Source organism: Andrena cerasifolii, chromosome 6 (genome assembly GCF_050908995.1).
Source record: "Andrena cerasifolii isolate SP2316 chromosome 6, iyAndCera1_principal, whole genome shotgun sequence".
NCBI classification, from domain to species: Eukaryota; Metazoa; Arthropoda; class Insecta; order Hymenoptera; family Andrenidae; genus Andrena; species Andrena cerasifolii.
In genome coordinates, this window is record NC_135123.1 from 831,867 (window position 1) to 935,788 (window position 103,922).

Consider the following 103,922-nt stretch of genomic DNA (forward strand, 5'->3'; position numbering starts at 1 on the left):
ATATTTTCTGAGATTGCAGAACAATGAAAAACAAAATTATGCCATCAGTGAATATGCTACTATGGATGAAATGCTTGTTCCTTTTCAGGGAAGATGTAGTTTTAGACAGTACATGCGAACTAAACCAGCTAGATATGGTATACAAATTTTCGCTTTGGTATGTGCAAAGATATTTTATACGGCTAATTTGGAGGTATACACCAGGACGCAACCACGGGGTCCGTTTGTGATTGACAATTCAGCACGAAGTGTGGTTGAAAGATTAATTTTGCCTATAGCAGGTAGCGGTCGCAATGTAACGATGGATAATTGGTTTTCCTCTCTGCTTCTCACTTTTGAACTTTTGAAGAAAAAAATAACCGTTGTGGGAACATTGAAAAGAAACAAAAGAGAAAATCACCCCTCGTTTATTGAAACCAACCACTGCCCTGTAAATAGTTTGATTTCCACAAAATTACCTTTTATAAAAAAAGGTACAAAAAAATGAACCAAGTATACCTATGCGCGCCCGCAGACGAACGAAAAAAAACTGTCGTAAATTTATTAATGTGCTATATTCAGCTTTACAAAACTAATGATATACAAAAATTGCGCCAATTATAAAAATGGCTATTTATACAAACAAAAAATGTATTAAATAATATTAAGCAGATATATTTTTATTTTATACAAATAAATATTTCAATACCAATAAATATTTTATTCAAAATACTTGGCGCTGCGTCCCGAATTGCTGTTGCTAAACTGAATAAATATTAATAAATTGCATTAATCTTTTAATATATATGTAATAAATATGTATAAATTGCGTTCCTAATATATATATATATATATATATATATATATATATATATATTATTGTGTGTATATATATATATATATATTATTGTGTGTGTATATATATATATATATATATATATATATATATATATATATATACACACACAATTTATAGATATTTATTACATATATATTAAAAGATTAATGCAATTTATTAATATTTATTCAGCATGTATATGTTTATGTATTTTAGATTGTAACAGAGTTATTGTAAATTATTAATACAATTAACATTTTTCGGTTTCGCAACGCCAAGTATTTTGAATAAAATATTTATTGGTATTGAAATATTTATTTGTATGAAATAAAAATATATCTGTTTAGTATTATTTAATACATTTTTTGTTTGTATAAATAGCCATTGTTATAATTGCCGCAATTTTTGTATATCATTAGTTTTGTAAAGCTAAATATAGCACATTAATAAATTTACGACAGTTTTTTTTCGTTCGTCTGCGCGCGCGCATATACTTGGCGCACTTTTTTGTACCTTTTTGTAAAAAAGGTAATTTTGTGGAGATTTAACACATTTTGTAGTGTTTATTGATGACATTGTCACGTAAACACCATGGTCTTGCAGAAATCTTTGACGATATTGAATCTTCAACTTGACATTACGTAAAGTAAATTTTCAAGAAACGAAGCGAAATTATTCGTGAAATCATTAGGTTTAGGACTAATAAAGTTCAATACTTTTTGATTCAGAATTCAACATTCTTCGATATTTTGGCATAACAAATATAGCATTCTATTTACGATAATGAAGTTGACGTTGGAATCCTTAAAACACCTCCACCTATAAAAGAAGTACATGCACTACATAATCTGCCACTTCAAATCATATCACTCTTGTATAAAAAAAAAATGTTCATACACCGCATACTTTAGAAGTTATTTAAGGTGTGCAAGTTGCGCGGACCACCCTGTGTAGCGCCAACAAGAAATAAATAAATGTATTCCTAAAGTGAAATGCATTTTGATTATCGGTCGTATTGATTAACAAAGTAGCTTGCTGGTGTCTTGCAATATAGGACTATTTTGCAGATGATACCCTTCATTCTTATTCTCAGTTTGTTACAAGTTTAACCATGAATACTGTTAAACTATTTTTACCATTAAGGAAAATGTTTCATTGAAGTTTAAGAAGAATTGAAGCTATCAGGATCTACCTTGTTTAAATAAAATTGTAATTATTACCCGTATTTTGTTTAGCCTGACAGGTATCAGCCCGCGGCAACTCAAATATTCAATCGCTTTGGGGATGAAGCTGATACGAAACTTCAAGTGAAGCAAATTACTCTTCCGGATCTTAGTATTCCTATGCAACTGGGACGTCGTGAACCTTTTTCTCTTTTTATACCGGCGCATCGGAAGGTAGCCACAAGGCTAATTAATATTTTTATGGGTATGTTTTGCACCATACATCTTACCGTAATGTGGAAACACAGAACTAAAATTATATATATATATATATATATACATACCATATACACACCGGGTGAGGCACATAAATCGTGATAGCTGAATATTTTCAAAAATATTTATGATTTAGAAAAGTGTTATTAGGGAAAGTTGAAATGTTTTTCAGGCCCCACTTGCTAACTTAATTTACTTTATTATATGTTAAGATGTCAAGGTGATTTCAATGTTATATGAAACAATATATTTTGGTATACACATATGTATGTATCCATTAATGGAAACATATTGTTTCATTTAGTAAAAGAAAAAGTTATACTTAGCGGTCTAATAAAAAATATGTTGAAAGAAAAGAAAATATCACGACGCCCGTGCTACAGAAAAGGCGTTCCTTTTGGAATTCATTATATAGAACAACGGCCTGATACGCGCCCACCACCTGACTCCTCGTTATCGTGCTATGTAATGTAATAGATACCGTATAATAACGTAACGTATGTAACGTTCCGCGACGAATCACTAATAAATTTTCCCTTCCTTTATTATTCTAATTGTTACTTTTCTTATATTATCTTGTATCATGCCTAAATCATTCTGTATTAGTAATAAGACACGCGAGCGCGTAGACAGGCTGCGACCTGGCGAGGAGTGAAGGAACTAAGTGATAACTACACACGCATGCGCAGTATCATTCATCCGAGCGAGTGAACCAAGTGCGTACCTCGTGCGGATCGAGTGCGCATACGTAAAATCTATGATCAACTGAACGGCAAAGTGAAACGCGAGTGTAGCACGTGATTGGTGCGAACCAAATACAAAAGCTAATTGGTGCGCGTAAAGTGCGCCAAGTGATTGGAGCGGGCTAAGCTCCACAGACAAGTATAAATATAGGATCGCCAGCAGTACAGGCGCATTCTGAATTCAGCATTCAGCATTCCGACTCCTACAACTGAGACCGCTTTAACTAGCCCCTCACTCCCATCCCTGGCCGTTTTCATGAGCCCCACGGCTTCCATCTAGGAACGCCTAAACAGCTACCTGGCTACCATCGTGGCCGCTTCCACAAGCCTCACGACTTCCATCCTGGGCCGCTCTAACGAGCCCCTGGTCCAAGTGGTATCTACAACTGAGGCCGCTTTTAATCGAGCCCGTCGGCTCCCATCCTAGAAAGCGTGGACCAGCTGATACGCAACAGGAAGCCATTCAAATCCACAGGAATGGAACGCTCCCTACTCTCAACTTAACATTCAATATGGACCAATGTGCCTTCTCTTTTCTGCATTACACCATACCGACTTAGTGTCGTGATCTTACGTTCAATTAGCGATTTAGTATCGTATCTTTATATTATACTTTGCTATCGACTAGCGTCGCACCTTTAATTCATGTTACATGATCCGTTCTAATATATCGCCCGGAGCGCAGAATTCTATTTTCTTTCAACTTAGCGTTATAACCCTATGTTCATTCTTTCAATCTAACGCCGCGCCGGAATTATTGTCGATTAAAGCGTTACTTACGTTAATCACAACCAAGAGTCCTTCTTTTAACAATAATTAACAAGAAAATAGTTTATTCTAAAAGGTTATGATTCTAAGTTGGAGTTGAAAAAGTACGACGCGGTGTCGTGGAATTGCAATATAAATTATAATAAAACGAAAATGGTTACGTAACGACGCGTTGGTCGGTAAAACAGAATACTGTTCGATTTTCGCTCGCGAAGTTAGGTCGGTATAATTGGTATAACGCAAAATTAACTACCTTAAATATCGTTTTGTATGTTCGATCAACGAAAATGGAATTTGGCGATTAGTCGAAAAGAAATAGAATTTTACGCTTAGTCGAATAGAAATAGAAATTGACGCTTAGTCGAAAAGAAATAAAAATTGACGCTTAGTCGAATAATATCTAACGCTTAGTCGAAAAGAAATAGTATTTGACGCTTAGTCGCATATAAGTAATATCTAACGCTTAGTCGATAAGAAATAGAAATTGACGCTTAATCGCATAGAAATAATATCTGACGCTTAGTCGAAAAGAAATAGAATCTGACGCTTGGTCGAAAAGAAATAGAATCTGACGCTTGGTCGAAAGGAAATAGAAATTGACGCTTAATCTCATAGAAATAATGTCTGACGCTTGGTCGACACAGAACGCATTGATTGATACAAAAACAAGGTCACGACACTAAATCGCAATAGTATAGCACGGAGAGAATGACACTTTGGTCGATTTGAATGATAAGTTGAGAGTAAAGAGAGTTCCTTCTCTCGGGATTGAATAGCTTCCAGTTGCCTATTAGCTGGTCCACGCTTTCTAGGATGGGAGCCAAGGTGCCTCGTCAAAAGCGGCCTCAGTTGTAGATTCCACGTTGCTTAGGTGCCTAGTTGAGCTGCCTAAAATGGTAGCCAAGGTGCCTGGTCGGACTGCCTTAGTTGTAGAATGAGAAATTGAGTGGAATATCGTATGGAACCCAGGGTGCCTCGTGAAAACCGGTCGCGGGCAGACAAAGGTGAATTTAGTAGAGGTGCCGGTTCAAGCGCCTCGGAGAGAAGGTGTCGAATACTGGATGGTCTCTGCTGACTACTGCTGGTGGGCCTATATTTATACCCATCCGTAGAACTTGGCCCGCACCAACCACTTGTCGCACTCTACGCGCACCAATTAGCTTCCGTTATTTGGTTTACGCCAATCAGGCGTTACACTCGCATTTCACTAGGTGTTCAGGCGATCGTACGTTCTACGCATGCGTACTCGATCCGTTCTCGGTCCGCACTCGGTTCACTCGTTCGGTTGAATGACACTGCGCATGCGTTCACCTCGCTTAGTTCTTTGACTGGTCGTTAGTCCCTTTCATTCATACGTGTGCTCGCGTCTTATTGTTAATACAAAATGTTTTAGGTATAGTATAACATAATATAAGGATAATGAGAATTAGTATATATAAGAAAAAGAAATTTTTTATGACGGCTCGTCGCGGAACGTTACACGTATGTAAACAGAAACAGTAAGAAAGCATGGTCGTAGAATCATATTGTTGCGCCGGGGCGTTTTCATCGCAGGCCACCCCGACCCAAAGGAGTAGAATAATAGACACGAACGCACACACGACTGAACTATATTGTTACACAGACCAATAGTTTACAAAGATGCGACCCGTTCGTCCGAACGCAATGGCGTTCGGTACAAGATCTCTTTCTCGTCGGCCTCTCCGATCGTCCTCTTGAAGGGGGCCGACCTTCTTCTATCTTCAGCTGCGAGCACCAGCAGGCTATGCACGGGCCTATACCCGGTGCTCGCAACAATATATAAACTATCGTGACACCTGGTGTTCCAAAAACACGTGCTTGGAAAAAATCTTGAGCATCATAGATTTATCAATATCATATTTTAATGTACCAAATTCTTGGTTAAATTCGGTTTAATCAAGGTGTTCACAGGTGAACCTTATTGTTGTGTTCCTTATTGCAGGTATGAGAACATACGAGGACTTCTTATCTGTTGCGGTCTACTGTCGCGACCGCTTGAATCCGACTATGTTCATCTATGCCTTATCAGTTGCAATACTGCACCGCCCCGATACAAAGGATTTGCCAATCCCACCGTTGCCCGAAATATTTCCAGACAAATACGTCGATGGAGGAATTTTTTCTAGAGCTAGAGAAGAGGCCAATCTCGTTCCTGACGGTTCGAGGGTATGTAAGAAAAGCTTAATGTACAGTTCAACTTTCGAACAAGTAATTATGTTAAATTTTGTTCATTCTTGATATCGGGAATCTCGTCGCTTGTGTACGACATACATACGCATGTTGGTGCGTAGGGACCAACAGGCGGCACCTATCGTGCTTAGAGAGCACTTGCTTTTTTTTATTACAGTTAACCTGTGTAATAATACATACATGAAAATCGAAAAGCATCGTAGGATTTAGTCAAACCACCTGCATAAAATTAAATTCGCGTGTAGGATTCTGTAGCTCGGTTACCGCGGGCAACATAAGATTCAGAGATCGAAATCCATCGTCTACCAACGAACACGAAAGCGCGTAGAAATTGATTTAACACGTAACAATGCTGCATTATATTGCTGCGTTTTGTAGCACTCTTATCCGTTATTCTTGTATACTGAATTCCACTTAATTCCGCGTAACGATGACTCTGAGGAGGCTGTTGATTGTTAAGAAACTGGGAGGGAAAGCGCTACGACCAATCGCGTGCGCAAGCAGTAGTGGGAACTGCGCAGATCGATTGCAAATCGATGGGGCCGTAGGTCTACTCTTATATGGAATGTGTTTGAGAATGAGATAATGTACGAGCGCGAACGTTGAAAGCTGATTACGTTAGGATCGCTGTGAAATAACTTCGAGTGTGGTGAAATGAACCTCCGTCACTTTATTAAAACACTAGTTGAGTCGCAACGAGCGTGATATGATACAGAGGCAGAGTTGTATTTAATTACTGCCTTTAAATGAGAAGAGTGAGTCCACGTGCTGCGGCCCACGCGGCGTCCCCACGATTATATTTGTTAGAATATAATGTTTATTTATTCAAGAAAATAAAAGTTACACAGTCGAACGTCAGTATAATAATAATAATAAGAACTGTATAAAACTTAAACTAAAAGTAATAGAAAGAATACTGTCTTTAGCGCGATACATGTTATCCGTTCAGAGGGTTTTCTCGGACTGAGAAGCGCAGGGGTGGAGAAGACCGTTTTCCCCTCTTTTGGGTCTCCTGTAGCGAAAGAAAGGAAACTCATAAATTACCGGGTCCTTAAAGACACTCTAACTCTAGGAACAGTCTATCGTTGTACACATTCCAACAATATTAATCGAGGGGCTCTTTTTTGGGTGTGAGCGTTTCTGAATATTTAATCCACAGATTGCACGTTGAGCGTGAGTGATGAAAATGAATTTTGCACAAGATTCACGAGATCACATTGATGATATGTTGAAACAATAATGACTGAGCAACACGCGTGTTATACTGAACGCTGAGACGAGAGTGAATGTTAAGGTGGCCGCGAACTTCCATCCACGCGTCGCCTCGAACGTTCCAAAAACCGATCGAGCCGGTGCGGCGCGCTGATTGGTGCATTGATCGTAGATCCGCGGCGCTTCCCAGGAGGTGCTGCGGTGAGAATAAGCATGGCGGCGGTTGAAACAACCACATTCCCAAACAGAATGATATATTTCACAACACTAGATTAACAGTTCATCTACACTTTAGATAATGTTAGATAACCTTGATTAGTTCTATTTACAATTAACTACTCTACAAGGTGTGCTAGCTAAAAATGTTTTACGTATATTTTGAGTGATTTGAAAGAGCGAATATGCTGCCAGGAAAACATTATTTAATATCAGTTTTTACTCGAATTGCCGAGGACAAGCATGTTTTTTATACAGAAGTAAAGATGTTTTCCCTAGTATGATCATGAACTCCAAAATTAAATTCTGTCTAAAATAGAACTGCTAAGAATAAGAGAAATTGTCAACTTTTGGTGTAAATAAAAATCATTCATGATGACAGTAAAAGCATAGACCTTCTTAAAGTGAAACGGAAAACATCCATGTATTTATCTTCGTGGTTATCATGGTAATGAATGTTTCAAATAAGTTGGTGACTTAAGTAGTTATGTGTTACAATGCAAAGTCATTTTAAGGTCATACTATTGTATATGTTTGAATGTACATTAATATCGTGTGCAGTAACTGTATTCGCATGTAGGGGAACATGGGTGGCCTTAAAATGTTTTGAATTTTTGAAATCATTCAAAATGCGTATAAAATATTCTGTGTATCGGCAATACTAGAGAAAATAGTTGGGAGGCCTGACTTGGGGGGATACCCTATAGGGTATAACTTCTGTAGGCGTAAAAATGCACTGCAGAGTGGTGCAAAAGCAGAAAAATGATAACGTGGGCGCGCAATGGATAGGGAAAACTGTACTAGTGTGCGGTGCAGCCTCATACCCGTAGGATAGACTTGAATGATTGGGATTCACGAGGGAACTACCTAACCTTTGATAGAGACCGTCAAGGCTTTTATTACAGCCTTATTTTATGCCACATTCCATTTAAAGAGGAATCAGAGCTGATGCAAGATGGTGAGTCAGCGGAATAATGCTTTTTGCGACGTCAGTGTGAGTTTAAACCGCTTTTATGAAACATGTGAGCAGACATTTTCACATGCTGAACAAGTAATTAAACAAGCCTTAGTTGAAGCAGCAGCTTTAAGAGTAGTTGACCGGACCAACCCGGAAGCAGAGACAGATGTGTTGCAACAGATGCACGGTGACAATATAGTCGTAAGTGAGAATCATGATTTTGATGAGGAACATATCGAAGTGACTGCAATGCCTGATGATCTATTTCAAAACAATGTGAATGGACTGAATTTAGAACAAATTGGACCAGCATTCCTCCTAGACGCCAACTTTCTACCCCTGCACAGGAAATACACGTATATCATTTCCTCTGATTAATTCGCATTTCTGAAATGGATAGGCAAGTATGGTGTGCGTACTGAAAGTCCCGAAATACCTGGCTTATAGAAGTTGTCATAAATGCTGTTACTTTATTGCGTACTGAAACATCTGTTTTTAAGTAGCTACCTACATTTAGTTTAGCTGAAGGTACTAAAAATGTTTTATGACTTTAAAAATTATTCAAATTTGACTTTCGTACATCCACAAATGTCGAGATATTTACCTGGTAATGCGATAGGAAACGAAATTACAATTAACACATTCACTGCTGTGGCGATCAACGGCGGCCAACGGTTTGACAGTAAGTAGGTACATAATGTCTGTTAGAGAAATTAGCATCTTAACACCATCTCCCAGGCCCGTCGATAATTAGGTAACAATGGCAACGGCACGCTGACTGATGTGGAGCGTCGATCACGGCCCCTTCCACCAACTTGCGATCGATGGAAGGGGAATTTTCTCTCTCTCTCTCTCTCTCTCTCTCTCTCTTCCAGGAAATCACTGCCGATTCCCTGGATCACTCTCTCTGTACGCATCCTCGGTATAGGTTTTATCCGTTTCGCTTTGCTTACGATTCCATTTTGCTTGCGCCGTTCGCGAACGTTCGATCGTACTTCGAAACTGCTTTTCTGCTCCAAACCGCTCAAAAATCCGAGAAGCTCGTAAATCCGACCCGTGCGAGGCGCGCAGTTGCACCACTGGGAACGTCTTTCTGCAACAAATCGGTCTTACGCGTCGAAAAAACGTGCGCGGCGCGCCGTTGCACTAGTGGGACCCTCTCTTTAGAGAAAGGTCGAACACGCACTTATAGAGCTATGTCAGGCCATCATTTGGAACAAGAACGTAGGAATTGGAGAAATATTAAGGGCATTCTCCGGTCAAATCGATCGAAAACATAGGTGTCTTTTATGATTTTTCTAGAAAAAGTATACAATGTATGGATCTAAAACTTATAGTACATTATTCTGCTACAATTGTAGAGTATAAAATAATTTTTTTAATTTCATTTTTGCCCACCCCTACCTCTGATATGCATTGCGTGCTGCATCGTTGTAAAAAAAACTTGCCTGCAGTTTCGCCACGATAACTTTAGACAGGATCATTCAAAATCAAAACACCAAAGATATTCCATAATTACACATGTGTGCTTATCGCGCTACCCGCAAGCAGTGTTAAGAAACAACTAGGCGATGATTGCTAAATGTTTAAACAATAGGGTCCCTGAAACATGGGTTTTATCGCACAAAAATGTTTCGTAAAAAAAATGGAGTGTATGAAAATTCGCAATAGAGAGTAGCGCGGAAGCCAGTGTAATTACGAGTAAAATCCCGTCTGAATTTTTAGATTCGGTCAAGAATTGCATTTTTTATCGTGGCGATAGTGCGTGAAAAATTGTATCGAGAGAAACGTACTTAAAGTTTGACTCCAAGCGCATTCGTCTAGTGACTTGCTCGTGAACGCCCTATTTTCCATGCGTTTATTCTTTTAAAACAAAAATAGATTCTATTTTTGGATCAATATATGTATTATTAAAAAAAAAAATCATTACATCGCCGAACTGCCTCGCGGCTTAGAGACCTGGGGGCGGTTTGCGCCACAGCCGCGGGGCGACCCTCACTACCGTAGCGGTGGCCTGCCCGTTAAGGGGGTAGACGCGGGTAATGCAGCGCGCTGTATACCGACACTATCTGGCCCGAAACATGGGTTTGGGATTTTTCATTTTTCATCCCTTATATAAGCAGGTTTTGGGCTGGGCTATGACTCATTCAAAAGAGGAAGGTTCAATGCGGAGCGCTCTGCTCATGGTTCAACGAAATTGTGACGATATCTAATAATATGAGTGTCCAAAATAGAGCAAAAGTACACCCTCAGAATCTAAGTATTTTCAAGTCACTAAAAGAGTTTTGTGACTGAAATGGTGAGCAGGGCGCTCTGCGTTGAACCTTCCTCTTTCGAGTGAGTCCTAATCCAGCCCAACATCTGCTCATATAAGGACAAAAAATGAAAAATCGTGATTGCATTCCCAAATACGAGTTCCGCCATATTGGCGATAGTACAGAGTAAGTCACGTGACAAATTTAGTTCAGGTAGTGGATACGAGATGGCGCCTACTCAGGAGAACTGCCAACGTGGAATAATAGTAAAACTGAAACGTTAACTGGATACATGTGCCACAGTATGCGCGTGATGCAGTCAATGTATGCATTTTCGTACGATTGTAGCTTAGGTTATATGCATTTTAGGCTTGAAAACTGTTATAATATCGATTTCGGTTCTCCAAACGGTTATGTAGTATCGGAATAAGTTCAGCGAGACGTTGAGAACCTCGGAGGAGACAGGCCCGTTGGGGAAAACCCAACGCGTCACCGGGCCCAGCGACGCGCGCAAGGGTTTGTCGGGGCGAGAAAGCGCGCGGCGGAGCGATGTCCATATTTGGGCATGAGGGCGACTTGAAAAGCGTGCGTGGTGGGGATGTAGCGTCCTTTTTCGGAAAGGCGAGTTTTCCGCGGAAAGGACAGAGTTGGAACAACCGGCAGAGTGTGTAGATGTACTGAGTCGTTGTGTTAAATCGAGTTGTTTGTGTCGTAGTCGGTTATCTTGTATTAGTTTTAGTTTCTTTCAATCTTATATATATATATCTTTCCTGTTTATATTAAATATATTTTATTTATCCCACAATTTTGGGGGCCCCTCCGGGATAGAAAACACAGGAAAACAGGATTGTCGGTCAAAGCTATTTACGCGGTAATCGTGAAGTTGTATCCAGTGAAACGGTTGTTGTGCTGTGACGGTGAAGTACTGTTACGAAAGAGTTAAAATAAACCGATATTCACAATGAGTGACGCGGGAAGTGCTGATAATACTATTGTTGATCTTGGGGAAAAAGATGGCGGCAATGCTAGGCTGGCACGAGTTGACGCAATGAAGCTGCCCGAGTTGAAGCAGGAGTTGCAGAGCCGTAAGCTGAAGATATCCGGAAAGAAGAAGGAGCTGCAAGATCGGCTGAGAGCTGCTCTTACGTTGGAAGCCGAGCATGGGGAAGATGCAGATGAAGATGAAGATGGTTCTGACGAAAGTGAAGATGATGATGTTAAGAAATGCACAAGGCAAACGCAAATGTTGACGTTTAAGGATGTTGAGGAGTCTATGGGTACGTTTAGCGGTGATGATAAAGTAAACGTCCGTTGCTGGCTCGAAGAATTTGAAGATATGGCGGAGCTGTGCAAATGGAGTGATATTCAAAAAATCGTATATGCGAATCGATTGTTGCGCGGATCGGCTAAGTTGTACGTCAACTATGAGAAATGTTGTCGTAAGTGGTCTGAAATGAAGCAAGCGTTGAGATCCGAGTTTGCACGAGTGGTAGACGTCCATAAGATACATAAGGAATTATCGTGCAGAACCAAGAAAACAAATGAATCATACCAGGAGTACATCTACCAAATGCTGGAGATAGCCAAACAAGCAGACATGGAAGTCACCGCGACCATTAAATATATTATTGAAGGGATTCAAGACGATGAGTGCAATAAAATGATATTGTACGGAGCCAAAAGCGTACGAGAGCTGAAGGAGAAGTTCGAGTCCTACGAAGCCATGAAGGAGAATGCAAGAGTGAAGAGCAGGCGAACTGAAGAGAAGACGAAGAAGGCGGTCCGAGGAGGTGTTGGAGCTGTGATGCAAGGAGGTGTAAGAAAATGTTTCTTATGTGGGGACCGGAACCATTTAAGTGCGACTTGTCCGACGAAAAGTAAAGGCATGAAGTGTTTTAAGTGTCAGGGGTATGGGCATATTGCGCTTGAATGTAAAGGCGAGAGTAAACCTGTAAAGGATGTGAGTAGTACATCGGAAGCGTCGAGGAAAAAGCGCCTTAAGGAGGTACAGATTGAAAATTGTGAGTTAGTAGCGTTAATAGATTCGGGTAGCGATTTGAATTTAATACGAGCAGATCATTATGTAAAAATTGGCGCGCCTAGACTAAGTAATACGATTTTACAATTTCGCGGCGTTGCGGTGGAAAGCCATCATACGTTAGGAGTATTTTCAACACACATAACGATAGATCATGTAGTGTATCCAATAGATATACATGTTGTACCTGACGTGTTGACGTCACACGGTTTAATAATTGGTACAGATTTTCTAGACTCCGTAGAGCTAATTATGAAAGGGGGAGAAATTTCTATTAGGAAGCTAGACGTGCCAGAAGTGTATAGCATTAGTGTTGAACCTGCAGTGAATGGAGTTGATTTGTCGCATGTTACAGTTCCTGAGCATAGAGAGGCAATAGAAGTTTTAGTCGAAAATTATAAGCCTAATAAAACACGCGAAGTGGGGGTTACGATGAACATTATTCTTACTGATGATGTGCCTGTTTACCAAAGACCGCGACGATTGTCTCCTAAGGAAAAAGCAATAGTCGATGAACAAATAAAGGCGTGGGTAGAGAATGGGATTATACGACCGTCTCACTCAGATTATGGGAGTCCGATAGTGTTGGTTGTGAAAAAAGATGGTACAATTAGAATTTGCATTGATTTTAGACACCTGAATAAGAAAATAGTGAAGGACAGGTACCCTTTGCCGTTAATAGAGGACGAGTTAGACTCACTACAGGGCGCGAAAGTGTTTAGCACACTTGATTTAAAGAATGGGTTTTTTCATGTGCCCATTGAAGAAGGTAGTCAAAAGTATACCGCTTTTGTTGTACCCAACGGCCATTACGAGTTTTTGAGAGTGCCTTTCGGACTCTGTAATTCGCCAGCCGTTTTCCAAAGGTTCATACATGCCGTGTTCAGAGAATTAATAGCGGTGGGAATGGTGCGCGTTTACATGGATGATATAATAGTTCTAGCGAATGATGTTGTAAGTGCAATTGCAAACCTTGAAGCTGTGTTGGGCGTAGCGAGTCAATTCGGATTAGTAGTGAATTGGGGTAAATGTAAATTTTTGCAAACGAGGGTGGAATACTTAGGGCATATTGTCGAAAATGCTTGCATTCAGCCGTCAGAACATAAAACTAGAGCCGTAATTAAATTCCCGAAACCTCAGTGTGTGAAGGACGTTCAGAGTTTTTTAGGCTTAACAGGATATTTTAGAAAATTTATCCATCGTTATTCAGTTATAGCGCGTCCAATGTCGGATTTGTTGAGAAAGGATGTCAAGTTTAGGTTTGGTGCGTTGGAACTGGAAGCGTTTAATAAATTGAAGTTAACGTTGAGTAGTGCACCGGTATTAAAATTATATCGTACAGGCGCCGAGACAGAGCTGCACACTGATGCGTCTGGTTTAGGATATGGAGCAATTTTATTGCAGCGCGATACTCAGGATGGTGCCTTCCATCCCGTGTATTACGCGAGTGGGAAAACTACGCCTGCCGAGGAAAAATACCCGAGTTATGAACTTGAAGTCTTAGCGATCATTAAATCCTTGAAAAAGTTTCGAGTTTACCTGTTAGGAATTTCGTTTAAAATTGTTACTGATTGTCAGGCGTTTACGTTGACAATGAATAAGAAAGATTTGTGCGTGCGAGTAGCTAGGTGGGTTCTTCTGCTCCAGGAATTTCAGTATACGATTGAGCATAGGCCGGGTAGAAGTATGGTTCATGTCGACGCCCTGAGTAGAAATCCGTTGCCTACAATTATGCTAGTAGAGGAAGATGACGACGGAATTATTGTCAGGTTGCGTGAAGCTCAACGAGGAGACGATGAATTGCGGAAAATTTGTGACAACATCGAGCAATACCGAAAGAATGGCTATGTTGTAAGTCGTGACGTGTTGTACAGAGTGGTAAATGACACCCCGCTGGTGGTCGTACCTAAACCAATGCAGGTACAGGTAGTCCGCCGGGTGCACGAACGCGGTCACTTTGGGGTGATTAAGACTGAGGCGTTGTTAAAGAGAGACTATTGGTTTAAGGGAATGCGTCAGAAAGTAGAAAAAGTTGTACGAAATTGTATAAATTGTATTCTAGCCGAGCGGAAACATAATAAGCAGGAGGGGTTTTTGTGTAGTATTGATAAGGGGGAAGTGCCGTTTGATACATACCACGTTGACCATCTTGGACCGTTGCAGTCTACAAAGAAGTCTTATCGACATATTTTTGCTGTTATTGATGCGTTCACGAAGTTTGTTTGGTTGTATCCGACAAAGTCGACGAGTTCTGCTGAAGTCATTGACCGTTTAAGGAAGCAGTCCGTAATATTCGGTAATCCCAAGCGAGTTATTTCCGATCGCGGTACGAGTTTTACGTCTGACGCCTTTAAGGATTATTGTAAAGAGGAAGGGATTTGTCACGTGTTGATAACAACAGGGATGCCGCGAGCGAATGGGCAGATAGAAAGGGTCAATAGGACGCTCATATCGTTGCTGACCAAATTAGCTGCGCCGAAGCCGGAGGAGTGGTACAAATACCTCGAATCAGCTCAGAAATATCTGAACGCGACACCGAGTAGGAGTACCAATACAACGCCTTTTCGTTTGTTGTTTGGTACACATGTAAGAATGCGTGAGGATCCTGAAATCAGAAAGTTGATAGAGGGTGAGTGGATCGCTATGTTTCAAGAAGAGCGTGACGAGATGCGGTTACGAGCGAAGAGGAAAATCGCGGAGGTTCAAGCGCAGAACAGAAAATCGTTTAACAAGAATCGCAAAGAAGCCACGGAGTACAGGCAGGGCCAGCTGATAGCAATTAAAAGAACGCAAGCCGGTCCAGGCTTGAAGTTCCATGCGAAGTATTTTGGGCCTTATTGCGTAAAAAGGGTATTGAGGAATAACCGTTACGTGGTGGAAAAGGTTGGAGAACACGAGGGTCCGCGGACGACGTCTACGGCTGCCGACCACATGAAGCCGTGGGTCACCGACGAGGAAGACGACCTGTCCGATGATAGCGAATCGGTGTAGGGTAGAACCAAGGACATCTGAGGGCAGATGTCATATCAGGATGGCCGAATGTAGTATCGGAATAAGTTCAGCGAGACGTTGAGAACCTCGGAGGAGACAGGCCCGTTGGGGAAAACCCAACGCGTCACCGGGCCCAGCGACGCGCGCAAGGGTTTGTCGGGGCGAGAAAGCGCGCGGCGGAGCGATGTCCATATTTGGGCATGAGGGCGACTTGAAAAGCGTGCGTGGTGGGGATGTAGCGTCCTTTTTCGGAAAGGCGAGTTTTCCGCGGAAAGGACAGAGTTGGAACAACCGGCAGAGTGTGTAGATGTACTGAGTCGTTGTGTTAAATCGAGTTGTTTGTGTCGTAGTCGGTTATCTTGTATTAGTTTTAGTTTCTTTCAATCTTATATATATATATCTTTCCTGTTTATATTAAATATATTTTATTTATCCCACAGTTATGAAGAACCTTTATTCTGAATAACTATTATGAAGAACCGAAATTTCCAACTATTATCTGTTTCAGTTACGGTTCCTATTTCCTTCCTCATATCGGTTCCGTAACCGTTATTTTTTCGGTTCTATATCGGTTCCAAAACTGTTCAAGAATCAGTTCTTGTATTGACTTTTCCCTAATTGATATCATTAATTATTGTAGCTGCAGATTACTGTATATGTACATATTCTTTACAAAATCCTTATAGAAAAAGAAGAAACATGTATACACATCATATATAATAAAGCGTTGAAATAAATAAATCAGCTACATATATTTTACATTTACACGCACTATATCATTCAGAATAGGAAGTTAAAAGTTTCTCCTGTTTCTATATGAATTTTGTAAAAAAGGTTAACATCTACAGCAATCTACAGCTACGATAATGAATGATATCAATTAGAAAAGTCGATATAAGAATTGATTCTGGAACCGTTTCGGAACCGATATAGAATCGAAAAAATAACGGTTATGGAACTGATATGAAGAGGGAAACAGATAATAGTTGGAAATTTCGCTTCTTCATAACAGTTATTTGGAATAAAAGTTCTCCATAACTGTTTTAATCAGAACCTTTACATAACAGTTTTAAACAGTTATTTTCGGAATCGTTTCAAGCCCTGCTAGGAACTGCTGGGAACTGTATTCATTTACTAAATTAACGCTTTTATTGTAACACATACTTCCACTTGTAATTGCTGTCGATTTTATGTTATAATTATATGGTCACATTATTTAAAATGAAAAAAGGGAAATTGGAACTTTTTTTTACTAATATTGGAAATATTGATTTATTGATATCATATTTTCAGAATGTGACTCCCTGTTTTTTTTTGTAATTCTTTACGATCCTATGCAGAGATGGGCATTATTTAAATAAAAGAATATACTTCCGAATGGTCCCAGTGGCCGATTGACACGAGGTTTGGGGCAGGGGGTGGGTGTGTACCATAAATCTAAAATTCTATATAGCTTCGGGTATTTATTAGTTTCCTTTGTTTATTCGAAGGGCTTTCATCTTGGGCTTCGAATAATATTTCATCTTTCATTGTATCTTTATCCTAAGGTTGCATTCAGATATATTGGCCGGTCGATTTGTTTTTGCGAGCATCGATTAAGGAGAAATTAGCCACCAGCATCTGACGATCGTGGATTTGTCAGTTGGAGTTGCGTGGCTCCCAAAGGATATGGTGGGGTAACGGGAATGCTGATCGATTCTGTCTGAACGTAGCCATGTGGTTGTTATCTATTCTTATTGTTAGCGTAATAGTTGTGTGCGCTACGAAACTATACGTAGACCAATACGTGATAAAGCTATCGAGAAACAATCAATGTTCTGACCAATAAAACTCCTGAAATTTTCGGAGCTAACGCACACCCATTCTGATGTATGTATTTCTACGTTCAGAGCTCGGTTTCGCCTACACGTCAGGAGCTTGGCGCTATCTCCACCACTTCTGGCCCACACTTGTTCTGCGAAGGCGAGAGCGAGATAGAACGAGAGCGCGTCAGAAAACATTGAGAAAAGGAGAACCGAGGCAGGCAAGCATCACTTGGTTGGAAATTCCTGATCCCAGAATTTCATGCATTTATCTATTGAAATGTAGCTTCAAGTCATCGGGCAATTGTATTGCTTCTTCTGGTCCATACATATATCTGTTCGCGAGTAGGTGTCACGAACGATGCGACTTTGGTTTCCCGAATAAATTCGCCTTTATCAGGGCCCTCGCCCGAACCGCTTAACAAGGAGACTGAATGATGTAAACCGAGTGCGATTGAAATAGTGCACCAGCGGGAGACCCTCTGTCGACGGCGACTTGAGTCATCCAGTACTGAATATGAATATTTTCATATTTCTCATTATACCTTGATAAGAGTGTTGCCACTGATGGATTTGTGAGTTTATGCCCACGAAAATGAGTCGAGACGCGAAGCAATTCGGTCTATTTTTTTCTGAGAATACATGATTAGGTCACACACTACGTTCACTAAAAATGGGCGGAATTGCTCCATGTTTGGCATCATTTTCATCGAGAAATTCTACAAATTCCATTGGTAATACTTTCATCAACACTTATAAAAAAACATGAACATTTTATCTGCCCCGTCGGTTTTATTGCGCTCGGCTGTCAACGGGTGGTCTACTGGGACCCGAAGGTCCTCGCTCGTAGCGAGAAAGCAAAAGTGGGGTGGGTAGATCTTTCCCGATAATCCGAGTCCAAACATTTGCGTGCGTAACTTCATGTTGCACGTCAAAAAGTATTCTTTTAATTGCCATTAGTAATTCAGTTTTTATTGCAATTAAATCAGGCATCATTAAAATCATACACAGTTCATTAATTTTAAGTAATTGACCAATTCATTTATTTTTTAATTCATTAATGCTGTACTCTGGTGAAGAATATCGTAATACGGAGCTAATATTCTAAGCCCTAGAATCTACGGTATTGTTGCGCGGGAGCGTTTTCACCGCAGGCCACCCCGACGCAAAGGAGTAGAATAATAGACACGGACGCACACACGACATCACTATATTTGGTTCATAGGGCAATATCAATAGATTACAATGTTACAAGCCTAACCCGTACGTCCGAACGCCACGGCCTTCGGTACAAGACCGTCTTCTGGTCGGCCTCTTGAAGGGAGCCGATCTTCTTCTATCTTCAGCTGCGAGCACTAGAGCTGATCAAGTACCCGGAAAAAGCAAGCCGAGCCTGGCTCGGCTTGAAAAACCGAGCCGAGCCGGGTACCCGAAAGAACCGAGCGGCTCGGACAGAACCAAGTACTTGAATTTTTTTCAAGCGGCCCGAAAGAAACCGGGCCGCTTGGAAAAATTCAATCCGCTCGGTTCCATCCCATCCGCCCGGTTTCTTTCGGGCCGCTTGGAAAAATTCAATCCGCTCGGTTCCATCCAATCCGCCCGGTTTCTTTCGGGCCGCTTGAAAAAATTCAATCCGCTCGGTTCCATCCAATCCGCCCGGTTTCTTTCGGGCCGCTTGAAAAAAATTCAAGTACTTGGTTCTGTCCGAGCCGCTCGGTTCTTTCGGGTACCCGGCTCGGCTTGGAAACCGAGTCCCGGATTGGTTCGGATTTCAAGCTACCCGAATATTCAAGTACTCGTACAGCTCTAGCGAGCACCAGCAGGCTATGCACGGGCCTATACCCGGTGCTCGCAACGGTATTGCCAATGTGTACATATTATTGTCGTTGAGCATGAAGGGTCCGACTGACCGCTCTGCCGAGCTAGAAAATTTCGCTTATTGCGGCAGTTGTCTAATGACTACCGCTAACGGGGGAAAGTAGTTTAGGAAATTTGAAGACCACACTTGTTGTGAGCTCGATGGGATGACCTTAAGGAATTTTTGCTATAGGATAGGTCTTGAGATCACGAATTATATACGTTCGCAACCGAGGGATCCATACCCGTCAGGTGCCAGCAGCAAGCAGCGCACCAGGAGAAAGACGGCCACCTTTCTTTCCCCATTATCCGCCCCGTGATGCTTAACTTCGGTGATCGAACGAAAACCGGTATTGCCAATTTGCAGTTGAAACGCGCGCCACTTCGCACTATCGCTTTTTAACATTTAAACGGGGTGATTCTCTAGCTAGATTCGTCAAACGCGATGCTCGCCAACAATCATGTGTCTCGCTGAGTTTCGTGGGCTTCGACGCTCGAAACCATACAATGTTACGCACTAAGTAGTGACGAATCTGAAGCTATGCAATTCCTAATCAAATCTTTCCGAAAGTGACGTCAATCGATTCCTAATGTTTTCTAGATCAAATTGGCCCCAAAAATGATATAATCCGGACCATAATTAAGGAAATTACGTGAAAAATGTGTTTGCTGAATCGAACGCCCGTTTCGTTAAAAATAGTACGATTTAAATTGTTTTCTGTCAATTTAATCGGGAAAATGCCAGGAATCCATTGGTGTCACTATCAGATTGAAATGAAGAAAAATAAACAAATTCTGTTTCTATATAATCGATTACAACATCGCAGTAGCACCGGCGAATGCATTAGCGAATATGAAAAGCTATCGAATAAATAATTGCAATCTAAAGTCGCTATTGCACCAACACAATTTTATATATAATATTTGTCCAACTGCTTTCTGCATAGGAGGTTTAAGGATCTTATAATAAATATATAACTTTCAGGTTCTGCTTTAGTGTGTTGCTAATAAAAAAATGCCTAACCTAACCTAACAAACTTCATTTTCTGGGGACATCCCCTGAACTATTTTTTCTTTTCACTTATAATTCCTTATTACCAACGTAGCATATTGTAGCATAAGCATATTTCATGTAATTAAAATGTACAATGAATTTTCTACGTTTTCACTACCAGTAGACTTTCCGTTAAAATTTTTACAAGTACAACGCAACAGTTGAGAATTTCTTTCCACATTCAGAATGGAATATGGAACTAGGCAGCCAGATTTACGCTATTGGAAAAAGATATCACAGATGAAAGAGAAAAGATTCCCTAGAAGATGCTAAGAAGAAGGAAAAGCGTTGGACAGAAATACACACAGACAGTAAGAGAATTTGGGGCACACAAATAAAAAACATACTACAACAATACTAATTCGACAGAAACAATAGAACCGGGAGGAATCAAGAAAAAATTAGAAGAAATAGCTAAGAAACTAATTCAGGAGGATGGAAACAGAATATTAAGATCCACATATAGTGAAATATACAAGGATATTACAAATGTGAAAATATTCGAAAAAGCTGAGTATCTGAATATGAACATTCCACTATCAATCGGACACGTTAAGGCACAGGTGAGATTAGCAGGAAAACTCGCATGGACGACAACACCACAGAAGTTGGAATAAGTTACAGAATAAAGAAAAGCCTGCTATGTCGAGTAACACAGGAAAAACAGATAATAGAGATCATATACTATGTAAGTACCCCATATACAGTGGACAGAGATAGTAAAAACAAACAACGAGAAACATGTGGGCTGACAAACTTCATAAAGGGTAGCTTGAAGCTAAGAGCGTTCTATCTAGAGGAGTAGAAGCAAGCATAACAACACAAAGTACAAAGAACCAAAGAAATCTTAAAAAACGTACAGGACTAATAAAGGAGAGATGGGGATTTACGATAAAAAAAAATTATAGACATTCTATAGTATGGTACATAATATGTACAACAGGATAAAGTATAACGTCAAAGTGTATATATTTTGTGATAAAACAATATATAAAATAGTAATATTTTATATAAGTATTTACCATCTCGGTTCCGTTTTTAAACTCACTAATTTCCAGCAAAAACTATTATACGGTTAAAAAATTTAATGAAAGAAGGGGGCAGTAGAAGTATCCTGGTGCTACCCATGATTTCTCAGAATTTTGCTTATGCCATCTTGTTTTAATAAACATCAGGCAACATTTGTATCAAAATTTTTGTTGTGTCTTCAGTACTTTTTAAGGAATTCAACGAAATATATTCTTCATCCCCAAATTTGAGGGCTCTTTTCAACCCGTAATCATTAATTAGAGCAGCTACAAAAAAATACGTAGTAAATATTTTCGAATATTCTACTTGTATGCTGAGTTTGATTAAAGTTCGAGCGTGCCTGGTCAGTGTGATGACTGCTATCTACATCTATCATATGTCTTATTTCTTTTGGGACCCTGTAGATTTGTAGGCACTTCCACTTATCCTTTGAGCATTGGTTATAACTATAACAACTAAAGATTACGAGAACATTCATGCTATAGGTATTATGTTAATGAACATCTTTGCTTTTATACTTCCCTTCACATCGTGAAAGTGTTTAAAAAATAAAATATTCTTTGATGAACTTTCAGTAACAGGTACGCACAGAAAAGATTTTTTAAATTTTTATTTGTTACATGTGTGTAGATACCAATCGATATCCCGCAAGATTATACTGCATCAGATCTTGATGAAGAACATCGTGTTGCATATTGGAGAGAAGATATCGGAATCAATCTTCATCACTGGCATTGGCATTTAGTTTATCCTTTTGAGGGCGACATTAATATAGTTAACAAAGACCGACGGGGAGAACTTTTCTACTATATGCATGAACAAATCATGGCTCGGTGAGTATGAAAAAATTTATTGAATATATTTATCATCATTTTCAGCTTTACTTCTATACCAGAGGTGCACACGGAGACACTTTTACGTCGTCGCGATTCCGGACGGCGGATCAGGAGCCGAGCGTGGAGTTGTTATGTTGCTAACCACGGTATGGATAGGGGGGAACTGAAAGACTGCAGGTTTGTACCATTCCCACACACTCAGGCTGTGGTTAACAACGTAACAGCTCCACAATCGGGTCTTACCCGGCGCTCCAAATCGTGAGTAGGTAAAAGCGGCTCCTTGTGCACCTCTGTTCTATACTAATACGTGTATAAAGACAGTAAGATTGTTTGTTTGTATGTTCGCGGTAATCTCGAAATTTACTGAACCGACTTTGACCAGATATTAGAGATATGTTCCTTATAATCGTACGAGGTACGTAGGCTTTGTTTTATTACTCTACCGTACCAGGAAGCTTATTGACCTAACAAAAATGTCAATTTACGTTGTTTCCATCATCGTAGCGCAGAGCAGGTCACTGAACACGGAAACACTGTAGTGGGAATGGTTCAGCACGTAATGACTAGCGGGTAACTGCTACGGACGCAGGCCCGGTTTTAAGGAGGGGGAGGGGGGGGCAGCCAGGGCGACCGCCCGGGGCGCCAAATTTATAGAGGCGCCGTTGCCTAATGTTCCCCTTCCCACTGCCTTACTGCTCACGAGTCACGCACAATATCGCGTCCTCTTCTCATCATGGCGTTAGCGCTCTCCGCTCGGCGCGGATTTTCGTCGGCAGCGCGATACTCAGCTCTCCCGCTACGTGGGCGCCTTTCAACGCACGGCGCATGCACCTACGATTGGTGGGGCGCTTCCAACACCAGCTTAACGCGCGTGGTGGCGATCGCAGGACCTCCAATCTCCAATGTTGAGTATGGCACGAGATCGCATAAATTTTTGCTTGGTCTGGTCTCAAGCGGTGCTGGGTCTTACAGTGTCCTACAGAGAGTCTAAAGACTGCTTGCTAGCGAGCGCTCGGTTCCAGAACATTTTTCGATATCCCTACTTCTGAATATCCGTGCCCTAAGTATCCTGAATACTTTTTTCCTGTGTTTTTTTTATTATTACAGGGTTTTCCTTTAATTTTTTTTTTGTTTTTACGGGATTTGTTCCTTTATTTTTTGTTTACTGTAATCGCATTTGTGGCTATTAAGCCAGTTTTTTTAAAAATGTCCGAGCAAAGGTTAAAAAAAAAGCATCTGTTGCGGAATATCGGAAACGCAAGACCGAGAAGGAAAAAGAATTCCAGCAAACAAAAAATGAATGCGTCTCGATAAATACATTGAAACGAAACCGCTGAATGTAGGTTCTTCGATTTCGGAAAAATGTGTTGCTACTGTTTGTTCCGTCGTACGGGACACAAGCGGAATCAGAGCGACGGGAAAATGCAACATCTTTTACGGTGGACAATTGCTTGTTATCGAAGCGTTCGTTGGGAACCATTTGTCTACCAGATGACCAACAGGCAATCGACATCGTGCCATTTTTAGGGGAATTTCGACTGTCTTCGTTCTGAGATAATCCGTTTGAATTGCTCTGTCAGCGGGTAGTAGACGGTAACCTCCGATCGGCACATACCATCATTCACCGCTGACTTACGGGACAATATGGGCATAAATCGTGACCCTGGCGAGACGCTCCGACCGAGCAACCTGGCTAGGCTAGCTAGCCAGATGTCTGTTTTTTCCTTCACTACGTCACCACCGAAATCGCGGAAAGAAGGTACCTGCTCTTCAAGGAAAGTTAGCGAATCAGTAATTTGGCACCATCCAAAATTCTAATGCCTTGTCTAGCTTCGACGTCGAAAAGGTGGACAGGGCAGATCTCAATTGTCTTTCGAGTGAACTCTATTGTCTCTCGAGTGAACTAATTCGTCTCGCAGGAGAACTCGATCGGGACTCTTCTGATACAGTCAACGATTAAACAACATCATTTGGTCTAATCAAGCATTCGTGATTAAAACTCGCAGTCTAAAGAGTTGCTCAAGTCGTCGTACGGACTAGAGCACTTGTCTTGTCAAGCATTCGCAACTAAGACAATAGGAACAAACACATTCAGTGTTCTTGTCTGGTCATCGTACGGACCAGCAAGATCCCTTTTCCGTCGCGTTGATTATAAACAATCACTTAAAATTAATTTGGCGAGCGATATAACTGCCGACACCGCGTACCACGGAGTTGATTGGGCTTTACAACCCCAAGAGAAGGAACATAACCTTTCGCGCGTGTGTCGGTAGCTTACACTGTTGCTCGTTCTTTTACGGCTTCTCCTTCTACATCTACAGATGTACTCTCCGACGCTAATAAATGTACATTTTCTCATTCTTCTCAAGATCTGGCTACTAATAGTAATAGTACTATATCTGAGCTTCCTCGCAATCCAAACAATTCTGATGATCTATTTTCATTTCCAGGAAGTTCAGTCGATTTATCCGATGTAGGCACTTGGCCGAGTATTCGAAATAACAAAACGATTGACCACATTGTAACTGTAGGTCCAACGCAGATTAATCGATTTAACTTTTCGAAAGACTCAGATGGCCGTCACTTTTCAAATGCTTACTACTCTAGAAAACTTCAAAATAATGAAACAATCCCGCGTCGTTGGCTTGTCTATTCTTCTTCAAAGAATAGGGTTTTCTGTTTTTGTTGTCGTCTTTTCGATAGTCAATGGACATCGAATTTGGGGTCTGGAGGATTCAGCAAATGGAAGTATTTGTCCGAAATCCTAAAAACACAAGAAAATAACGTATGCCATAAGAAAGTCTACCGTCAATGGTTTGAAATGGAAATGAGATTGAAAACGGGAAAGGCAATCGATTGCGAACAACAAAAATTGATCAGTCGAGAAACTTTGCGCTGAAATAATGTTTTAATTCGTTTAATGAACATTGTTTTTTACCTAGCCGAAAATAATATGGCGTTTAGAGGAACCTAGAACAAATTGTTCACGCCGAACTGTGGGAAGTTCTTGGGATTGATCCAATTACTAGGCAAAGCATTTAAAATTAGCAAAGACAGGCAATATTTCGTACCACTACTGTGGTAAGAATGTTCAGAACGAACTGATCGATCTGATGGGCGGAAAAGTCGCATCAGAAATTGTTTCGCGAGTCAAAAACGCTATATACTATTCAATTATAGCTGACTGCACGCCAGACATAAGTCATGTTGAACAATTGTCCCTAACGATTCGATTCGTAGACTTCTCAGGTAGCAATGTCAGTATTAAGGAGCATTTTATAGAGTTCGTCCCGATCGATGACGCTACTGGTGCAGGTCTTATGGAAGCAATTCTGAGTGTACAAAACAAACACGAGCTAGAGCTAGGCAATTGTAGAGGTCAGGGGTGTGATAATGGAGCGAACATGAAGGGAAAAAATATTGGTGTACAAAAAGGAATTTTAGATTTAAATCCCTTGGATTTCTTTGTACCGCGTAGCTGCCACAGTTACAATTTTGTACTATGTGACGCTGCTAAATCGTCGGTGAAGTCTATAAAGTTGTTTGGAGTTTTGCAGAGATTATTTAGTGTTCCGTCTTACGGGACAAAAGCAGGCTAAGGGCGAGGCGAAAACTCAACGTCGTTTACGGTGGGCAATTATTTGTTCTCGAAACGTTCGTTGGGAACCATTTGCCTGCCAGATGACTAAGAGGCAATCGACATCGTGCCGCTTTTTTCTGATAATTTCGACTACTCTCGCCCTAAAATAATCCGTTAAATTGCTCTGTCAGCGGGGGTATACGGTAACCTCGGATCGGTATATACCGTCGTTCACCGCTGACTCGCGGAACAATACGGCCATAAACCATGACCCTGTCTAACGCTCCGACCAAGCAACGTAGCCAGGCTTGCTAGCCAGATGTCTGGTTTTTCCTCTGCTACGTCACCAATAAGGAGAGGCTTCCTCCTCCATCGCCGAAATCACGGAAGGAAGGTTCCTCCTCTTCGAGGAAAAATTAGCCAATCAGTAATGTAGCACCTCCCCAAATTCTGAGGTCTTGTCTACCTTCGACATCGAAGAACGGTACGGGAGTTCAATCATCGCTTGAACGAACACATTCAGCCCTCTAAAAACACTGATAATCCGACAGTCGATTCCAGTGACTTAGTCAAGGCAGTCGTGACCAGACTTAGAGTCTAACTACTCTTTATTCTAGTCATCATACGGACTAGTTCGATTGATCTAATCAAGCAGTCGTGATTAAGACCATCGATAAACATTCGTAAACTTGCTTGGTCATCATACGGATCAGCAAGTTCTCTTGTCGTCACGGAATAAACAATCATTCAATATTAATTTGGCGAATGATAAAGCCATCAGCACCGCGTACCACGGAGTCTCTTGGGCCTTACAACCCCAAGAGGAAAAGTTAACTGTCGCGCGTGTATCGATAGCTTATATAGTTTTGTCGTGATTAAGACCATCGATAAACATTCGTAAACTTGCTTGGTCATCATACGGTTCAGCAAGTTCTCTTGTCGTCACGGAATAAACAATCATTCAATATTAATTTGGCGAATGATAAAGCCATCAGCACCGCGTACCACGGAGTCTCTTGGGCCTTACAACCCCAAGAGGAAAAGTTAACTTTCGCGCGTGTGTCGATAGCTTACATTTAGTCTGTTCTCTGCTTCTCCCAAGTAGTGGCAAATCCTAACTGATCATCTAGAACTGTATAGTTTGAAAAAACTGAGCGATAAAGGTTGGGAAGCTAAAATAAATAGCGTGAAAGCTGTCCGATATCACATTTGCGAAGTTCATGATGCTTTAATCACTTTGGCTAACGAAACTGAGAAAACTGATGTTACTATATCACACGAGGCAAGCACTCTGGCAGAACCATTGAACGATTTCGGCTTCATAGTGTCTCTAGTTGTTTGGTACGATATTCTCTTTCAAATTAATGTTGTCAACAAATCTCTGCATTCAAAAAACGCTGTCCTCGTTAAATGCACAGAAATGTTGCAAAACTGCTGTAATTTCTTGGAAGAATACCGAAAAACTGTATTTGCAAAAGCTCTTATGACAGCAAGTGACCTGGCGAAGGAATTGAAAATCAAACCTGCTTTTACACCGATGAAACGCTTACGACACATAAAACGTCAGGCTGATGAAATCGCCACGGATGAATCCATTCAATCCTCACAGAAAATTTTTAATGAATTTCTAGACACCTGTTTAACCCTCCAGTGCATAGATTTTTAATTCAGTTGAAAAAATTAGACTAGTCTAATTCGGGTATGAAAAGACCGAATCCGATGTCTGTTTTCAATTTGGAGGACGTCTGGGCTCCCCAGGACAGCCTTCTGGATCACCGCCTTAAGGCGGGATCATGTAGCAAGTACAAATAATGTAGTGTTTTTTTTATCAAATAAACACTTTATTTTTAATGAAAAACTATGAAAAAATGTTAAAAAAATTATAAATTTATGACATAATAGAGAATTATTTTATTGTGCATTGTGAAATTTAACAAAGCACAGAAGAATCACGAGAAGCCATCGCGAGTCGGCCTAAGGTCGGTATCAGATATGTTGGCCGGTGAGTTCATTTTTGCGAGCAGCGATCGAGGAGAAATCAGCCACCACCATCTGACGATCGTGGATTTATCAATTGGAGTTGCGTAGTCCCCGAAGGGTATGGTGAAGTAACGGGAACCCTGCTCGGCGCCGTCTGAATGTAGCCGTATGGCTGTTATTCATTCTGAGCGTAATAGTTGTGTGCTTTACGAAGGTATGCGTAAACCAATACGAGATGAAAATATCGAGAAAGAATCAATCTGCTGACCAATAAAACTCCTGAATTTTTTCGGAGCTTACGCACACCTATTCTGATGTATGTATTTCTACGCAAAGAACTCGGTGTGTCCTACACGTCAGGAGCTTGCCGCTATCCCCACCACTTCTGATTCACTCATGTTCTGCGAAGACGAGAGCGAGATGAAGCGAGAGCGAGTCCGATAACGTTGAGAAAAGAGGCAGGTAAGCGGTATGGTGGGAGAATACCCCTCACGAAACGCACCGGCCTAAATATATCTGATACCGACCTTAGTCATGACTTCTTTATGTACATACTATTTTTTATACAGATTAATTATATTTTACATCATAAAACATAGCCTATATCCCTTCTTGTTGTTCAAGGACACTCTAGTTAAAATTTGGTAATGATTTGTTCAGTACTTTTTGAGAGTTTTGTGAGCATACAAACAAATGTTATGGGTTTATTATAATAGTATGATAAGATATATGTTTGTATATAGGTACCAAATTTCATGAACAAAGAGCTAAAAGGTGCACAAGTAAAATATTCACGCATCAATTATTAGGGTGATAAACTAACACCGTAACTATAACTTAGGATGAACCACTAATATGATACCGCCTTAAGGCGGCTACCGGCCAAGCCTCACTTCACAGGTGTAAATTATTTTTTGCTTTCAAATCTTTATTCCATTCGATAGATCACTACACAAACTACTTACCAATAATTTTTTTTTAGCTGTACGGTGTCGGGAAGTATTTTATTTGATTTTTTTACTTACACAAATAATTTTTGCAGCATGCTTAGCTCAAAAAATGCACTTCAAACTAGATTTCTGTCAAATCGAAACGTCAGATTGACAAGTTTTTTAGACTAACATGTGTAGTGTGGCAATATTTTTAAGGCTGGCAACTGAGAGTTCTGAAAAAAAATTATAGGCGCCCAACTCCTGGATTAAACAGGTGCCCGCCTTAAGGCAGGCGTATGCACTAGAGGGTTAATGTCAGCAAAATAAAGGTTTCAACAGTTGCATGACTATTCGGAAACATGTTCTTTTTTGTATAATATTAAAAAAATCCTCGAAAGCAATGAACTATGGTGTTTTGTGCTAAACTGCAACAAAAGTTGCAGCTCATAAGTCTCAAAGATTTTCTTCCGGATAACGATGTTACGCCCATTTACGTTTTAAACTTTATAAAGCGCAATATTCAGGAACTATATCTAAATGTATGGATTGCATTTCGCATCTTGGTAACTATTCCTGTAATAGTAGCTAGTGGAAAACGCAGTTTTTCAAAACTTAAATTAATTAAAACGTATTTGCGATCAATAATTTCACAATCAAAATTTACTAACTTAGCTGCGCTCTCGATTGAAAATGAAATTGCCGAAAAATTAGATTTCGCTGACTTGATCCGTGCATTTGCCGACAAAAATACCGAAAAAGCTCAATTTTATTAAATTTCTGCTATTTTTAGATCTCATAGTTCAACTTGAGTTCTCGGTCGAAAATAAAAGAAATACTGTGACGTCCCACTATTTTTCGCGCAGTCGTAATTAGAGTCTTCCCCACAAATTACTCCAAATCTTCGCCAAAATCCCTCGAATTCAAATCTTACCCCTTTTCCCCAACCACCGACCACCTTGACGATGTACCTTAGCGGTCCCCATCTCAAGATGATCTACTACGAAATCCCCTTCCCTCTACGCCCTAAGAGGCACGATCTCCTCCCTCACCTTCAAAGTCTAAACAAGTCCCTCGTCCCAAAAACCCCCTTACATCGAGACTACGTCTCACGACCTCCCTACGACCCACCGAGTCAAAGCCACTCTTACCTCGTTCCAACCAAAACACCCAAACCACATTTAACTAGTTTCAGTCCCCCTTCTCGAGCACCCCTCATAAAACCCCCGGAAATAATATTGCGAAGTCCTTTTCGAATGCCCTTTATAAAAACCCCGGAAGTCTTATTGCGACGCATATTTCGTGCATGAGTCACGGTGCATACCGCGCACACCCCTCATACCTAAACACCGTATAAATACAAGGGCCCCAGAGGCCGTAGCCCTCTTCTACGGAAATCTCTTCCATAGAAACAGCCTTAACAACGTAACTAAACGTGCATTAAAATCAGTGCAACCCCGTTCGACGAGAGATTCACTATCGACAACTAAACACCGTATAAATACAAGGGCCCCAGAGGCCGTAGCCCTCTTCTACGGAAATCTCTTTCATAGAAACAGTCTTAACAACGTAACTAAACGTGCATTAAAATCAGTGCAACCCCGTTCGACGAGAGATTCACTATCGACAACCACTGTAAGCGATTACAATTACTTATTTTACTATCGCATATCACCACCATTTATATTGTAACCAGCACTCCCCTTTCATATTTTTTCCTTATTGCTTTTCATATTCTTGTCCATTGCTAATACTCGCATATTTCATGTTCATCTATATATTGCTATTGATTACCATTTATATAAATGTTTTGTGCTAATGCTTAACGTCCTACGCATTATTATAATATTACCACATATGCTTTAAACTGAATAAACGTTCTTATTCTAAATAACGCTTCGAATTATTGTAGTGATCCTTCGGTTACGGAATTACCGAATCATAACAAGCTACTACAACAGCTGATCTCGGTTCGCGAACTCCGGGATTTCTTACAGTGTTTACAAGGCTTACTTTCGTATAGGCCTTGTACGACCATACCGTTACCTCTATCACAAAGAAATATAACGCGAGGTTTCTTATAGTAATGCAACGGTAAATCCAATTATCAGGACTTTAAATACCCATGCTTGTGTCTAACGGGTGTCACTCTGGTACTTGATTACTGCTTTACCTTCCCTGGTTGCTTGTGCCGTGAAGCTGGTTTTCGTGCCAAAACTCCCATCGTTCCTAGTGCCGCGAAACTGGTTTTCGTGCCTAACTCCCATCGTTCCTAGTGCCGCGAAACTGGTTTTCGTGCCTAACGCCCATCGTTCCTAGTGCCGCGAAACTTGTTTTCGTGCCTAACTCCTGCCTCACTTTGTGCCGCGAAACTGGTTTTCGTGCCAAAGTCCTACCCTCCTTAGTGCCGCGAAGCTGGTTTTCGTGCCTAAACTCCCTCAACTAGCCTTGTGTCGCGTAACTGGTTTTCGTGCCGAGACTTCCTCCCGATCTACCCCAACTATGTCATTCCCCTAAAAAGACCTTCACCCGGGACGTGACAATACCCAACCTAAAAATGCTTTAAAAAAAATTCAAAATGAAAATAAAAAAAAATCAATGAAAAAATAAGAAAAATAGAAAAACGAAAAAAATAGTTCTAAAAATTCTTATATGCGTTCATTCATTTATATCCATTTGGATTTATTAAGCAGAAAGCTGCTAATGAATTTTAATATAGTTAAAGCCGGCCCTGTTAACGGACGCTTTCTATGTACAAACCAAAAGACATTTAATAAATAAAATGACAAAAGCTAAATCACAGCTTTCGCAAAAAAACAAAAAATACTCGGAAAATAACAATACACTCCAACGGAGAATGACCTGAGACCCGTCTATCTGGATTGTCCCTTTTCAGTTCTCATAACGTCGTAAAGGAGCTAGTCTTGAGAGCAAGATGCGATTAATAGATCAACGTCAACGTCGTCATTGATCAACGTGACGTCGTCTGTGTAACCAGCGAGCACTTGGCAAACAGAATAGAGCTACTAAGTCTGAATCATTTCAGAAAAAAAAGAAAAATGATCAGCATTTTCTTATGACCCTCAAATTGATTACGTAAATCGCAATGGTGTTTGCATTGAAAAATGAAAATAGCGTTTGCGAGTACTGTAACGCAAAAAAAATGGTCCGATATTTCTGATTTAAAATTAATAATACACGCTGATCGTGTTCCATCAAACCAACACAGAGGACGATTTAAGGCACCCTCCACAAATGAAGTGACTGTACTTTTAGTGGATGAAGATAATGGTCCAAGAGATATTGTATGTAATAAATGGTTGTGATGGTCGGCTACGAAAAATTTCAGAATTACACCTGTAACCGATACCGAGGTAAGGTAGAGTACGACAATTTATTCCGTGTTATACAAGTATCCCGGCCAGGTCCGTGCTGGCACACAGTGTGAAATCGGCTTAATCTAGACTTATATTATCGCGAGTCACGGTGTGTACCGCAGCGCATATCGTGGTCGGTATTGCGGTGCGTGTCGCGGCGCGTATCGCGACCGCCGGTAGCGGTTCGGCGAAGTGGGAGACGGAAGACGGTTTGACCGTTCGGTGTCCTCGCGGGCCAACCCTGCCACTGGACTCTGGTCGGACAGCCTGGGCTCACGCTGTCCTTCTGGGAGCCATGGAGGAGGAGAATTCAAAAAGGCGCAGGGACTCAGCCTGTCGTCACACTGGAACGGGTGCTTACACGAAAGCTTGGTCTTTCACAAGGGCTGGTGTCGGTACACGAACGTGGAATCGCAGAGGAGGTCTCTGGGAGAGGCGTACTGCTCATACTAACGCTCCAGGCAGTATCTGTCGAATAGGCCATCGCCCCGGCCTATATGCCCTCGTCCGCTTATTTTTGGCAGCGAGAGAGACACTTGGTGCGTGACCCTCTCGCGCCCGCTCTCGGTAATTGCGGACGAGTGGGGTGGAGGGGGGGGGGGGCAAGACCGTTGGCTTAGCGCGGTACTCGCTATCTCGGTCGGACGCGTGGTGGGGAGCAAGATCATCGTCCCACCGACGTAACTCGTTACACACCGTTCATGTGATGCCTTGCAATATCCACTCATTTCCCTGTGTGGAAAAGATGGATACGGTATCTATTGATATATTTTTTTCCTGATATTTCCTACAGACCAGCGCTGTCTGGGTCCCTTACGCGCCTACTGCCCCTTCCAATCTTTAGCTGTGACGGCGTGTTTCACCGTGTGTCGCTAACATACACGTCGTATGGGACGTCCGAGCTCTCTTGACGACGCACAGTGTGAGATTGTTTACAAAAATCTCTCGACAGCGCAAATCTCGACCGATTTTAATACATTTTTTTTAAATACTCATAACGGATTCAGCAATAACGGAGCACTGCAGTAAAAACTGTATCTGTTGGTCTAATCTATAAAAACCATTATTTAGCATAACATAACATAAAAGTGTAAACATTGGAGATTAAGGATATTAAAAATTAATTTTTTTGGTATTTAATCATAACTATAAAATAAAATATTTACTTCAAATTTACAAAACTGTAAGTATAGCTGATTTAAATCTTATATTTTAAATTATATTTGAAATACGTAATAAATTACGTAAAGAATAAATACGAATATTACACAAATCTATTGAAAAAAAGTTCAAACATATTGTTTTGATTTGAATGACATGTCATTTGAAGTAAGTTTCGATTTGAAGTGCACACTGATAGGCGGTAAAGTGTGTACACTAACTGAGCAAAAAGCTACGACTTGCTGCAATATTTGTGGAGTTGGACCTAAATTTATCAATAATCTGGGTTATGTGAAAAGTCTTCAAAGAAATTAAGATTACTACAAATTCGGCCTTTCTACACTCATCTTTGTTAGAAATGACTTTAAAACGGGTTGGAAGACGCTCGCTCGAGGACAGTTCCGGTGTAAGTGCTGTGAGGTTCATCACCGTCCTCTCACCAACAGGCACTGTTTAGTCTCATGCACCAGCGCTACCAGAATCGTGGGTTTTCGCCCACCGGCGCTACCCCCACTCCACGACCAAACGTACCCCCTTCTTACGACTGTACTGCACCGCGCAAGCATACCCGTCCCTCTATCCGTGTGCCGTACGCGCTGCCTGGCCTGCGCTCTCCGGCGAGAATTCGTTTTAACGACATCCTAAATCTTGGGTCGCAAACAGAAAATCCCAGGTCCAAATCCCGGTGCGAAGAGTCTATATATTCTCAGTAGAATACAAACTTGAAAACTGTTATTTTACAAAGCATATTCGCAGCTGGCTAATGTTCGATGTTGGTGTTCTACACTTTGTATACATAAACAGAAGTAATTCCTTGAAATGCCACTTACAAAATAAGCTCCTTTCTAGGATGTACTCTTTAAAATTCACGTCACAATGAACAGTTACAGAATCGGTGATTTCTGTTTCAGGTAAGCGAGCCGCTTCGCTATTACGGTCCGCTTACCACTCGCACCCCGGGTTACTGTAATGAGGTTTGAAAACAATATCAACAGGTTTCGTAACAGTCTCAATGATATCATTTATATCTACAGAAGAGTTTTGCTCACCCATTCGTGGTCAATGACACTCTTTTCGTGTTAATCAGGTTCATACATACCGTCTTCTTCGGATTATTGAAATGCTTTTGGCCCCGGATTATCCGGAAAGTCCTACCCACCCCACAGTTTTGCTTCCTCGCTGCAAGTGAGGATCTGCGGTCCCGGGTAGGCCGCCCGTTGACTGCCGAGAGAAATAAAACGTGAAATAAAACTTTTGATAAATATTCGTGAAAGTATTACCAATAAATTTCTTTATGATTTCCTGATGAAAATGAGTTCAAACATGGACAAATTCGGTCCATTTTTAGTGAACGTAGTGTGCGTCGCAGGCCAATCACCAGAAGCGTGTTTTCCGCTTTATCTGGGGAACACTGAAATTCTAAACATGTTTTCATAAAAAATATAGACCGAATTGCTTCGTGTTTCAACTTATTGTCGTCGACATAAACTCACCAATCTATCGGCGATACTCTAATCAAACTGTAATGAGAAATATGACAATTTTCATATTCTGTATTGAATGACTGAAGTCGCTGTCGATCGAGGATCACTCGCGAGTGCGCTATGTCACTCACTCTCGGTTTACGTCGCTCAGTCTTGTCAGATGGTTCGGGCGAGGACCTTGCCAAATATGAATCAATTTAGTGCTAACTACTGCCTCAGATCATGGAGAATTTCCCGGTCCCGAATCTTTCTCCATAATACGAGGAACACTGTATCTGCTTATTTGCCCGTTGATTATTTACGAAATTTGTGCCATTGCTCGATGGAAACCACGAGAAGGTGGTGGGTCGACCGCACTAGCGGAGAGGCGGCTGGCTGAACTGAAACGGAAATCACCGATTCTGTAACCGTTCATTGTGACGTGAATTTTTAAGAGTCCATTCTAGAAAGGAGCTTATTTTGTAAGTAGCATTTTAAGGAATTACTTCTGTTGATGTATACAACAGGCAGAAGGCCAACATCGTACATTAGCCAGATGCGAAAATGCTTTGTAAATTAATAGTATTTAAGTTTTTATTCTACTGAGAAATTTGAAAAATAAATTACAGAATAATTAATGAAAAAAGTAGAATCTTCGCAACGTGATTTGAACCTCGGCGAAGTAAATTCTCGGTACAGAGTGCCGGCCAGGCAGCGCTTACGGCACACGAACAGAAGGTAGGGTACGCTTATAGTGGTGCGGTACAAGCCAGAAGGAGGTCGCATCTTTAGCAGCAAATCAAACTTCGAAAATGCTTTGTAAATTATAAATTTTGTTAATTAAACATCGAGGATCGAACGCCATAAACATGCGGTGAGACATCACGGTGAAACATCTCCTTGAGTCGAGTCGCTGGAGAACCCTGTATTGGTTAGGGCTAGATTAGTGCGGGGCCGCGCGCCCGCTCGCGGGCGCGTAAAGCATAGTAGCGAACCGATGTGAATTTGGAGATTTGAACCAGAAACTAGCGGCTGCCCGTCAACACCCAGAGTATGTTCGGCGGTGGCCTCTAGGAAGGTGGTGCGCGCCCCCACACTAATCTAGCCCCAACCAATACTAATACCCGGGACAAGTTTAAAAGTGGAATGCGTTACATCGGAACAAGTAAAAAAAAGTTTATCGCAAATATCTCGGAAACGAAGGTCAGCTTCGTCATTTATTTTGTTCCATGCTGACGCATATGCTGCCATGAACGCGTACCGTAGGTAGGTATACGGCAGAATACATTGCAGTAGTAGCAACAGATTTGCGCGAATATCTTGGAAACTTTGGCCGAGCGGCGGTAACATGTATACGAAAAAGTTGTTCAGAATATTGAGTTTTACAACATATTTAAGTTTTATCAAAATTGGTGCGGTGTACGCTTTTATGCATAACTACCGTAATAACTCTTAATAAGTAAACGTAAACTAAGTTTTTCGACCTAAATTCGCGGGTCACCCGACTGTTAGCCCTATTTCACTAATTCACGGCTCTGTTTATACGGCATCGTTTAAACCAGCGATGCCCCGATGGGCGGTCCGAAGACGCGAGCATCCATAGCGTTTTCTAGGAGCCGCGTGGAATGCGGTGCTCGAAGCCAATGAAGCAGCGGGCATACAACGGATAGGGAAAACTCTAGTAGTGTGCCCTTAGGGCCTAAATGTGAAGTTCCACGACGCGTGATTTGGCGAATCGGCTCGGCTTGCCCAGGTTCGGCGAGTCAGCGAGCCACCCACCGTGGAACTTCACCTTAAAGGCAGGGCCCCACTAGTGAATCAGCGCGCCGCGTACGACGTTTACGTCCACTTGAAAGGGTCTAATTTATGAGGCCGCGCGTACGAAATGGGCCGACGCTCTGCCAGGCGCGCATGTGGATGCTTGACGCGCACGTCGAAGGAGACAGTGGAAATACTAGCTTCCTTTTCTACATTTTACTTTCTTTATCTAAATAAATCAAACACCGGCGATTGTGTCAGTAGCCGAAACAACGCCTTCACACTTGATACTACTTGAAATGTTTGAAGGTTTACTACGCCGCGGTCATCGATTGCTGGAAACTGTGTTTCAATTAAAATGAAGAGGTTCTCTGCCGTGGCTTCCCTCCCACAGTTCCGCCATTACTTTCAACATTGTTCAGTCATTCGCTATCTCGACGTCCTGTTTGTTTTTTTCCTCACACAATATGGGATTGAGGGTAGTTACCATTGTGATCAATAGTGAAAATATGAACGCCCTTTGTTTAGATAGTGTGGAAAAAGGTGGGCCAGAGGATGGAAATTAAGTCATGGCCAACTGAACCGGCATTCCTCTCAGAGGCCAACTTTCTACCCCACCCAGGTAGGGTTCCCTACACAGGAAATACACGTGTATCATTTATTGAATTTCATTTATATTGAATTTAATACAAAATATACAATTTCATTTAAAAATCTAACTTGACCATCGTATCTTTTAAAATAATAATCCAAGAAAAAATCATCTGGGCTAATAAATTTGCTCCCTCGAACCATGCAATTCCATATAAACTTTTTTTTTCTATCTCAAATACGTTAGGAAATATCCAGCTGCTTACTGTCCCCGCGGACACCCTGTACAGTATATTACACTTATGCAATATCCAGAAACAAGTATACTTATCGCAGCAGTATAATTGTTATTATTTACAGCAGTATAATTGTTACTATTTACAGCAGTAATTAACATGTTACTGCTTGCTTTAATATATAAACCAATAATAATTGATCATAAATACACGCATACAAGTGATATGTAAAAGTAAAGAGTATTTGTGCGTTGGAAAATACACATTTTTTTTAGTCTTTCGACGATGCACGGCGTGCATTCGCGTGCGCGCGTGGCAGAGAAATCCCGGCATAACGCACGCGTGTTCGCTTTCAACGCGCGCGTCGTCGTAAAAATTGACCCTTTCAAGTGCTGCAAACTGCTCGAAAATCCGAGAAACTTGTAAATCTGACCCGTGCGCAACGCGCAGTTGCATCAGTGAGAATGTCTTTCTGCAACAAATCGGCCTTGCGCGTCGAAAAAAACTTGCGTGGCGCGCCATTGCACTAGTGGGACCCTGCGTTATGCCGGAAAGTGCCATGCGTCTTTCGTCATTAACTTCTGTGCTTAGCTTAGCCCACTCCCCAGTTGTAAAGATGACATCGAAGGAACAACTCCTTATTGCGAGCGCAGCGTTTCTTTAACGTACAAATTATTAAAAGATAAGCGAACTAAAAAAAAAGTAGAGAGACGATGGCCGATAACGGAACTTTATAAGCACAGAAAAGTAGAGGGACCCAATATTCTGAATGAATTAAAAGTGGAACTTAGCACGGGACAGTTTCAAAATTTTGTAAGAATGTCCAGTGAGGATTTTGAAGTGCTCATTCAGATGATCGGACCTAAAGTGATCAAGAAAGATACACGGTTCAGGGACGATATTCCCGTTCCACTGAGGTTGGTAATAACATTACGGTTTCTAGCAACAGGCGATTCGTATACAAGCTTGCAATATGTTTTTAAAGTGTCGAAGCAAACAATATCGACTATCGTAATGGAAGTTACAGATGCAGGGCAAATTGGTTAGGTTAGGACCAATCGGACTTCAAGCCCACCTTCTCTCGCACGGAATACATCAAGACGAGCTTTTGTTTTGAAATTCTAACGCGTGTATATACTCGAGCAGGGTTGCGTGGCGGTTCAGTACGCCGTACTGGCATATATGACGTTACTTGGCTTGGATTGGCTTAGCGTTGATATGACGTCATGGCGTCACCAACCAAATATAAGTGTTCCCCTTCTCCTACACCGTACGACCAAAGAGAAGATATGTACAACGTCATGTCGGCCAGCACACCGCCATTTATTCAGTACGCCTGGCAATCCTCTACTCCAGAGATAAGGGATCCGTCTCCAATTTGAAGCGAAGACGATGCAGGCCAGATTACGCGCAGTGAGCGGACTACCCTTTATCTTCCTAAGTCCCTCCACGAAGCGTATTGCCGGTCCCCGCGAGTAATCTCGTGTGATTTTTTAATACAACAGCGAGTCGGTCAGGTTATATGAATTGAGAACAATACAGGGTGTAGTGAAGAAAAGAAAGACAAATTATTCATTAAAATAGAGCTTTAAAGTCTATCATATGGTAAATGCATTATATTGTTAAAAATGTCATTTTTTATTTTCATTAACTGTTTATGACAATATTAGCAATGGATTAAATTCATTCACATAGATCCATTCATCATGCTTAAAAAAAGACGCAAGTTTATGCCTTCAATAATTTAAGTCATTAAAATTCATTTCTGAAGGCAGGTTTCGTAAAAATCACCGAAAGCAGGGAACTTCGAAGTTTTGTAATTTTTAAACAATTTCGAAACTAGAAAAATGAGTACTTAGCCCTACCTAATTTCATATGGACTACAATATATTTCAATATCATGGAAATCCGAGCCATCAAGGATTTGAGAAAAGTATCTGATCTGCTTCTATCATCCACGCTGAGCGCAATGCACTCGAAACGTCCTTTGATGTGTGGGAGAAAACTGACAACGGTCGGCTCAGGCCATGTGCCTTCGCCGGCATTCGCGAGTCGGGCCGCATGCGTCGAGTCACCTCAAATGACACGTCTACACTAGCATATGCGTTCACGGTCACCCTTTCTAACGTAGAAGCATGCGGCCCTGGCTACCATTTCACCTGTCCACATCAAAATATTCGTGCGCGTTTAGCCTTGCTCAACGTATACTCATTCAGGTCTGGATCCGGCTTTAAGGGTACGAGCCTACACGCATACTACTAGAGTTTTCTCTATCCGCAGCATGCCCGCCGCTTCGTTGGTTTTGAGCACCTTCTTCTGCGCGGTTCGTAGAAAACGCTGGTTTAAACGGTAAAAGGAAAGAAGATCATATGAGATCTTTCACACTTGCCGTCGTCATGTTAATTTAAAAATATTTTCAAAACCTATACATACGTAACTATTTTATTAACGATTGTGCTTGTTCGCTAAGAGGAAGTGACTTGGTCTTTAGTTCTGGTTATAAGTGATTAATATATGGATCCGAAAATGTCAGAAGCCTGTTGAACATATCCTGACTCGTTGCCAAATGAGAGAATTTCCTGGTGTGATGTAATCTATAATATGTTTGTACGAATTCGTGGAGTGCCTTGAATTCTAGAACGGTGCGAAGACTGTACAAACTATTAATTATACTCTACACGAAACACACTCTGCACATAACACACACACAGCCACTGCAATACAAATTCACAATTATTGTTACAAAGCATTAAACAACGACACACTGTGATACACGAATGTCCTTTCCGTATTGATTTCGCACAGGATTTTATTCTACACCCAAGTTCTCTTAACTGAGTTACGCGGTACGCGTTTGCTAATATTCAACGGCAGACTAACCGAAATCTGACTCCCGTAATTCCTCAAGGTAATTAGTTACGTAGGTACCTCATCCACAAAAACGCACCGTCATAGTTGAAGTAACCGTGCATCAGCCGGTCACAAATGGGGGCGTTAAATGAAGGAAGACGTGATTGGATGAGGTGTCTATTTGTAGATGGCTATGCCAGTCCCAATCGCAACTCGGCCAGGCCTCGCCGTGGTGTTGTGTCTCCGCCAGCACATTCCAAACACTGTTTCATCTGCATTATGAATGTAGCAGCAAACTTTTAACGTGAATACGTCTTTAAATTTGTTTCCATACAGGGGGGCATTCCAGAAAACCTGATAATAACAAAATCGGGGGATATAGTTTGGCATTGCAGCTCCGAATCTATGGTATATATCCGATATCCAATTACACCACTCGATAGCCAAAGAATCAAAGAATTTGTTGCGCTGAGTGAGGATCGTAACGCATCGCGCGCGGCGGAAGGGAGCGCGTCATCATTTGTGTTCATTTTGCCGCGTCTGGAAACTTCCGCGCAATATAACTTTTGTCTCGGTGAAGCTACGACGCTCGTTTTAATTTCAACAGACAGCTATCGTTAAGATATAGAATCAATTCCTTATTTTGAAACATTAGCGACGAGTAGTTATGGTAAAGTTGTATAGGGTTAAAGTTAAAAATTAACAAAAGTTAACACGATGTGGGACTATACTCGACAAAAAGCCAAGTCGAAATATAGAAATCCTATACGGTTGGAATGAACATCTCGCCAGAAATCCAATGATATCCATGAAACCCCATATAAGCGAGTTAAGCTTTGTCGGGAACGCAAGAATGTCGCAAGACCGCGCGTTATGCGACTTTATGCATAGCGAGTTTAACCTCTCTTATACCAAAACTCCTCTAACGACTCTAGGCAGTACCTGTATTAATTTAACATTCACCAGAAATCTCGATGTATCGTCTATGCCATTTATATCATATTTCTCATACCATAGGCCTCTGATCAATAAAATTATAATGGAGTAATTATTTGTTTGTGTGATTTGCTTCCTGATCACGGCGACAGGAAAACATTTTCTGGGGGGACATTGTACACGTATTCACGTTACCCGTCCATACTCCGGGCACAAACGCACCCGATTTTTTGATGCTGTCGAAATTCAGTTCAATTACCGCATTCTCAGATATAACTGCGAACGCCTGTGCAATCGGCTCGGACGAGCAAAGCGCTTAATAAATTGGCGTGAACCGATGGCTGAGGGATATTTTCCAAAATTGGATTCGATAGTTGCTGGCCGTACATGGCCAGCTAGGCAGAGCGGTGCCATTCTTCAAGATATCAATCGACCAGGGGATCAATTGGATTTCGATATTCAAGATCTGGAAAGATGGCGCGATCGCATATATGAGGCGATTAACACAGGATCTGTGATAAATACACAAGGTGAAAGAATACCGCTGACTGAAAAGAATGGAATTGATGTACTAGGAAATATTTTGGAATCTAGCATTTTGTCTCCCAATTCAAATGTTTACGGGGACCTTCATAACTTCGGTCATGTTGCTATTTCATATTGCCATGATCCGGATCATCGCTACTTGGTAAGTACAGATGATTATATTTCAGGTTATATTACAGACTATTGTAAGAAAAAGTGTTTTGAAAATATAAACATTATTATATGAAGGGTCGGATGCAATAAGGGGACTAGCGCTCGAAAATGGGAAGAATTATTGTCCAAACGCTAAGAAAGATTGGAAAATTAAATGTTGTTAAACTGAATTTTAAAATATATAGTGTTGTAAAGCTCGTCACGACACACATTTTTTCTATTTACAGTTTGTTTATCTAATCATTTTCGGGTATTTATTAGTTCCAAAATATGGTAATTATTTAGAAGTTTTCCATCCTCACCGATTTCAATTATTATTGGATATGTTATCAAGATTAAGATTTTGAACAACTTTTTCCTATACATGTTACCACCGCACGACCTTTGTTTTTGAGATATTTGCGAAAAACTTCTGTTGATTTATTCTGACGCAACGCATTCCACTTTCCAACTTGTTCCGGGTATTAGTATTGGTTGGGCTAGATTAGTGCGGGGGCGCGTAAAGCATGATAGCCAACTGATGTGAGTTTAGAGATTTGAATCAAAAACTTGCGGATGCCCGTCAACACCCTGACTCACATTGGTCCGCCACCATGCTTTACGCGTCCGCTCGCGGGCGCGCGCTCCCCCGCACTAAGCTAGCCCCAACCAATACTAATACCCGGGACAAGTTGGAAATTAGAATGCGTTGCCGCGGAATAAGTCAAAAGAAGTTTTTCGCAAATATTTCGGAAACGAAGGTCAGCTTCGTCATTTGTTTTGTCCCATGCTGGCGCGTACGCTGCCACGGACGCGTACTGTAGGTACATAGGTATACGGCAGAATACATTGTGTAGTAGCGGCAGTTTTTCGCGAATATCTCGGAAACGAAGGTCGAGCGGCGGTAACATGTATAGGAAAAAGTTGTTCAGAATCGTGTCCACGACATCATATCCAAAAATCATTGAAATCGGTGAGGATGGAAAACTTCTAAATAATTACCCAAAATATTAATAAAAAATGATAGTTCTTTTTTTGAAGTTTTGTTTAGGACGTAGGTGCGGGCCCCCCTACCCGGGGATCCTCCCGTCCCCCAAACTATTTTACGGCCAACCGAACGCGTTCCCTTTTTCTCCGCGTGTCCATCAGGCGCCTGAAAGGCACGCATATTTAGCTGAAATTCAAAGTCTGTTTTCTCCAAAACGCAGCGCGATATAAAAAATTGTATTCTATATTTTCGTCTTATTTTGGCCTGTAGAATTACCTCCTGAAATATTGACTATCAGTAGTATAACATCCTGTATAATCTATTGCGTCGCATTCGCAAGTTGCTGGTTCAAATTTCCAAAGTCAAATCGGTTCGCTACCGTGCTTTATGCACCCGCAAGCGGACGCGCGTGCTGACCTAGCCTCGACCAACACTAATACCCGGGACAAGTTGAAAAGTGAATTCCAAAAAGATTTACTTCGTTATACGCTGTAGTAGTAAATAGGTTTATTTTTTGCCTCTCGGCGTCAAAATGGGGTTACATCTGTTATGTGTGTAAGTGTTTCTGGGACTGTTAACTGAAGATTGTGCTTTCGTTTTGATTTCTTCCTTCATGTTGTTTTTCTTTTCTTCTCCTTACAGTCTTGCAACATGTGACCCAGCGTCTCTCTGGCCCCATTACATAGTCTGCATACTGTCTCTTTTTCTACCTTCCAGTACTTGCTTCCCCGCTCTTCGTTCCAATATCTGAACCTTGCGATCATGCTTTGATCTGCCTCTGGAATTTCGGTCTAGGTAATTTCTAATTTCTGTATAATGTGTGTTATATCTGCCTCCTAGTGTTCTGTCGTATAGTCATTGAACCTGCTCTGCCCTGTCTCTTTGCGCTAGTTCCTCATCAAACTCTCTTCCCCTCCTCCTTTCTATTTCCATTTCTTGAATATCCATCATTTTTTGCCTACAGTATGCGTCTCTCATTTCCTCCCATATACCGACTTTTCTCTTCTTGCTTTGCTTCTATTTCCCTCCAGCATTCTAGTACTATTTTATTCTTATTTACCTGTTTCGTTTTCTCCTCAAATTTGATTGCTCTTTTTCCAGCTTCTATCCTTACTTTGTCCGTTTTTGTTTCCTCCAAAATTAAATATACTGGTGTATTGAAGTCCAAACCTAAAGTCCACCTTATGTATTTCTCCTGTATTTTCTCTACTTTTTCTGCTTCCCTTCATCCCCAAATTTCTGACGCGTACAGCAAGATACTTTTCACTATACTTCTGAATATTCTCATTCTTCTCTCAAAATTGTTGTTGAACATTGTTTGTCCTATTCCTCATATCTGCGCCATTGCTATTCTTGCTTTCTTGACGACTTCCCTCATATGCATCTCTCTGCCCCCATTTTTCTGGAAATTATACCCTAAGTATTTGAACTCCTTTACTTCTTCCAGACTGTTCCCCTGCCAGTCCCATTCTTCTCTTTTTTTCTTTCCTCTTCCTTAATGGAAAATCAGCACCTTTGATTTCCCTGCATTCAGTTGCAGCCCTTTCCTTTAAAGGTATTTTCCGAATCTTCTTATCATGTCCTTAAGATCCTTTGGTTCATTTGCTACTAACGCTATATCGTCCGCATATGCTAGGGTCCAGATTTTTTCTTTTCCTACTCTAACTCCTCCTGCTTGGTTTTTCCTCGTGGTTTCCTCCAGATCTGCTACATATATTATAAATAACGTTGGACTCACAATCGGTGGGCATCTCTGTTTTACCCGTTTTGTTGTACAGAATTTGGACGATATTTCTCCGTTTGCTTTTATAGTATTTCTTGTTTCTCTGTAAATTTCTCCAATTCTCATCTTCAAGTGTTTACTTATTTCCTTTTTTCCCATGATGTTTTGAAGTTTTACTGTATCCACTTTGTCAAATGCAGCGCTTTGGTCCGCAAAAAAAGGTATACAGCTTTCCCCCTTTTTTTCTGTAATACTCTGTTAGCTACATGGTTTAGAATCCTGCTCCTGAATCCTGCTTGTGTTTCTGGTATTATGTGGTTCTTTTCCAATTCCTCTTTTAATCTTTTTTCCATTACCATAGCGTATATTTTGTACGCTGTGTTTAAAATCGTTATCTCCCGGTAATTGATCACCTTTTCTCTATCTCCTTTTTTGAATATTGGTGAAATCACACCTTCTTTCCACCTCTCCGGGAATCCTTCTCCCTTCCACACTTTATTGAAAATTTTTGTGATTCATTTTACTATTTTCTCGTTACTGTAAATCTAGGCTTTATTTTCTATTTTGTCTTCTCCTGCTGCTTTCTTCTTTTTTAATTTCCTGATTTGTTCTTTTACTCCTGCTTCTGTTATATCCTCTTCCTCTTCTCCCTCCGTGTTGTCTATTTCTTCCAACTCTCCTACTTGTTTTTCACAGTCGACGCCTTCTAGCAATATTTTGGAATGATCCTTCCAACCTTTTAACTCTATTATGTTGGCAATTCCTATTCTTTTCTTTCTTCCTTTATTTATATTTTCGCATATATGATTATCTCTCTTTAATTGCATTATCTCATGTTCTGTATTTTCATGTAAATCCCTTCTCCTATCTTCGCACACTTTTTTGTATTCCCTTCTTTTCTTCTGGTAGTCTTCTTTGTCTCCTTTACCCCTTCTCCAGTTCCTCAGTGCCTTCCTGGCTTCCCTTTTCTTTTTTGTATAATTCGAATTCCATCACTTAAAGCTGCCCAATTTCCATTTTTTGATTTTTACTACCTCTTTCCGTACTGCATTATTTATTTTCCTTATCATTTCTTCTACCATTTCATTCTCTCTCTCTCCATCTCTCCTCCTGATTTCCATCCCGTTCTCTCCTTTCAGTTCCTCTATATTCTTCTGTAATCAGACATATGGTCTGACTCAACTCTTTCTTCCACTGTGAATTTTTTTATATCTTCTTTCGCCACGACATTTGTTATTATATAATTTTTCATCTCTCTCCATATTTCTGTTCAGAATATTCCAACCTCTTTCCTCCACCATCTTCAATAATACCATTCCCTCTGCGTTTTTAACTTTGTCTTTTGATCTCCTTACGTCCTGTTTTTCTTCTATTCTGAAATCACCCCCTTCCTGACCAATTCTTGCATTAAAATCTGCTCTGATTATCAGTTTCTCCACATCCTTCTTCTCTATTATCTGATCTAGTTCTTCTTTCGTTTCCTTGTTACCTCTACTGTACACTGTTATTATTCTCCATTTTTCATTTTGTATCCTTATTCTTCTCTCTTCAATATGTTCCGTTCCCGCGTTCGATTCCTCCTCTTCTATGCTCTTTCTTATACCTTTGATAATTCCGCCTATCGCTGTCCTTTTTTTTTCTCTCTCTGGTGGCACATTTACATTTCCATGAGAAATCTTGTGGCAACTTATCTTTCAATCCTTCACATTGTTTCTCTTCAATCCACGTTTCTACTAATCCTATTACATCGAGTTCATTTAAGAAATGCCAAAAATGTTTGTCTTTGCTGAGTAATCCTGCTACAATCCAGAATCCTATTTTAAATGTATCGATTTCTCTTTGACTTCTTATTCCTTTCCCAATTCTGTGTACCCCCTCTACCTGCATATCTGCATCCGCAGGCGCGTGGGGAGCGGGTGTTGGTACTGCCTTTTGTCGTGCTTTCGTTGTCCTTGTAAGCTCTGCGATCCTCCAATAATTTAGAGGTTAACAGAACTTTGCCGACTACAAAAATTTACTTCTTTCAGCCCACCATTCTCATTCCAAATAAATGTCTTACCGTTGATTTTTACTTTCATGTACCCCCCTTTCATCTTTGTCCCGTGCTCCCTTTACGTCTTGGCAATATCTGTGATATTTCTTTGAATCTCCCTGTCCTTTTTTGTCAGGTCAATGTCAATAAACAGCTTCTTATCTTTCAATGTACTCTTCTTTAACATTACTGCTCTTTTCTGTTGCCAGCTTCTTAATTTCGCTATCAGTAGCCCTCTTTCTCTCCCATTCCGACCCAGTATGCTTCCTCGATTTCCGCTTCTACCTGCAATTTGTGCCTTAACAAATACTTCACCGTATCTTTCCTCAGTTTTCTTCATCGGAGGCGACCTCCCTACTTTCCTCGCTTTTAAGAATTCTTCTTCTATTTCCTTTTCGGCCCTTAACCTCTCCTGCTCTTCCTCACCCTGCCGTTTCCTCTTGAATGATTCCAGTATCGAGTCTTCGCTGTCCTCTCTTCTTCTTCCCAGCTGTTCTGCCAACGATGGTCTTCCCCTTCTTCTCGTTTCCTTTTGCACTTCCCCGCCTCCGCCTGTTTTGCTCATTAGAGTTTCCGCACTTCTTTACCTAGTACTGTCTCCGCTTTATCTTCTTCTCCCCCCCCCCCCTGGATGTCACTTATTCTTGCCACGTATCTTACTTCGTGCACTGGTTTCACACGTTCTCTTCTTCGCCTTTTTTCTCACTCTTCGACCCTTTATTAACTGTAGATTTTACTGCCCACCGGAACCTTGTCAAATCCCCCCGTTTTCCACCCGACCTTGTAATTTTTTGCGCACTTTTGCCCCACATTTCGGCTATTTCTTTCGCCTGTCTGCTCCACACGCGTAATACTCTCGCACACGTCACGTGGTTCCCCTAAAAGAGTTTTAACATCCATCCAAAATTCTAATTTCGAATGTTATATTGTTTATTTTTTAACAATCTAAACCCTAGCTGTATACATTCATTGTAAGGAATAAGTTTATGATCAATCTAGAGCTATTTATTGTTAATGACAAAAGTTTAAATTTTATAAAAAAATCTATTAATTCTGATTACAAATCACTTATGGGATTTAAAACAAAAAAATCTTATGTTTGGAATAATTGCAGTAATGAGTTCTATAATATGTATTATTCTTCTATACACTATTTTCTTAATTGACTAGATTTACTTTCTTCCATTATTCTGCAATAGAAATTAAAACATCAAGATTCAAATTATACTTCTGCATTAGCATCACCTCTCATAAGAGGAATTTTATTATTATACTGTATGGTACGCAGGGAACAAATATTTCTTCTCTGGAGAAACTGTTCATTAATACGTGTTAATTTTAAAGGTTACCGGTTTTAATGAAGTATATAAACAGATGCAATCCCTGATTTATCTTCTTGAATTCAAATAGGGTATTAGTCCAACTAATGAATCGCATATTAAGTCACCCTTATACAATATCATTTAGGCACCTAAACTATTAATTCAAAATACTGTTAGAAAACTTTTGTATCGATGTATTAATTAAAACAACATAATGCTGCTCAATTAATTGAAAACTTGTTTTGGTTTTTCTGTTTATTCCATAATAATTAAAAAATACTGAGTTTTGAAATCTGTTTTCTGAATGCAATAGCAAGTAATTGAAATTTTATTGATTTCCCCACAGGAAAGATTTGGAATTATGGGTGACACAGCGACTGATATGAGGGACCCCATGTTTTACAGATGGCATGCGTTTGTTGACGATGTTTTCCAAAAATATAAAAACACTCTACCTCAGTACAACCTACAACAAGTTAGTACATTTCTATACGTATATTTCTCATAAAAATATCGGGATTCCCGACAAGTACCTTCCCGAAACACATGTCGGAACGCACTTTGTTTCATGTGGCCGGGATTTTCAATCGATATTAGATCTAAGCGAGTAATTGTATCTGTTAGATTTTTCGCCGTTATGTCATTTTCATTTAAATATGAGAAACCTTTTATTGGCCCAAAACATGGTCTTAACATTTGTATTTAATGCGATAAACCACTAGTATTTCCATAGTGTGTTCTAAATTCTCGCTTAATAATTATACAGGGTATTTCATTACTGTTTGAGAGTGCACTAATATTTCCTAGGAGCAGATCCATTAATCTCCTGAGGATTACTTTTTAAATTCAACGTTTGCAAATGCAATGCAATGAAATAAATACGATCATTGCTGACACTTTTCCTGCCGCAAAATATTATATGATATCACCTCCAACAAACTTGCGGTATGAAGGTGTTAAATTTGTAAAATCTATTGAGCTCTAAACATACCTGGGGAGTCAACAGCAGTGGGAAGAAGTAGAGGCGACAGCGGTCGAAGGGAAATAGAAGATAAGCGATGGACCTATCCTTCTTCCTATTATCCCTCACACTCTCTACTATCTGTGTTATGTATGTATGTTGTGCGCGGGTAACTTCACTCACATGTACTATACATCCATAGCCTGTTGTAAGACAGAGATAGGTTCACCCGTTATCTTCCCTCTTTCTCGGACCGGCCGCCATTGCTCTGTTCACTCTTCAGGTATGTTTAGACCTCAATGGTAAAATCACACATATCGTTTATAGAAAGCTTCATTGTTATTACTTTTATAACAAAGAAGTACTCTTTAAGCTTAAAATGCACGTTCACGCCGTATTGCAGACTACAACCGACCTACTCTCTCCGGCCGTCTTTGTTTGGTGACGTCGCGACCGCCAATCCCAATGAGCGCATTTCAACTATGCGTTGAACGCGCGTCGCTATCCCCACCACTTCTTAGAATCCATCGATCGAGAGTGAGAGAACCCGTGGTGGAGCGAGAGGGGACGAAAAAGTCGACATGACTGTTATAATTGTCTTGTAAAGGCGCAAGGGTGTTCCGTTAGAGAGTGATTTAAATATAATACGATAACTGATTGTACGCGAGTGAAGGAGAATGCAATGATACGAGCGTTTCAGATAACGCGCAAGTCTCTATTCCGAGCGATCAGTGTAAAAATACTATTTGTTTATGTTTCTAATAAAACCCCGAAAAAGTTGCGAAACGTCAGTTCACATGCCTCACCTACGTCGTTGCACAACTCCAAGTCCGTCGTTGCAAATTGTTATAAGTGTCTTGTAAAGGCGCAAGGGTGGTCCGTTAGAGAGTGATCCTTCCAAGAAATCGATCGCTATTTCTTGGAAGGAAGAGCCTCCCCCTTCCATAGATCGCGAGTCGATGGAAGGGGACATTTTCGGCTCTCCACAGGAGCGAGCAGGCCGTTGCCACTTGCCTAATTATCGAGGCGAACTCAGAGATGGCGCCAAGATGGCAACTTTCGCGTACATGACGTTACCGTTGACTACGAAAGGGAGAAATCACGATACTTTGTCTCGTTTCGTCTTTCACGTGACGTACGCTTTATCTCGTTTCATCTTTCGCATGTCATACGTTCTGTCTCGCTTTATCTTTCACGTGGCTACGCACCGTCTCTCTCTCTTTCTCTCTCTCTCTCTCACTCTCTCTCTCTCTCTCTCTCTCTCTCTCTCTCTCTCTGTCGTCCTATGGGCTGCCCGGAATCGTCGTTAAGCGTTTGTCGCCAGCTCCTAGCGCGCACCTATAGCGAGAGTTTACTAACGATAACGATATCGCGGTTGAAGCTTCGTTTGTTAGTTACAAACGTTTACAGGTATGCACAAGAGCACGTAACCCGCGTGCAGTGGTGCACACGGGACAAGTCAGGCGAGCGGTGGAGCAGTAGTATTCAAAGCCACTGTCACACATCTCACTCAACTCAGAGAAGCTGCGACGAAATTTCCGACAATCGGCAGGGCCACACGATTCTGCGATACTTAATCGAAAAGTAAAAGTCATGTTTGAATTATACCAGACCCGCCAACTCGTTGAAATCTATTCTTTCTATTATATCCACTGTATTCCATTGTGCTATCGCGACACACGCGCAGAAATCACGCAACACTGAAAACACCGAATCACACCACCCAAGAAAGATATCACATTTCACATTTGCTCAAACGAGTGAAAAAATTTAAATAAGAACACAATTTTACTTGGACTGAACACTAGGGTGGTCCTCAGTTACTCTTGTCGAATAATTATTTTCAGATTTTTGACTGGAACACCCCTAGAATTGTGTCATTAGAAGAAAAAGTAATGTGTGCAAAATTTGAAATCGACCGGAGAAACAAAAACAGTGCCGCATCGAATTTGAATTTTTTTATTCTTGTAATTCGTTTCTCTCCATTGTAGTATAGATATTGTTAATATACATGTTTATATATGGTGGAATTTGTTTGTTATGCTCTGTAAGAATATAGAAACAAAATATAAGACCATTCCAAAACAAATCATGACCTTGAAATCTCAAAAATTGACCATCAGAAAAAACTGTTTTCGTTGCTATTATATTTACTTCGTCAAACAGTACAACTTTCGTCTAAAACATTTTTTCATATAATTATAAATAACAGATCAAAGGGAAAATGGCAGCCCAAATGCGCAAATTTTTGCAGATATCTTTCAATTTATTTTAAACACGAAGGGTCTAGAAGAAAATCTGACTACTCCCCGCCATGCAGCAGACATTTTTCCCCCAGAAAACCAACAAGAGTGATAAGTCATGTTTTTGTTTTCAATGCAGAAGCCATCGGCGGGGGGCGTATCCACTGCCGCTAATTGTCTGCGACAGAATCGCTTAATTACGGGGCTAGGCCACCTTGGACGAAGCAACGTTATAGTCATTTTCGTCAGTTGTTTTGAGTACTAGACCCTGAATTTTGTATGTATATATAGAAAGATATCTGCAAAAATTGGTGCATTTCGGGGGCCCTTCTTCCTTTGATCGTTGTTTAAATATATTTAAATGTTAATAATGCAATAATAACTTATATCGTTTTATTCCGGAGGATTCATACAATAATTTCACGGAACATGCAACTAAACACCTATTACTATTTTAACGGAAAAGATGTTGAAAGTTGAAAATTTACATTTTTTTTTTCAAAATCGAATTTCTCGAAAACTGAGGGTGATGGCGAAAAACGGCAAAATTATTTACTTTATTTAATCCCATATTATAATCGGGACCATTTTCCCATTCTAGACGATACTTACAGTATTGTCTCGTTAGCGACTCGCTGGTCGGGACCGGCGTTGAGTTGGTATCGTCAACAGAACCCTAATTCCGAGTGTTCGTTTCTCGCTTCTTTCTGGCCGGAGGGGGGAGCGAGATGGAACACTGCGTGCGCGGCGAGCGTGCGCAATGGTCGCAAGCGCAAAGGACAGAATGTCAGGCGTCCGAAAGACGGAGCGAGACAAAACATCAACGCGTCGTCGGTCTCGTACCGTCCTCGCTCGCTTTCAGTGCCTCTCGCTCGCTCTCGTTCCATCTCGCTCCAGCTTTCGCCGGGCAAGAGTGAGACAAAAGTGGTGGGGATAGCGAAGAGTCGGTATCGTGTACACAAAATCGAGTCGCTAACGAGGAAATACTGTATTTATAAAATCTGCTGTAACCGTGTAATCTTGATGAAAGTGTCAGTTATTTCATTACAATTTTGAAATCTGTTATTTATAAATATATAAAAAAAAATCTTAGCTGGAAGTTATATTGTCTGATGAGGTAAATATAATGCCAATGAAAAAAGATTTTTCTGAAGGTTAATTTTTGAGATTTCAAGGTCATGATTTTTTGTTTTGAAGTGATATTATATTTTGATTCTATATTGTTACAGAGCGTAAAAGGACAAACTCAACCATATATAAAAATGTATATTAACGATATACTACAATGGATAAAAACGCGTTACAAAGATAAAAAAAAATCAAATTCGATGCGACTCGAATTCAAATTTTGCACAGAGTATTTTTCGTCCAGTGGCACAATTCTAGGGGGTGTCACGAAATAATTTAAAAGTTGAAGAATAAAGACCACCCTACTGAACACGTAAAAATCAGATTTATACGCAGTCAAACAATTGAAACTGATAACTCTTAATAATTATCTACTTTGCGATGTATTGATGCTGGTTGGAATAAATTAATTAGCGAAGCTGGATTGAATATGAGGGCCACCAAAGCGAAAACAGATGAATGATGTTTATTTGTATGCTGGCTTGTTTGATGTACTGCGTTCGAAGTATTTGCTGAGACTGACGTCTTTGTCTATCAACCCAAGAGAGTTCTCCCAAACGGATGCAGAGAAAGTTCAAGTATTTTCAAACTGAAATAAAGGGGAAACAAAGCAACTCCGAATCTACTGCCACATTTGGGGTTAGAAAGTAATTTGGACCTAGCTGCTTGCGACTCGGCTCGTTCGGGTTAGCCGCGCCCACGTCATAACCCGGTATTTCATTTTGGTGATTCTCATAGTCAACAGAGCTCCGACAATTTCAAGTTATCTGAATGATCATCGCCACATCGCGAAGTAGACAAACATTCAGTCGACACGCGAATTTATGCCAAGAAAGTTACTTTAAATTTAATTAGTAAGAATTGCTGAGTGCGTGTGAACCTGTTTTTTTTCGTGGGGAGCCATAGTGCGGGTAAATTTGATGTATCTTTCTTAATTCTTTTACGTGTTCAGTGCGTATGAAATTGTGTTTTTTTAAATTTTGTTACACATTGGAGTGTAAATTAGGGTGTCCGTTAGAATTGAAGGTGCGATAAAATGTTGGGACGCGCGCTAATTTCATTCTGGTGTGCTAAGTAAGTATGCAAAATTTCGGCACAACCAGATTATTCTGAACCCTGCCTCAAGAAGCTTAAAGTTACGATATACTATAAACTTTTTTATTTTTTTACCACCTTTAGAAAATGATCATTCACTTGGAACAGGGGTTGTTGGAATCCATAAATATGGTTCCGCTATATTCCAGAAACTGGCGATATGGAAAAGTTTTACCACCCTCGTTCTTCAATCACTTAACGATATTATTGATATATCGTGAAGTATTAATAAGTTATCAATAAGATATTGATAATCGATAGTCCCAGTTCCAGTTCTATCACACATTTGCTTACATACGGGGTTGCATGTTTTAAAAAACAGCTGTTTGCAAGAGCGCAGTTTCGTTTGACACATTGAGCCTCTTGAGGCAGGGTTTAGAGTTGTTTGATCGAAATTTTGCACACATATTTACTACACTAAAGATAAATAAATCGGAGGGCGTTTCGGACCGAATTCTTAAATTTAAAAAAAAAACATTATAAAGAAGACCTTAGTCTCAGTGTTGGGTATTCTGCAGCACTGCCAGGGGGTGCTGCGGTGCATGGTGGAGGCCCGCGGTAACCCGGGCCCCGGCAGTCGCAATAAGGCCGCCGACTCCCACGAGCTTTCGCGAGCACTTTGTATTCAACCTTATTATTATTAAAATTACTTGTTCAGTTCGTCAGTCTCCACGACGTGACTTAACCGCATCTTTCTCGTCTTCTCGAAGAACCCAGCAACTGGCACTGCCTACTTACACGATCCTGAACCTGTGTTTTCGTGAGAATCACGAAGCATACTCATCATGCCGGACACCAGTGAAGAAATCAAAGTTCTCACCGCGGCCGTTTATAGTCTGCTTTAACTGCAACTCAACCAGAAAGGCGTAGGGCACGCCAGTGGCTAATCTCAACTAGAGCAAGCACCATACCCTGATACGTATAATCAGCTCGCATGGAGAAATCCGCCTACGGCACCGGTGACGAAATAAAGCCGTTCAAAAAATGGCTGCTGCATTACAAATTAATAGTTCGCACAGAGGCAGCATACTTACCCCTGGAAATGCAGACGCGCCTCGTGCTCGACAAATTCGGGCAGTCAAAGTTCGATCGACTATTAGATCATGTCGCTTCCACGGATCCACTCAACATGGCCCAGAATGATCTTCTAGTCAAATTGGGAGAACTCTTCGGCGACAAATTACCAATTACTCATCGCCGTATCGGGATCCTAAATTACCGGTACGACAAGGTAACCCCGATCACGGAGGATACGAATGAACCGCGATCCCACCGAGTTTGAACGATCTAAATTGACCGACGACAGATTGCGAATACTTCTGCTCCCACAATCGTTTTGTTACGCAAGCGGCAATGATTAGCTAAAAAAGATAGCTCTCCAACTCGTCGAAAAAAATCCGGAGGCCTCGCTCAAGGACGTTGTCGCAGAGCTCGAGGCACACACTAACGTCTCTTCAAGCATGAAAATCTTCGAGAACCAAGTGAAGAACACACCACCATCGATTCTTAAAGTGGCGCAATCGAAGCGCTATAACGGATTCAAAACTTCGAAGTGCTCTACAAGCCACCCCCAACCTCAAACAAACGCTAAGTGCAATGGTTGTGGCTGCTTATCACAGATCGAAGTGCGGATTTCCGGACGCGGTGTGTAACAAGTGCTCTAAAAAACGGGCATATCGCGGCAGTATGTCAATCCCAATCCGACACAAAACAGTGAAAATCCGTTGCAAGGAGGTAAAGTGTCGTGACTCAGACTCTCTCCGCGATCAATTAACATCAATACTCGGTAAAGTGCTGAATTTACAATATGACACTGGGTCAGATATCACGATTATCGGCAGAGACGCGGGGCCCGCCTCGGGCTCCCTAAACTTGCCGACAGCAAAATAGTCGAGCGCGCTGGCGGGAGTCAGGTCGGTATACTCGGTCGTTTTGGTAGCCCGATTCAAGCGTTCGGTCGCGAGGGTGAGATCGACATCGACGTCGTTACCCGAACCGGGATATACCTATTCAACTTAAACGCCATCGGTGGCCTCGATCATTGGTCTGTATCGCTGTTTGAGCTGCATTCAACCAGGTGTGCTCTAAATGTGCAGTGCGCTTCTTCTCTGAGGCCGGCCATCGCGTTATCAGATATTAAGACATTGACTGATCACTCGTCACCTAGAACCGTCGCAGCTGGGGGTGATCGCGGTGTCGCGCCGTCCCACGATGCCTATCGGAATGACACTGTCAAGCGCTTCCACAGTTTGTTCGCGAGCGAACTCTGCAGGTATCGTAATTTTATAGTAATGTTCAATTTTACAGACAACGCACGAGCGGTCCAAATCCCATGTCGTCAAATTCCGTTCGCTATGGAAAAACTCCTCGAGAACGACCTCCAACGACTCGAAGCAAACGATATTATCGAACGCGTCAAATCATCTGGATGGACCTCATCCATCGTATTGGTCAAGAAGCACGACAGTTGAATATGATTGTGTGCCGATTTCTATACGGGAGTGAGCGGCGCTTTGACGGACAATAGACATCATTTGCCTAGTGTGGAGTATATTATCACAAAACTGAACGGTGGCCGCTTTTTCAGCTTAATCGATCTTAGGGACACATTCCTCTAGATAGAGATCGACGAGGCCCATCGGGAGATTACCACCATTACAACGCCAAAAGGGTTATGTCCTAGTTGGATGACGTCGTAGTCATGGGCTCTACTCGTCAAGAACACGATCAGCCTCTTCGAAAAACCCTGTGACGTAGCGTCCCAGTGCGAGGAATCGAGCGCACGGCGGTGCGACCGGGAGTGAGCGAGACTGGACGTTACCCAGTCTCGATTCCGCTCCGCTACCGAGACTCGCGGAGGCTGCACGATCGCGATCTCGCTCCGATAACGAGACGCTCCGGCACCAGGCCGCTCCGATAAAGAGACGCCCGGAGTCTCGTCGGTTATTCTGACTTACACGCCGCGGAGGGTGCGCGGCGCATAGAAATATTACACCATTGTAAATACTGTACAAAATTCAAGACGAGGAAATAAACGACACAGTAGTTACCAAATCGGCTTAAACGAACCTTGGCATACCGGCTGGGGCTAACTGCAAAGATCCTCGATTCCCGGAGTGATGTACTTCACAACCCTTCAACATCTGGAAGACAGAGGATGGAAACTCAGTGGCACGAAATGCGGTTTCCCCATCCGGGAAATTAAATACCTCGGCCTGATCATAAACAGCAATGGCATATCAGCTGATCTCGAGGCAACACGTGCCATCGCAAACATGCCAAATTCGAAAAATGCTTCGGAAGTACAGTCTTCTAGGAATGGTAAACCATTGTGGGAAGTTCATCCCCCCCCCCCCCCACCTGCACGAAATCAAGCAACCCCTAGAAGACCTCACACGCCAAACCGGTCCATGAACATGAAACCGGCAGTCTGACACTGCCGTGCTGCAAATAAAAAAGGTCATGCTTAGTCTACTTTTGCTGCATCACTACGACCCTTCGAAAACTCTTGTGGTGGAACCGGACGCATTCTCCAGTGGAATCGGAGCAATCCTACTTGAACATGACTCAAACGGCCAGGAACGAGCCATGTATCACATGAGCCGAAGTCTTACGGATTTGCAGCGGAATTACTCTCAGTTGGAGAAGGAGGCCCTCTAGTTCGTCACAGCAGTGGAGCGATTCCACAAATTTGTGTAGGGCAGAAGGGTTATCCTCCAGACCGACCACAAAGCCCTTGTGGCTCTGCTCCAAACTGAGAATACCAGGGGTCTTAAGCCTACTACAGCAGCGCGACTTACGCAGTGGGCCCTGCGACTTCTTGAATACGATTTCAAGATTTAATACACAGGACTTCGGACAAACAGACGCCCTATCGCGCGTGATCGAGAGATTCCGCCAGGACAATGCAGAAGAGCTCCAGGTAGCCAGCATCCAGGGGGTGGAAACACAACTTCTCCAAATGAGGAATCTGTGCATCGATTCCTTTGGGAAAGATGTCCGTAACAAGTTGAAGAAAAAGTCAGGGAAGTTTGGAACACAGCCGAGGACTCAGAAGCCATGCGGCATTTTAAGAAGCGGTCAGAGCAGCTCACCATCGTCGACGACACTCTGGTATTCGACGATAGAGTGGTCATTCCCGAGAGGTTGAAACCCACAATTGTGGCTGCTGTCCACAAGGGACACCCGGGAATTCGACGTATGCAGCAGCTCGCATGTGAGTACACATACTGGCCGAATATGACAGAGGACATGGAGCGCCTGGTTCGCCAGTGCGATTCTTGTGTCATCACGCATAAGCTACCTCGGAAAGTGTCGCTCGATCCATGGCCCATCCTGTCTCGTCCTTTGGAGCGGGTCCACATCGAATTTGCTGGCCCTATTAACGAACAATACGTGCTTGTGTTTGTGGATGCCTACTCCAAATTTTTGGACGTGGCACTCACATCTACGATTTCGGCGAGTCACGCTGTTAAGCTGTGTCGCGAAATCTTCGCAATATATAACATTAACGATCTTCTGCAAGGATCTACAATGTACACATCTCATGTTGTGCTATAACCATCCTCAATCTAACGGTCAGGCTAAAAGGATGGTCGACACTGCAAAGAGTGCCATCGCTAAGGATCCTTCCAACTGGAAGAGACAGCTGTTTGTAGGCGAATGAACTCCCCGTTCACCAAGCTGTAGCCGAGGTTAACAGCTGACAAAGCTGCCACGTCTGACTCCTCTCTTGGGAAACGACGAGCCACGGAGAAGCACCATGGCGTACGATTGCGACGTCTCTCGGTGGGAGACCGTGTGGTGGTTTCACCGAGCAAAAACAATCGCGAACGTGGCAAGGTTTGCATGGTCTTAGTCGAGACGCGTTATTCGGTGCGCTTCAACGATTGAAGAATCGTGGAACCGCCACATCAACCACATCTGGAAAGGTGGTACTGACGCTGCAAACCTACCAAGAGAAGATGTGGACGACTGGACAGTTCTACAACCTCCCCCAGTTCAGGCTCCTCATCCGCCGGCTGTCCCGGATGCCGGGGAACCTCCAGCGGAGCTTTCCGAAGATCGCAGCCTTCGAAGTCGGACCCCTGAGGGGGTCGATTCCAGCGAAGCTGGCTCGGACATGGACCCCAGTAAACAGGCTGATCCTGATCCCAGCTTCCAACTCTTATACCGCATGGTAACTTTAGGAGGAAAATGTTGGGTATTGTGGAGTCCCGCATGAACCTGGGTGCCGGCAGTCGCAACATGGCCGCAGGCTACCACGAGCTTTCGCGAGTACTTTGTATCCAACCTTAATATTATTAAAGTTACATGTTCAGTTCGACAGTCTCCACTGCGTGGCTTAACCGCACCTTCCTCGACTCCGTCAAGAACCTAACAGTAAGAGATGTGATATTATTCTTTGAATGGTGCGATTCTGTGTTTTGTGTGATTTCTGGGCGAATGTGTCTCGATAGCACAATGGACTACAGTGGATATAATGGAAACAAAGGGTTTTAGCGAGTAGGCAGGTCTGGTGTAATTCAACTTTAACCTTTAATTTTGGATTACGTGTCGAGGAATCGTGTGGGCATGCCAATTGTCGCAAAATTTTGTCGCAGCTTCTCTGAGGTAAGTGTTTGAATGGGGCATTGACTACCACTGCTCGACTCTTCGCCTGATGCATCCTGCGTGCACCGCTGTATGCGCGTTGCCTGCTTTCAGGTACATCTTTAAAGGCTTATAACTAATAAACGAATCCTCAACCACAATATCATCATTCTTGATTTTTGTTTTATTCTGGTGTCTAAAATCACTCCTTAAATTTATTCCCTCGTGTAGCTGAGCACCCTGCATATAAGTTTCATTTTCATTTATAGTTGGACTTCCCCGGCATTGAAATGGAGGATATTAGAGTGACAACGAATAATCAGCGCGGCGTGTTGAATACCTTCTGGACTAAAAGCGTCGTAGATTTGTCTCGGGGACTTGATTTTACTCCGCGTGGTCCAGTACTCGCTAGATTCACGCATTTAAATCATGCTGAGTATACATACACTATTGTTGTTAATAATCGCAACAATGCACCACAAAGAGGTACCGTTCGCATCTTCATTGCTCCTAAGCAAGACGAACGTGGACTACCTGTTACATTCAGACAACAAAAGAATTTAATGATTGAAATGGACAAATTCTCCGTGTTACGTATGTTATCACAAACATTAATAACATTACAACTATTTTCGTATTTATCGCAAATTATAGTTACGTTACATCTATATTTGTATTTATGAAAACATGAATTTACACGTTCCTTTTTGTGACAATAGTACAATATTTTAAGATCGTGAAGATATTAAAAACAAATTGTTGCAGATGTTTCAAAATTAATTATTGTAGCTTGTTTATTTGCTGAATAATAATTGAGAATACAACTCTCCAGTATTAAACACTAATACATTTAAGGCTAGGAGCATGTAGTATATTTAATTTGGATGTACATTTGATTGCAGTTCAGGCAGGAAAAAATACGATTGAACGTAAATCAACGGAATCCTCGGTAACTATACCTTTCGAACGAACCTTCCGTAATTTAGATGAGAACAGACCCATTGGAGGAGATGCTCTAGACCAATTCAATTTCTGTGGATGCGGATGGCCACAACATATGTTAGTGCCCAAAGGAAATAAGGAAGGCTTCCCCATGGATCTTTTTATTATGATATCTGATTACAATGGTGATGTTGTAAGTATATTTTAAAATGATTTGCGTGATTATATATCCAAAAGTGAAACAATACGTAACAATTACTGTGCACGTAACATTTCTGTTACTGTAAAAGCCCGAATATCGGTAAAACCTACGATTTACCAACCGACGCAACGTTGGTAAAAGCCCGAAATAATGTTTTCCACTGTGGAGTGTAGTACACCGCTGGGAAACTTATGAGTAGAGCAGGTTATGGGCATGAGAAGATAAAAAGATGTTTCAGAAATGGATGGTCATGCGGTTTTGAACCAGCAACTCGTGGATGGTGCGCATTCGCAAGTTGCTGGTATGCTGCCTACCTATTTACCGCTGTCGAAGGAGTATGCTTTTGAAACACATCTTTTGACGTAGAACTATTTCTGTCTCTACACCAGATACGCAAGGGCTATGGGGGGTAAATGTGAAAATTGAATTCCACGAAAAAGTGCAACTCTGTTTCGCCCCTACGGCTCGCAAACGGACAGATGTATAGAGATGATTTACCTCTGTAGCGTTAGGTAGAGGAAGGAATACAGCACTACAATTATATGAACCATTATTATCAGTTGAATCTGAGCGAGATGCAACGTCGCGAAAATTAACGAGATTTGATAGGTTGTCGAGTCGCCACGCGTTGTATTAATTGTACGTTTTATTACGTGATTCCGCCAAGAGCGGGTTAAAATGCCGGCGCACCGTGGGACGGATCGACACTTAAGTAGGCATTCACTTCATTTTTTACATATTTCATCATTTAGTGATTACTAGTTTTAGATTACAGAACTTAGATACTGATTTTATAAAAAAAATATTTTTTTTGTGAAAATAGACACTTTCATCTGGATTAGCTAGGCATAATGAGTTGGGGTACATTTCGTGACTCCAGAGTTTACCGCTGGAAAGTTTTTAGGCAATACACAAATGTATAAACTTTCTGCTTTATTATCTTATACTTAAGATAATCTAAGATTACAGGTAATGTATTGTACAATAAATACAAAAATCATTTACATCTCTGATAAGAAACTTAAATAAAATACAGAACTTGATTATGTATCTAGCAAAGATAATGTTTCTGGCCACATTTGTTTCCTCCGCTTTGTTCTTATCAATGGGATTCTTGATGTTGAAATATATGGATCGGAGCTTATTAATAAATTATTTAGAACATCTTGATTTGTCATTTTTCGGCTGCTTTTTCTTGCGTGTAATTTCCCAAAACTCGATTCCAATCACTCTCTGATTATATGCATGATTCATTCTTATTTATCTAGAGTTTCATTCATACTTTTGCATGTTTCACAACTCTACGTGCTTCACTTCCAACATATTTTATTTATTATTATTATATTTTAACATTACTCAATTAGAGTATTTTGAAGTTAAAAACATTCATTTTGCACCATTATTATTGAAAATAAAAAATTGACGCAAAAAAGTATATTTTTGCTGACTTGCACCTGTTTTTGTGCAAAAATATATCAATTTTTCAAGGGGTCGGATGGGGACGGATATAAATAATTGAATTTTGTGAAATTGAATCTGTCCAGAATTATGAGGTATGCTTGAATTTACGAACAAATACGAACGATTCTTTTAATTTAGAAAAATACGAAAATGGTAACAAAAAATCTTAATTGGGCAATAGAATATAAGTATTTATATTTTTCATTACAAGAAAAAGACTAACTAAAACTATTCCAATGTAAAAGGCTGACCATTTTCTAGAAGGGGAAATCTAAACAATTTTTAAGATTTTTTTTTAGCATATTTAACAGAGGAAGGCCAGAAAGCCTGAAATAAAGATTTCAAAAACTACTGCGAGTTATACGCAAAAAGAGCACCCGAAAAATGACAAATCAAGATGTTCTAAATAATTTATTAATAAGCCCCGATCCATATAAATATATTGAAATCAGCATCAAGAGCGCTATTATTAAAAAGAGCGACGAGAAAAAAATGATTATTGTATTTATTATACAATATATTACCTGTAATCTTAGATTATAATCAATAAATGATGAAATATGTAAAAAATGAAGTAAATGCCTACTTAAGTGTCGATCCGTCCCATTGTGCGGCGCTGGGATAGCTTGAAACTGCAACAGCAACGATCCTTTTGGGACTGGGACAATTTATTCTCAGTGGTCCAACTGGACAACTGGACGTCACAAACACTAGTAAAACACACGAGGACACGAGAACTATATTACAATGGCGCGTGGGCGCGTAGAGTCAGCGGTCGCGTGAAAAATACGGTCTGGGTTAGGTCTGGGTTCAGAATGGGGCGCAATGGGCGCAGGGAGAAATCAGTTTGTACGTGCATGTCACAGCGGAGGTGTTTTCGAACTAACGGTCACCGGGCGAGCGCTCCGAAAAGATCGTTGGCGTCAACAACACAATGTCAACGGGCCTCAGCTGACCTATCAGCTGTTGCGATTTTTTATGACCTATAAAACTGCGCAATCAAATTATTTAAAATTTGCAATATTCAAAATACAGTTTGCTGCTGGCGAACCTGATTGTGGCTATTGCAATCGTCTAGAATAAAAAACGAAAATTGTTGCTGCGTCTATATGAATGTGGTTATCGTATAAAACACAAAAATATTGAAAACCACAAAAATGGTAGCATTTCAAATGAAAGTTTTCATTTTTCGCAAAAGAATTTATTAGTTTTCTGTGTTGCAGAACTCGAATTTTCAAATAATGGATTCATTCTACTTCATATGATAACCACACTCTTATAAAACAAGAAAAATTTTACGTTTTTTGAGTCATGTTCACCAGCAACAAACTTTTTTTTCAACCCCATCTTACTACTACCGCTGTAACTTTGAACAAAATTATTATTTATTGCCTAAAAAAATTGAGCATATTCTTCGAATGTCAAGTTATTAACGTACAAAGTTTGGAATTATAACAACACAACTCACAATACTTGAAATTATAATATAAAGTAACTTAACATATTTAATAGAAATAATATGTATGAAATGCGCACGAACAAAGACATGGTGATTACGCCATAATAACTAACTCAATATATAGGGTCACCATTTTATCTTGCAACCCGCGGTCGCGCGAACAGGGAACATGGCAATATCGCCTTACGCACGCATTCCTCTACAACCATGTAGCTGTACTTCCGCCATCTATGAGCTGATGCTGATAGTGTACGGTCTTTTAGATGCCAGTAGAGAACGCAGGGTGATTTTCGTTTTCGCCAGAGGCTATTAAATTTGACGTAGCAGACGAGGAAGAAAACGGTAGCCATTTTAAGAGTGCGGTCGCACCAATCTCGTTCCACATGTAAATATCTACCTATGCCGCGGTTCAGCTGCGGTATTAGACCACGCTGACACGTTAGTGGCCCGGGTTGATGAATTTGGGGCTTTTTCGTATAACTGTTGAACTATAAAAGATATGGGAATGCAATTTGCGCCGAAAATGGAGAAAAATTATCCCCTCGTAATGATGGATAATTTAACATATTTTACGTTTACTCAATTTTTCTTTTAACAATATTTTTACCATAATTGCTACTCTACGTCATGCTTATAGCGGCTTCCATTTATGTCATTTTTGGAACGACGCTCCATTATAGTGACTTTTACACGTAGGTGGAGAAAAATCACTCCGTGCAGAGGTATAGCGTCGCGGTCAACCCTGTCGTAGCTACAATTTTTTAAATTGAAACGGGTACGAGACTAGTCGACATTGCTTTCAAACCTCGTTAAAGAAATCTGGAGTGCGAGTGAAAAACCGGTCATAAAATCGGAGCCCGCGACTCGCTTACCTGAGCCAGCAAATTCCAAATAGCTCTTTGCGACGTTAATTTAAAAGAGATCATCCTAAAATTCTTGTAGCTCGGGCATGACTGCTATCCAGCGGTCGCTGGCAGCTCCGAACGCCGGACCTGTACGAGAAGTGGCTTCTCGCATGTTCCGACATTCGATTTCTCTCACAAGCGTATAATTATACATTCCTTAAATTGATTTTGAAAATTGTAGAAAAAAATTCACACACCGCTACAAACAAAGGCTCATTCTGTTATGCGTTACATCGCGAGTAGGTATAGGAGAGTCTCCATCAGCACCACAATCAACCGAAGGCCATATACAGTAAATCCGGGTTGACTATAAATAGCTCAGGCAGACGTTGGGTCTGTCGCCTGTATCCAGTTTACACTTGGGATCATTGGAGGGTGGCGAGTGATCTGGAGCCACAATGACCCTCTGTGCAGTCGACTCCGGCAGTCTCAGGGTTCCGAGATGTTGGCCAGGCGTCCCGTGTCACCTTTTGGACGCGTTGGGCGATGTTTCGGTGACCGCCTGTTTAGCCACAAGTCATTTTAATCGAGCGCACGATTTCCAGAGTTTTCCCTCTCTATGGGGCTGGATGGGCCGTTCCTTTGGCGATGCAGCAACCAATAGGAATTTCTATATTTGTATGGTCCACCAAGGAATCAGCCTAGGAGGGAGGAGTTCTGCTTTCTTGCAAGCAAAGACTCCTTCGGGGAGTTAGACATGTTCATAATCTAGACACGGGTACATCTGAAACGCGGAGAGAATTCAGAGCTGAACGGCTTCAGTAAGTTCAATTCCGTATAGACTCACACCCACCACTTTTAGGCAAAAGTGAGGTATTACGTGAAAACTAAGAACGCTAGAAAGTTAAAATTCGTCCCAACAGATAGAGGAGAGTTGATTGAATATATCAGTGTATATAGTTATTAAATTGGACTGTTTTGAATGGTTATAAATGGCCATCAAAGTTTGAAAAAGTGTCGATGTGCATGGTTTCCACTCAATATTTTTGCATTTTTACGAAAAATTGTTTACTTAGCCCGAAAACGCTACCCAGCATCGGATTCTGTAGACATTTCTGAAGAAGAAACCATCACGGAAAAATGTCGGAACGATTTCCAACTCGAACTACTAAAGAAAATATCCATTGCCACCGTGTTCACGGTGTTTTGCCGTCTGGCGGCCATTGCGCGCCTGTCGCGAGTCGTCAGGGCCGTCATTACGCGTAATCGCCGCCGATAGTACCGTTCAGTGGGCACCGATATTCTACAGGGTGTCCGCGGGAAGACTGGACAGCTGGATATCTCCTAAAGTACTGGAGATAAAAAATTTAAAAAAATATGTAATTGAATGGTTCGAGGGGGCTAATTTATTAACCGAGACGATTTTTTTCGATTATTATTTTAAAAGATACGATGGTCAAGTTCGGTTTTTCAAACGGAACTATTTTCTTTTTTTGAACACCTGAGTTGATAGTGCGTTCCAAGACAAATTCAATAAGCTTTAATGTATACAGTTTATTTCCACTGGTTTTTAAGATATTGCGCTTGCAAAATTACTGATTTTCACTGGAAGAAAACCCTCTGGAATAGCAAGGACCGGGGTCGGTCGGTCTTACTGGCGTCACGGGTGGCATTGCCTGTTGAAACTGCTACCTACCTGCCAAAGGTCTACGACAGGGTTCGCAGGCCCAAAAGCTGGACAATTCTTTTCCGTCAGAAATGCTACTTAGGTATGTATATCTGGCGGTATCGAGAAGCGCACCGTTACTTTTATTTCGCACTTGCTTCTACGCTCGGATGGCCGGTTCTTTTGGGAGGATGCAAGTCCGATTGGTTAGGTTAGGAGGTATGGAAGTTGCTAGACTAAATTTCAACCATAGGGAGCAGATTGTATTAGAAGCAATCGGATTTGCATACCTGACAAAAGAACCGGCCATCCGAGCGTAGAAACAAGTGCGAAATAAAAGTAACGGTGCGCTTCTTGATATCGCCAGATGTACCTACCTAAATAGTATTTCTGACGGAAAAGAATTGTCCAGCATTTGGGCCTGCCATCCCTAACCCAGACCTTTGGCAGGTAGGTAGCAGTTTCAACAGGCAATGCCACCCGTGGCGCCAGTAAGACCGACCCCGGTCCTTGCTATTCCAGAGGGTTTTCTTCCAGTGAAAATCAGTAATTTTGCAAGCGCAATATCTTAAAAACCAGTGGAAATAAACTGTATACATTAAAGCTTATTGAATTTGTCTTGGAACGCACTATCAACTCAGGTGTTCAAAAAAAAAAAAAATAGTTCCGTTTGAAAAACCGAACTTGACCATCGTATCTTTTAAAATACTAATCGAAAAAAACTCGTCTCGGCTAATAAATTAGCCCCCTCGAACCATTAAATTACATATTTTTTAAAAAATTTTATCTCTAGTATTTTAGGAGATATCCAGCTGTCCAGTCTTCCCGCGGACACCCTGTATATGGATCATCCTTATTTTTTTCATGCATTCGCAGATACTATTCAGGGATTAAAACCCACTTTTCCCGATCAGTCTCTGTTTTAAACAATTTTGATCTTCAATGCATGAATACCTACGCATGACTTGTTAATATGGAACCGTATAAAAACAAAAAAATTGTTTATGAATTTACAAGATTTTTATTATTATGGTTTGATCAGGATTAGAACACTTTTCCAAATATGGTAATAGTTGAAACTCATTAAACAGTATTTGAAGGGAACGCGAAGCCTATGTAAGTATCATTTAGGCATCTTTTTTTAATAAATTCATTATTCAATATTTCTGAAACACAGTATGAGACACGAAAGTAATATAAATTTCTGAGGTTTAGTGAAGACGGAGAAGTAAGAGCTCTTTCGATATACATATAAACATCGCTTGGCATCTCTCCTCAACGCGCGATACAATCAGAGAAATAATAAGTATCTTGAAATGCTCTGGTTTCCTATACATCGGTGTTTTGCCGCCAGGCGAGCAATGGCCACCAGGCGGCAAAACACCGTGAACGCGTTGCCGATGGATATTTTCTCTACCGGTTCGAGTTAAAAACCGTTCCATCATTTTTCCTTGGTGGTTTCTTCTTCAGAAATGTCTACAGAACCAGATGCTGGTTAGCGTTTACGGGCTAGGTAAACAATTTTTCGTAAAAATGCAAAAATATTGGGTGGCAACCATGCGCATCGACACTTTTTCAAACTTTGATGGCCATTTATAACCATTCAAAACAGTCCAATTTAATAACTATATACACTGATATATTCAGCCAACTCTCCTCTATCTTTTGGCACTAATTTTAACTTTCTAGCGTTCTTAGTTTTCCCGTAATACCTCACTTTTGCCCAATATCGTGTGTTTTAAAGAAACTCATGTTTTTCAAAAGCTGAGGGTGATAGAGCAATTCTGCTTACGGATTCGTGTTCAAGGCGATAAACTCTACAAGAATCACTCAGTGGATATTGGGGAACAGAAAAAAAGTTTCATTTTGTTGGACTGTGTAATTGAATAAAAATTTAATTTCTCAATTTATAAAAGTAATAATAAGGAGACAACTAGCCTACTGTTTATCAGCACCATGAATTTTAGAAACAGCATTAAATGAAGTACCGAATAAACTGTTTGCAAAAGCTTTCACAGCAATTATGGTTAAAATATTGATAAAAGATGAATTGAGTCCGATATCTGCATTCCGACATCTTTAATAGTTCAACAGTTGTACGAAAAAGGCCCCAAATTCTTCAACCCGGGCCACTAAGACTTCAGCGTGATCTAATACCGCAGCTGGACCGTGGCATAGGTAGATATTTCCACGCGGAACGGAATCGGTGTGATCACACTAAAGGAATAGAAGGATAGGTTCCGTTCCCGAATTGAAACACACAATAACGTTCAACGTGAATCTTTTATTCAGTGACTTATATCTGCTCAAACGTTAAGACTTGTTGAGGTCAGGATGAAGACTGACTTCTGCCGGACGCACAATTTTCCGGCAAGACGCGCGCGGGTAGAAAACTCCTCCTCATTGGTTGACCCGATGCCGATGTCACCCAATCGGTATCGTTCGGACCCCTAAATCGCGTCACCTATTTCGCGCGTCTACCATAGCGGGGGTGAAATTTGGCGGGAGAAATACTTCTGGTAACGCAGCAGGATTTCCCCAGACCCCGAGGTGCGTGACATGGCCGGTCGCAGGCCGCCGGCCCCGCACCGTGGGCCCTACAGAAACTCAAGGTTTACGATACCCGCAATAACTATTGAGGCCGTAAACGAAAGTCTCTAAGAAAACATGCTTTGTTCAAATCACGAAAAGAACGGAAAGCGGCTTACTCAAAAATAGTTTTGCTGGTGCGCGTGTCATAAACCATGCCGACCATCTGTACGCCAAATGTTCATATTTTGCCGTACCGATGACCGCTACATCACATTTAAAATGGCTACCGCTTTCTTCCCCGTCTGCTGAGTCAAATTTAATAGCCTCTGGGGAAAGCCAAAAGCTCCCAACGCTCTCTACTGGCATCTAAAAGACCGTACACTTTCATCATCAACTCATAGATGGCGGAAGTATCGGCCCTGGTTGTAGTGGAATGCGTGCGTGAGGCGCTGTTATCATGTTACCTGTTTGTGCGAGCGCGGGTTGCAAGATAAAATGCTGACCCTGTATATGCATATACCTACTTACTTGTAATGATGTAGTGAGATAAGAAAGGGAGAAGACAAATGAGCTCAGATGGTGGGAAGCGCAGACTGCTCTACTTTTCTTTTCAAAAACTTCCTCACATTTGCCTTATTTTCAGAGCGTCAAATTATACAGGGAGATCCCATAATAGTGTTCAAATAGATATGCGATAATTCGGTTATTAACATAAGGATGTTTTCGTGTTACAGAAAACAAATAATTTTTTGATACATAATTACGAAACATTTTTTACTTATTTTCATGAATACTATATCTCCCTAAAGATTGGCATATCTTTTTCTACACTCTGTATACACATTAATTAATATAACTAATACTACTACTAATAATAATAGTTTATAAAATAAAAAAAAATATTGCACAGCAGATGCCACTATTTTTTTTTCCTGTGTGCAATGTTCCGCTGATTCCGAAAATAAGGTCTAAAACATATTCTATGGATACGTTGTCGAGATATCGACAGGTGAACTGTTTACCTGTCTGTCAAAACAGTGGTCCCACATAATTGCGAATATCTCGTGTTGCGAATAACCGATATGGTGGAAAATGATCTCAAATTAAAGATAATTGAATCACCAACAAATCTACCTCGCCAAATTTTCAAATCGATTGAGTAGTTCGGGTGAAATCGATGGAAATATGTGAAAAAAGTCATTTTTTTCGACCGAAATTGACATCGACTTCATTTAATCATCTGGGAAAAATCGAAATTGCAAAACTGGGCCCAGTTCCTCATTTCTTACGTTGAGTCTGCACTTTTACGAATACAACAAAGTGGTACTGAAGAAAATCTATGAATAAACACCGAAGCTAGAGGCAATTGTGTGAAAACACTGAAATTTCATTTTTTCTCGATTTTTGTGTTTTTTTTTCATTTTATTGTGCTATTTTAATTTTAATTCATTCTGTTGTGACGTTCCACTATTTTTCGCGGGGTCATAATTAGTCTTCCCCATAACTCACTCCACAACTCCACCTCTATCCCTAAAACTCAACTCTTACCCCTTTCCCCCAACCACTGGGCCATCCAGAAGATGTACCTTAGCGGTCCAAATCTCGCGATGGTCAAGTACGAAAACCCCTTCCTCTCTTCGCCCTACGAGGCACGATCTCCTCCCTCGCATCTGAATCAAAACAAGCCCCTCGTTCCAAAAACCCTCCTAAATCAAGAGCACGACTCACTCCCCAAAACCCATCTTAAATCGAGACCACGTCTCACCCCCTGTCTAAGACCCACCAAATCAAAGCCACTCTCACCCCTTTCCATCCAAAACACCAAAATCCATCCAACGGGTTGAGTACCCCCTTTTCGGTGCCCCAAATAAGAACCCCTGATATTCTATTGCGACGCATATTTAGCGCATGAGTCATCAATACTTTTCAATTATATAACGCACATTTTGCACGTGAGTCATGGTGCATACCGCGCATACCCCTCATACCTGATATTCCGGAGTACTACATAAATACAAGGGAACCAGCGCCCGGAGCTCACTTAACTTTTGGTACAAACCAACCCCAGAACTTCATTGTTCACGTCAGCGATTATACAGTATATCAGAGTCAGTGCTACCTTGTGCAGAAGGGACCATTAATCTACGGCATCTACTGTAAGTGATTATAATTACTTATTGCACCGGTGTATGTCATCTCCATTTATATTATTTCCTATTGCTTACGCTTTTCATATTTTACATTATTGCTTATTGCATTTCTATTCTATCTATTGCTAATGCTTATTGATTTATATATTGCTGTTGCTTATCATTTATATACATGTTTATATGCCAATGCTTAACGTCCTACACATTATTATATTAACTTTATCGCTATCGCATTAATAGTGGAAGGCATATTCTTGTGCGTTCTACTAAAGGCTGCCATTCCAATAGGCAGCTGGCGACTACGGCTGGCGACTGCGCCACTAGTGTAAGGGAGAAAACAGATACATACTTCTCCCTTACACTAGTGGCGCAGTCGCCAGCCGCCCATTGGAACGGCAGCCTTAAATAAACGCTCTTGTCTTAAATAACGTTTCAAATTATTGTATTGATCCTTCGGTTACGGAGATCCGAAATAATAATAAGCCATTGCAACAGCTGATCTCGCTTCGCGAACACGAGGAGTTCTTATAGTGTTTACAAGGTTTACTTTCGCTTAGGTCTTGCAGGACCGTATGGCTAAACATATTTCAAAGAAATATTACGTGTTGCTTCTTATTTCAATGCAGCGGTAAATCTAATTACCAAGCATTTAAATACTAACCATCTGTGATCTAACGACTGTCACCCTGGTGCGCGATTATTGCTTAAGCTTCCCCGGTTACCTTGTGCTACGAAGCTCGTCTTTGTGCCTAAATTCCCATCTCCTCTAGTGCTACGAAGCTTGCCTTCGTGCCTAACTTCCAAATCACTTAGTGCTACGAAACACGCTTTCGTGCCTAACGTTCTCGTACAATCCCACATTGTCATTGTCCCAAACACCGCGTTCCGGAACATGACACTGTAGATTTTTTCAAGTATTTTGTTAATAGATGTGTGTTTTAGAAATAGTTCTGGCTCCTTTTTTTGTCTTTTGTTTGTTGTGGGATTCGTTTCTCTCATGAGGAACCAAATACAATCTCCCACCATTGTCTCATCCCAAAATCCATGATACCACTGCTCAATACCCTTCACATTCTGATGGAATCTCTCTCCGTGTTCGTCATTTACTTACGACACTAAGATTTTACGGAAAAAAATTCGAGTGAGAATACAAGGAATGGATTTTCAGAGACATATTTATGGCCGCTGGAGAAAAAAATGAAAGCCATACAATAGAAAATGAATTGCGAGTGGATATATATAAAAAAAATATGTTAAACGATTTTATTAAAAATGCTCCAGGATTTTATTTAAAGTGAAAAAAAAACACCATCGAAATTGAAATACAGGAAAATAATTATTTTTAAGTTTTTAGTGCATTTTTACTATTTTTGAAACACACACATATTAACAAAATACTTGAAAAAATGTACAGAATAAATTAAAATTGAAGTAACACAATAAAATGAAAGAAATCACAAATACCGAGAAAAAAATGAAATTTTAGTGTTTTCACACAATTGTCTCTTCGGTGTTTATCCGTAGATTTTCTTCAGTAGCACCTTGTTTTCTTCGTAAAAGTGCAGACTCAACGTAAGAAATGAGAAACTGGGGCCAGTTTTGCGATTACCATTTTCCCCAAATGATTAAATAAATTGTCGACGTCAATTTCGGCCGAAAAAAATGACTCTTTCACATATTTCCATCGATTTCACCCGAACTACTGAACCGATTTGAAAATTTGGTGAGGTAGATTTGTTGGTGATTTAATTATCTTTATTTGAGATAATTTTCGACCAAATAAGTCTTTCGCGGCACGAGATATTCGCAATTATGTGGGACCACCGTTTTGACAGACAGGTAAAAAGTTCACTTGTCGATATCTCGAAAACGTACCTATAGAATAAGATTTAGACCTCATTTTCGGAATCAGCGTACCATTTTACATAAGAAAAAAATAGTGGCATCTGCTGCGCAAAATGACTGTAAACTAGTGTAATTTATCATGCTAATTAATTCTGATATAGTTATGTGCACGGTCAAAAATTATGAATTCTTTGTTTAAAATGACTTTTGATAAATGAACGACTTTTCCGAATTGTAGAGAATTCTTTCATTCTCTTCTCTTTCCTCCGTTTCTTCCCCCATGCCTTTTGTATATGATTTCATATAAACACGAATAAAATCCATAAACATTAGGGTGGGGTGAAGAAAACTCTTTTTCGATGATCAAATTCTAATAGTGCGGAAAAGTTTCCTAGTTGGCCCAATAAAACGTGTGAAAAGTTTCAGCTCCACCGAATAATTTTTTCTGTGTGCAACAAAGTTCTTAACTTTCAAAATTTTAGTAAAAAACTTAAGGAAGTTCCACTTTCTTCCATTAGTGGATTCTACCGTCTTTTTATAGTTACTATATTTGTTGCGTAAATGAAGCAAATAAACATCCATGGCTAGTTTCCACAAGGTACTGGTGGAAGGGAAATTGATAAACCGGCAAATAATTAAAAGGATGAATGGGCAGCAGGATTTTTAAGAAAGCCTGAAGGTGGAAAGAATAGGGAAATGAAGGGGGATGCGGAGGGGAAGAAGGAGGAAAGGTGCTCTTCTGGAATATTGCGGAGATAAAAGGAAAAGACAAAGAAGTATGGAAGTACGTGGAGGATTTTGATTTTATAGGGCTAGTGGAGACATGGGCAGAGAAGAAGGCTTGGAAAAATATTAAAGGTACAATGCCCACTGTGTTTAAATGGAGGTGTATACCGGCAAAAAATGAAGAAGCGAGGTAGAGCAAGAAGAGGGATAATGACGGGAGTGAGGAAAGGATGTGAGGTGCAGGGAGAAGACACAGAAACGGAGGGAGCGGTACAAAGGAGAATAAAGTTAGGGAAGAAGGTGTGGAAAGTGTGGACGGTTTATGCCAAAGATGGGGTAGAAAAATTAATAAAAGATTTAGATAGCGCAGTAGAGAGAGAGCGGCAGGGAAAGGTGGTATCGGAACAGCGGAGGAGGAGACAGGCGTAATAGGGGAGAGAAAATCAAAAAGCAAGGAAGGAGAAAGACTAATACAGTTTGTTCGGGACAGGGGGTTGCACATATTGAACGGAACATGCACGAGAACAAAGCAAGAGAATTCACGTTTATAGGAAAGCAGGATGCCTCAATAATAAATTATGTATTGGTAAATACGGAAGGGTGGAAGGAAATAAAAAAGTTCGATGTAGGAGAGAGAGAACGGAATTAGACTACGCACCGTTGAAAGTGGAAGTAGTAGAGAAGCTTTACAAGGGAGGTGTAAGCACCACAGACGGAAAAGGAAATTATTATATGGGACCGGGAAGCCATAGAAGAGTACAGGGAAAAGTCAAAGAAATGCGTATACAGAGAGGATGGATTAGAGAAAAGGTGGGAGGAAATGTAACAAGAAGTGATTAGCACTATGAGTAGGAAGAGAATGAAAGGGAAGACAGGGGGGATCGGGCGAACAGCATGGTGGAATGGAGAGTGCAAGAGAGTGTTTAAAAAGTGGAAGAGAGCCAAGGGAGATAGGGATGAATCCATAAAGGCCAAAACAGAGCTAAATGATTTAATAGTAAGGAAGATCAAGAAAAGCTGAGAAAGGACCTTAGAAGAAATTAAAATGATAAAGTCAGAGACGCCAAAATGGGCGTACATAAATAGGGGAAGAAGGAAAGGAAGAGTAGGAGGGCCGGGAATACAATTAGAAGAATGGTATAGAATATTTTTTTTGAAAAACTAGACGGAGAGAATAAGAAACCAGAGGGGATAAGGCAGGGGACATAGGGGAAGAGTGAGGAAGAAAACGAAGAGGACGAAATAGAACAGGCAGAAATAGAGACGCAAATCAGGAAACTGAAGAAGAAAAACTGTTACTCTTTACTTATTATTGTTGTAGGCATTCTTTTTTTTACTTACGTTTTCAAGCTGCAGGTGAATTTCCGACAAGGGTGAGTTTTAGTTACTTTATTGGTGATTATTAATTTTCAAATTTAATGCAGGCTATGGCTTATTTCCGGCGATAATTCTTAAAATTTCCGTACCTAAATATTTCTTAGGGGTTTTTAAACAGACTTATTCGTTATCAGCAACAGTGTTGGCCTGATTGAATTATGGATTTTTATCACAATAACCAACTACCATCACTTTTCGTTCATTTCCTGTTACATTACCTTTTCATGGCTACGTTATTAACACAAGGAAATTTACGTATTCCTTATCCTCCCACTTCAAATAATTATTATTTTCGATTCTTCTACAAAAAACCTTTGTATTCGTATTTTTACGTTACACATGAATTTCATCCATTTATCCTTTATTCATTATTCACTTTAAATGACAAACAAACCATGACAAAATGTTCGATTTTATTTGTTGCGTCATTTTCATTTGCCATTCTACGCAAATTCCTTCGATGCATGCCGAGTTGCTTGTTCGTAGTCGTAGCGCGGCCCAGCGCGCGACCTCGCTAGCGCGGGAGCTCCCGCGCAAGGCTCGCGCTCTGATTGGTGGGTGCTTTTTGTTAATATCTCGTTAACGAAACCTCGGAGAACATTTTCGCAAAGGAAAAAGTTGTTTGCAATTACCCCTTGAGTTACCCCCTTCAAGGAACCGCAGCATATTTTTAACCCCCTTTATATACGTCTCTAAAGTGAACTCGGCCGCTACCGTTTCCGGAGTGGTTCCCGATGCTCTTGACGGAGTTCTATTCTATGGTTCTGTAGACCTTGCCTTCGCTAAGCGGTTAACCTGCTACCTACTAATAAGAACAACGCTTGAAACCTCCGCGAAAACAGAGTTCTCAACCTCACAAGTGATAGTTCCAAAAAGGAGCACCAGTAGTATCTTTGTACACTGAGAGCCAGTCGCTATCACCTCCGGAGCGTGCTGTAATTCTGCTGGATAGTACTTAAGCTACTTCTAGAGTCTAGCATTCGTTTGGTTACAGAAATGTATTCGAATTGAATGGGCCGCTGTGCTGCGCACGCCTCCTTTTGTACCAGAAAATTGGCGGGCTGGCGCATGTGCAGTGAGTTGGAAGTTGTTATTTTGTATTTTACTCGCTTATTATATTACATTTTGTCTTGCGCTTTTATCAGTAGCTATATTTAATTATTCATAACGTTTCTATAATATTGGTTCCTTTAATATTCGCTTAAATCATAAATTTTATATAAAAGTATTTAAAACGAGTTTGCGCGGTAATACAGTACGCTTTTGTACGATAACGTAGAGTGATACTGTTTTACCGACAGTCGGTATTAGCGGGTATGAGTCCGCATAGGATGTTACAGCCTTGTAAACACTACAATAAATCCCGGCGTTCGTGAAGCGAGATCAGCTGTTGCAGTGGATTATTATGATTTGGGTTCTCCGTAACCGAAGGATTAAAGCAATAATTCAAACCGCTATTTAAAACAAGAGCGTTTATTTAGTAGAGCGCACAAGAACATGCCATGCACTATTAATACGATAGCAGTAGACTTAATATAATAATGCGTAGGACTTTAAGCATTAGCACATAAACGTATAGACAAACAATGAGCATTAACAATGTATGTGTATGAACATGAAATAGATGAGAATTAGCAATAGAATATAACAAAAGATGCTATGAGCATTAGCAATAGATAATAATATAGGATGTACTAAGCATTAGCAATACAATATAACATAAAATGCAGTAAGCATTAGCAATAGATAATAATATAGAATGCAGTAAGCTTTAGCAATAGACAATGAATATAAAATGCAATAAGCATTAGCAATAGACAGAATATAAATGCAATAAGCAATAATGAAAAATGTGAAAAGCGTTTGCAGTAGAAAATAATATAAATAGAGATATGTGCACTGTTTCGATAAGTAATTAAAATCGCTTATAGTAGATGCTGTAGATTAACAATTCTTTTGCACGGAGAAACACTGATTCGTTATAATCACTGAATGGAACACTGTGCTTTGTACCAAAAGTAAGCTCCGGGCGCTGGGTCCCTTGTATTTATGTGGTGCTCCAGAATATCAGGTATGAGGGGTATACGCGGTATGCACCATGACTCATGTGCAAAGTGTGCGTTATATAATTTAAAAGTATTGATGACTCATGCGCTAAATATGCGTCGCAATAGAATATCAGGGGTTCTTATTTGGGGCACCGAAAAGGGGGTACTCAACCCGTTGGATGGATTTTGGTGTTTTGGTTGGAAAGGGGTGAGAGTGGCTTTGATTTGGTGGGTCTTAGACAGGGGGTGAGACGTGGTCTCGATTTAAGATGGGTTTTGGGGAGTGAGTCGTGCTCTTGATTTAGGAGGGTTTTTGGAACGAGGGGCTTGTTGAGATTCAGATGCGAGGGAGGAGATCGTGCCTCGTAGGGCGAAGAGAGGAAGGGGTTGTCGTACTTGACCATCGCGAGATTTGGACCGCTAAGGTACATCTTCTGGATGGCCCAGTGGTTCGGGGAAAGGGGTAAGAGTTGAGTTTTAGGGATAGAGGCGGAGTTGTGGAGTGATTTATGGGGAAGACTCTAATTAGGACCGCGCAGAAAATAGTGAGACGTCACACTACTATTGCCAGAAAAGAGGGAATACATGGAGGATATGATGAGAAGACTTCTTTTTAGAGAAGAGAAAATTAAAACTGCATGTGGAAATGTAAAACAGGATGGTATTTGGAAGTGGAAGAGAAAAAAGGAACCAAAAACAATGGAAATGGACAGAAGAAGAGATACAGAACGTGAAAGAGTTTACGTATCTAGTCTTCAAGTACGAAAGGAATGGGGATGTAAAGGAGCACCTAAAAGAAAGGGTAATGGAAGCAAATACTTTGGTGAGAGAGGTTTGGGGCATAGGAGAAAGATTATTTAAAGATGATTTTAAAACCAGAATGTACTTGTTCGAACATTTAGTGCTAGGAAGTGTACTATATGGTGTGGAGATCTTCGGGTGGATAGAGAGAGAAGACATAGAAAGGGTACAAATGAAATATATTACATGGTGTTTTGGTTTGTAAAGAAGCACACCAGGGAAAACACTTTTGGAAGAAATTAAGGAAATTTGACAGCGGATTCGTAACGAGCGACTTATAGAACCCCTACATACAAATTTTCATGAAAATAGAATTTTGTTCAAAATGTTGGTCCCCCATGGTGCATCCACACAGGTTCCATCCGCCATTTTGATTTTTCAAAATCTGGCTTCAGATACGTGATCAGTGACCTCAAAAACCCCGAGTAATTATATCATAATCATTTTGGGTAACTGACAGTCCTTTGGAACAAGGTCTTGAGTGCATAGCCGCCATATTGAATCCGCCATTTTGAATTCGTTAATTCTCATTTCAGATTCGTAATCAGCGACTCGTATCGATTCGTAATCTCATCATTTTGAAGCGGTTCGAATTATTTTCGGATTTTTATTAATAGTATTACTAAACTATCTCCCAACTTTGCAGATTGTAGCCGCCATATTGAATTTTTCAAAATGCCAACTTTCTTTCGAAAGTACATGTGCAGACGAACAATTGAAGCCTTCATATGTTTGTCTACGTTTCGCGAAATTTTGAACTCAAAGGTGATCTGGTTGCCATGGAAGGACCCATATATAAAAACGATAGAATCCACCAACAGAAGAAAGTTGAACTTTCTTAACTTTTTTTACCAAATTTTTTAAAGTTAAGGCCTTTGGTGCACACAGAAGAAATTATCCGATCGAGCTGAAAATTTTTACACGTTTTACTGTGTCAAGTAGGTAACTTTTCGGCACTATTAGAATTTGATCATCGAAAAAAGTTTTTTCATTCCACCCTAATAAACATACAAAATCATAAATAAGTATCTCCGATATTAAAACTATATGTATCTGAAATAAGAGCAAACTGAACAATGCAACTAAGACCTATTTGGTAATGTCCATACTTAGGTTCAACAAGATGAGTCACCCGGTTGTAAAGATGCATCAAGTTACTGTGGATTGCGAGATAGAAAATACCCCGACGCACGTTCTATGGGATACCCGTTCGATCGTCTGCCTCGTTCAGGCGTTGAAACTTTGTCACAGTTCGTCACTCGAAATATGGCGGTTACCGAGATATTTGTTAGATTTACGGATACTGTGGTCCCTAGACTGAAATCTGGAAGCATGGGAAATACATTAACCATCGTCTAATAATATAGACTCTTGGATTTGCATATGTGCATACGTTTAGCATTCTTCCGTTGATTATGAAAGAAGACTACACGTAGTTACCATTTATTTCAAGGATTTTGCTGGTGCTCTTTTGAATCATGATAAAATTTAAATTCGTTTCATAATTTCAACTGATAATGATACAGAATTACATAATTAATTATAAAAAATTCTGGTAAACCGTAGAATACATAAACAACACGGAGAAATGAGTTAATTGAGAAGTTAAATGAGAAACTCTTAAGCACTTCCACTCTCAAGCAGAACAAATTCTTTTATAACTGCTGTACCTTTGGTAATAATTAGGCAATTGTTAACTCGAATTTATTTTGCTATGCCATGAAAAATCTAATAAAGTTTTAAGCAAATTAAAGCATTGTTATTATATTACGATATGAAGCATTTATTTGAGTTTTAAATTGTATTGCTTCTCATTTCTATTATACAGGGTGTTCAGCAACAGATAGTAGAAAATGAAATGGGTGATTGTACGTGAAAGAATAAGACGAAAATCAAGCGTACAGAAACTGTGGTGAAAACCTTGTATTTTAGTTATTAGTGTTTGAAAATTTGGGTCGAGAACGCCTAAAGAACGGTAATTCGGCGATCAGAAGCGCGTGTTATAGTTTTCGTTAGAAAACAAAGACACAGCAGCTTATTTACTAAAAGTAGTGCTAAAGGCGTCGTTGTTATATGATAGCGATTGTGTGCACCCCAAATCACCAATGGGACGCGACCAGCTGATCGCTGAATTTTCAAATATTTATAAGTAGAAGCGAAGCTTCTACCGCAATTTCGTTATTCTTTATTTTCGTCTTATTGTTTTACCTACAATCACCTTTTCATTTTCTATTATTTGTTGTCGAAACCCCTATATAATTATTTATAGTATAATCATAACTCTTCTGACTCTGCCACCATATATGGCTTTGTACGCTTATACATATGTTTGTCTTACAAAAATTGTAGCTAGTAAGAGGCAAATTGAAAATACAAAAAAAGTATAATTAAAAATAAAATATCCCCGATAGATCTCCCCGGTCTTGATTATTCCGTGTCCTCTCTTATGATGGGGGTTCCTGATCCCAAATTTTAAAGAAACTTGATTTTTCGCCAGAGAAAAGAGCCATTTTATTATTTCTTTTTTTGGTCAAAACAGAAGTTTTCACAGACTTACGCGTAGGTTCAGGTCGTAACAAGACATGTTTCACACATGTTGAATTTTTTTCAAATCAATTTGTACCTCCGTTTTCTCGCAATCACTGCAAAACGAACAGGAAATATGATTCCGAAAAATTCGCGTTTAAAGTTTCGAAAGAGGAATTAGTCTATCTGCGTGTGCGCAGAAACGGTTTATGACGCGCTCGACCTTTTCGGCTGTAAAATCCTTAATTTTGCGAATTTTAACACAAACCAAACGACATTTTCCTTGGGAAGGGTGGTACTTTCGAAAAATACAAAAAAATCGAGTTTCTGCCTGCCTAGTCCCCTTAACCGTCCTCTGAAACATCATTGGCTTATTAGAGTTTTCTACATGTTGTAAATAAATTTTGTGAATTCTTGCATTATGGAAGCTTTTCAGGTAGGTATATACTACACTTTCCAAATGATTTTACTTTTTCATCATATATATTTGCATAGTTATTAACATTTGAAGATAATCGAGAATTCAGTAAATTTTCTCTACGATTATAAGATTTCATTAACGATTTTGTTATACTCCCTAGCCCTGCTCACTGTTTTTGTTGGTGCCATTACATTTGATAAAGGTTTGTGATGACAGTGCAAAAAAGATTGGTTCCGGATTCGTCCGGATTTAAGTTTTATAGCTAATTTAACTAGAAATGACAATCGAGAGCTGCTGCGTTTTACGTACGCCTGTACGGTCGCGCTCGCCAGGCATCCGTGAGGTGGTGCTACGAAACTCTTCGAAGGAATTGTTTAGATCATAAACAAGAGATGTTTATACTATACTGTAGATAAGCCCTCGACTGCATCCTCTACTTTCTGTCTGCATTCAGTTGAAACAGTGCCATCAGAGACTGCACAGTGAGACATTCGAAGCATTTTTTACATACTTATACGTTATATTTTAGTTCTTCTTTCATTTTATACAGTTTAAGTTTTGTTTTGTATTGTTTATATTTAGTGTGTATTATATATATTTACTGCGTGGTATATATATTTACCGTCAATTTTTCAGTAGCTGAAAAGCTATGTGACGAAGCCACGTCACGCGCCGTGCGAGCATACGGCGCAAATCGGTTAAGCCGAGTTCCGACCGCGACCACTAGGCGGCCGCGAAACCGTGAATCGTCTCGCGAGCGAAGATGTACGGTCTGTCAATATAAAGGCCACAGCGATCAATGTTGACACCTCTTGTACAGTACATAGTAGTGTGTAAACACCGCCGGACCGTACATCCAAGACGCTCTTTTTGTATCCGCGAGGTGTGCACGTGTCGACCATAGTCACACTGTGCCGATTACCAGCCTCCTTTCCGAAATAGGCCGAGAGCAATCTTGCGCCCTACCTTGCCGATGAGGTCTCTCCGCGCCCAATAGGCCAGAGCCCCTATTGCACATTGGAATTCTGTTGTACGACTCCCGCACGACGCGCCTTATAGACCGTCAGGGCAGAACGTTCACTATTTCCACATCCTCCGTCCCCCAGCTCGTCGCAAGCGCCGCCGCCGCGTGAAGTAACGCCGCCGCGATCGACACGTACTGAAAACCCACGACTCGGAATTGTATAGGAAAAAATAAACAATTCTTATTTATTGAACCACGCTTCTGATCATTCGTCGAACCTGGCCTTACCGACTGACAAGGGGACCTTCAGGACTGGCAAACTCAGAAATTGTTTATACATAGTGTACGTGAAGGTCTTCACTCGGACTTTAATTTCCCGAAGCAGTAAGGCACGCTTCCCAGCCAAATTCGAGAAAATCGACTTTGAAAAATGTGGAGTTACCTTATATATATTTGATAGAAGCCGATGACCAACGAGCATCGCGGGTCAGTGCGTAGCGCTCCCGACTAGCAAGCATGAGGTCGTCGGTTCAAATCTCACTACTGGAACTATTTTTTTTTATTATTCATTTGCATACCTACACCTTTCACATGCAAAGTTTATAAAAATCATGCTAATTAACAGATATGTAAACATCTGTTATATGTATGGGTGTACGGTGTATACCGGTGCTCCACCTCCCAGGAGATGGACATCTGTTAGCAAAGTTTCGGATCACACGCGTCGCAGGATCGGGATACTCGCGTGGAGGCTGTCTTTGATTTAAGCACTAAATTTAATCTTAAATATAAGTCTATTTATAGTTATATTACAATAAAGAGTTTATGGAGCACAATTATTAAACAATTATTAAATCTAATTTAATAGCAGCGGTACTGGCTTCCCGGCACGATTAGCGAGTTTAATTCTTAAACAGCGCGAAGCACGTGGAATCGGCACGATTCTCGAAGCAAGCAAACGTTTCAAACAAGTCAAGCAAAAGCAGGCAAAAGCGTTTTAACAAGTGTTTCCTCTCGGGTGGCTCGTCGACAAGTAGATCGAGGAAATCTTGCTCGATTTCCTCGAATCCGCGTGCTCTCCCCCTTCCATCGATCGCCGATCGATGGAAGGGAGATAAGATCGCTGCTCCACATGAACAAGGGGGGGGGGGGGTAGAATTTTGCGTCACCACGCCTGAGTTAACTCGGGCTCGGGAGATGGCGCAATAAGTACTATTTTCTTGAACATTTCCTGCCCGCCATTCATCGTTCGATGAATGAATGTACTAAGGTGTAACGTGGATTGGCTGAGACGCTATGGCGTGATCGCTTGCGGCTCGCGGCGCCGCCGCCCGGTCCATGTGGAGATCGTTCATCGATTTAGTGCCGTGTATCTGAAGTGGAATTCGTCGTTTCGGCAGCCTGAACAAAAGGTAAATATATGAGTTTTACAATTGGTCTTACAAATTCCGATCGCGCATTCTTTACATGTACAACACGCGTGAAACCGTCCGGCCCGGGGATCAACCGCGTGATACGTGCGAGTGGCCACTTGTTGGGCGGCAGAAGCTCGTTCTTCAAGATATAAAGATCCCCAACTCGTGGTTGTGGGTGAGGTCGCGTCCATTTATTGCGGGGACATCTTCCACCGGTGGATCGGGAACGGCGAGTAGTGCGTCACCAATCAAGAAATGCCCTGGTGTGAGGGCCGTGACATCTCCCGGGTCGTCGCTCAGCGGTTGCAGAGGTCGTGAGTTCAAGCACGCTTCAATTTGGGCAAGCAGGGTCGTCATCTCTTCAAATGTGAGATGCTGATCGCCGACGACCCTCCTCAGATGGTGCTTTGTGGCCTTCACGGCCGCCTCCCAAATTCCCCCGAAGTGCGGGACTGCAGGTGGGTTGAATCGCCAAGTAATGCCGTCGCCTAGTAGATGGGCCTGCATAACCTCACTTGTGCTGCGCAGAGATTCCAGGTTATCGCGCAGCTCCCGTGCTGCCCCGACAAAATAGGTGCCTCTGTCGCTGTGGATGGTGGAACAGAGACCTCGCCTCGCGGTAAAGCGTCGCAGTGCTGCAAGGAAGGCCTCGGTACTGTAATCAGAGACAACCTCTAAGTGGGCGGCACGAGTGGTTAAGCACACAAATACGGCAACATAACCCTTGTGTGTTCGTCGGCCCCTGCCTCGAGAAGCCAATAGTGTGAAGGGCCCAGCATAGTCCAAGCCCACTTGTAGAAAGGGCCTGACTGGCGTGACCCTGTAAGCTGGTAAGTTTCCCATTAACTGTTGTCCTGGCGATGCCCTCCAGCGGAGACAGGTGACGCAGCGGCGAATATGGGCCTTGACTCTCTGTCGACCCTGCAATACCCAATACCTTTGGCGTAAAGCCGCCAAGGTAAGCTGCGTCCCTCCATGTAGCGTTCTTCGGTGAGCTTCGTCAATTAACAGCTCCGTGAAGTGTCCTTCTTTTGGCAGGATGATGGGGTGCTTCTCCCAGGATGACAGCGCAGCGTGCTTCAACCGCCCACCGACCCGCAGTAACCCTTGGGAATCTAAGAAGGGTGTGAGTCGTAGTAGCTTACTGCGACTCATAAGCGGGGATCCCTGTTGCAATTGGCGGTGATCCTCTTGGAAGTCCTGACGTTGGATCACCCTGATCCAGTGTAGACGGGCAGCCTCTATTTCAGCAGGCGACAAGTTTTCCACCTTGTCGGATGACCGCGAATCCAGTCCAGAGTTATCCTTGAATCACTCCACAGGTGTGTCGGGACGCTGTCCAGCTGCAAAGTCCTCTTCGTAACGGTCACCAGACGGCTCAGTAGTGCAGCAGCGCACAACTCGAGCCTCGGGAGCGTGACTCGTTGCAGTGGGGCCACTTTGGTCTTTGCTGTGACCAAATAAACGTGTACTCGGTTGTCGTGGTCCACGACGCGTAAGTACACGACGGCGGCGAAGGCCCTTTCCGATGCGTCGGCAAATCCATGGAGCTCGAGATGCTGGATCCTTGGGTGAAGCCCTAACCAGCGTGGCACGCGGACTTCTGCTAGGCTCGGCAGGTCCGACAGGAACTGGGTCCACTCTCGTTCGGCGGCTGGTGGCAGCGGGCTATCCCAATCTACATTCAACAGCCAGAGGGATTGTAGAAATATCTTGGCTGTTACAGTTACCGGCGCCAGCAGTCCCAGTGGGTCGAAGATTCGAGCAATGCGGGAGAGGACTGTGCGACGGGTAACCACTGGGGTAGCGTGATCCTCCGCTACCCGGACTCGGAACTCGTCCTCGCGCACGTTCCAATGGACGCCCAAAGCTGTGTGGAGTGTGCCTTCCTCCCAGTTGACGGCCGATGGGACCTCTTCGCCTGGGAGCTCCTTCAGTAAGGTGGGGGAGTTAGATACCCACTTCCGTAGATTAAAGCCGCCCGCCCTGCAGAGCTGGCGCAGCTCGGACTGAATTTCTCGTGCCTCCGTTTCGCAATCGGCTCCAGTCAACACATCGTCCATGTAGGCGTCTCGTTCCAGAATAGTCGCCGCTCGTGGAAACTTGGAGCGTTCATCCTGCGCCAGCTGCCGCAGCGTGCGGATGGCCAGGTAGGGAGCACAAGCCAGGCCGTAAGTGACGGTGTTCAATTCGTAGTCGCTTACGACGTCCTCCTCTCGTTGTCGCCATAGCAGCCTCTGGAACCGCCTATCCTCCGGATGCACAAGTATCTGACGAAACATCTTCTCGATGTCGGCAGTTAAGCAGATGCGATGTGTTCGCCAGCGTAGCAACACCTGGGGTAGGCTCGGTAGTAGGTTGGGTCCCACCATGAGGAGGTCGTTCAGTGACTTCCCGGAACTGGTCGCGTAGGAGCCATTGAACACCACCCTTAGCTTGGTGGTAGTGCTGCTCTCCTTGAAAACTCCGTGGTGCGGCAGGTAGTAGCACTCGCTCTCTGGGTAAATATGGCTTGTCTTAGACATATGAACTAAGTCCTCATACTCACGTAGGAACGAGTGATAGGCCTCCTTGAAGTCGGTGTTCCTGCTGCACTTGGACTCCATTCGGTGGTGCATACGGACGGCCCCGGCTCGGGACTCGCCCAATCCCTGCGTCTCCTTGAACGGGAGGCGCACCATATAGCGCCCGGACGGAAGACGCTGGTGAGTGGTCGCAAAGTAATCCTCGCACTCCTGGTCCTCAGCATTGAAGGTAGTCGTCACCCTCACTTCTTCTTGTTCCCAGAACCGTTGGACCATCGGGACGAGGTCATCCTCCGTCGTACACTTCAGCGTGACGAGCCCGCTCGAAGCACGTGGTTCGTCTCGATTAGCCGTTGTAGCAAGGCCGGATATAATCCAACCCAAAGTCGTCTTTTGGGCAATGGGCTCACCCTCTTGCCCCTTGCGAACGCCGTCCTCCAAGATCATGGAGTAGACGTCGGCACCCAACAGGACATCGATCTGGGTGCCAGCAGTGAAGTCCGGATCAGCCAGTAGTAGACCTTGGAGATGAGTCCAAACATTTATTGACTGCTTGACCTGTGGAGAATAGGCCGTAATACTTGGCAGCACCAACGCCGTGGTGATCTGCCGTGAGCCGTCGCCTCCAGTTGGATGCTTCCACGCACTCGCTCCTTTCGCTGGTTGCCGATGCCAATTAAGTGTACATTCGAAGGTCGCCTTGGTAGTCGTAGCAGTTGCACCAAAGCTTCCGTAGCTAGCGAGACTTCACTGCCTTGATCAATCAGCGCCCTCACTAATCTTGGCTCGCCGTCCCGGGAACGCACTACTATCCTGGCGGTAGCTAATAAAACAGGTGGGAAGCACACCGCGGCGCGAGGGAGGCTCTCCCTCGTTCTGGATCTCCCCAAATTTACTGAGACTTCCGAAGTCTCGGCTTGAGCACGAATGGAGGTCGCTTCGTGAATCGAGGTATGGTGTCTTTGCTGGCACTCCTGACACCGTTTGTCGCATTTACAATCGGCGACGCGATGTTTCCCCAAGCAATTAAAGCAAAGGCGTTTAGCTAGCAGGACTTCTTGCGTTCTTTCGGGCCCTTAGCCTTATAGTCAGCACAAAACAGAATAAAATGACTAGCGCCACAGAGACTGCACTGGTCAGAAGAGCCTTTGGATTTGCTCACCTGGTGAACCTTGGAGTTTCTTTGTGTTCCATGTGGCTTCGTCGCTTTTCCCGCTGGACCTCCACGTTGCTCTTCCAAGGCCTCTACGGTATTAACGCGTCCCTCTAAAAAGTCCTTCAGCTGCTGGAAGGTCGAGGGAGTCTTCGTTTTGCCAAGCTGTGTCTCCCATTCGCGCCTGGATTGGGGATAGAGTCTTTCTATGACCAGATGCACGAGCCAGTCCCCGCTGGCATCATAGGGCCTCTTCAGGGCTGCGAGGGCCTCCACCGAATCGCACAGCGTGTAGTAGAAGTCTTTGAGGTCAGGCCCTGACTCGCGAGTTAGTGAAGGTAAGCCAAAAATGGCCGTCATCAATGCCTTTACCGATAACCGCTGATTATCGTAACGGTCTTCCAGCAATTTCCATGCAGCTTCGAAATTCTCCTCCCGCACCGGTAGATTACGAAGGAGTTTGGCCGCATCGCCTTTAAGAGTGCCCCGCAGATAGTGTAGACGCTCAGCGTCCGATAAAGTCGTGTCTCGGACGACGAGGGACTGGAAAAGTCCTTGGAAAGATGGCCAGTCTTTATATTGACCATCGAAATTAGGTAAGGGGATCCGCGGTAGCGAGGCCTTTGAACGGACGATCCCCGTAGCTGCCACGTGGCCCGGCTCGTCCATGGACAAACGTTCCAGGGCTCGGGCTACAGCCCGCTCCTCTCTGGTAAGCTCCTCTAATTTTCCTACCAAGAGAGCCTCTTGCACGAGGAAGATCTCTTCCGTCTCTGATGGCTGGTCTTCCCTCCAATACGGATCGCCTACGACTTCCGAGTCCTCAGCCATGGCGAGTAATTGGTCATGCTGTGCCTCAAATTTAGCCCAATTTTTGCGGAGAGTCTCTAGCCTCGTAGATACGTTGGCCTTGTTCCAATTATTCGCTCCTAATTTTTTTAAATTTTCGAACGCACACGAGATTCGACCTGTAAGGTCGCGTTGACTCGTTATCAAATGGCTCATTGATTCAGAGGTCACGCGCGACGGCTACCCACAACACTCGCGAGGAATCCCGAACGTTCCAGAACTACAGACTCCAACGGCGCTGATCCGGCTCGAAGGACCAAAAAATGTTAGCAAAGTTTCGGATCACACGCGTCGCAGGATCGGGATACTCGCGTGGAGGCTGTCTTTGATTTAAGCACTAAATTTAATCTTAAATATAAGTCTATTTATAGTTATATTACAATAAAGAGTTTATGGAGCACAATTATTAAACAATTATTAAATCTAATTTAATAGCAGCGGTACTGGCTTCCCGGCACGATTAGCGAGTTTAATTCTTAAACAGCGCGAAGCACGTGGAATCGGCACGATTCTCGAAGCAAGCAAACGTTTCAAGCAAGTCAAGCAAAAGCAGGCAAAAGCGTTTTAACAAGTGTTTCCTCTCGGGTGGCTCGTCGACAAGTAGATCGAGGAAATCTTGCTCGATTTCCTCGAATCCGCGTGCTCTCGATCGCCGATCGATGGAAGGGAGATAAGATCGATGCTCCACATGAACAAGGGGGGGGGGGGGGTAGAATTTTGCGTCACCACGCCTGAGTTAACTCGGGCTCGGGAGATGGCGCAATAAGTACTATTTTCTTGAACAACATCACTTTCAATTAAAAACACACATCTTATTTAAAATGTCTCTTGCTTGAAAAATCGTACTTTTTATTGCACATATTCATTTTTAAATAGGAATATTTACAATAAATTAGATTTTTCGTCCAAAAATAAATCACGTAGAGTAGAAAATAGAACTTGGAAACGAGATAGTGGCGAACGGCGGTTAGCATACCCACAAGGGTCGCGTACATCGTGGCACGAAAGGCGCATAAGTGCGTCAACCGGGGGTGTTCCAGTGACCTGCCCTTGATCTCGAACGTACGGTTCACATTTACCGGTTTCGATTTTATTACTCTACGCGGCGTACCTAGATGCGTTTTATAATTAGCCGACTGTCGACTCGTTAATATTCGACGTTTTGCCCTTTCCCCCCCCTTTTATAATGTTTCGCCAAGCTCTTTCTTGCAAGCTACCAGCTTTATACAACTACCCGGACCTTAAACATTTACAATTAGGGAAAAACCCCACTTTGGTGGGGCAGACACGATGTCCTATGGAACCAATAGGTGTTAAAAATCGCAGTTCACTAGCTAATGAGCTTTCGCAGCAGTGACACGCAGAATTCGGTTCATCAAAATTTCGCCATAAGTAAACGGTGTACGGTACGGTTTGTTGTGGGTGTACGATACGGCCTGTATAAAAAGTAGTGCCTATAAAAAGTCGGTAGACCATGCGTTACCTTATTCATGTTTTGCCTTTGAACATGGACCACCTTTGATCCTCGGTTTGCGAGAGTTCTGTCAAAAGTGGACTGGTATTGACATCCTAAAAAATATTTAAAAAAATAGACTATATTACTTATTCAAAAGTCTATACTTTGATTAATTATAAAAAGTAATAAAATTTGTTAAATACCTGTTTGGTCCGTATTAATCACAAAATTTCGATCGAAATTCGGTATTAAAGCACGCGTCTGGACGCGGAAGGTTTCTGCAGAGTTCAACTTTTCCTCCATTGTTGCCCTGTCTTTTTCTGACACAAATTTCGTAATTTTTCTTTGTCGAATTCGATGGTTTCGTTTAAATCGCTCAACCCACGATGCAGAAGCTTTAAAATCGAAACCATCGAATTGACTTGCAGCAGACAAACCCCATTGCTGCAAGTTCCTTGTCGTAACTTATTGGTTGGATTGTCGAGCTTCCGTAAAGCGATCGTAGGTCCACGAATCGATGATCCCATATTTCTCAATCGCGGATCCACCACTTTTAATTTGATCTTCTCATCTCTTCAGGGCTCTCATATTACTTAAGCGGGAGCATCCTTTTCTGTGCAAATTTTTTAGGCTCCAACCAGGATGAGCTTTAGCTATATTACAGACCTTTATTTTATAAGCTAATGGAGTATTGTTTTGGCTTTTTATCTTCTTTTCCTCCGGCTCATACTGGGATTCGTCGGGAGAATCCGATCCTCCAACTTCTTCGATATTGTTTTCGTCATCGTCTTCATCTGCCATAATTAACTCGTCATCTCTGACAAACTTCTTATCAGACAGAATTTCCATTGTATATTTATAAAGATCTTCTGCGAGTAGCATAGATTCTTCGCTAATTACCGCAGAAGATTTTTCTGCTATAAGTCCATCTTGTGAAAGGAGGTGCTCGTAATACACAAGAGCATCTTTTAACCGGAATCTGTCAACTTCCTGGCAGCAGTATCCTCCAACAGCATCTTCCCGTACCGTCGAAGGGTCAGGCATATCAACGGATTCGATATCTGACATGATGCCGCCTTTTGCACACCGTACACTCACAACAAACCGTATCGTACACCCACAACAAACCGTACCGTACACCGTTTACTTATGGCGAAATTTTGATGAACCGAATTCTGCGTGTCACTGCTGCGAAAGCTCATTAGCTAGTGAACTGCGATTTTTAACACCTATTGGTTCCATAGGACATCGTGTCTGCCCCACCAAAGTGGGGTTTTTCCCTAATTGTAAATGTTTAAGGTCCGGGTAGTTGTATAAAGCTGGTAGCTTGCAAGAAAGAGCTTGGCGAAACATTATAAAAGGGGGGGAAAGGGCAAAACGTCGAATATTAACGAGTCGACAGTCGGCTAATTATAAAACGCATCTAGGTACGCCGCGTAGAGTAATAAAATCGAAACCGGTAAATGTGAACCGTACGTTCGAGATCAAGGGCAGGTCACTGGAACACCCCCGGTTGACGCACTTATGCGCCTTTCGTGCCACGATGTACGCGACCCTTGTGGGTATGCTAACCGCCGTTCGCCACTATCTCGTTTCCAAGTTCTATTTTCTACTCTACGTGATTTATTTTTGGACGAAAAATCTAATTTATTGTAAATATTCCTATTTAAAAATGAATATGTGCAATAAAAAGTACGATTTTTCAAGCAAGAGACAATTTTAAATAAGATGTGTGTTTTTAATTGAAAGTGATGTCCATCTCCTGTGAGATGGAGCACCGGTATACACCGTACACCCATACATATAACAGATGTTTACATATCTGTTAATTAGCATGAATTTTATAAACTTTGCATGTGAAAGGTGTAGGTATGCAAATGAATAATAAAAAAAAATAGTTCCAGTAGTGAGATTTGAACCGACGACCTCATGCTTGCTAGTCGGGAGCGCTACGCACTGACCCACGCTGCTCGTTGGTCATCGGCTTCTATCAAATATATATATAAGGTAACTCCACATTTTTCAAAGTCGATTTTCTCGAATTTGGCTGGGAAGCGCACTTTACTGCTTCGGGAAATTAGAGTCCGAGTGAAGACCTTCACGTACACTAAGTACAAACAATTTCTGAGTTTGCCAGTCCTGAAGGTCCCCTTGTGAGTCGGCATCTAACTCCTTCTTCGTCACACCGGTAACCGTCTCTCCAACCGAAGACGGTCACAAATTGGCGCCCGAACAGGGACTCGAAAAGGAGAAGGACAAATGAATCAGGGTGTGAGCTGGGTCTAGGAGTTAAGAAAAACAGACCTAGTTAAAGTCGCGGAATTCTACGGGCTCGACGCCACTGGCACGCTAGACGAGCTAAGACAAAGAGTCACTGCGTACTGCCGAGAACAGAAGGTTATGGGACCACCAACGATAACAGTGTCCAGCGAAGATACCAGCCGGCCGGAAACCGCATCCGGCACCAGCTTACTCGCCCATAGCCAGGGCATCGGCATGATTGCCCCCGAGGCTACGCCTATGGAGCGGATCCGGAGGTGGGGTCCCCGTTATGACGGAAACGCAGGAGCCGCCGAATTCTTCCAACGGCTGGGTGACCTCCAACACAGCTATATGGTCACCCCTACCCAAATCATACAGTGCCTCTCCGAGATCCTGTAGGGACGAGCACTGGGCTGGTATCGCCTCCGCCGTACGGAATGGCAGTCGTGGGACGACTTCGTCGCGGACTTCCGAGCTTTCTTCCTCGCCGCTGAAGACGAAGACGAACTCGAGGAAAAGATCACCCGGCGCGTCCAGCGGCCGCAGGAAACGGCCACCGACTTTATATTGGACCTGCTCCCATTGATGCAACAGTATGGAAAATACACACTGGAACAACAGGTCCACCGAGCGCACCGAAACCTTCGACCGGAGTATCGAAGGGTGTTCAAGCGGACTGACTTCAAAACCCTGCCCGAATTGATGAGGTTAGCCGCTGACCAAGATAAAGTCACGGCAGAAGAAAAAGAAGCCGCCCGGCCGGAGCAGCGACAAGAACGACGAACGGTCCAGCCACGAACGCACCACCTTGTCGAGGTACAGGAGGACTATGATCGCGATACGTGCTGTTGGAGGTGCGGCCAACGCGGCCATCGCCGCCAAGAATGCCGAAGAGCAAGCAAACTCTTTTGATCGTATTGCGGAACCGCCGGACGCACCACTAGAGAGTGCAATTGCAATCCGATCTCGGGAAACGTGGCAGGGCGCCCGCCCAAACGCCCCGACGCCAAAGCCTCGGTTAAACAGCTAGACGAGGACCCCCGACTGTACCTCGCCTTCCAGGTCCGTAACATGCGCTGGTGGGCACTGGTCGACACCGGAGCAACCAGATCATTTGTCCGACCAGATGTCGCCACCGCATGCCGGCAACAAGGATATGTTCTCCGGCCCGCTACATTCACGGCCAGCGTCGCCGACGGCGCCGAAGTACCGCTGCAAGGCGAGATGACGCTCCCCGCTGACATCAACGGGCAGGCGGTAGAACACACATACGCTGTGCTCCCCGGATTATCGCATGCCGCATTACTAGGCATAGATGTCCTAACGAAAATGGGCCTGGAAGTGCAAATCGGTAAGCAACGCTGGACCCGCCACGCCGAAACCGCGGCCGTAGAAGCCCCCGGCATTCGCCGATGCATGCCAGCTCAGGAAGCCGCTCTGCAAGAACTCTTGGAAGAAGAGTTGCCGCCATTCCGAGCGCTGCGAGGAACAACTCGCCTCGCTGACAAGGAACACTATTCAATTGATGATGGAATCGCGCAGATTTTTTTATATAGATCGAAGGTATATGTTACAGAGGTCACAAAAATGTAAATTAAAGATGCTCCCAAAAGCTGGTCTGACCTTAAACAATCAACAAAGGTGGAACAGGGGAAAGAAGAAAAATGAGAGAAAGAGAATGACAATACCGTTTGTTGAAATTTAATTATCTCTATTATATGAAAATACGTTATAGTAAATGAATGATAATAGATTAATGATAGAAAAACTTAGAAAAAATTAATGACAATAAATAAAATTAATGAAATAATACTATTGAAATCACAACAGTGGATAATTAACCATTACATTTATGATAATCTTGTGGACAAGAAGGTTTAAAAAAGTGATTGAAACAATAATAATTTTCACAATGACTACAACAAGCGAACCCTGTTTCTTTCATACCTTGACCAACGAGACAGTCCAAACATTCATAACTTGGCAACGTATTGAAACAGAACGCGGCTGGTGTTTCAAAAATAACATTGTCTCTTTCGACTGCATAGTTAGCTTTAAACCAAGCATATTTTATCATATTTAGGGAATTAGGGATTGGAGTTTTATAATATTATTGCGTTGTTGCAGCGAAATGTCAATGGCCATCAGAACGATGTGGTCAGAGATGTATCTAGCAAAAACTTTCTAGGGTCGGAAGAAGAACACATCAAGGGGTTGGACAATGCCTGTCATCTTTGGTGGAATTTGTCTCATAGCAATATTCAGCCCTTCTCTCATACCTAGGGAGTTGAATCCAGGCCACGCATCATGAATCAGCATTGCTAATTTTGACGATAATTTTTCAATCTCTGGGAAGAATACATCTTCGAACCAGCATGTAATGAGTTCTTTGTTCAGCTTCCCAGATGATGAACACTTCAAATATATATTGGCTTTATGTATAATTGCTTGTCTTGGATTGTCAGGGAAAATTCCGCTACGTTCTTGCAAACAAATAAAGAGGACAGGGTGCAAGGTTTCATCGATTCGAATAAGTGGTTGTATTGTATACGAATGAGTTGTTGCACCCTCTGACTGGACAACAGTTGTAACTATTGGTGTTCCTTTGTACTCCAGTGTCCTTCCAGTATGCATTTCGTACTGGAATCCGGATTGGTCCGTGTTATAGATAGCGGGATACAATTCCCCCTTCTCATTACTAATACCTGTGATGAATTGATTTACTGTGTTTCGTATGTCAAGCTCTTCCCTTGTAAATTTTGGAGTGACTGTTCGGTTGATCTTTCGGCTAACGATGTGATTAATAGTTTTGAATTGATGAAGCCAAAAGTTGGAAGCTTTGAAGTTAATAAGTTGAAGAGTTTCATTGATTTCATAAGCCCAAAATCGAAGGTCACGATCATGTACAATTTTGTAATTGTGTTTTGCTTCCTCAAATTTGTTCAGAACGTAGTTGTGAATTGTCTTCAGCTTCTCCAAACGAGATCCATGGTTATCCACGTATTTCTGAAAACGTTTGAGCTTGTTCAAGACAGCTGGTTTTGTCGAGCAGTCTTTGAAGACGGCTCGAAATCTGAATTGAGCTCTACCAATTCTCCAGGTTCCATCAACAGCTTTGCAATAGTTAACGACTTTTTGCATTACTTCCAATGACGTCTCTGGCGTAAATCTCGCAATTTTCTCTGGGCTTGGCATATATGCTGATCCTCCAGATTGTTGAGATGCAGAGCTGCCAGCTTCACTATCAGATTCTACTGGATCATAAACTTCCTTTCTGAAGTGATCAATAATTGCCTTGTCTTCAGTGGAAGTGTCGTTATTGAGGATCCAGCGATCCTCAAATTCGAGATCATGCTCTGGTTCAATAACCAAACCTGTAAGAAGCAGTTGTTCGAGATGCACGGAAAAGTCTCGTTCTTCTTCAGTAACCTCGCTATCTTGAAGATGGGCGAAGCGAGCAGCAAGTAATCTGGTAACGTTTTTGAGATTCATAATGAAGTCTAAAGAATGGCTAATGGCTGGCAACCAACTGGCACCAGAGGATCTTTTTTACCCAAGGAGTCACGAATACGAGAGGATTTTTTTATTTAAAGAGTCACGAATACGAGAAGATGTATATTTATATTTTATTGCCGTAGTCGAAAAATAAAAAGGCCAGCCAGTGCTTCGACGATATCGTTTAAACTCTAAACAAAAGTCAGCTCCCACCGAAATAGAATACTATCGCTGGCACTGGTCATAAAACCGCGTCGATATGCTGCTGGACACTATTTTTTACCGATCGGTCACGCGAAAAGTTAAACGAAATTTGTGTATCATCCGATACATAGATGGCATTGTTTTAAATTATCAATTATCAGTTAGAAGAAGATCGTGTATTGTTTCAAATTTAAGAATTAGTAAACAAGTGACTATTCATAGCGACAAACTTTCTCGTAAAAAAAATGTGTCGCAATAAATTAGCCCTCGTTATAAGTTTTCTGCAGTTGTATGTAAATTCCGTATATTCAAATTGTTTTCTTTGTCTTATTTACAACTTACATGATTTTTAAGAAAATTGTATATGCCTTTTCTGGGCATTTATTTTTCAATTAATGTATACATAATCATATATTCGGCAAAAAGTAGTGTCGCGCAGTATGTGTGATTTGTCGATTAGTCTTCGCAGTGACATGTTTAAACTGTCTCGTTGGTCAAGGTATGAAAGAAACAGTATTCGCTCGTTGTAGTCATTGTGAAAATTATTATTATTTCAATCACTTTTTTAAACCTTCTTGTCCACAAGATTATCATAAATGTAATGGTTAATTACCCACTGTTGTGATTTCAATAGTATTATTTCATTAATTTTTTCTAAGTTTTTCTAATTGTTATCTATTATCATTCATTTACTATAACGTATTTTCATATAATAGAGATAATTAAATTTCAACAAACAGTTTTATCATTCTCTCTCCCTCTCATTTTTCTTCTTTCCCCTGTTCCACCTTTGTTGATTTTTCTAGGTCAGACCAGCTTTTGGGAGCATCTTTAATTTACATTTTTGTGACCTCTGTAACATATACCTTCGATCTATATAAAAAAATCTGCGCGATTCCATCATCAATTGAATAGTGTTCCTTGTGAGCACCATATACGCCTAAAGGCGACCGAACCGATCAAGCAGCGATATTCGCCCAGGAATCCTGCCATCCAGACCCTGATCAACGAAGCAGTAGACCAAATGCTGACAGACGGGGTAATCGAGCCTTCCAGCAGCCCGTGGAGCTCGCCCGTAGTCATAGCGCCAAGAAAGGCAGCAAGAAGAAAAAGCGATTCTGCATTGACCGCAGAGTCAATGATGTCACTGAAAAGGACGCTTACTCGCTGTCACAGGTGCAGGCTACCCTGGATAAGCTGCGCGAAGCGCGATATATCTCGACACTAGACCTCGCTAATGGATACTGGCAAGTGCCACTGGCCGAGGAGAGCTGCCCGATAACGGCCTTTACCGTTCCAGGATGCGGATTGCACCAGTTCCTCGTCATGCCGTTCGGCGTCCACTCAGCCCCCGCCACGTTCCAAAGGCTCGTCGACAGTGTCATTGGACCCAGCCTAGAGCCAAGGGCCTTTGCATACTTGGACGATATTATCGTCCTGGGCCGAACGTTTGAAAAGCACTTGGAGAACCTCCGAGAAGTATTGCGACGACTGCAGCAGGCCGGTCTACGTCTAAACGAGGAGAAATGCCGGTTCTGCCAGACCGAACTCCAATATTTAGGACACGTCGTATCAGATCGTGGAGTCAAAACCGATCCCGACAAGGTCGAGGCGATACGAAATACGCCTCCACCGCGGAACCTGCGCGAATTAAGACGCTTCCTGGGGATGGTCTCCTGGTATAGGAGATACATTCCCCAATTCTCCGATACCGCCGCACCGTTGAACCAGCTCCTCCAGAAACGTACTCGTTGGACCTGGACAGAAGAAGCCCAAGCCGCGTTCCAAGCGCTCCGCCACCTGTTGGCCACCGCACCAGTTCTAACCTGCCCCGATTTTGACCGACCATTCGTGCTACAGACCGACGCCAGCCAAAGCGGCTTCGGTGCTGTATTAACACAAGATCACGATGGCGAAGAGCGAGTAGTAGCCTACGCAAGCCGCACGCTCAACACGGCCGACCGAAATTACTCGGTCACCGAAAAGGAATGCTTGGCCGTAGTCTGGGGCATTCGAAAGATGTGCCCGTACCTGGAAGAATATTCTTTTACCGTCCTAACCGACCACCAGGCGTTAAAATGGCTGCAGGCCATCGATAGCCCCTCGGGAAGATTGGCCCGTTAGAGCCTGAAGCTCCAACAATACGATTTTAAAATCGAATACCGGAAGGGCGAGATCGCCCATGTAACCGCCGAGGGGTCCAAAGAATGGTACGAAACCAAGAAGCGAGCCGTCGAGGAGACACCGTTCCTCCACCCGGATTACCGGATTCGTGGCGACGACATGTACCGCCATTTTCCCGACACGACCGGTGGTCATCCGGAAGACGAGTGGAAGCAGTGCGTACCACGGGCAAAGCGCGACGAAGTCCTCCGGGCCAATCACGATGCTCCCACGGTTGGACATCTTGGCATTAGCAAGACAACTGCCCGCTTGGCCCGAAAATACTACTGGCCAGGAATGTTCCGGAATGCTGCCCGGTATGTACGGCAGTGTCGAAAGTGCCAAGAGTACAAAGTACAGCAGCGCGCCCCGGCGGGACTCATGCACACCACGCCAGCCGCTCACCCGTGGGATGTCGTATCAGCCGATCTCGTAGGCCCGTTACCGCGGTCAAAAAAGGGTAATACCGTGATACTCGTGATGCAGGATAAATTCACGAAATGGATCGAACTGCAACCTCTCCGACAAGCCACCGCCCAGGCCGTCGCCAAAGCATTCCGAGAAAGAGTGGTAATGCGTTTCGGATGCCCACGCCGAGTAATTACCGACAATGGTAAACAGTTCGAGAGTCGAGAATTTACTGCCCTGCTGCGAGAGTACGGTATTGACCACCGTAAGACGCCACCGTGCACGCCACGGTGCAACCCCGTGGAGAGAGCAAACCGAGTGATGAAAACAATGATCGCTCAGTTCACAGGCAACGATCATACGACCTGGGATCACTGGTTACCCGAGATCGCGTCCGCCTATAACGCCGCCCGGCACGAGGCAACACAGAGTACACCGGCTGCACTGAATTTTGGTCGAGAACTAACTACCCCCGGAGACTCCTCGACTACCGGAGAACCAATAGATGAACCGACCGCAGAAGACACCCGGAAATGGCAACAACGACTAACAGATATCAAGGACCGAATCGAACTCGCACGGTGGAATCTGACGCGAGCACACCAGAGTCAGAAACATTATTATGACCTGCGACACCGGGACTGGCGACCCCAAATCAATGACCAGGTGATGAAACGTGAACACCACCTGAGCGCCGCGGCGGAAACAATTTAACGCCAAATTGCCGCCAAAATTCACCGGACCGTACGTAGATACCAAGTTCGCCGGGCCAAATGTCGTGGTGCTAAAAGGCGCGCGCGGTAAGCCGATGGGTGCGCACCTCAGCGATCTAAAACCGTGCGAGGATCGAGAAACAAAGGCCGGCGCCGACAGCGCCACCCTGATCGGTATAAAAGCTGCAGCCGAGGAGCCAGAGAAAACATTGGAAATCAACATGCCACGCAACGAGCATCCACCCGAACGTTCCGAGCGCGGTACTGCCGTGCCGCTCGGCTCTGCGCCAGTCGGGCCACCAGAGGGACAATCACGCCGCGCCATGATCATTGAGGAACGACCTTGGCCGGCAAGAGTACGCCTCAGCGACTAGCCACCGCCGCACCGTGGCCCACCGCCGCGAGTACTGGCGCCCCCACGCGGAGCGGAAATTGCGGTTCTAGAGGCGAGTCCGCAGCCCTCAACCTCGGCCGACGCCACCGCTTACCAGGGCGCGATAACCCGGCGCCAGCGGATCGCCCATCGGGAGGGCCAATCCCTGGACCTCAGGCAATAGGCCGGTTTCACCAGCCTCCAGCTTTCGCCAACATCGCGTCCAGGGCTAGCAGCGGGACATACTGCCACGCCGACCTCCGTCACACCGTACCGCCGGCCATTACCACCAGGCCGGAACCGCAGGGCGCCCGACCGACACCCGGCGCGCCCTACAACCAACCAGCCGCTGGTACGACCCGGATCATCGTGGCTGGTACCGCTAGGCCTTCAGGGCATCCCAGCGGCCACACCACCACCGGTCGAGGCCACCTGAACATCACCGCTGGCTCAGCCCGGCCTTCAGGCCCCCCCAGCGGCCTCGCCATCACCGGTAGTCGCCGCAGCGTCACCATCGTTTGCCCTTCCCGGTCGCGGTGGTCCTCCAACGACCTCGCAACCAGCGTCTCGACGCCCATGGACTTGGGCCGAGGACCACCCCGGCATGCTGGTGTTCCACCCGCTCGCGATACGGCCACGGCGGGTGTACGTGGTCACCACCTCCACCGCCGTAGTACTGGGCAGACGTTTCCGCAACGGGGACCTCGGCATCGAGGTTCGGAGCCGACGGCCCTCTGCCCCCGCGGAAGCAACCGCGGACCGCTAGCGATAAGTAGAATGAGTGGTGGAGGGTAGGTTAGGTTAAGTCGTTCCCGGGGTTGCAAGCCATAAGTTAAGTTAGTTTCTAAGATTGTACCTATAACATAAGGGGCAAATAACGTCACGCGCCGTGCGAGCATACGGCGCAAATCGGTTAAGCCGAGTTCCGACCGCGACCGCTAGGCGGCCGCGAAACCGTGAATCGTCTCGCGAGCGAAGATGTACGGTCTGTCAATATAAAGGCCACAGCGATCAATGTTGACACCTCTTGTACAGTACATAGTAGTGTGTAAACACCGCCGGACCGTACATCCAAGACGTTCTTTTTGTATCCGCGAGGTGTGCACGTGTCGACCATAGTCACACTGTGCCGATTACCAGCCTCCTTTCCGAAATAGGCCGAGAGCAATCTTGCGCCCTACCTTGCCGATGAGGTCTCTCCGCGCCCAATAGGCCAGAGCCCTATTGCACATTGGAATTCTATTGTACGACTCCCGCACGACGCGCCTTATAGACCGTCAGGGCAGAACGTTCACTACCTCCACATCCTCCGTCCCCCAGCTCGTCGCAAGCGCTGCCGCCGCGTGAAGTAACGCCGCCGGGATCGAGACGTACCGAGAACCCGCGACTCGGAATTGTATAGGAAAAAAATAAACAATTCTTATTTATTGAACCACGCTTCTGATCATTCGTCGAACCTGGCCTTACCGACTGAGTCGGCATCTAACTCCTCCGTCCCACCGGTAACCGTCTCGCCAACCGGAGTTCACAGCTATCCTGTGTGGAAGAAGCTAAGTTGCTGGATAAAAAAAGGAGAACTGGAGGGCCGATCGGTGACCGCGCCGGCCCCTGCCGGGGGAGGGGCTCGACTTCGACCGCGGCCTCTGCTACAGCCGCTCGGCCACGTGCATCGCTACCTCGTTTGCCCTTGCCGAAATTCGACGGCCGTTATGAAGCTTGGCCGGAATTTCACGATTCATTTCGATCGCTAGTCGTGTGTGACGACACGCTAACTGATGTGGACCGTCTTCATTACATGAAGGGCTGCCTAAAGGAAGACGTCCTCCTTGCCCTCCGGAATCTGCCGACCCGAGACGAGACTTTTGAGCGCGCTTGGGTAATACTTAAGGAGCACTAGGAAATTGAGAGGCTTCTGGTTAAACCCCAGCTGATCACTATCTTTAATATGCCGTCACTCACGCGTGAATCGAGTGCCGATCTCAAGAAGCTCTATTTCTCCGTTAGCGATTTCGTTAAGGCCCTTGCAACTCTCAAGCGTCCGTTTGATGGAACAGGGGATTGGTTGGTCCATCTAATAGTAGAACGACTGGATCAACAATCGAGGAGGGAATGGGAAACCCTCTTGGGCGATCAGACAAGCCCACCTGCCTTCAACAAACTGAAATCGTTCCTGGCTACGCACATACGCACCGTCACTGCACTGGAAGAGCAAAAAGGAGGGAGCCGCGGACCGGACGGACGAGCCGCTAAGTCAGGGCGCAGCCAAAAGACAACGTGAGTGGATCAGGCTACCAAACAGAACCGCGCTCCTGAACAGTGCAGCATCTGTAAAGCAAACCACTTTATATTATTCTGTGGCTCCTACAAATCAAGGAGTGCGCGAGAGCGAAAAGCATTACTAGTGGAATTGAAGCTGTGCTACAACTGCTTGGGTCGGCATCAGGTAGCTGACTGCCGATCGGAACGGCGGTGTCAACGGTGCGATCGTAAGCACCATACCTCCATACACGAGGACAACAATGCGGCGGAATCCACCGGTGAACCGGAGGCATCGACTCCGCAGGCGTCGACCAATACTGCCAGTGGCGTGTGAGTGCCCCGCTGTCTTGCTGGCGACGGCCCGCACAAAAGTGCTGCCTTCCAATGGAGAGCCCAGAGTAGTACGTGATCTAATAGACCAGGGTAGCGACGTGTCTCTAGTTGCTGAGGCGCTGGCGCAAGAACTACGTGTCAAACGGAAACCGTCTGACATCTGTATCATCGGCATCGGCGGGCGGCAGTCGTCAGGGGTCCACGGCCGCGTGCATCTGGAATTCAAGCCCCATACTACACCAGGAAGCAGCCAGGGGGCAACCGCTTTAGTGCTACCTAGAATCACGTCCTACCGACCGCAACTGGGTTCTAATGACCGGATGTGGACTCACCTGCGGGGAATTCAGCTAGCTGATCCCGATTGACGTATTGCTGGGAGCTGACGCATGCTCATTGGTCTGAGTTAGTGCTCCGGAGAGGCGCAGGAGAGCCCATCGCGCAGAGGACCTCGCTTGGTTGGATAGTGTCCGGAACGGCCTGCAAATCGGACACACGAGTTGCTACGGGAAGCAGCTGCCTGGCCTCTCTCACGGGTACTTCAGACGAAGAACTGCTACCACTGGTACGATGTTTCTGGGAGCAGGAGGAGCTGACGTTACCCACGATATACACCGTAGAAGAGCAGCAATGCGAAGACCACTTTCAGAAGACACATGAACGCTTAGAGTCGGGATGCTACATGCTGCGTCTTCCATGCTGTACGTCGAGTAGTGGTTGATCCCGCAAGACGTCACGCATCTTTGAAATTCCGCGTTATAGAACTCCTTTCCCATGTCGGTCTCTAAGTTTCGCGGACATCTGTCGCTCCGTCGCAACACGGTCGCGAACACCTCACGGTATCGATGATCGTGAGTATGTAGTTGTGACCACGGTTGTGGGTCGCGTACGTGCGCATTTCCACCAAGTCTGCCTACCACAGGTTATCGTAGCCTCGAGTCACGACGCGTCGCCGCGGGAAATTTCTTCTCGCGGGAGCATGCAGTTCGTTGATCAATTATATTCGTTCCTTACTCGTGTTCATAGCGATGATTACGATAACGTTTCACGATCAGCAGCAGATACAGCACCAGGCTCTCAAAAGCACGCGAATGTCGCTCGAAGCACGTACGGTGTTGGTGGTGGGGTTCGTCGTCGTTGTTGTCGCGCGTAAGGTCGTATATGTACTTCCGCGGTCGGTGTCGCAAGCTCGTTGAGTTTATCCTTCAAGTGATCGAAGTGTCGTTGCATCGCGATATTTATCAAATTCTCCAAGTCATGGAGGGGTCCTTCCACCGCAGTATTTATCGAGTTCGTCAAAGCGTCCAGTCGCCTCGTCGTCAATTCATACATGTCTTCCTCCATAGTGTCGAGGGCACGCCCGACAGTACGTTCCATGTCGTCCACGTATCGTTTAGTCGCAGCGTCGGTATCCTCCTCCGGATGTGTCTCTTTGATGATAGCCACGACGACTGCCGCGGACGTGATAGCTAGTACGAGAGCTTTTCTCGACAACAACTGCGCCGCGTTCATGTTCGATAAGGTTTGATACGAACTGCACTTAGTGGAGATCGAACGTTCCAGAAATCCGAGAATCACCACCACGCTGAAACATTACACGTCGTTGTCCGCCGACAGGAGGAGCATTTCGAAAGTTTTAAGGAAAGCCTATTATCTGAACACCAAACAGTTAACCGGTCGAGGTCATATTGGAGATTCCAAGCATCATCTAAGGAATTGATACGAGCAAATAACTTAAGGTCATCAGCAAAAAACAATGGAGTAGCAAATTGAAAAGAGTCCGCGAGATCGTTGATAAAGATGTAAAAAAGCAATGGACCTAAATCTGACCCCTGAGGCACTCCCAACGAAACAACTACAGGCTGGCATAGGCAACCACGAACCCTTATAACTTGGGAACGGTCCGTTAGGTGGCTACCTACCCACCGCAACAGCCTTCCATGAAATCCAAACGCCCTTAACTTGCTCTGCAAGATACTATGATCGACAGAGTCGAAAGCCTTCTTAAAGTCCGTATACACCACGTCTACTTGCTGACGCGAGTCTAAAGCGGAAGTAACATAATTCGAAAAAACCGCGAGATTAGTCACAGTAGATCTGCCCGAAAAAAAAACATGTTGAGCATCGGATAGGCTACTTCTGGTTAACCCCGAAAGTTTGCTGGTGACAATCTTCTCAAAGATTTTGGGGAAGCAGTTTGTTTAGTTATGTATATATTGTATATAGTAGGCTTAAGGTACATAGTACGTTTTATTCTTTATAAGGGCATTTTTTCGTATCGCGACATGCGACAGTCCGCTATGGCTGTCGCGATCCGTTTCGGATGGTTATGTTGTGACCATCTCTCTGATTGCCGTCGAAACAGCTGCTCTCCCCACTCTTCTCAGCGAGCTCCGTTTCCGCGATCGCGAAATCCTCGAGTCAGTCGGTCTTCTGCAATCGGTACTTTTGCAAACAGCTATTTGTCGCTGGATTACGCTTTAGAGAGAGAGAGGGAGAGAGAGAGAGAGAGAGAGAGAACAGCCGGTACTAAAATCAACGGGATTCTCGAATTATTACACTTGGTTCCAAAAGTGCAGGTTTATTATAAAATTCGCTGTGAATAAAACACTAAATACCGGTGACTATACCAGTGTGGGTGAAAACTAGAATTCTATTTACTATTAACTAAGCCTAATAACAATTAATTAAACCTACTGATTCTACACCTAGAACTACTTAAAGCGAACTAGTCCAAAGCTAAAACTAAAACAAAAGGAACAATTTTTACAACGAACACAGCTAAGAAGAGATATAGGTCTATAATTCATGACATCGTACTCCCCCCCCCCCCCCGGATTTGTAAATGGGAACAACAACACTCGATTTCCAAAGAGCAGGGAAGGTCCCAGAATTAAATGATAAATTGAATATACTCCATAGGACTCTGGATAGACCGAAAGTGCAAGAATTAACGAAGATCGGAGGCAACCCGTCGTCGCCAGCAGACTTATTGGAGTCTAGAGCCTTAATGGTATTAAACACATCCGCAAGACTAATGCTTATATTCGATAAACTTACCGCGGAATCACGTTACCGATCAGGGCTGGCGGATAACCTGGAAGATGCAACGAAGACCGACTTAAAGTGCTTAGCAAAAAGGTTCGCGATTGCCTCATCCGAGTCCGAGCTCTTGTCTCTAAGGTGCATACGTGCCGGTAAGCAGGAGTCGCTGTTGGAATTCACATGACCCGAGAAAGCCTTGACATTGTATGAAATATTACCTTCAAACCTAGTAATGTAGGAAGCATAATTATGTTTGAACAGCTCCTTATAACGTGAACGAAGATGTGAAAAATTAAGGAAATCGCACTGCCGGTTAGAGCGCTTCCAGATACGGTGTGCTCTGTTCTTGCTTTTAATGGCCTGTCGAAGTTCACGTGAAAGCCAACTAGGGAAGGACGACCTAGAGGTACAGTATGTGGGTACATACGAATCTATAGCATGATGTATCTGTAAATACA

General features: G+C 42.7%; 2 protein-coding genes and 1 long non-coding RNA gene across 3 annotated transcripts; 1 reads left to right on the plus strand and 2 right to left on the minus strand.

The window, feature by feature from the left end:
- Nucleotides 1-2,135: 2,135 nt before the first annotated feature.
- On the plus strand, nt 2,136-78,846 carry LOC143370494 (phenoloxidase 1-like). Its single transcript, XM_076815728.1, has 8 exons — nt 2,136-2,245; nt 5,731-5,954; nt 22,021-22,223; nt 41,358-41,775; nt 48,177-48,305; nt 59,119-59,443; nt 59,752-59,984; nt 78,017-78,846. Exons 1-8 carry the CDS (start codon nt 2,161-2,163, stop codon nt 78,260-78,262), a joined length of 1,863 nt encoding a protein of 620 aa, XP_076671843.1. The 5' UTR covers nt 2,136-2,160; the 3' UTR covers nt 78,263-78,846.
- Nucleotides 78,847-82,370: 3,524 nt separating this feature from the next.
- On the minus strand, nt 82,371-85,948 carry LOC143370038 (uncharacterized). The gene is made up of 3 exons (XM_076814634.1): nt 85,917-85,948; nt 83,499-85,490; nt 82,371-83,445 (listed from the first exon to the last, which is right to left on the minus strand). Exons 1-3 carry the CDS (start codon nt 85,946-85,948, stop codon nt 82,371-82,373), a joined length of 3,099 nt encoding a protein of 1,032 aa, XP_076670749.1.
- Nucleotides 85,949-89,670: 3,722 nt separating this feature from the next.
- On the minus strand, nt 89,671-90,364 carry LOC143369942 (uncharacterized). The gene is made up of 2 exons (XR_013085532.1): nt 90,170-90,364; nt 89,671-89,796 (listed from the first exon to the last, which is right to left on the minus strand). It is a non-coding gene; the product is annotated as an uncharacterized LOC143369942 (long non-coding RNA).
- Between the last annotated feature and the right edge of the window lie 13,558 nt (nt 90,365-103,922).

Excerpts from the sequence above, each read along its gene's own strand:
- LOC143370494 (XM_076815728.1), top strand. The coding sequence starts at position 2,161 with ATGCAACTGGGACGTCGTGAACCTTTTTCTCTTTTTATACCGGCGCAT. Across the intron at positions 22,224-41,357 it reads CATGAACAAATCATGGCTCG|ATATAACTGCGAACGCCTGT; the intron begins GTGAGTATGAAA and ends CCGCATTCTCAG. Across the intron at positions 41,776-48,176 it reads ATCCGGATCATCGCTACTTG|GAAAGATTTGGAATTATGGG; the intron begins GTAAGTACAGAT and ends ATTTCCCCACAG.
- LOC143370038 (XM_076814634.1), bottom strand. The coding sequence starts at position 85,948 with ATGGAACACAAAGAAACTCCAAGGTTCACCAG. Across the intron at positions 85,491-85,916 it reads GAAACTCCAAGGTTCACCAG|CTACGGAAGCTTTGGTGCAA; the intron begins GTGAGCAAATCC and ends AAGTCTCGCTAG. Across the intron at positions 83,446-83,498 it reads ATTCGCGGTCATCCGACAAG|GGTGATCCAACGTCAGGACT; the intron begins GTGGAAAACTTG and ends ACACTGGATCAG.